The sequence below is a fragment of the Microcaecilia unicolor genome, chromosome 2 (genome assembly GCF_901765095.1).
Source record: "Microcaecilia unicolor chromosome 2, aMicUni1.1, whole genome shotgun sequence".
Lineage (NCBI taxonomy): Eukaryota > Metazoa > Chordata > Amphibia > Gymnophiona > Siphonopidae > Microcaecilia > Microcaecilia unicolor.
Genome location: NC_044032.1, coordinates 246,981,728 through 247,125,906, shown reverse-complemented (window position 1 = coordinate 247,125,906; position 144,179 = coordinate 246,981,728). Strand labels below are relative to the sequence as shown.

At 42.8% G+C, this 144,179-nt stretch overlaps 2 protein-coding genes across 2 annotated transcripts in view; both read right to left on the bottom strand.

The window, feature by feature from the left end:
* LOC115463408 (annexin A1-like) overlaps window positions 1-54,252 on the bottom strand; it is a 54,706-nt gene extending 454 nt beyond the window's left edge. The window contains exons 1-12 of the mRNA XM_030193873.1: window positions 54,148-54,252; window positions 51,027-51,108; window positions 48,774-48,858; window positions 43,876-43,970; window positions 39,090-39,203; window positions 32,392-32,482; window positions 30,643-30,722; window positions 27,070-27,126; window positions 22,231-22,324; window positions 17,044-17,139; window positions 14,940-14,998; window positions 6,524-6,646 (exon numbers count right to left, since the gene is read on the bottom strand). Coding sequence (XP_030049733.1) covers window positions 6,524-6,646; window positions 14,940-14,998; window positions 17,044-17,139; window positions 22,231-22,324; window positions 27,070-27,126; window positions 30,643-30,722; window positions 32,392-32,482; window positions 39,090-39,203; window positions 43,876-43,970; window positions 48,774-48,858; window positions 51,027-51,086 — 954 coding nt within the window. The 5' untranslated portion in view covers window positions 51,087-51,108; window positions 54,148-54,252. The remainder of the gene's footprint in view (window positions 1-6,523; window positions 6,647-14,939; window positions 14,999-17,043; window positions 17,140-22,230; window positions 22,325-27,069; window positions 27,127-30,642; window positions 30,723-32,391; window positions 32,483-39,089; window positions 39,204-43,875; window positions 43,971-48,773; window positions 48,859-51,026; window positions 51,109-54,147) is intronic.
* Window positions 54,253-68,517: 14,265 nt separating this feature from the next.
* On the bottom strand, window positions 68,518-141,451 carry LOC115463407 (annexin A1-like). The gene is made up of 13 exons (XM_030193871.1): window positions 141,348-141,451; window positions 131,477-131,568; window positions 118,482-118,569; window positions 108,762-108,856; window positions 102,352-102,465; window positions 96,449-96,539; window positions 92,890-92,969; window positions 90,248-90,304; window positions 84,091-84,184; window positions 80,169-80,264; window positions 78,401-78,459; window positions 75,579-75,701; window positions 68,518-68,797 (listed from the first exon to the last, which is right to left on the bottom strand). The coding sequence occupies exons 2-13, from the start codon at window positions 131,552-131,554 to the stop codon at window positions 68,738-68,740; spliced, it is 1,035 nt and encodes a 344-aa protein (XP_030049731.1). The 5' UTR covers window positions 131,555-131,568; window positions 141,348-141,451; the 3' UTR covers window positions 68,518-68,737.
* Between the last annotated feature and the right edge of the window lie 2,728 nt (window positions 141,452-144,179).

Sequence of the window (144,179 nt, the reverse complement as noted above, 5' to 3'; positions counted from 1 at the left end):
GCGTTATCCTTCATACAATGTCAAACGGAGAGATGCTCTCACGAAACAACTGCTTCTGGTTTAGCTTTCACTGATCTTGTGACCAGAAGCAGTTGTTTCGTGAGAGTATCTCTCCGTTTGACATTGTATGAAGGATAACGCGGTGGTGCAGCATTTTGCTTCCAGCCCACAGCCATACGTTTTTCTGCTACATTTCGGGACCCCTGACGCAGGCGCTGTGCGCCGAAACATGGACCATGTCGGGTACATTCTAGGATTTTTTCATCTATATATTCAATTAAAATTCTTATCCCTCTTTTTTGAAGGCTCCTGGTACTTTTTGTTTTACAATAATAAACCCAAAATTCTATATATCTCGTCTTAATTTCCATGAGGAAATCAAAGCATATTCTTTAACAATGTGCATAACTTAATTGGTTAACTAGCTAATCAGCACTAACTGATTAATTAGGATTTATGTGCACAACTCACTAAAGGGTCCTTTTACTAAGATGCACCAAAATGGCCTGTGCTGTTGTACACGCATGTATTAGACACGCGCAGGCACATTTTTCAGCATGCCTGCAAAAAGGCCTTTTTTTGGCTGAAAATGGATGTGCGTCAAAATGAAAATTGGCATACAACCATTTTGGGCCTCAGACCTTACCGCCACTCATTCACGTAGCAGTAAGGTCTCAAGCGTTAACTGGGCGGTAATCGTCAGCGCATGTACAATGCCGATTACCGCCCAGTTAGTGTCACGCGCCAGAAAATAAAATATATTTTCCGGCGTACATACTGGACATGCATAAAAAATTAAATTACTGTTCAGGTCATGCAGGAGCTGGGTGGTAGTTCTGAATTGGTGCACATTGGGCGTGCATAGGTGCCTATCCAGCTTATTTTCGAAGGAGATTGCCGGCCATCTTCCGACACAAATCGGGAGATGGCCGGCGATCTCCTGAACCCAGCCAAATCGGTATAATCGAAAGCCGATTTTGGCCGGCGCCAACTGCTTTCCGTCGCAGAGCCAGCCAAACTTCAAGGCACGGTACAGAAGGCGGGATGGGGTGGGATGGGGGCATGGTTACGAGATGGCCAGCTTCGCCCGATAATGGAAAAAAGATGGTCGGCTCTGACGAACATTTCGCCAGCTGCACTTGGTCCATTTATTTTGATGACCACCGGGGGGAATTGGGGATCACCTCCCCTTACTCCCCCAGTGGTCACCGATCCCCTCCCACCCTACAAAAATAAAAACAAAAAATGTGTTTGCCAGCCTGTATGCCAGCCTCAAATGTCATACCCAGCTCCCTGACAGCAGTATGCAGGTCCCTGGAGCAGTATGTAGTGGGTGCAGTGCACTTCAGGCAGGTGGACCAAGGCCCATCCCCCCCCCCCACCTGTTACACTTGTGGTGGTAAATGTTGAGCCCTCCCAAACCCCCCAAAACCCACTGTACCTACATGTAGGTGCTCCCCCTTGATCCCTAAGGCACCTACATGTAGGTACAGTGTTGTGGGGAGTGGGTTTTGGGGGGGATATGCACCTGGGAGCAATTTGTTAAGTCCACTGCAGTGCCCCCTAGGGTGCCCGGTTGGTGTCCTGGCATGTGAGAGGAACCAGTGCACTACAAATGCTGGTTCCTCCCATGACCAAAGGGCTTGCATTTTGCCGGGTTTGAGATGGCCAGGCCTGGTTTCCATTATGGCCGAAAACCAAAGCCGGCCATCTCTAAACCCGGCGATTTCAACATTTGACCTAAATGTTGAGATTTAGCCAGCCCCAACCGTATTATCGAAAGAAAAGATGGCCGGCCATCTTTTTCGAAAATACGGTTGGCTCTGCCCCTCTGTAGAGCCAGCCCCAAAGATGGCCGGCCATATAGATGGCCAGCGCTGTTCGATTATGCCCCTCTATACATCTTAGTAAAAGGGCCCCTAAGGGCCCTGTTTATTAAGGTGCACTAGCATTTTTATCACATGCTAAAAATTAGCATACACTAATGCGCAAATGCTAGCGCACTCACAGCATGGCTTAGTAAACAGGTCCCTAAGTGTATTCTCTAATGTGGTGCACGTAAATTCTAAGTCACATACTTGAAAAGGGAGCATGGTCAAGGGCAGTAGGTGCCATATATAGAATCTTGCCCAAAATGTACTATTTTCCAGGTCATGCAAGCTAATTGGCTTAATGAGCTAATCAGCATTGATAACAGCAGTTAACAAGCAATTGCAATCATTTGAATTTCTGCGCACAACTCACTAAGTGTATTCTGTAATGAACTGTGCCTAAATTCTAATGCACGCAGCCAAAAAGGGGCATGGTTATGGGTGGGGAAATGGGCCTTTCTTGTGCTTTTCAAAATTTATTCACGTAGTTATAGAATATGGCCCAGTATCTGTAGATCTACATGCATAGATTTACACCACATTTTTGTTGGTGTAAATGGAGGTGCATAGTTTTAGGCGCTGGGATATCAACTAAGCGTATTCTATATACTGCGCCTAGATCTAAGTGTCACTTATAAAATATACTTAGGCGGAAATGTTCACCGCACAGATTTTTTCGTAGCCTTATATAGAATCTGGCCCTTAATGCTTATTTTTGTGATAATAGTATTCTAAAACCTACATGTGTGTTTAGCACCTAACATTAGGCACCAGCCTTTGAAGGGGGAAAAAATCTATAAATGGTGCACAAAAATGGGCACCAGAAAAGATTGGCACTAAGCGCTATTCTATAAAGTGCTTGCATCTTTATAGAATCACACTTAGTGCTGAATCCCGTGCCCTAACTTTGGGCACCAGACTTACGCCTGCTGAATCCTGGTGTAAATCCCAGAACCCAATTTGGGTGCAGAATCACATTGTCCTATAACATTGTACACAATGTTTTGAAACACTGATGACCCCCCTTCACTGTTCCCTGTAAGCTGAGTGTGGGTCCTCCAACAGCAAAGTGGCATGGAGGGGGTAGCCTAATGGTTAGTGCAGCAGGTTTTGAGCCTGGCAACCTGGTTTCAATTCCCTCTGCAGCTCCTTGTGACCTTGGGCAAGTCACTTAACCCCCCATTGCCCTAGGTACAAAAACTTGGATTGTGAGCCCCCTAGGGACAAAGAAAGTACCTGCATATGTTGTGTACATCTAGTAGCACTATACAAATGGTTAATATTAGTAGTAGTAGTACTGCTGCCATTTAAAAGCTGGGCTTTTACTGCACTTTGATTTGCTGACCCACGGTAAATGAATAATGTTGCTTGCAAGCCTCGCAGGCAGCATTATACCAACAGCTCAAAGTTGTGGCCTGGGTTGTGTTCCCTCCCCAATCAGAAGACCCCACTGATCAAGACCCCCATTCCCCTTTGCAGAAGGCCCACCCCACAAATCAGAAGGCCCACCGCTGACCACCCTTCCCATCTCCCAATCACATCCCCCTCAACCTGAAGCTCACCAGTGAACACCCCCCCCCCCAATCAGAATTCCCATTCCTAAAGGACCCCATACCTCAGTCCCCCATGGTATTTGGTACAGTCCTGTGGTTTAGTAGTCACCAAGCAGGAGCAAACCCCTGTCACTCCTGCCCTTGCTGATGCCATTAACCAATGTGGTGCCCTTTGCAATAGTGTCACAGTATGAATGTTAGGATCATGTTTCTTAGTGGTCCTTTTACTAAGGCGCACCAAAAGGTGGCCACCTTTACTGCACCAGTAAACTGGCCACGTTTGTTTGTTTGTTTTTGTAATGGCCATGCAGTAATATCCCCATTAGTGTGTGGCCATTACCATGAGATGGGAGCCCTTACCGCCATCTCTTACTACCTCTATTTAGGAGGCAGTAAGAGCTCCCGTGCTACTCCCACGCTAAGGTAGCATGCAGTAATGTGCTCACACTACCAAATTAGTGCAAGCACACCTACTCTCCACCTATGGGCATACCGCCTGCGCTGAAAAAAAAAATTCAGCCCGGTTTCAGCTTATGCTAAGCAGAATGCACTGGAGGACACCTCAGCATGCCCAGTGGTAGTACTCTTTTAGTGTGTGGTAGGCCTGTGTTAGGCTTACCACTTTTAGTAAAAGGGCCCCTTAGTGCATAGCAGTGGCATAGCTACGTGGGGCCACGGGGGCCTGGGCCCCATAGATTTGACCCTGGACCCAGGGCCGCTGTGAGGGGGGGACAGGGGGGACAAAATTCCCCGGGCCCGGGCCTCCGGGGGGCCCGGTGCCGCCGCCACAGTCCGGCCCGCCCACCCTCCGTTGCTCCCTGGCATTGAACTTAAGCTCCTCACCTTCGAACGCACAGCAAGCAGCGGCAGACCAATCCTTCCTTCCGTGTCCCGCCCTCGCCTGATGTAACTTCCGTGAGGGCGGGACACAGAAGGAAGGAGTGGTCTGCCACTGCTTGTTGCGCTTTCGAAGGTGAGGCGCTTAAGGTCAGTGCAGAGGACCCGGGGGTGGAGAGAGGGCCCAGTGGTGGGTGGAGGGGGGCCCGGCGACCTCGGGTGGGTGGGGTGGGGGGGGCCCCGGGGGCAGCCTTGTCCCGGGCCTGGCCCAGTCTCTCGGTGGTCCTGCCTGGACCCCCCTGCTGATGACCCTCTCGACCCCCCCCCCCCTCCTGGCGCTGGCTGATCTGCAAGACTTCGCTCTGTTGTACGTGCAGGTCGTCAGACTCAGAAACAGAACGAAGCCTTGCGCCAGAAGAAAAGGACCTCAGCTGGTGGGGATTGGGGTCCCCCGCCAGCAAAGGTAGGTGACGGCGGGGGAGGGTTGGCGGCGAGATAAGGGGGTCGAGAGGGTCGTCGGTGGGGGGGGGGGGGCAAAGGTGGTGGCGGCTGCGGGGGGTCAGCAATGACAGGGGAGGTCGGCGGCACCAGGGGGGGGCTAAAATGTGCCCCCTCACCTCAAGCTCTGGACCCCCCTCCCACCAAAGTCTGACTACGCCCCTGGTGCATAGGTCCATGAATCTGGTATTTTGGGTAAAGACTGTGCCTCAGAAAGCTCAATATAGTTTGGAGAATCTCAAGTTATGAATTTAATCTTATTTGCATTTGCTATACCACCTTATTTGCGGTTCAAATCAAGGTGGCTTGCAATTCTATAAAATAGGAAAGAAAGCTTTCACACAGAGCATACAGCTAATTCAGATTGCAGTGTCTCCCTTCATTACTTTCATTCCATATAAATTAATAAACACGACAGGGGATCAGAGTCAGTAATCCCTCAATTAAAAATAATCTTTAAAAAGTAAGTCTGAAGGACTGAGTGAAATTTCACATAGGAATTCTCAGAGCTCAAATAGAGGGATAATGTATTCTAAAGAGATGGAGTCAAAAAGAAAAATGTACTACTCCTGGTACCACAAAGCTAAAAGATTAATATTTCATATTATATATATTTTTTACTGGTTTTAAATATCAAAATATTTTAAATTCTTTGATAACCACAAATAATGCTGGGCCACGGAATGTTATATGAAACCCTGGTCAAAAGTGAAACTGGCTAGCTGAACTGAGTCTTAAACCTCTCTCCTGGAAAGTGATGAGAATGTATTTGGAACTGTATTAACTTAGGTGTTTTTTATTAAGCGGTGGTAAGCCCAAAGCAGGCTTACTGCTCGCTAATCTGGATCTACTGCCAGGCTACCACAGCAGCCCAGCAGTAGTTCCCACCCTCAGCAAGTGCTATTTCTGGCACTGGTGTTTACCCGGTGGTAATCGTGGCAGTGCTGCACACTACCTGGTTACTGCCAGGTTAGCGCAGAAGCCCTTACTGCCACTTCAATGAGCGATGGCAAGTGCCCCCCCCCCCCCAAATGGCCACATGGCAAGTGGTTTGCTTACTGCATGGCAGGGGCGTATCTAGACCTCAGCAAGAGGGGGGTCCAGAGCCCAAGGTGGGGGGGGGCACATATTAGCCTGCCTCCCCCAGCTGTCAACCCCCCCCCCCCCACCGCCGACCTTCCCCTGCCACTTTTGACCCCCCCACCACCGCTTTCGCCCCCCTCCCCGCCACTGTTGACCCGCCGCAAGGTACCTTTACTGGCGGGGGTCCCCAACCCACGCCACACTTAGTCTTCTTCAGCACCAGTCTCCAAACATGCAGGACGTAAGGACTGACAGCACAGATCAGCGAAGTGAGCGAATGCACCGGAAACCGGCGCTGAAGAAGACTAAGGCTGACAGGGGTTGGGGACCCCCACCAGCAAAGGTACATTGCGGCGGCGGCGGGGGGGGGGGGGTGTCGAAAGTGGTGGGGGAGGGTCTGCGGAGGGGAGTCAAAAGTGGAGGGGGCCAGGACTAAATCTATGGGGGCCCATGCCCCCATGGCCCCACGTAGATACACCCCTGCTGCATGGCCATTTCTTAGAAAAACAATTACAGCCTTTTACCCGCTGCGGTAAAAGGGGGCCTAAACGCACATCAAAAATGCCCCCTTTTACTGTAGCTTAGTAAAAGGGGTCCTTAATAACTACATGGCAACTTTATGTGAGTTTTCTTTTTGAAATATCTGGGACAGTTAACATTAAAATAAAAAGAAGAGCATACCAGAATAGCCTGGTGGAGGGTTTTGCCATACAGCCTTTGGAACTGAAGCTTAATCTCATTCATGTCAATCTCAGAACGGGAAACCATAATTCTGATCAGTGCTTTATCACGAGTTCCAGAGCCCTGTTGGAAGTAAAACAAATTACTATAAACAAAACTTTTAAAGTTAATGTAACAGTTGTATTCGTTAGGGAGGAGCAACCAGAAAATGGCCATTTCATTCCTTTTCTTGTATCTTTAACAGAAATGTTTGTCTCAATTGTTTTCAATTAGCCATTTTTCAATAAGGGAGCAAAGGGCCCACTCTTTCCAAAAGAGTTCACAATCTTTTCCCAGTAGCGTGTGTATGTGTGCACATACTATTTGCACATGTGCAATGGCGCTCTACCAGGAAAACAGTTCACACTTATTCTCTTTCAAAAGAGTGTGCACTATTATTAGCAGAGGAAAAAACACTAGGTTGGATATTCAGCCAGTGGCAACCAGTGTTTTGCTGACTGCCACCATAAATCCTGGAAATTCAGTGCCGGGCCATGTCTGGGTTTTGGCATTTAATTTCCGGGTATACAGAGACAGCAAAACAATAGCTAGTTGAATGCAATATTCAGCACTTAACCGGCTATGGTGAACCTCATAAAGATAAGTCTTTTTTTAGTTCCAATATTTTGTATTTTAAAAGAATATGAGAAAAAAACATTATTTATGAAAAGAAAAACAATGACTAATTATATTAGTCAACAATTGAACTAGAACAGGTATTAGCGCACTTAAGAACACAAGATTCAACTACTAGATAACATTTGAATTACACAGTGTGAGAGAAAAAGAGGAAAGAAAAAAAAGCCACTGGTGTTATAATACTTCAATTAGAAGTATTTAGATGTTTATGTAAGGGGGGGTCCAAACCTTTTTATATTTGGCCAGTGAATTAGTTTTTTCAGCAGCTGCATATTCACATCACTCATACCTTTACTCACAGAAAGATATATACCATACACCTTCATGCCTTTTTATCGCCCTCTAAGCTCCCATTGTTTCCTTCCAAAGTTGCAATGTCTATGTTCCATTATTACATTCCTTAACGACACCTCAATGGTTTTGCATAACTCTGCACAATGTAATCCATAACTATCTGTAACAAATTGTATTTCCAACATTCAACTCATATTGTAAGCCACACTGAACCCGCAAAAAGGTGGGAAAATGTGGGATACAAATGCAATAAATAAAAAAATAAATAAAATTCATATTCACCTAACAGAGAGAGAGTGTTCCACCATGATAAATATGAAGCTTTAGAGAAGGCTTTCCAACAAAAATATATCATTTTTATCGCCGAGTGTAGTAAAATGTCAAATAACTTTGCTTGATATTTATCCAGAGGTGATTGTAATATGACCAGTCCTAGGATGATTGTCTGGTATGAAATTGTATCCGAGATATACAATGAGTCTGAAATGGTCTTCCAAATAGAGCACCAATAGCCCTGCAATTGAGGGCATGAGTCGATTATATGCTCTAATGTCCCAATGTTGGTAATGCAAGACCAATATTTCTGACTTTTATATGGTTACCCTGGCCACTTAAGTGCTGAATATCGGCACTTAACTGGTCAACTGCTGACTCCACTCCTGGAATGCCCCCTCCCCCCCAAAAAATAACTGGTTTTACATTAGGTGCTAACCGGACATTGTCAATGGTGCTCTCCAGTTAAGTGTCTCTGAATATGACCAGTTAGCAACAAACAATGGATTTAAATCAGCTAGGAGCTGTTTCTGGCAGGTTAAATCACTTTGAATATCAAGCCAATGATTTTTTTGTGTGTTTGCTCTCATCATCAGATTCATCTATGGTATCATCTGGAACTCCACCTCCTGAAGCATCAACTAACTGTTCCATCATGAGCCTTGATGGTGTAAGTTTAGGCTTTCCTCAGACCTTGCCTTCTTTAAAGATATAGTTTCCCAATACAGAGCTAAACAAAAATACTATTCTTCCCTACTCCAGCATGGCACTAATCATTTGTAGTTTCATAAGATTCTGTGTCAGATCACCAGTTCCTCTCATCATATTTTCGTATCTTCAAATCTAGATTCTGATGCTTTTGTCAATACATGTATTAAGAAAGTTAAAGACATAAAAACTCTATCCCACCCCCTTCCTCCCCTCTTTTTGAGTCCTCTCTGGTGTCCAACAAAACTGCTAGTTTCAGCACACTGTCTTGCTTAAGGTTATCATCCCACTCTGATGTGCTAAAGGTAATTTCCAATTCAAATTCTACCACAGTTCAATTGATCCAATGCCCACGTATTTCTTGAAACAAATCAGTGCCATGATAGTTACTAGTTTGGATACTTTCTCATAAGCTGGAAAACAGTCACTGTATCTCATCTCCTCAAGAACCCCTCCTCGGATCTATCAGACCCCATGAATTATCATGCACAGGAGGTGAGTCTCTTTCAATTGAAAGGAAGCTCTGGAGCAAGGAGACACAGGATGAAGGTGAAAGGGGACAGACTCAGAAGTAACATGAGGAAATACTTCTTCATGGAAAGGGTGGTGAATTCACAGAACATCCTCCCAGTGGAAGTGGTGGAGATGAAAATAGTATCTGAATTCAAGAGGACTTGGAACAAGTACATAGGATATCTAAGGGAGTGATAGGGAGAGTAGATGGAATGGATGAGCAGACTGGATAGGACATTTGGTCACTCTGTTTCTATCCTGTTTCCAGGGCCACCAGGAGACTCAGCCGGGCCCGGGGCAGAATCGTCATCATTGCCCCCCCCAAAACTCATCATTCCCGCTGCCACTGCCATCGTCACTCCCCTCCTTCCCACCCACACACCCAAAATACCTTGACTGGCTTGCCAGCTGCAGGTAGTGCGGCTCCTTCCTCTGCCCAGCATTGCCTGCCCCTGCAGCTCCTTTCCTCAGGTCGCACATGCTCAGTCTCAGGCTTTTAGCACCACTTAGGATTGTTCCTTGGACTCCCTTGCTGTTGGTCATGATGCCTTCATTTGTAGGCCTTGAACTGCACTTCACTTTTGTATAGTCTCTTAAGGACCCTTTTACTAAGCTGCGGTAAAAAGGGCCCTGCATTACCTGTGGTGGCCGTTTTTGCCATGGGCAAAAAGGCTGAAAAAAGAAATGGCCATGCAGTAAGATTGCAGTAAGATGGCCAAGCAGGGAGAAGTACTTACCACCACCCACTGAGGTGGCGTTAAGGGCTCCTGCGCTAACCCAGCGGTAATCGGGCAGTGTGCAGCACTGCCTGATTACTGCTGGGTAACCCCCTGTGGAAATATTTTTAAAATATTTCTACTAGGGCTGGAAATGCCATGTGCTGAGTGTGAAAGTACCATTGGCACCTACATTGGGCCGGCAGTAGTTCCAGATTGGCACACGGTAAGCCTGCATTGGGCTTACCGCCACTTAATAAAAGGGTCCTTTAGATTTTTACTGATTTTTGATATATTAAATAAAATTCAAACTTGAACCTTGAGATGCAGGACTATGGAAGGAAAGGGGAGATGCTAGATGTGAAGTGGTAGGGAAGAGAATCTTGAGCTGCCAGGGGGGGAGGGTAGCTGGTGCATGTCTGAAGGTTCACCTAGAGTGTCAGATACCCTTGCAACAATCCTGTAAGCCACATTTTTATGAACTATCAAACATATAAATGATGAGTGACCATACTCACCCACAAATGCGCAGTAGAGACTTCCCTCTCTGATGACGGGAGCGGGACAGAGAGGGAAACTGCGCGAAGGGGAGGGAGGGAACCGCCGACGTCGCTACCGCTCCCCCCCCCGAGGTCGCCGCTACCACTCCCCCCACCCGGAGTCGCCGCCGCTGCCCCCCCCCTCCACCCGGCCCGAGCACTTTCTTCGGTATTGAACTTACTTCGCCGACACACAGCAGGCAGATCAGCTGAGCTGCCGTCAGCCTTCCTTCCCTGCCTGTGTCCCGCCCTCGCCGATGTTACGTCACACGAGGGCAGGACACAGGCAGAGAAGGAAGGCCGACGAGAGCTCTGCTGATCTGCGTACTGCGTTTCGGCGACGTAAGTTCAATAGCGAAGAGAGGGCCCGGGCTGGGTGGAGGGGTGGCGGCGGCGGTGACTCCGGGGGGGGGGGGGACCAGTAGCGGGGACCTCGGGGGGGCCTGCAGCGGGAAGGGGGCCTTGGAAAAACCCCGTACTAGCCCATTTTAACGGGCTAGTGTTTTCATAAAACAAGCAGAACTTAAGACATCCCAACCTGGATGTCTTGATTTTGGTTTGTATGTCCTTTCTAAAATCTGCTGCCATATATTTAATTGGGTCAATTCATCCTTCTATCCACACAATATTTTTTGTGCAGCTGGCTGCCACCAAATCTCAAAGCATCATGGATCCACTTCCGTGATTAACAGTTGGCAAGGTGTTCTTTTCCTCAAATATTGCATCATTTTCCTCCCATATATAACTTGTGTGGTTGTGGCCAATCAGCTAAATTGTCATTTCATTAGTGCAAAATAATGTTTTCAAAAAATATTTTTTCAAGCATATTATTATATGTGTATATTTTAGAGAATGGCTTTTGAGAAGAGGTCATAGAAAGGGTTCCTTCTGAGAACTCTTTCTTTCAGATCATTGTTGTAGACGATTACTCTAGTGTTAACTTTCCAGAAACTCATTTTCAGTGATCTATGGGTTCAGACTTATAGGGTCAAACATTTTTTGGAGAGGGTGGGTCTATCAGATCTTTTTCTGGGACTTCTAGATCTTACTTTAACTGCGAAGTTCCATGCAGCTTCCGTTTCTAATAATGTTTCTGACTGTTGAAACTGATAACTGGAAGCATTTAGAAAAATTTGTGTAGACCTCCCTGCTTTGTAATAGAGAATTATCTAAATTTCAGATGGTCAGATGGTTGCTTAAAATAATGCATGGTTGCTGAAAATACACAGAACAACCACAAGCTGAAAAATTAGTAGGGTCAGAGTATTTCTTTAACCATGGAATTTTCGACACTTAACTAATGAGGCCTACAGAGTTACTAAATATTTGGGCCTTAGTAAGAACTTTATTTTGAAAAAAAAAAATAGTTGTATTGAATCAACTGGAAAAGTGTTCATTTACAACTGTTACAGTGATTTTCCTATTAGCTTCAATCTGCAAAAATCAGCACTTAGGGGCCCTTTTAGAAAGCCGTGGGAGGGCTAATGGTTGCCAAATTGGCATTACCACCGGGGTAGCACGTGCACCCAGTGATAATTCTGAGCTTGACGCCCACTGAATCCTGCGCAAGAAAATATTTTTTTTCTATTTTCTACCATGGGGGGTGTTCCCGGTGGTAATCAGCAGTGTGGCCATGTTGGTGCTTGCTGCATGGATATCACATAGATAGCGCATGAACCCTTACCTCTAAGTCAATGGCTGGCGGTAAGGGCTCAGGCCATAAATAGGCGTGCATTAGTTTTAATTTTTGTGCACGCCCATTTCCCAGCCCATTAAAAAATTGCCTTTTTCCCAACCACGGTAAAAAGTGGCCTAGCGAGCACCTAAACGATGCACCCATACAGCAGGCCACTTTTGGCCACGGCTTTGTAAAAGGACCCCTTAAATAATTAACCATTAAAATTTCCATAAAGATGTGTTTAGTTTCTCTTCATGTAGGGATTCATTGAAATGCACAGTTTGATCAAGAGTGTCTAAACATATTATATTTGTATATGTATGCGTCAGGAAGCGTGTTATCAGTCCACCTGTTTGTAGGGTTTATTTGTATTATATTCTGATTGTTGCGTCTATGCATAAGTATGAACCAATTTCTGCTCCTTTACATTGCGTGTCCAGCGACATGCCTTCCATAGTTTACAACTGTTTGAGAAGACTGCTCATCAATAAAGTTGTTTACTTTAAGGAGTTAAAATAATATTTATATTAGTTGATTTTTGATATATGAATATGTGTCCCTTGCTTTCTCATTTTCTGCAATGTATTGCCATCATTCACTCTGGGGCCCTTTTATAAAGGCGCGGTAGACTCTATACACATGCAGTGCGTGCCAAAATGAGAATACCACCAGGCTAGCGCGTCCCCCTGGAGGTAATTTCAGATTTGGCATGTGCCCATAACATCAGGACTAATTATTATTTTTTTTTAATTTCCCACCATCTGTGGCATTTACATAAGTACATAAGTATTGCCATACTGGGAAAGACCAAAGATCCATCAAGCCCAGTATCCTGTTTCCAACAGTGGCCAATCCAGGTCACAAATACCTGGCAAGATCCCAAAAATGTACAAAACATTTTATACTGCTTATCCCAGAAATAGTGGATTTTTCCCAAGTCCATTTAATAACGGTCTATGAACTTTTCCTTTAGGAAGCCGTCCAAACCTTTTTTAAACTCCACTAAGCTTTCTGGCATTAATCGGCAGTGCCGACCGGTCACCACGTTTGTAGTGTGTGAGCCCTTACTGTTAGGTCAATGGGTCTCAGGCTGAAAATAGATGCATGCTGGTTTTGATTTTAGCACACGTCCATTTTCCAGCCCCTTAAAAAAGGCCCTTTTTTTTAGATATGGTAAAAAATAACCCAGCGCGATCCCAAAAGATGTGCTCGCACTACCGTAGGCCACTTTTTACCCCGGCTTAGTAAAAGGACCCCTCTATCATTTGTCACCACTATCTCTACTCACCATCCACCTGAAAATCCTATGTAAAATCAACTGCTTCCATACAGTCTTCTTCTAGAAACCTCAGAACATGACTCCCTTTGCTTCCCCCAAAATGTAACCATCATGTATGGTTTTCTTCCCTGCTCCTTTTATCATAACCATTCCTAATGCATCTTACCTAAAATGTAAGGGCAATTTGAAATACAATCTGCATGGGTCAAAAAAACAAAACAACAACAAAGCCGCCCTACCAATTCTCGGTGCGGCAAATGAGAGGAAGCCCAATCAACTCCCATAGACTTCCTCTTATTTGCTGTGTGGGAATTGCTAGCGCAGCTTTGTAAAAGAAGCCCTTAGTTGTTACCTGCATTTAGGGCCCCCTTTACCGCATTGCTCCATGTAAGCCGCACTGAGCCTGCCATGAGTGGGAAAGAGCGGGGTACAAATGTAACAAAATAAAATAAATAAATAAATAATAAAAGGAAGTACCATGGGCTACCACAGCAGCCCAGTGGTAGTTCCCACCCCAGCGCGTGTTTTATTGTCATGTCCCCTACCTCAACGCAAGCGGCGTCCTCAGGCTGCATGGGGTCCTGTCGACACGCACACTTGACTGGCACAGCCCTGAGCCATGTATATGTGGTTCTTCTCTGGCTGCAGCTCCTTGATTGCTTTGCTTCCATGCACCTGTATCTGCTATCTCTCTCTGCCTGGCTTCCTTTGCTTCTCTCCTATTGGTCTTCCGGTTCCTCCTTCCCCTGCTCTTGTCCTATGGCTGTGCTCCTTCTCCCTGCTGGTTCCTGCTGATGTCAGACGCCAGCACGTTATCAGCTGAGCTGTTCCTGAACTCCATGCTTCGGCTTCTACTTTGGTAGGTGTTACTTGCTCAGTAGTTTGCTTCTTCTCTACTTTGTCCCTCGTTACTGGCTTTGCCTGTACCTGGATTACTCTCTTGACCGGCTGCCTGCCTATTGACTTTACCTGTGCCTGGATTACTCTCTTGCCTGTTGTTTGTCTATTGACCTTGCCTGTACCTGGATTACTCCCCTTCCTGCTTGTTGACATTGCCTGTTCCTGGATTATTCCCCTGCCTGCTGCCTACCTATTGACTTTGCCTGTACCTGGATCACTCTCTTGCCTGCTGCCTGCCTGACCGATACATTCAACACCCCGCTTTCAGCTCTGTCTCGTAAGTCCTGCAGGCCCCCCGCACCTAGGGGCTCAACTTCTGGGGAACGGCGATCAACGCAGGTGAAACCCGGGGTTGTCCGGCCGCCAAGCAGAACCTGGTCCAAGTACCGGGCTCAGCAGTGCTCTACTTGGTACAAGATCTCACAAGTCTGACACTTATTCAGTGCTACAAAAATATTTTTATTTTTGTAGTGCCGGTCATGCGCCAAGTGCTTCACTTGCCACATGGCCATTTCCTGAAAAAAAAGACCTACCTTTTACCCACTGCGGTAAAAAGGGACCTCAGTGTGCATCAAAAACAAGCGCCAATGCCAGCAACTTCATAACAGAGGCCCTTAACTTGTTGGCTTTTGCATTATATAAGATTAGAATGTAATGTTAACAATAAAAACCAAGAACAAAAACTAAAGAGAAAACAAAAGAGAAACAAAAACTTTTTATCCAAATAAATCAGCTCTCTGAAAATTACCATCTCTCAATGTGACTAAAGGTTCCTATGCCTTAGCTAAAGAATATCACCACACTACAAATAAATACATTTAGAAATGTAGTACTGTACCTTCATTGCCAAGTAGAGTTTTTCAGCAAAAAAAGTTGGCTTGCTTACAGCACATTTTACTGTAAATGGAAAAAGTAGAAAAGTATGACAAAATATAGAAAAATAATTTTTGGGTGAGTTTCCTTTCAGCAGATATGAATATAAGCAGAAGTGATTTATAGTAGTAGTAGTAGTAGAATTACCTTTTTACCAACCCCCCTTTTACAAAGCCACACAAGCGGCTGCCGGTACGGTAATTCTGACATAGCCCATTCAAAATGAATGGGCTGTGTTGGCATTGCCATGCGGCAGCCGCTAGCAAGGCTTTGTAAAGGGGGGGGGGGGATTAATTTGGTGAATAATTTTATGAGAAATCATCACCATTGGTTTTACCTTAACAACCCAAAGGCTAGGACCTCCCCAACTACTGGTGACCAAATTAATAGGGGGCCTCTTTTATGAAGCCGTGAGTAAACTTTGTTGGCTTTACCAAACCGGGGATCGCTAGCACGGATTGATAAAAGAGGCCCAGGGTTTGCTTGCTGTTAACTACTTAGTAGGGTTGCTCCCTAGAGGAAGGTAAGTTTTTCATGGTCTGCCAGGTTTTATAAAAGAGGGGTCTGAAACCAATCCAGCTGAATCCATCTGAAGGTTGGGAGGAGACGCACAGGCTCATGGAAATAAAAACAATCTTAAGGAAATGCAAAAATGTAATATCCAGTTGTTGTTTTATTTCAGTCAATATTAAAACTCCATGGTTGGCATTTATTTAAATGACAACTGTGGCATTTAAATTATTCACAGAAATTCAACACTGAATATCACTGCAGAGAGGAGACAGTCATAACTATCTGGATATAGGTGATATTTAGGGAGGAAGTTATTGAGATGCAGTAAAATACATGCTTTTATCACACCTTGATTTTCCACAGGAGTCAATAAATTGCAGTATTGAATCACCACAGGTTGCTGAGTCCTATGGTAAATGAATAATCTTTTTGAGAGACGAGCAGATCAGAGGGAAACAGCAGCACAAAATCTTTGTTGTGAGCCACCTTGTAGGCACTGTGATTCCAGTGGTATAGGAGCATTGGGGCTCAAGACTGTGATTTGATGCCCCTACACCATGGGATGGGACTTCATATTGCCTTTCTGTGGTTACAATCAAAGTGGCTTACATATTATATACAGGTACTTATTTTGTACCTGGGGCAATGGAGGCTTGGGTGACTTGCCTAAGGTCACATGGAGCTGCAGTGGGAATTGAACCCAGTTCCCCAGGGTCTTGGGCTGCTGCATGAGCTGCTAGGCTACTCCTCCACTCCATCCAACCACCCCAGACCATACTGCCCCAGATCACAACTCCCCCAGCCCCCAATCACACCTCTACAGAGCTTAAAGGGCCTATGGTGCCTTCCAACCACCGCCAATCATGATCCCTCTGATCACACTCCCCCTCTCAATCATACTCCTCATCCCAATGATATTCACTCCACCCTCCTAAGGACCAACCTCCCATCATTGTGGGCCTACCAGCCCTGTACCTGGTGGTCTATATCCTAAGGTAGGAATGATCCCCAATTGCTCCTGCCCTGTTAACACCATCTCCAAAATGATGGCCTTAGAGGTAGTCTCGTACTACTACCACTAGAGCACAATTAACACTAGAGGTGCAATTCTGGAGACAGTGTCAGCAGGGCAGGAGCATCTGGGGACTCTTCCTGCCTTATGACCCACTGAACACCAGGTACAGGGCCAGTAGGCTCGCAATGATGGGGAGGGGGGGGGGTGATCCTTTGGAGGATGGGGGGAATATGATCTGAGATGTGGAGTGTGATCTGGGGTAGGGAACATAATCAAGAGGATGGGGGTGTGATTGTGGAGAATATGATTAGTGGTGGAGGTTTATGATTTGAGGAGGTGTGATTGGGGGTTGGGGGAGTGTGATCTAGAGTGGTTGTATCTGGCACATTGACCTCTTTAAGTTCTGGTCTGGGAGCATCGAACTGCGACTTTGAGGCAAAACAAAGGTCCCCCTCCCACCTGGCTTTTCTCTCCATTTTATGACATACTGAATTCTCGAAGGCAAAAGCACATTTTTCTTTGAATGAGAAGAGTAACCTACCGATAGATATCAGGCAGTTTTCAATGTCCCCCTTCAGTTCCAGATCCAGCGCCTTATTCACATCATGTTTGCTGTATTTGCCATAATTCTGGAAAACTAAAGAATTATCAAGCTGTCACTAAGTGAAACTGTCCAAACTTTGCTATTTAACTTTTGCATTCATTGACAGTAAGTGCTCAAGCATTATTTGTACTTGCTGCTCACCAATGGCAACATTTGCACATGACCTGCAACTAAGAAAATTGAAATGCCATATTTTATGGACATGCTAGAAATGGGCCCATTTCATAGCTTGTCTTAGCTAAAAAAAAAAAAAGCACTATCATACATTTGGGCTGCAAAAACCTCAGGGAGCAGTACAGTATAGGAGGTGACATACTTTTGTGCACAAAAGAACGAGACTCGGAGGAGATGGTGTCTGCTGATCTTAAGGCGGCCAAACAGGTAGAAAGAAGAATTACAAGAGTCAGAAGGATGCATGGGTGAATAAGGAGAGGAATGGCCAACAGGAAAAAGAAGGTGATAGTGCTTCTATACAAGTCTCTGGTGAGGCCCCATTTAGAGTACTGTGTGAAGTTCTGGAAACCCCATCTTTAAAGAGATATAATAGAATGGAATCGGTCCAGAGGACAGCTACTAAAATGATCAGTGGTCGACATCAAAAAAACATACGAGGACAGACTTAAATCTCTCTCTCTCTCTCTCTCTCTCTATACGTTGGAAGAAAGCAGTAGAGGAGAGATATGATAGAGACTTTTAAACACCTATGTGGCATAAATGTACAGGAGGCAAGTCTCTTTCAATTGAAAGAAAACTCTGGCATAGGATGAAGGTGAAAGGGAATACATTCAGGAGTATTCTAAGGAATTGCTTCTTTACAGAAAGGGTGGTGGATCCGTGGAATGGCCTCCGGGTGGAGGTGGTGGAGATGAAGACTATCTGAATTAAAGAGAGCATGGGACAAGCATGTAGGATTTCTAAGGGAGAGGAAAGGAGAGTAGATGGATAGGTCATATGGTTTTTATCTGCCATCATTTTCTATATTTCTATGTTTCTGTATGATACTCATAGTGTTACCACAATACAAATGAAACACCTTAGTAGGTATGCATTAGAACATTCAAATGACATCGATATTATGCTAACGCTGTTTGTACAGTACAATATAATGAAAAATCTTAATAGGCTGACAAGGGGACAAGCACAGTTGGGAGCTTGCCAGGTATACGAACCTAGATTTGCCACTGTTGGAAACAGAATACTGGGCTTGATGGACATTTGGTCTGTCACAGTATGTAAATGCTTATTTTATATTCTTATATAGACAGAACAAACTGAAGGCAAATTAAATGTACAGTGTAAGTTACAAAGTGTGCAGTAAGCTAACCCAGAGCCTCATTATTATGCAAAACACTGGTTTTATTTTCTCCTGGGTGCATGGTGCATATTTAACTGGTGCATGTGTGTGTGGACTTCTAGCCCATTTCCTCCCAGCAAGGACCTCTCACCCCTGTGTAAGAGACCCCCAACCCCTCATAAAACACCCCTCCCCTATCTTCTCCAAAGGTTTGACTCAGGGTCCAAGAGGTCTTCAGGAGGTTGGGAGGTATGACTGGGAAGAAGGGGATCCACATCCCTTTAAGATGCTCCAAAGGAGTAAAATAATATATCTTGTGAGGTTAATCACACATTGCATTATTTACAAGCTGCAGGAGTTGTTAACTTGTGGTACTCAGTTACTACAGGTTAGTAACTCCTGAAGTAAATTAAGCTGCAGTATCATTGCAGCTTAATACCTAAATGTGTTGTTACCTTTGAATCGCTACCATCTTAAGGATTAAGGCTAAATCCATCACCCAAAGAGTTAATAAGCGTACTCGGTGGATTAAATGCTATGCAAAACAACAGTGGCAACAGGGAATCTCCCTGAATTTTTTCTCCCTGGATTTTGATGTTAGGAAATGATGAACTGTGCATCTTTATATTTCAAGTGGGGTGAGGTTTGTCACATTTTCTTGGTGAACTTAACGTACTCAATCAATATACATGCACAGTTTATTTTGTACATTTCAGTTTATTATCGAGGACTGTGAGATAATTATCAAAGGCTTTCTTATACCTAATCCATATTATGGTAAGATTTCTCTTTTTCTTATTGGTCTTCCATTCTATTGTCATACTGTTATTTGACTCTATATACAGAATGCAATATATTCAGTCAGCATCTATTGCAGTGAACAGTTTATAGATTGTAGGTAGACAAGTTATTGGCTTGTAATTTTTGGGAATATTACTTGTACCCCCTTTGGAAGGAAGAAGGGGTTCAAGCAATATTATAAGGGATTCTTTGTCTCACAGTAGTCCATTTAGCGATTCACAGGCCTAAAACACACAAAACATTTGGTTTCTCTTGCTTCTCTCCCCTCCTTCACATAGCACATGCATACTCTTCTCCAAGGGAGTAGGTTCTCTCCTTGGAAGAGGGGGAGGATGATAAGGGATTACCCTGCAAGGCCCAGATATAGATTTTCCACTTCCCACAAATCCGACATGGGGGTACTCCAACTAACTTGACTGATGGCTTGCAGAAAGCATGCACTACTTTTGAGGTAATTTTTCTATCCTAAGGTTGTACAGCATTAAGGTCCCTTTTACTAAAGCTTACCACACATTAACGGACATTAGTGTTTGCTAACATGTCACATATACAATAGGACCCCTAAGTAAACACTGTTCTTGTATAGCACATACCACATATCTCCTTCATCTGAGTCTGTAATCCCTTCCACTGTTTTGTCAGCTTTTTTTGTTAGTGGTTTCCCAAATGCTGGGCCAACCCTATTTCCTTCTGACTAGACTTCACAGAGCTTCATTAATACCAAGTTACCCAGTTCCAGGCTGATTATGAACTTATATCCCAAAGCAGTGTGTGATTTGTAGTGCCTGATCTTCTTTGAAATCAGTGCTGCAAATCCCATAGTGCACCAGAATGAGGAGCTCAGAAATCCAGGAATATCTCAAAATCTCCAGCCTGGAACAGGGTAACTTGACATATCTGGAGCTTTTACTTTATGGGATCCTCTTCCACACAGACTCTTTCCACAATAATTTTTTTTTCTTTTCTTTTTGTTTTTTACCCATAATACCTTCCACTAGGTTAAGCTTCAGATTGGTGCCTCTCTCTCTCTCCTTTTTAGCTTGTTTCTCAAACTCTGAAGTTCACTCCAGAAGTCAGGCAGAGAGATGGATAAAACCACTGTCTTTTGCAGGTACTTCACCCAAGGACAATAGCTTAAACCTCAAAGGAGACTTCACACTGGAATAGGGTTACCATATGGCTCCAGAAAAAGGAAGACAGATTGAGCCAGTCTGGGTTTTACTTCCATTGCTTTCAATGGAAGCAAAATCCGGACTGGATCAATGTGTCCTCCTTTTTCTGGAGCTAGCAATGTTTGCTTTAGGCTGGTTGTAGCCAGTCTAAAGCAAATGCTATGTAGCGAGTAATGCACAAAGGGGTTTTCTGTGGCTCGCAGATCTGCCAAGTTACCCATTCCAGGAGGGAGATTTTTAGGCCAGTCCAAAGCAGTATGGGACTTGTAGTCCATGATTCTATCCATTGAAATCAGTGCTGCAGGTCCCATAATACACCAGGATGAGGTTGGCACTTGGCAGACATCCAGGACTGGCCAAAAAGGCTCCCTCCTGGAATGGGTAACTTGGCAGCTCTGCTAATGTGTACCGTTAACAGACACTGAGAACCCAATGCAAATGTATTACGAGTTCATTAGTATTATAATGAGCATTCCATATGATGCACAGCTCCAGAACGCCTAGCTTTAACAAGCTAGATTTTACAGCAGCTCTGGAGCTGTTGGAGGAGGGAAACACAAGTAGTTGGCAAAGCTGTATGCTTGTGCTCACTAACACAACCCCCCTACTGACCACCACCCCAGCACCCCCCATGACCTCCCCAAACCAAAAATCCCTGGTGGTCCAGTGGACCACCTTCTGACCCCCTGACCTAATTCTCCCCAAAACTTTTAAAAATTCCCTGGTGGTCCAGTGGACCCTGATTCCCCCCCCCCCTTCATCCCCTCAAGGCCCCACCAAGCAACAAACCCTGGTGGTCCAGTGAACCATCTCCCAAACCCCTTCTCACTCTGAGCATCACTCCCTGGTGGTCTAGTGATGCCTCACATACATTAAATGGGCAGGAGCAATGCTCCCTGCCTCTAAGCCTGGCCTTCTCAAAATGGCAGCACCCAGCCCCAAGGCTAAACATCATATAAAGGAAAAAAACTTCTTCTATAGTGTTTAGCTCCTCTCAGTGCATCCCAGGATGCACTGGGTAGGGGATGGGCACCACCACTTTGAGACAGCCGGGCCCAGAGGCAGGAGAGAAGAGGAGTTGCCCCTGACCTTCTGCCTCCAGCACATTTGAGGTATATGGGGGTATGTGGGGACACTGGACTACCAGGAAGTGATGTTTAAAATGAGGGGGGGTCAGAATGCGTTCTACAGGACCACCAGGGTTTTTTGCTTGGGGGGCCAGGAAGGGGTGGGCAGTTTGGGTCCGGGTCCACAGGACAACCAGGGAACTTTTAAATGGTCTGGGGGGGGTCAGGTAGGCCTGTGTGTGTGGGGAGGGGGGGTCAGGAGGCAGTCCACTGGACCACCAGGGATTTCTGGTTTGGGCAGGCAGGGGAGACCACTAGGGAATTTTTTAAGTTGCACGAGGAGGGCTCAAGAAGAGAGGGGTGCAGCTTCGAGTCGCAAACAGTGACCAATGCACAAAGGGGGATCCATGCATCTCATTTGCTGTTTACGATTTGGTAATTTTTCCCATGGCACCCATATTGAAGGGGCACCTATGTGCATGGGCCCTTAGTGTTAGGCAGAACCATTGCAGCCATTCAAGCAGGGGATGCTGTAGCAAAATGTTATATACTTCCATACTACACAGATGGTATGGTCCAAACCAGGAGCATACTGGGGTAGTGGGGTCCTGAAAGGTGATATGCACCTTGATGTACTAGTAATCAAGATCACTAACTCTTATTTTGGTCACTTTGGGAACACAGGCATTTATTTGCTGCAGTATTTCAAGCACTGTTCATTCACAAATAGATTATAATTTCTAGCTACAACGTAAAAAAACAATTTTCAGAAAAACCTACTTTCACCTACCCTTTCGAAGGTGTGGGAAGCTTCTTGATGTAAGGATGTCAATAAATACGGCAACATCAGTTCCTTTCTTCTTCTCTCCAGCTTCATACAAAGCCTGTTTCAGACATAGGAATAAAACTGTGTTATTCCCATGCTAACCCTCTTGAATATTTGGAAGTGTAGGTCATAGAAAAGGCTGTAGATGATGAATTCTAATTGGACTAACTATACCTTTTGAATTAGCATTCCAGAACTATGCTACCTTATCAAGTGCTACATTTGTACCATCAGAGAAGAAGTAACCCTTTACTGATCCTAGGCAAACAATCATATTGGGCCCCTCCATGGTTCTCACAGCGGTGTAGTAGCAACTGAAGAACAATGCATATTAATTGTGGCTATCCTGAAAACCTGACTGGCTGGGGTGCCTCCAGGACCAGGTTTGGGAACCACTGCTCTATAGCCTAATACAAGAGAAGTTGCTTTCTGCTTTTGTATTTATTTCCCTAAGAGATATTATTGACCTCTGGTTGCCAAGATGAGACACAGAAATCCAGGCAAGAATCATACAGCCTGTTTATTCAACCATAGTCCTTGTCCTTTTCAAAAATGTTTAGGTTTTTGGAGTGTGCAATTTAATTAAAAGTACATTTCTTGGCACTCTCATAGCTAACTGATTATCTCAGCCACTGAAGAGATCCCCCCCCCTTCCACCAATCCTATTTAACCTAATGATGATACCTTTAGCCAAACTTCTAGCCAATCAAAACCTCAACCCCTACATATATGCAGACGATGTCACGATTTACATCCCATTCAAACATGATCTAAATGAAATCACCAACGAGATCAACCAAAGCCTCCAAATCATGCACTCCTGGGTGGATGCATTTCAGCTAAAACAACACAGAAAAAACACAATGTCTTGTACTCACCTCACAACATAACACAAACAACTTTTCCACCATATCCACATCATACTGCTCTCTCCCCGTCTCACAAAACTTGAAAATTCTTGGAGTTACCATTGATCGAAACCTCACTCTCGATGCCCACGTGAAAAACACGACAAAAAAGATGTTCCACTCCATGTGGAAACTCAAAAGAGTAAAACCTTTCTTCCCGAGATACATCTTCCGTACCCTGGTACAGTCAATGGTAATAAGTCATCTGGATTACTGCAAGGCACTATACGTTGGCTGCAAAGAACAGACTATCAAAAAACTCCAAACAGCCCAGAATACTGCTGCAAAACTCATATTTGGAAAAAATAAATATGAATGTGCAAAACCCGTAAGAGAGAAACTTCACTGGCTCCCACTTAAGGAATGCATTGCGTTCAAGATCTGCACGATTGTGCACAAAATCATTCACGCAGACGCCCCAAGCTACATGCTAAACCTCGTGGACCTACCTCCCAGAAATGCCATAAGATCATCCTGCAAATTTCTCAATCTGCACTTCCCCAGCTGTAAAGGACTAAAATACAAACTGATGCATGCCACTACCTTCTCTTACATGAGCACGCAGTTGTGGAATGCACTACCTACAGCCCTGAAAACTATTGACGAAATAACTAACTTTCACAAATCTCTGAAGACATATCTCTTCAACAAGGCCTACAAAGAGAACCCTTAGCCTTACTAAACTACCTCGCCACCCCACCCAGTTATGAAAGTCCACCGTCTATACTTACCCGCCTAACACTTTCCTTTTTTCTTCCCATACTTAATCTCTGTACATTACTAATTGTATCTGATATCCTGGAATGACAATGTCATAACAAAACTCTGTAAGCCACACTGAGCCTGCAAATAGGTGGGAAAATATGGGATACAAATGCAATAAATAAATACAATCTATGTCATTGGATCTATAAACAAAGTCCCCATTGCAGAGGGAAAGTGTCCCTACTGTCACTACATAGAAAATATGTGCATGTACAATCAACATAAGATGACAGGGACACAAAAAAGTGATCAAGGGGCTGGAACTCCTCTCGTATGAGGAAAGGCTAAAGAGGTTAGGGCTTTTCAGCTTGGAAAAGAGATGAATGAGGGGAGATAAGATTGAGGTCTACAAAATCTTGAGTGGTGTAGAACGAGTAGAAGTAAATCAAATTTTTACTTGTTCCAAAAGTACAAAGAGTAGGAGACACTCGAGGAAGTTACATTGAAATACTTTTAAAACAAATAGGAGGAAATATTTTTTCACTCAACGAATAGTTAAGCTTTGGAACTCTTTGCTGGAGGATGTGGTAAAAGCGGTTAGCATATCTGGGTTTTAAAAAGGTTTGGACAAATTCTTGGAGGAACAGTCCATAGACTGCTATTGAGACAAACAAGGAAAGCAACTGCTTGCCCTGGGATTTGTAGTATGGAGTGTTGCCACAATTTGGGTTCCAGCCAGGCACTTGTGACCTGGCTTGGCCATTGTTTGGAAAACAGGATGCTGAGCAAGATAGACCATTGGTCTGACTCAGTATATGGCTGCTCTTATGTTCTTAAGTTCTGAAGTTTCAGATGTGTGCTGATTCTGTTATCATTTGTCAAAGATGGGGTAATTTTATAAATAATTTTCCATGCGTAACATATGTTTTACATACAGAAAATTACTTTTGTAGAATAGTACACAGAAAAAGTAGATGTACTGAAAAATTGTGTTTACTTTGATGTGATTGGAGCATAGGGGTACTCAGATGTATAGTTTGGGTGAAGCAAAGGCAGAGCTGCAAAGCACACATGTATTTTCTAAGTACACTTATCTATATATAGAGTACACACAGATGTTTTCACACTTGGAGGTGCAAATTTGTGTGCATGAATTTATGAACTTCTGGGATACACTATAGGAGCCCATTTTGTAAAGTTCTACAGGATAAGTGGAAAAGTGTCTGTTAATGATAAGGGGGTCATTTTACCAACCTGTGATAAACACTAGCACACTCTCACCACAGCTTAAAAGGTGTCCTGCAGTAATTTTGCAATCTGTGCATGCAGTCTATGGGCCTTAGTCTATAAAAGTTATGCTCCTAAATTTTGCTCCTAAAATTTACACTCCTAAATTTATGCTCCTAAATTATGAGTGTAATCTATTTTGGAACATAGATTAGGCTCATAATTTAGGAGCATAAATTTAGGAGTGTAAACACATAAATTTAAGAGCATTAATTTTAGGAGTATAAATTTAGGAGTATAAACTTTATAGGATAAGGCCATATGCATTAAATTTTTTTTTCATGGAGGGGCATGTCTAGGGTGGAAAGTGGGCATTTCTATGCTACACAGCATATGATTAGCAATTGAGCCCTTACCACCTACGAAATAGGTGGCGGTAAAGGCTCATGCATTAATCTTTTTTAATGGACGCATGTTAATGACAACATTTAAAGCTCGTTTCTTCACTCTTGCATTCCCGCTGGGATCTTGAAATGATTGGGTTGCCTCTAGTACAGGGAAATCTCCTCTCAACTTCTTACTCCCTCTTTCTCCTTTCTATTTTCCCTCTCCTCTGTTTTTAAGAATATTGTAGATCTTTCCACTCTTTATTTTTAAATTTGTGAACCAGTTGTGGAAATAAATGGCCTTAGCACGCAGGTAAGACCTGTGTAAGGGCACGCTAAGGTCAGTTTTTCCAGTACTTTTGTACAACGACCCCAAGCTCTTGGAAAGTGTGTAACAGAAGAAGAATACTGAGAAGCAAAGAATGGGGGATGCATTGATAAAGTTAAAAAAAAAATCTTTTGTTTAATATAAAAACAGATAATAAGATACAGAGCTGGGGAAACTAAAGATAATTGCTAGAGTTCCTTGAGATGTCCAATGCACATTCCCCTCAATATTCACTGCTATTTAACTGGTCAGAAAGGCTGCTGACCAGTTAAATAGTGCTTAACCGGCTAGAGGATAGTGGATAGTTATGTCGGCCGATATAACCAGTTATCCGCCAATTTTTAAACCGGGTTTTGCAGCCATTTATTTATTTATTAAGATTTATGTACTGCCTTTTTGAAGGAATTCACTCAAAGCGGTGTACAGTAAGAATAGATCAAACATGAGCAATAGGAAATTGCAGCAATAAAAATATTCAACTAACAATACAAAGTATGGCATAGTTTACTACTTACAATGTCAACACAATATGTAATAGAACATTTTAATTGATAGTGCGGGTAAAGCAAAGATGTAACATATAGATAGGTAAGAAACCTAAGAACAAAAACTAAGGTGACGGATTTAAAGGAAGTTGCACATGAGGTCGGAGAAATGGATAAATATTATCTCAGCTAGGGTAGGAGTGGATAAACATGTCCTGCTGCAGTACTTGCAGCCCGAGTCACTCCTTGTGCGTGTGACTGAGACAAACAAGTTAGTTACTTCTTCCATTAAAGGCCTGGTTGAAGAGCCAAGCTTCCACCTGCTTCCTGAAGTAGAGATAGTCTTGTGTTGAGTGGAGCTTTTCAGGCAGTGCATTCCAGAGTGTGGGGGCCATATTTAGCTGAGTGAAAACGTGATATATCTTTGCTCCGTTATCTTTAAACTGGCATTGAATATCCAGGGTTAGAGTCGATTGCAGGAGTTAACTAGTCTAATTCCTATGGTCTGAATACCGTTCCCATTATTAATTATTTTTATTCCTAATCATTAGCTTTGTGTTTATTTTGTATCCATCCAATAACATGCAGAATCATACCACTCCTTCTAACCAGATGGGATCCAGCTATGTATTAGCCAACTTCCTACATCCAAACATGACAGTGGGTCTGAGCTTGGAATATGAGGACTGAAGACATTGACGTTAGGATACAAGACGTCAGGGGACACCAAAAGTTGGCTGTCCCCATAACAAATATTTTCTTACCCTTGCATCATTGTCAGCAAGCTGTTCATTCACATTGGGGTTTTCAGATCGTTCTCCCTAAAAGTGAAATTTGTATTAATTAGTAATTATTTCATCTAAAATATACCTAGCATTATGCTAGTTTTGCATATGATGTGATATCCATGAAGATTTGGAACCGGTCATGAGTAAGCGATTTAAGCAGCCTGAAACAACTCCTGGCCGGTTAAATCGTTTGTTTGGAGCTAATTGGTCATATTCGGTGACACTTAACCAGATAGTGCTGCTGAAAATGGCCGGTTAGCACCTGAAGCAAAACTGGCTATTTTGGGGGTGTTCCAGAGATGGAGTCAGCACTTGGCTGGTTAAGTGCTGATACTCACACTTAACTGGCTAAAGTAACCACATAAATAGAACCACATAAAAGTAATTTGCATATTTATACGGTTCAGCATAGTTGGTTAAGTGCTGAATATTGCACTTAGGGAGTCTTTTACCAAGCCACGGTAGCATTTTTTGCTAATGGTAGAAATCAGCTGGTGGTAAACAGCAAGATGCCCTAACGGGCGTCTCGGCGTTTACCACCAACTGATTTCTACCGTGAACTAAAAACGCTACCGTGGCTAAGTAAAAGACCCCCTTAACTAGATATGCTTTTTGTCAGCTCCAGAAATTTAATGCCAAAACCTGGACATGGCCCAGCACTGAATTTCTGGGTATGAAACTAACTGAATATTGGGCCTAAGCTGCAGTGGATGGATAAAGGAGCTCTAATGGCAGAAATGTATGTTATTTAGGTCCTGTTTACTAAGCCGCACTGTAGGTGTTCTAACTTTTTAGCGCACGCTAAAAATTAGCATGCGCTAATGCTAGAGACACCCATTATATTCCTATGGGTGTTTCTCGTGTTAGCACATGCTAAAAACTTGGTGCGCCTACAGCACGGCTTAGTAAACAGGCCCCTTAGTTTTTTTCATAAGCTCATGCCTTTTTCTAAGGTGAGCTACATTCAAAGACGATTAGTGTTTTCCCTGTTAGGTGTTAGGGACTAGATTCTATATAATCACACCTAAAAAATTGGCACTGAACTGAAATGCGCTTAAGCATATTCTATAAAGTATGCCTTAATTTAGGCATACTTTATAAAATAAGCCTAAATATCCATGCAGTATATAGAATGCGCAGAGCGCCAGTCCGCATTACTAAATTTAGTCATAATCAGTTACGCCAAGTAAAACCTGGTGTAAATCCCGACGCCTAAATTAGGCATGATCCAGATGTATTCTACAACAATGCACATAGATTTTAGAAATGCCCCAATCCAGCCATTCCACACCCACTTTTCAACTATGCAACTTAGAATTTACACACAGCCTGTTATATAATATGCTTAGAAAGTTCTGTATGTAAATTCTAATTAATGCCAATTAGTGCCAATAATTGCTTGTTAATTGGCACTGATTGGCTTGTTACCTAATTAAGTTGCAGCTCAAATACAGAATATGACTGTATTTGTGCACACAATGAGGGGCATTTTCGAAAGGGATGTCCAAATTTTTAAAATGCCCCTCATTGTGTGCACAAATACAGTCATATTCTGAATTTGTGCTGCAACTTAATTAGTTAACAAGTCAATCAGCAGTATGCAGATCCCTGGAGCAGTTTTAGTGGAACTGGGAGGGTGAGAGGGGGGGCCTGGAACTCAGAGGCAGTGAGGGAGACCTGGAACTCAGAGGGGGAGAGGAGGGGAGGGGGCCTGGCCTGGAACTGGGAGAGTGAGAGGGGAGGCAGGAACTCGGAGGCAGGGAGGGAGGCCTGAAACTCGGAGGGGGGAGACGGAGGGAGGGGGCGGGCAGGGGAATGCACCACCTGTAAAAAAAAGAAAAATTCAGCACCCCCAATCATTTTGAAAAGTTGGCTCCTAGGCCCTTGATCGGTAGTGATTGGAGAGGAGAGGGGTGGCAGAGAGATGATTAACAGACGGACTGTAGCTGGAGGTGCAGCAGTGCGGAGCTGAAGCTCCAGGCTCAGTTGTGCACTAAGAGAATGGATGAACGGTGGTCGGAGAAGGTGCACATCGTTCTAGCAGGGCCGAAGGACATGGAGTAGTACAGCCCGCCACCCGTGAGTACACTGTGCCTACTCCCGCCAAAATCCCGAGCGGTCGCGGGACCTCATTTTGCATCAACCGCTTTTGAAGTGAAGCAAAAGTGCAACATGGGTGGCTCAGTTCACGCGAAGGACAAAATTTGTACAAAGTGAGGAGAGCACACACATACACACACAAATAATTTATTCATGCACAGAAAGCCACCAGTTCAGTTTTCTTTCATGGGGGTTTGAGAGATGAAGGGACATTCATTTGATAACGGTGGAAAAAAGGATTGTTTCCTAGTTTGGGATCTACAGCTGGTTGGCAGAACTTGAAACAAACATTAGTTTTGTTGCACCTATTTTGTACAGTTAAATATTTCTGTATTACAAAATGTAAAAATTCATAATTGTCAAATGGAGGAGGGAAATCAATTTCTTGTGATTATAGAAATAATAGGACAGTTTGATATAAGTTTGATTTAAGAAAATGGACACCTGAGTTACCCCAGACCAAGAAAATGTAGCAGAAAGGTACAGACATTATTCTAAGGTATATTAGGTTCTGCCCAGTGTAATATTTATGGTAGAGTAAGGTTCTGAGTGTGTTTTTGCACAAATTTGTGCATAGTGTTTTGCAGTTGAGCGATTGTGGTTAGTATATGCTTTGAGCAACCACTTTATTCTTTGTCATATGATACATATCTAATATCTAAATTTAATAAATGGTATTAATTGTGACTTTTATTTTTACTTATTTTTTTTTCTGTGTTAGACAATTATGGATGTAAGCTCCACCCCTGGCCCCACCCCAACCCCGCCCCCTTTAGCCTCCCCAAACAGTTGGGCCACCGACCGTCTATGTCTATAACTACATGTGTAAATTTTGGAATGTCCATGAAATGCCCATAACCACGCCCCTTTTGAACTGTGCGCATTAGAATTTAGGCACAGTGCATTACAGAATACGTTTAGCGAATTGTGCGCATAAATTCTAATAATTTCTAATTAGTGCTCATTATTGATTGTTAAGTGCTGTTATCTACACTGATTAGCTTACAGAGCAGAGGTAAGCCCAATGGGGGTTTACCGCTCGCTCTTTCAGGATTACTCCTTTCCCAACGTGGCAATAACGTGCCGGTAATCTTAATTACCTCAATGGGTGGCGGTAAGGGCTCCCTGCCACATGGCCATGTGGTAATTCTCCTACCGCACAGCCATGTGTATCTGAGGGTTTTTTTACCAGCTGCTCTAAAAAGGGCCCTGGCTCGTGGGAAAAATAGTCAACTGTAGCGCGGGGCACTTTTTCCCGCAGCTTGATAAAAGGACCTCTAGGGACGCTATATAGAATCTAGCAGAATACATGTGTGTGTATATATTGTACTACTACATTCATAAGTTTGTGCATATACTTCTCCTTGAGTAATTTTCAAAGGGACAAAATGTTCATGTACTTTAAATGTTTTCCATACTATAAATGATTTTGATCTGAATATAGCATACCTTAGCTAGGGCAAGTAAAGCCTTCTGAAAATCTCCTGATGTATCAGAGCAAATGTTTTTGGCTAGATCGTCCTTAAATGCTGCAATAAAGAAAACAACAATAAAATACAGATTTCATGCATAACACAGTATGAATACTCATGTAGGACCTTTTCTATGAAAATAAGCCCAAGGTCATTTTGGGGCCCTTTTACTAATGGGTTGCCATGTGGCAACCCGAACAAACCGCAAGCCTAATGCGGGTGCCGGCGGTATTTCCACCCTCAGTACTTGCCAGTTCTGGTGCTAGCAGAAATATTGAAAAAATATTTCCACAGTGGGTTACCTGACGGTAATCAGGCAGCATCGTGTGTTGCCCGCTTACCGCCTGGTTGGCGTGGAAGCCCTTATCACCATCTCAAGGGTGGCAGTAAGTGCTCCCTCCCGAACTTTACCGCACAGCCATTTCATCTTTGGCTATTTCCACTCCTGCTTGGCTATTATTGTTCTGTGGAGTTCTGTTCTTCCTTTTGTTTTTGATTTTTTTTTAATCTTTATTTATAAGTTTTTAGAATAATACAATAATAATAATACACATATGTGTAAGAAATGAACAAGCTCCATTTGATTTTTTTAAACACCACGCCTGATGTTTAAAAGAAGCACTTCTCCTTGTCACGCTCTATTCATATGTCAAAAATAATTTCTTATTGTTTTTAGGAGTGAAGTTGATTTTTTTTTTTGGGGGGGGGGGGGTCCAGCGGTAGACTGTGGGGGCCAAGCATTTCATCTTAGTCACCCCCCACACTGTTGCAGCCCCCCTCTCTCAGATTATACCTTTGCTGGCAGGGATGCTCAAGCCCCACCAGCTGACGTTTTGCCACCGGTTCTTGCATGTGCTATCTGAGGGGAAGCAGGCAGGCAGCTACTCCAGCCTCCAACGCCAGCTGTTCCACACATGCTAAATTAATGAACTGAGCATGTGTGGAAGTGGCTAGAGCACTCTACTGACTTCCTGCTGCCCAGGCAGCACAGGCAGGGCTACAGCAGCAAAACTATTCAGCTGGAGGGATTGAGCGCCCCTGCCAGCCAAGTATTGGTTGCTACAATTTTGTAGGGGGCCTGGGCTCAAAGTAAGCAAGGGGGGACAAAGCCCCCCCCCCCCGAGGTCTTCGCTGGCTACGCAACTGATTACTTCTAGTAGTACTGTTTTATTGTTGTTATTTTGACATTTATAAATTGCTTTTCCTTGGGTGTTATGCAGTTTAGTAAAGTGCAGTACAATATGATAAGGAACCTTATTGTTGATGGAACTAATCTGTGGTCCAGGACAGGGAGACTGGTTCAGACATTTTCTACCAGGTCCTAGAGACTGGTAGAAATGCGGAAAAGTTCTTTTACAGATGGTGGTTCATTTGAGTGGAATTGTTTGCATAATGTAGTTAGAGTTCTGACTACTTAATATAGTTTTAGGAAACAGATGAAGACATTATTTTCTAATGTATTTGAAAGTGGCTAGATGATTTAACATGTAGGTCTGGATTTAGTACTGTCCTTCTGTAAACTTATGATTGTAAATTGGCTGAACTTGGTATGATATCTGTATTGTTTTTTTAGGGGCCCTTTTACAAAGCGGCGGTAAGCCCAATTTGGGCATCCTTACCGCCACCTCAGTGGATGGTGGTAAGCAGGGGCGTAGCTATGTGGGGCCACGGGGGCATGGGCTAATTGTTTTTTAAAGTACAAATAGCCGCTGTATAAATAGATTACCTGCTTTGTAGGCCTCCTTGATTGCTTTAATTTCACTGTTGCTTCTTGACACCAAAATTTCCACCAGGCAATCTTCATCAGTTCCAAGGCCCTGTAAAAAAATGGATAGCAGACCAGCTGAATGCTAACGGTAAATTGAAGCTTGTATTAATGCCATTTAGCTTCAAAGCTAATACAGTGCATTCCATGTTCCGATAGAGGTTTCTTATTATATCACTTCTTGTAGAAAAAGAGACTCTCCAATGAGGTCTGGTCCAGTGGTTCTATGACAGTACTGTGCTCTACCATGCATGGGCTTGGTCAGCACAGGATAGTGGCATCTGGCTAAGAGCACAAACGTGCCAGATTTCAGATGAAATGCAGTCTGTGTTTTTTCAGCCCAAAGAGTGTTCCAGCAAGTGAAGATGTATGAAAGCCAGAACAGCAGCCAACTCCAAACGGAACTCTTGCACATCCCATAATATTGGCACTTGCATCGCAACCGTTCCTGACTCACACATGAACAAAAAATACTATGACAACCTTATAAATTGGAGAAATAATTTTGGACGCAGCTTTATAAACCAATCATAAATTCATAACCAACACAAATAAAAATGTTATTATCAATATTTCAATGCAACCTTCACTTTTCATATTACCTTTTATAAAACTAGTTGGTGTCGACCTAGCTGCACATATTCATTCCATCAAATGTATTAATACTCCATGAACCACCTTGTAAAGTGAGACCTGCGGTGACATCAAGGCCTACTTCTGCTTCTGGCAGTTTTGCACACAAGCAGATTACACTGTAAAATCCATATAGCCAGTAAATTCATTGTCCTTAAATGAAGGCTGCTTGAAAAATTCTCATTTAAATTACCGCAGCTGCGACTTAAACTACCTATTTTAACAACCCTAAACATTGCTATCCCAAATACAAAATTACCCAAGACCCCAATCCCAACTCTCACGCTTCTAAATTTTGGGAGGGATTACATTTCTTGCTTCAGTTCCCTCAACTAGCTTTCCTCATTGCCGCCCATCAATTCTCCTCGCCCCGGAGCCCGCCAATTTTCCTGACTTTTACATGCTCTTTTGCTCCGTACCCAACCTTAAAAATCAAACCAAAATTTACATACCTTTTGAAGTCACTATTCTTTCTGCTCTATTTTGAATGCCTTACTAAACCTCAACATCTCTTCCCAGTAATCCCTTATTTTGTTTACCCCTTTTTGCTAATTAATTTGTTAATTTGTTAATTCAATACATCAATTTCATTAATTTTAATTTTTAATTCCTAAAAAGTCTTTATAAGATTCACATTCCAAAATAATTAAATGATCTTTCTATCAACAATATATCTTCCCCCCTCCACCCGTTTTTCTTTTATTCCTGCACCATAACAAAATATATATAGGTACTACTGTAGCAATGCCAATAAATTGATCTTATGGGTTTTTCTTTATTCTAAATACTAACATTGTCTCTCAAGTACAGAACACAAAAATTCTAGAGATCATTCTGGATTAAGCCCTCTCTTTCTATCTTCAGATTTCTAATGTTAGTATAAACTTAGACAATACGCTCTATTCGTTCATTTCTGGATTCAGCAGCACTCAATATTCTCATCCACTCCTTTGTAATCAACAAACCAGATTATTATAACTCACTTTACACGGGACTTAAACTGACAGATACCAGACGACTACAATTAGTCCAAGACACGGCTATTAAACTAATCACCAGCAAGAAGAAGTATGATCATGTTACTTCACTATTAAAAGTAGCACACTGGCTCCCCATACTCCACCGCATCATATACAAGACTTTATTATTGGTCTATAAAACTCATTTGATAAACTGCCCTATCTTGCCTGTTTACTGACTCCATATTCAAATCAATGATCTCTTAGCTTGTCCTCCCAAAATCTATTAGTAATACCATCTTTTCAGGAAATTAGGCACAAATGTATTCGGAAAACAATCTTCTCAGTCCAAGGACCAGAACACTAGAACAAACTGCCACAATCACTTCACAATCACGCATTGCTTTCAACATTCAAAGCAGAACTAAACACATTCCTTTTTATAGACGCATATTCATAATGCCTTTCCACACCTAAAGAAATTAGCTGGATTAATAGTACAGTTGTGAAATACCTCCTCCCCCATTTCCCCACCCTCCTATCCTATCTACATTGTATGTTCACCCTCCTTTCCTTCTGCTATGTTTTGTAATTGTCTGTCTTATTACTAATTTTGTACTTTAGAATGTAAGCCGCTCAGACACATAACTGATGGGCGGGATAGAAAGTCGTATACCACTACTACTACTACTTATAATTTCTATAGTGCTACTAGCTGTACACTTGAACATGAAGAGACAGTTCCTGTTCGACAGAGCTTACAATCTAACTGGACAGACAAACAGGTCAAATAAGAGATAAGGGAATTACTAAGATGGGAATGATAAAATAAGGGTACTGAACAAGTAAGGATTAGGAGTTAAAAGCAGCATCAAAAAGGTGGGCTTTTAGCCTAGATTTGAAGACGGCCAGAGATGGAGCTAAACTTGGAGTTGGAACGAAAGCCTAAAAGCAGCAGAAAAGCTGCTGGAAAATTAATCACAGCATATCTTTGCACAGAATGTTCTTGAATGCAACAGCTGCTGCAGAAATAATTAAGGAGAATAATTTTCAAAATCCATTTCCCTGGAAAAAATAAAAGGTTGTGTGAGATTTGTCCACCCATTCATGAGTGAAAGTATACTTGGGAATTGGTGCAAAGTCCATGGACTAGAGAACCCAAGGACCTTAAGAACATAAGTGCTGCCATACTGGGACAGACTGAAGGTCCATCAAGCCCAGTATCCTGTTTCCAACAGTGGCCAAGTCAGGTGGCAAGTACCTGGCAAGATCTTAGAACAGTACAATACATTTTATGCTGCTTCTCCTAGAAATAAGCAGTGGATTTTCACCAAGTCCATTTTTTTAAATTATCTTATGGACTTTTCTGTTAGGAAGCTATTCAAACCTTTTTTAAACCCTGCTAAGCTAACTGCTTTTACTACATTCTCTGACAATGAATTCCAGAGTTTAATTACATGTTGAGTGAAGAAATATTTTCTCTGGTTCCACTCCACACAGTATTTCATAGACCTCTATCATATCTCCCCTCAGTCATCTCTTCTCCAAGCTGAAGAGCTCTAGGCACTTTAGCCTTTCCTCATAGGGAAGTCGTCCCACCCCTTTATCATTTTTGTCACCCTTCTCTGTACCTTTCCTAATGTCTTTTTGAGATTCAGTAACCAGAATTGCACACAGTATTCGGGGTGCGGTTGCATCGTGGAGTGCTAAACAGGCATTATAACATTCTCATTTTTGTTTTCCATTCCCTTTCTAATGACTCCTAACATTCTATTTGCTTTCTTAGCCGCCACTACACACTGAGCAGAGGGTTTCAACATATCATCAGTCATGACATATTAATAATAAGGGTAGTATTTATTTTTATAATGCTACTAGGTTTACACAGTGCTGTACAGTGGTGATAAGTTTTCAGTTTACCCTCACTTAAAAGGGTTCAGGCAAGGGGCATGTGTGGGAGCAGAGAGTTTGCATTACTGTACTAATCAGTTAGTGCAACTACATTACCACACGCTAACTGATTAACACAGGATTAGCTTGTGAGCTCTTACCACATAGAGAATAAGAATCGGTAAGTGGCCATACGCTAAATTATTTTAATGGTTGTGTGCTAATGGCAAAATTATAAATGAAAAATCAAAAGTAAGGAGGAAATAAACTCAAGAAGCTCCCAGTGAAAAGCCGCAGGAGCAGGACTTCTTCATCATCAGCAAAAAACCTCCTTAATAAACATCAGCAAAATAATCTTGCTATATCAAGCTTTTAAAAAAATAGTATATAACAGCATTCAATACTTAGCTGTCGAGTCTCTTCTTTCTACATGTAATGGAAGGATTTTAGAGATTGCTTTTCAACTCATTTTAAGTGACCGGCAGTGCAATCACTCATTAAAATGATTGTTTAACTTTGATTGTGTGAAAATAAGTTGGAATGTAGAAGATAAGACATAGCTCTAATTAATTTGGTATGTGAAGGGAGAGGCGGAGCTTTTTTGGGTTCAGACTGGCCACCTGGACTGAGAAACATGTGACCACATTCCCCCAGGATGGCTTGTTTACCTAAACAGAGAAATTCTCAAGCATTCTGTAATTTTTCTTAGCTCTAAACATGAGTTCTAAGCCTAATAAAAAAAGGGAGTTTCTGTCAGTGAAATTGGAAGCTTATCTATGGGTAAACGCATCACATAGAACTAGACTTCTGACAATGAGACTCCGGCTTCACTGAAAAAGGGCTTCTCTCAGCTGATGTAAAAAGCCTGGATGATGTAAGGACCAGTGATGGATGCATGTATAATGATTGGTTATTGCTTCTTTTCCTGGTCTAGATCTTAGTGCATAGAAAAGACCCTTGTAAGGGTCACTAAGGCCACTTTTTATTGCTGCTTAATAAGAAGATCCCTTAGATTGTGAGCCCACTTGGGACAGAGAAAGTACCTGCATAAAATAAATGTACAATCACTTTGGTTATACCACAGAAAGGCTGGATATCAAATCCATGACCCTTTACCCTTACTTATTTGTGATATGAGACCCTCTGAGTGAAAAAGTACCAAAAGTGGCATTGCAAATTTCTACCATGGGGGTGTTCCTGGGGGTAATCACCAGCACGGCCACGAACGTTGCATGGTTACCACATGGTTAGTGTGTCAGCCCCTACCGCTAGGTCAGTGGCTGGCAGTTAGGGCTCAGGCCATAAATAGGAATGTGCTAGTTTTAATTTTTGCACACACCCATTTCCCAGCCCATTAAAAAGCGGTCTTTTTCCCATCTATTGTAAAAAGTGGCACAGTGTGCACCCAAAAGACACGCCTACACTACCACAGGCCACTTTTTACCACGGCTTTGTAAAAGGACCCCTACATCTTTACAAAATGAGAAACATTTATTAATCAAAAAGTATATTTTCAGAAAAACACATATGAAAAATAGGAAACTTAAAACATCTATATCTCAGTAATCCAAAGGAAGTTACGGATATAAACAAATTGCATAGTCCCTTTCTATTGACCCTATAGTACACAAAAATGAAACCTGCCCAAATTTACCCCTCCAAACTTTTATAGTCTTTATCTCTGTTAATAGAAAAATATTTTCTACATCAGGATTTGGCACATGCCAAACTCAGAATTGCCACCGGGGTGCACACGCTACCTCAGTAGTAGTGTCAATTTAGCACGCGCTACCCATGCATTAGCCCTCCTGCAGCTTTGTAAAAGGGACCCGTAATTAGTCCATATCTGAGAGGTTGAAATTTTGCTGAACTTTGAAGTTGATATCCCACTATCTTGTATAAATAAGTCAGGTGGCACCCAGTGGTGTCCCTAGGATGGCTGACACCCGGGGCGGATCGCCGATGCTCTCCTCCCCTGGGTGCAGCGTGACCCCCCCCCCCACCCACAGCAAAAGGACACCCCCACCCCCGGCGAAAGACCACCTCCCCCCGGCGAAAGGACACCCCCCCTGGTGCATTTTCACCTGCTGGGGGGGGGGGGGTGCTGCGCGCCTGTCGGCTTCACTCGTTCCATGCTCCCTCCACCCTGGAACAGGAAGTAACCTGTTCCGGGGCAGAGGGAGCACGGAACGAGCGGAGCACACAGGCGCACAGCACCCCCCCAGCGGTGTGCACCCGGGGTGGACCGCCCCCACCGCCCCTCCCATGGTACGCCACTGGTGGCAACCCGACATAATAGTCCTGACAAAATAGCTCAGACAAAACAGCCTTGTAATAAAATAGCCCTTGACATAATGGTCCCTCCCACAAAACAACCCTTGACAAAATAGCCCCCTAGAATAAAAAATAACACATCACAAAAAAAGACGATAAACTACAAGTGAAATCTTCAATGATAAAGGCTCCTACCAGCATTGTATTGTATAATGCATACATAAATAAACAAAACTCTATAGCTACCAACTGGTATTCATGATCAGTTTGCTGTTTAAGGAAACTATTCCAACATTAATATGCTAATTAAAAAAAACCAATATTGTCATCATTTTCATAGTCTTACCAACCTTATCCTGTTTGTCAAGATAAGGTTATTAGGAAAAAAAATGCAGTGCAATATTCTGGGCAACCTGATTGGGCCCTTTTGTCGGGGGGGCTAATTTGTCAAGGGCTATATTGTGGGCAGGCCGTTTTGATAGTGGCTGTTATGTCAGGGGCTATTATGCTGGGAGTTTTTTGTCGGGGCTATTTTGTCGGGAGCCATTTTGACAGGGCTATTTTCACCGGCTACCAAGTCGGATACACCGCTTTTGGTACCTTTTCGCTCAGCAGGTCATATATCTTCTTCAAACTCAGCTGTGGAAGTGAGACAATCTGCAGCTTTCTACAAGAACTAGCTAGCAAGGACTCTGTCATAGACTGAGACTTCCTCTCTCTCCTGCCACTCCCTCTACCAAGCATCGGTAGCATCCTTGGAACCACCTAGCCCATATTGTAGAAAACCTGGCCTGGGAATTGAATTGAAGTCCTTGCACCAGCACACAGCACTATAATTTTAAAGTGATTTTAAAATCAGCTTATCTTACTGTATGCTTCAATGTATGTACATGTGTTTTATACCTTTGTAGCATATTTGAGCTCATGGGCATCAAACTGAGCTGGAGTTCTCAGCAAAGGCACGACAACATCTTCAAGACGACCAGAAAGGGCTTTTATCAGAGCTTCTTCAAGGGACTGCAAAGAAAGCAAACAAAAATGTATATTTAAATGTAAAAAGAGCTTAAAAGCAACCTGTGGATAGAGAATCTAAGGGTGGGGGGGGGGGGAACGTTTTAGTTTGTTTTCAGATCCATTTTGAATTCTTTGACAATTTTCAGACTTTTTCAGTTCATTCGGAAATCATTGCATGTAAAATTAGATTGATGCTGATAAATTTCTGTGCATGAATTTGGAAGTTATCCCCCTCCCTCCACTGTCTCCATAATTTAACTGCATTTGTGCGGTTACATTTATAGAATACTGCTGTTCATCTGTTTAGCCCGCCCCTTTTACAAAGCCACAACTGTAGCTGCCCTGCAGTAATGCCAACACAGCCCATTCACTTTGAATAGGCTCTGTCAGCATTGCTATGGAGCAGCCGCTAGCGCAGCTTTGTAAAAGGCGGGGTTAGTGTATATACTTACACACGTAAATGGAAGCAGCACACTAAAGGGCGCTTTTACTAAGGTGTGCCTAAAAGTGGCCTGTACTAGTGTAGGTGCATATTTTGGATGTGTGCAGGTCAATTTTTCAGCGCGCCTGGATAAAAGGTGCTTTTTTTGTGGCCAAAAATGGATGAGTGGCAGAATGAAAACCAACACGCGTCCATCTTACCGCCACCCATTGACTTAGTTGTAAGAACTCACACGCTAATGGGCAGTAAGCGGTCAGGATGTAAACTGCTGATTACCGCCTGGTAAGCGCCATGTGGTAGAAAATAGAAAATATTTTCTACCGCGTGTTTTGGGCGTGCATCAAAAATGGAATTACCGCCCGGGGCATGCATTAGCTGGACGGTAGTTCCAATTTGGTGCACATTGCACGTGCATAGGCACCTGTGTGCCTTAGTAAAAGTGCCCCTGAGCTCTATTCTACAATGTATGCGCTTATTAGGGGACCTTTTACTATGCTACGGTTAGGGCTATGCTTAGGGCAGGAAAAAAGGGCTTACTGTGGAATGCGCTCAAGTGTTCTGCTGTAATTTTTGCATGTGAGCATGCTTCCCAGGCACTAAAAAATAAACTTTTTAGCGTTAGAGGTGGGTCAGGACTGAAGAGCGTAGGCTTGTTCTGCGCTAATTGATTATCACGGTTACATTGCCACATACTAACCAATTACCACATAGTTAGCACATGGACCCTTATAACTTACAAAATAAGTGTAGTTAAGTGCTCACATGCAAATAAGAAAATTAGCACATGGCCATTAATGCTGTAATTAGAAAAATCAGCCATTTTACTCACGCAGTAAAAATAAGAACATAAGTGCTGCCATACTGGGACAGACCGAAGGTCCATTAAGCCCAGCATCCTGTTTCCAAAGGTGGCCAATCCAGGTCACAAGTACCTGGCAAGATCCCAAAACAGTACAATACATTTTATGTTGATTTTCCTAGAAATAAGCAGTGGATTTTCCCCAAGTCCATTTTAATAATGATTTATGGACTTCTTTTTTAGGAAGCTATTCAAACCTTTTTTAAATCCCACTATGCTAACTGCTTTTACTACATTCTCTGGCAACAAATTCCAGAGTTTAATTACACATTGAGTGAAGAAATATTTTCTTCAATTTGTTAAAAATGTACTAGTTTGTAGCGTCATTGTGTGCCCCCTAGTCCTAGTATTTTTGGAAAGAGTAAACAAGCGTTTCACGTCTACCCGTTCTACTCCACTCATTATTTTATAGACCTTTATCATATCTTCCCTCAGTCATCTTTTCTCCAAGCAGAAGAGCCCTAACTGTTTTTGCCTTTCCTCATAGGGAAGTCGTCCCATCCCTTTTATCATTTTTGTCGCCCTTCTCTGTACCTTTTCTAATTCCACTATATCTTTTTTTTGAGACACGGTGACCAGAATTGCAAACAGTATTCCAGGTGCAGTTGAATTATAATGTCCTCATTTTTGTTTTTCATTCCTTTCCTAATAATACCTAACATTCTATTTTGCTTTCCTAACCACTGCTGCACACTGAGTAGTATGATCAACGATGACACCTAGATCCCTTTCCTGGTCGGTGACTCCTAATGTAGCTATAGTTCATGTTCTTCTTTTCCACATGCATCACTTTGCACTTGCTCATATTAAACACCATCTGCCATTTGGACGCCCAGTCTCCCAGTCTCATAAGGTCCTCTTCCAATTTTTCACAAACCTCTCGCGATTTAACAACTTTGAATAACTTTGTGTCATCAGCAAATGTAATTACCTCACTAGTTACTCCCATCTCTAGATCATTTATAAATATGTTAAAAAGCAGCGGTCCTAGTGCAGACCCCTGGGGAACCCCACTATCTACCCTTCTCCATTGAGAATACTGAACATTTAACCCTACTCTCTGTTTTCTATCTTTTAACCAGTTTTTAATCCACAATAGGACACTACCTCCTACCCAATGACTTTCCACTTTCCGCTGGAGTCTTTCATGAGGTACTTTGTCAAATGCCTTTTGAAAATTTAAATACACAATATCAACCAGCTCACCTTTATCCACAGGGCTTTTTTGAGGGGGTACTTGGGGGTACTGAGTACCGGCACCTTTTTCGATTGCCAAAATTGACCCATGGTCCCTAAGTTTTAATGAAAGAGCTCAGGCTCTACACACCAATTCTGCCTTGCCATAGATTCTGTGACTGGTTGCAGGGGGCCTGGCTATTGTGGGGTGAGTTCCTCAGTAATCACCCCACCCACGAAGAGTGGCCTGGCTTTTGAGTACCGGCACCTTTTTCGTTAGAAAAAAACGCACTGATGCTCTGTAATTTTATTATTTATAATAGTCTCTATCATTCTGCCCAGCATCGATGTCAGGCTCACTGGTCTATAATTTATAAAAATGGCCTTAGTGCACGGGAGTGACACACGTAAGTATGGGCTAAGGCCGCTGTTTACCACAGTTTAATAAAAGGGCCCCTTAGTGCATAATTTCAGGGAGGGCTGGAGATCCGGTGGGTCTCCAGCCCCCCCTATCCCCCAGTAAAGGGTCCCTGGTGGTCCAGTGATCAATCCACCCCCTCCCTACCCCCTTCCCCCCTACCTTGTGGGTTGGAGGAAGGAGGTAGCCTGTCTACCTCCTCTTCCTTTGACGCCCAGCGCACATATATGGTGTGTAGCCCCTACCCAGTGCATCCCAGGATACACTGGGCAGGGCTGGGCTCCGCCATTTTGTGGCGTCGAAGGAAGAGGAGGGAGGCAGGCTACCTCCCTCCTCCAACCCACAAGGTAGGGGGCAGGGGGTAGTGAAGGGGTGCAGATTGATCACTGGACCACCAGGGACCCTTTGCTGGGGGATTGGGGGGGGGGCTGGAGACCCACTGGATCTCCAGCCCTCCCTGAACCTAGGGGAGGAGATCTTCGGGGGGGGGGGGACCAGCCCCCTGTCCTTGGGGGAGTTGTATTGGTCGCCAACTGGGCCACCAGAGACTGTTTGGATATGTTGACGGGAGTTAGGGGGGGGGGCTGGAGACCCACTGGATTTCCAGCCCTCCCTGAACCTAGGGGGGGATTGGCGGGGGGGACCGGCAGTCCAATGGACCTCCAGCCCCCCTGTCCTTGGGGGGGGGGGGGTTGTATTGGTCACCCACTGGGCCACCAGGTACTGTTTGGACATGTTAAGGGGAGTTAGGGGGGTCTGAAGACCCACCAGATCTCCAGCCCTCCCTGAACCTACAGGGGGATCGTCGGGGGGACCGGAGGTCTGCCAGACCTCCAGCTCCCTGTCGCTGGCAGGTTTGCTTTGTTGGGGGGAAATGGACACCTGCCAGCATGCAACTGCATGCTGAACAGGGCTCACCATTCCTTCAGGTAGATCAAACAATAAACAGTATGGGCTGTTAATCCTGCTAAGGTAATCTAATACAACAAAAAATGAAAAACAGCCAAACACAAACTCAAAGGGTCATGTAAAAAAGGAATGCACAGCAATGGCTAACTAGTGGGAAATACCCTCAGAAACCAAGGTATCTACCAAGGTCTGAACACCAGGACACTGGTATTTACATGAGATTTATTGTGCCTGTGATGTTGTCTCTTTCATAGGGTATAATATCCCACCTGTTTACAAACAAGACTGTTCACAATAGAACTAGTAATTCAAAAAAGCATTATCAAAAAGATAAAAGCTTTCCAAGCCAAAGCATAACATAAATAAACTTAGCTTTCTCAAGATTGGCTTGGTAACCCCACATTCAAACTGTTAACTTTCATTTGTTCAACGGGGCCCAAATCGTTTCACCCGCTTCATGGCTTCATCAGGAACCACAGTTTAACATAATCACAGGGGTATAAATTTACAGCTAGCTAGACTTCTCTGGACGCCAGCACTGATCACCATTCCTTCCCAATGATCTGCAAACCCTAATACCAGCTTGGAGCTGGTGTAGGGTTTGCCGTGGCCAGCGACCCAATCTTTGAGGATGAATATGTTTAGCCCTGTTTAGCATGCATTTGCATGCTAGTTGCATTCAGAGCCCTCGAGCGCATTGTTTCACGCACTCGAGGGCTCTGATCATGGGCGGTAGCAAATGCCGGTGCTAGTATGGCGCTAACAGCCTCTAGCGCTGGCGTTTGCTTCTGATCACCCCTTGTAAGAAACCAATGCTACTCTTGTAGGCATAATGCTTCCATTCATTAAATGGAATAAGGCTGGCAGTTACCTTTCCAGTGGCCTGCTGGTATGCTGCTTTGATCTGCTGACGCTGTGCATTGTTTCTTTTTGTTAAGATGTCTATGATGGTGCCTTCATCAACACCTGGAAATAAAAGTCAATAAACACTCTAAACTGACTGCAAAATTTATTGCAAATGCATTAAGGTAGAACTGGTATTAGTAAAAAAACAAGCATAGAAGATGACAGGAAATGAAGACTTCCGGATTTACTCAGTCTGCCCTTGTTATTGATCTGTGGTCTTCCCCTTGCTTCCTCCTGTCACTATAACCCAAGAAGGGGAAGGAGAAGAGAACAGATTGAGCTCTATTTTGTAGAAATATTGATAGCAGTCTTCTGAAAAGTGATTACTTTGTATTAAAAAATAGCAGTAAAAGGTGCCAAAAAGTAAAAAGAGTTTGGCAAGCTAAGGAAGTGTGTTTATGGCACTGAGACCTGGGAAGAATGGAAGGAAGCCATTTTAGAAAGTCTCCTTTTTACTATAAAATAGATTGTTTTGCAAATTTAATTCAAATTTTACATGTGTTTAAACAAACCCTTTAATTTTAATAATTCAAGTCAATGCAAGTGAAAAGAATTATAGTTTTATATTAGACAAAGGTATGAAACACAATTATAAAATTCTGATATAAAAACTACATTTCAATAAAAAAAAAAACTACATTTCAATATGCAGTTTTAAAATAAATAAAATCATGACACTCAAAATTTACAGCCACCATCACAGTTCCCTCTAAGCTTAAAAATGCTGACTGCCATTGGCTGAATATCAGTATGAATATTAACTAAAATGTTTGCTAAACAATTGGTTAAGAAGTATATTAAAAGAAATTCATACTATGATGAGGAGGGAGTAAGTCTTGCTGGTGTTAAGTAATGATCCAGTGAGGTGCACTGCTGAGGTCCGTGGTTGAATTGTATTACATTGGAGGCTGAAGATAAATGGTGGGTATAATTTTTTATCTTCCTTACATCATAAATGACATCACTAATGATGTCACAAACATTATTTTTATAGTGTATAAGTGTTATACAGTTGAATATACCAGTGTATTTGTGCAACACAAGAAAAATACAAATACAATGTTTTACTAAGCTTCACTTTCTATTTAATATTCATAGGTAGACATTGTTATATGACCACTTACACACTCATTGTACAGGCCATACAGGATATTGAACTGCTGTGTTTGCAATGAGCAAATGTTTCCCGTTAGCTGCAATTGTTAAGCGAGCCACCAACGAGAGTAGATTTATCATCCTCTCTTCCCTCACTGGGACCGTTCCCTGATTACAATCATACTCTAACATTGCAGAATCATACATTTACACGCTAATGTTTACTCCTCTTTTTTCATGGAGTAATTGATAGTGGTTTAATGTTGGCATGCAAATGCCGAACCGTGATCTATTTTATAACAAAACCTAAGCACTCAGATGCTATTATAGAATTCACAATCTGCTCTCAGTATTAGAATGCCCAAATTTAGACAATGTTTATAGAAATGCCCCTGAGATGCCCACTGAAAAGGATAATAGAGCTCAATACTCTCTCCTAAGGCTATGCTAAAATTTATTGATGTACTGTAAGTAGAGAGTTTTAGTCATTTAATTTATATAGAGATATGTAAACTAAGGGGCCCTTTTACTAAGGTGCATAGATGCCTATGCACGTCCAATGTGTGGCAATTTGAAACTACCGCCTGGCTACTGCAAGCCTCGAGCGGTATTTCCATTTTTTACATGCGTCCAAATATATTTTTTATTGTCTACCATGCGGCGCTAACCGGGCGGTAATCGGCAGTGTACGCACGCTGATGATTACCGCCCGGTTAATGTATGAGACCTTACTACTAAGTCAATGGGTGTCAGTAAGATTTCAGGGCCAAAATGGATGCGCGCCAATTTTTATTTAGCTGCATGTCCATTTTTGGCCACAAAAGAGGCCTTTTTTGCAAACACGCTGAAAAATGGATTATGTCTGCGTCCAACACATGTGTCTACACCAGCGCAGGCCATTTTTCAGCGCATCTTAGTAAAAGGACCTCTATATTTTTGCATTCTATCATAAATACATGAAGGGCTGTAAAGGGATTTTCTAACCGGCCGATATTCAGCCCACAGGAGGCAGGCTGGCTAAGTCCTGCAATCAGCGCTGAGCCCAGATATTCAATGCAGGAGCGTATCTGCGTGGGGCCACGGGGGCCTGGGCCCCCGCAGATTTCGCCCTGGACCCGCTACTGCCGTCAACCCGCCGTTGTCGTCACCTACTTTTGCTGGCGGGGGACCCCAACCCCCGCCAGACGAGGTCCGCTTCCTCCTGCCACTGCCTTTAAAAATACTCCTGTACGTTGTACGTGCAGGACGTCATACTCACAGAACCAGAGTCTGTGAGTCTGACGTCCTGCACATACAACGTGCTGCGACGTCAGACTCCGAAACTGGATTCAGCAGTTGAACACCACGAGGACAAAGAAGAACTTAAAAGACCTCAGCTCGGCTGGCGGGGGTTGGGGTCCCCCGTCAGCTGAAGGAATATTTTTAAAGGCAGCGGCAGGAGGAAGCGGACCTCGGCTGGCGGGGGTTGGGGTCCCCCGCCACCAAAGGTAGGTGACGGCGGCAGGGGGGGTCGGCAGCGGTGGCGGCGGGGGGGGGGCTATAATATGCCCCCTCACTCTGGCCCTGGCCCCCCCCCTACCACCGCAGTTCAGATATGCCTCTGATTCAATGCCGGACTGTTTCCAGTGACTGGCATTGAATATCCGTTTGTTTGATTTTTTTTTGCCGGCTTAAACCTAACCAGCCAAGTCAATATTCAGGACTGGCTGGTTAAGTTTATAGCAGCCAGAGATAAGACTGCTGTTTAGGCAGTCCTATTTGGCTATTAAACTTAGCCAGCCAAGCGCTGAATATTCACGGCTAGCTGGTTATATCGCGCGATATAGATGATTAGCAGCTATGTGCTAAGCACTAATATTTAGCAGAGATAACTGGCTATCTCTAACTGAATATTAGTGCCTAACCAGCATAGCACTTTTAAGTGGCCAGGAACGGTTCCTGGCCATTTAAAAGTGCCTTACTGGTTCAATAGCGCTGAATATCGGCCGAGAAAAATTTAAAGTATCAACTGCATAAAGGGCAATTTTGTGAGTCCCCTCCCACAACTGTTACCCCTGAGATATCAGGGGCCAACCACATCACCTGAGCAAATGGCTCTAGGGCAAACACAGAATAACAGGGAGATGGGACACCCTTGGTGGGTTCTAGTTCAGAGCTGGAATACTTCTGAGAGAACTCATTTATTCACAGTCTTGCAGTGACTCTTAATTCAGTGCAGTAATTGCTCCTGTAAAGCAGTCACCAAACTGTAAGTGATGGAGCAAGTAGAACAAGAAGGGTCGCTCTATCAAAGGCCTTCTCAGCATTTAAGATCAGAAGGCCACTGCTGTATTATTATGCATAGACAAATGGGATGCAGTTCTAAAACAGGGCACCTCTCAAGTACCCTAATAATGTGAGTAGTGAGCCTATTCTATAAGACATGTCTGTGGCTTGTGTAAATGTTAGCACCTAAATGTGACAATTATTGGCATAACTTATAGCATTCTGAAAACCAGGGACAACCATCTCTAAGGTCGACCTAAATGTTGAGATTTGGGTGTCCTCGACCGTATTATTGAAACGAAAGATGGACACCCATTAATACGGGTTTCCCCGCCCCTTCGCGATGACACCTCAGCAAAACTTGGGCACCCCATTCGATTATGCCCCTCCACGTATGAAGGACAAATGGTGCCAATTTGTGGCCTATATTATGGATTCATAGGTACCTATAGGACTCATTTTCAACGTACATAAATGCCTCAAAATGGTCGCAAAAACGTCCATTTGCCAAAAATATCCAAATTGCAATTTTACAATGGCAGCATTTGGATGTCCTACACTGCAGTTCATCCAAATAGCAAGGAGGTGTGTTGTGGGTGTGTTTTGGGCGGGACCAGGGAGGGCACAAAATTAGGGTGACCAACAGCGATAACTGAATGGGAAGAAATGCTGGTCTAAAAAGAAGGAAGTTTTCATTTAGACCTATTTCAGTCGCATCCAGTGTGCAAAAAGATGCTCTGATTGAGCAGCTGACCACTGGAGGGATTAAGGCATGACTCCTCATTAATCCTCCAGTAGTTGCTGACCCCCTCCCTCTTCCTTGAAAGTGAAACCACAAGGAATACCAGGCTCTATGATAACATCAGGTGCTATAGGCATTCTGAAGGAAGCAAGCCACAAGTCTGAGTAGCCTAGTCCCCCCCCCCCCTTAACTTGTGATCCCTCCAGAAACAGACATATACCTACTATACCTAAATATTTATGACAATTGCAAACCTGAAGACTATTGAGGTGGTGTACAGTAGGTATTTCCCTGTTCCTAGGGACATTTTCTGGCTGTCTCTAGTGACCCTCCACAAAGATGCAGCTTAAAGGGAATCATTTTGATTACACAAGACCCAACCGTGTTGTCTGGTCACCAGAGACTAACTGGTTAACTCTTTGCTGTGTTCCACATACACACAGGTGATCAACACACTGTTCTTTCTCCTGATCTTGGCTGTTGTGCCCGTCTCCCCCCCTACCCCCCCCCCCCACACACACTTTAGCGGCTCCCATGTTCAACCATGAATGTTGACTCATTATCTCCCCCCCCCCCCTTGTGGTGCTGTTGAAGCCCTCACTCAGGTACTACCAGTACAGTAACCCTTAGTGCAATTAATGTAGTATGATACAATATTTCAGGCTATCATAATCAAATTATTTTAATAATCAGTTGTCTAGCTATTGCATGTATTTGCTCATCTATTGTAGCACTACTTGCTTTTAGTCTTACTGCAATACCTTTAGCTTTGATGGCCTTGTCCAGAGCGGCAGCATCGGCAGAAGCATTGAAGCCTGGGAATGCTTTAATAGATCCAGCATGTGCCTATAAAGCAAAAGACAGTTTCTTCTTTTCAAAGAGCTTTTTAAAGAAGAGCTGTGTCTTTTAGAAACACAAAATCCATCCAAAAAAAGATGCCAAGATGGCTGCTGATTGAATCAGACGCGAGTGTGAGCTCCTGTGATCTTTGACCTTGACTATGCCTAAGAGGCAAGGTTGACCCGCTGCCATGTCCTCTCAGCGGCGGAGCCCTGTGGCTCAATCCGGCTGCATTGAACCTTTTATCCAGCGAGCCCCAATTCCAGTGGCGTCAGTGAGCAGTCCACTAGCTCAGCCAGGAGCTGATGGAGGCCCCTGGCAGAACTCTGGGCTAGAGGTTACCCTCAGCCCTGACGTTAGAGCTCCTCCCCCACAGCCGAGCCGAAGCAGCTCCCCAATGGCGGTGTCCCTAGCCCTGCATATGGAAGGAAAGTCAAGGCTAGTGCGACAAGAGGCAGAATGTGATCTGCGTGGAGCAGAGGGGAGTTTAGGATTTCAAACTCCTCAAATAAGATCTGAAACGACGATTACAGCACCGGGGGACATAGAACTGCAAGTACAAGTATAACTACTTTGGGAGAATTTCCTACACAGGGTTCGGAGGTAACGGACACCCAATTTTCGGTTTCTTTTGTTAGAACAGTGGCGTAGCCAAGGGTGAGCCCGACTTTGGGTTCAGGCCCACCCAGTAGCAGCACACCTATGATGCCCCACCAGCTGAAAACTCCCAACAATTGTTCCTGCTGCATACCTTGTAAATAGCAGATCTTCGCCTGTAGCAAGCAGCGACTGATACATACTGCTTGCACCGGCCCCACAGCCTTCCCTCTGACGTATTCCTGCCTATGTGGAAATAGGAAGTTGCATCAGTGGGAAGGCTGTGGGGCCAACATGCACAGTGTGTATTAGTTGCTGCTCGCTGCCAGTGAAAATCTGCTATGTAAAAGATATGCAAGAGAGGGGGGATGTTTGAGAGACCATATGGCATGCAGGTGAGAGAAGGAGAGACCAAATCACTTGTGGAATGGGGCGGGATTCTTCTGCCCACCCATCTTGGGCCCAGGCCTACCAAAAATTGGGTGTCTGGCTATGCCCCTGCCTCAGAAATCACTTTAGATAATTTATGGTGCTTGATAGCTGACCTGGGCAAAACATTATGTCCTCAGGTACAGAAAATAAGCCAAGATATGACTGTTTTGGAAGTAAAAACTAAAGAAACAGAAGAAGGTTTAAAATCTTTGACCTTAAATGTTCAATCACAAGAGAAAAACCTCAAGCATATGCAATTGCTTCAAAGTAGTATGCTGAAAGATTTAACTAACCTGAGGAGGAAAACAGAATTTCTTGAAAATTACTCAAGAAGTAATAACTTGCGATTTTTGAATTTCCCTCAACAATTTGCTGTTTCCCCTCGTGAAATGTTAAAGAATTATATTAAAGAAATACTAGAGGTTCCGGAAGAGAGTATCCCTCCCTTCACACAAGTGTATTACTTTCCTGTTAAAAAAGATAGTAACCAACAAACTCAAGCAAATCAGTCATTAGATGTATCTGTACTTCTAGAATCTTCAGATACAGAACAAGTCACAGCAGCAACTTTGTTGGCTACAGTGACGTTGGCTCCTAATAAAAACTGGATAATGAAGACCTTTAAAGGTCTAAAAATTCAAATATTCCCGGACATATCAAGAGATACCCAGAAAAGACGGCAACAATTCCTCCAGATGAAAACTGAAGTGCTTCAGATGGGAGCTACTTTTTTCCTAAGATACCCCTTCAAATGCGTGGTTAAATACCAGTCTTTTAAATATGTTTATTACGAACCCTCTCAGCTTGCTGCTTTCATAACATCAAAAGCTTTAGTTAATGTAATGAGGAATTGGTTCACGTCTGATTACAAATGTGTTTAAAAATTTCCTAAATCTCCACTGTTTAGGAATCTTGGACTCTCTTATTGTGGACTTGAGATTGGTTAGAGATAATAGAGTTTATTCTTTTCTTTCCCCTTTTTTTCCCAGTTTAATTTTCTAAGATAACCAATCTTTTCTGTACAAGTAATGCAATGTCTTGTATAAAAATAGAAATGCTTCTAATGATAAAAAAAAAAAAAAAAGAAACACAAAATCCATCTTAATTTTGCTGTTTCATGCAATTGGATGTGGTATAGCACTTACTACAGAGCTGTGTTGCTTTTCAGGGTACAGGCTCCTGAGAATTTCTTGAACAATCGACATTGTTCTTTGTTACTTCAAATTTCTAAAAGACAGACATACCAATATTATTTGAAAACTATTATCAAACCATATTTTCCAAATTACAAGCAAAGAATTTGGCCACCAGAAGGAATATCTAACGCCGCTATACTAAATTCCCTAACCCCCAAGATAATCACAGTTTTACTACAAATTAAATTATTCTTTTAAAAAATCATGGTGCACAAGCAATATTAAAAGTTGTCTCTTAATCCTGAGTACCATGTCCCTGATATTCAGTGTCACTTATCAGGTTTGGATCATCCTCTATCCAGAGAAGTGCCTCTCACCAGGTGCGTAGACAAATTTTCAGTGTAATCATCTAGAGTCAAGATGGAGGCAGAGGTTATCCAGGTATGGATGACATTCAGCTGTCCTAACTGCCCAGCTAGTTATCAAGGCAGCTGCATTGAATATCAGTTGACCCTGAATAATTTTCAGCAGCCTCTCTACCTCTGGACTTTCAGCACCAATATCCAGGTATTGTCCTGCACTGAATATACTACTACTACTACTTAACACTTCTAAAGCGCTACTAGGGTTACGCAGAGCTGTACAGTTTAACAAAGAAGGACAGTCCCTGCTCATAGGAGCTTACAATCTAATGGACAAAATGTGCATACAATCAAATTGGGGCAGTCTAGATTTCCTGAATAGAGGTAGAATGGTTAGGTGCCGAAGGCGACATTGAAGAGGTGGGCTTTGAGCAAGGATTTGAAGACGAACAGGGAGGGTGCTTGGCGTATGGGCTCAGGAAGTTTATTCCAAACATAGGGAGAGGTGGGGCAGAAAGGGCGGAGCCTGGAATTGGCGGTAGTGGAGAAGGGTACAGAGAGGAGGGATTTGTCCTGTCCTGTGAGTGGAGGTTATGGGTAGGAGTGTAAGGGGAGATAAGGGTAGAGAGGTAATGAGGGGTATAGATTTAAAGGCCACAGTCAGTGTTTGAGTCCAACACTGACCACTGTGTTTAAATGTCAGGGAGTAAGTTTGTTTTTTTTTTCTTACAAGCAAGAGCTGCATGAATATTTCAAAGATACACTAATCTCATTCATATAGCTCAATTACCTCTAAAATGTACACAACCCACATTTTTTTCAAAAGCAACTGTAATTTTACTTTAGTCAGCTATTTTTAGACAAGGCAAATCAAATACTAGGGATTGAAAAAGCAGGCTCCAGATAAAAAGCATTTCCAGTGACGCATCTTAAAAGATGGGCACAAATCCAGTCCTAACATTTGAGTCTTTTCAGGTCTTAACAACTCACATACATATTTTCCTAGGGTGCAGCAAATGTCTACAAGCCACGGTGGTCACTGGATAAACTGCTTGAACAAACACAACACAATTACTTCTCACTTTTTAGGTTTCTACGGTTCAGGGTGAGGAGGCTTTTTCCCTTACTGCTATTTCTTTTTAGTTTATCCTTTTCACGTTATCACATGTAAATGTTCACCATGATTCTTTAAACAACGTAGATACTAGAACTGTTGAAATAAGGGTCAACAAAGAGGTTTTAGGTGGTACTTTTTATTAGACTAACTTAATACAGCTGTGGCCAGCTACCAGAGGTATCCTTGTTTCATTGGGTCAATAGGAAACAGTGCAGGTACAATCCGCACAGCATTTAAATAGTACGAACTCCAGGAGCGGGGGGATCTTTGATCATATGAATATACCATTACAGCACAGTAAAGAGGGGAGGGGGCTGATAGAGGGGATGGAGACAGTGGAATTTTACAATACGTAAGATGGTCAGTATCCTTATTAAGTTATTTTATGTTTGTTTCAAAGTATGTGATTGTCTCCATTTCAAATGTTTTGGTTTCTTGCCAGCTCCTAAAATCCATTTTAAGTATCCTAATTGTGAAGTCATTAAAGGAGTGGTCTTCAGATCTGAGGGTACTTTTTCTACATATCCAAAGTTGACTACCACAGCCATTATAACACTGTACTAGAATGGAAAACCTGAATGGATATGTGCATATGCATTCCTGAAAGCATTCACAAGTACTACAATCTCTTTTATTGTCCATGCAGATCAATTAATTAGGTAATCATCTCATGTGAAATTTGAACATATCATCTATGAAGCTTTGGATGCAAAGTTCTTAATCAGTGAGTTGATTGACATCTCCATGTAAGAGCAGGAAGGAGAATTTCAACAACAACGAAAGAGTATTTGTAATTTCCCTATGCAGATTAAAGATTACAAACGTGACCAGGTTCTAGTCCTGCTATATGCAATAATATAGGTTATAATAAAAGGGAAGGGAAACACATCTGTTGCATTTACAAATATAATCCTATATTTATATATTAAAAAAAATACTCGTCATCCCTGAGACTCCAAGCCAAGAAAAACAAATATATTTTAGTCTAAGATCTTGTAAAATGTTACTTTGCAAGAAACCATGTGTAGCATTTCTTTTCTATTACTAGGCTGTGGGAGTCCATTCCATTGTTGTTGTTGTGGGGGGGGGGGGGGGTTAGTCCTCCTGCTTTGATAATGGTTGTCATATAGTGCCCCGGGGAGAGGGGGAGGGGTGTTGGGTGGCAAGGTTTTAATCCACCATATTATATAGATTCTCTCTATTTCAGTCAAAAAGGTCAAGTAGGGTCCATTTGTAGCTCACGGTTCAGACACTAATCTTGTTCGAAAGAAGGCTGGGAGAGATACTCAACTTTTGTATCAGCTTGAACAGTATTAGACTCTCATTATCAGAAAGTAAACTCTTTGATTAGCACTGTAGTGCAATACAGAAAATGCATTTATGAGGCTACTAATCCCTAAGCGTGACCTCTGGACAAACCTCAAGCACTCCCAGGTAACCAGATGCAGTCTCTATGTGCAAGCTGTCCATGGTCTTGCTGCTTTCGGATGGTCTGCACAGCTTTCATGAAGAAGTCACACCTACATTGTTCCAGACACACAAACCTGTGTCTTTCCCAACCCACAAATAACCCGTAAAGGACTATAAATAGTCGGCACAGAAAGAAAGTATGTCAGCTATAAAGAATTAAAATAAACAGAAAATAACTTACCTCTTCCCTTAGACAACTTAGAATGTGCCTTCACTGGAAGCTGCAAACTAGCAAAACAAGCTTTAGGGCTGACAATTTTTAAAAAGTCGCAGCAGAGCCACACCTAGCAATGAAAGATTATTTCCCCTGTCAGTGATTGGCTGCCCCTCCTCTGTCAGCAGATTCAATCAATGACCCATATCAGAGAACAAAGAGGCATTATTATATTTCACATAAGGCTGTTCATTGCAACAAAAACAAGATTTAAAAAATTGAGGACACAAATTAGACATTTAGTACATAAGTACATAAACACCGCCATACTGGGAAACACCAAGGGTCCATCAAGCCCAGCATCCTGTCTCTGACAGTGGCCAATCCAGGCTTCAAAAATCCGGCAACCTCCCCCCCCCCCCCAAAAAAAAAAAAAAAAAAAAATTAATAATGTTCAATGGACTTTTCCCTCAGGAATCTGTCCAAATCCCTTTTAAATTCTGTAAGGTCAGCTGCTGTCACTACATTCTCCGGCAATGAGTTCCAGAGTCTAAGTACACGCTGAGTAAAGAAAACCTTTCTACGCTTTGTTTTAAATCTACCATATGCTAGCTTCATCTTGTGTCCCCTGGTTTTGTTGTTGTTGTTTGAAAGTGTAAATGCTCTAATCCGCTCATTATCTTGTAGACTTCTATCATATCACCCCTCAGCCGCCTTTTCTCCAAGCTGAAGAGTCATAACCTTCTCTGCCTTTCCTTATTTTAAAATGTATAACCTGCTCTATCTTGAGAGTGTGTGTGTGTGTGAATGGGATACTTCAGTGAAGAGTAGGTTGGAGATAGGGGCTGTGGATAGTGAGGTGGGAGTGACGAGGCATCCATCAATATTTAGACAGTGGTGGTGAGCATATTTTTAAATGCTGACCGCTGTGGACAAAATTAGGCCACACTTTTCAGTGCTGGCCATGTCCGGCCATCGGCATTGTGTATTCAGGGCTGACTGGATAGGAGGAAGCCACCAAGATTTATGCAGCTCTTGAATGATCTTCATCTGGGTGCACACATAATAAATTTAGCAGGTCCTGGCTGAATATTGGCCAGTATCCACAAAAGGGTTATCTGAGTAGGTTACCCACTGGAGGGGTAGAATGGATATAAGTGGGTATTAGGGAGGGGGAATTGGCTCTAAGGGGATGTGTGTGGGGGGAATCTATCATTGGATTGCATCAGGAGGGGGGAATCAGTCAGCAGAAAAGAGGGTTGGATTGAAGACAAATGTGGACACGTAATTTTCCGCACACTACTGGACTGCTGGTAGAGCATATGCATTTAGAACCTTCTCTTGAGATTATACTAAGTGCAGCCATGTTATTGGCAGTTAAGACAGCTAGCACATGGTACATGTCCTCACACTAGCTGACAGGAACGACCATGCCTCTGCTCTGCCCAAGTGATGCCCACTCTCCACCCCTACCCAAGTTAAGGAAATAGCACAGGACTTTTACTGCATAAGAACATAAGTAATGCCACACTGGAAAAAGACCAAGGGTATATCGAGCCCAGCATCCTGTCCACGACAGAGGCCAATCCAGGCCAAGGGCACCTGGCAAGCTTCCCAAACGTACAAACATTCTATACATGTTATTCCTGGAATTGTGGAGTTTTCCCAAGTCTATTTAGTAGTGGTTTATGGACTTGTCCTTTAGGAAACCGTCTAACCCCTTTTTAAACTCTGCCAAGATAACTGCCTTCACCACGTTCTCCGGCAACGAATTCCAAAGTTTAATTATGCGTTGGGTGAAGAAAAACTTTCTCTGGTTTGTTTTAAATTTACTACACTGTAGTTTCATCGCATGGCCCCTAGTCCTAGTATTTTTGGAAAGCGTGAACAGACGCTTCACATCCACCTGTTCCACTCCACTTGTAGTGTGATATGAGTTTAATCATCAGAATTAAATGTGTAGCATGATATTGTGCTGAATCAGATACAGATATATATATATATATATATATATATATATATAGCAACACAAAAATACAGCTTTAAAAATATATTTGAAGATGCAGTAGAAACTGGCTTTCATTCCAAAAGCCCTCTTCCCCCTCCCTTTGGGGAACATTTAAAAGACAAAAGGTACTGCTGACCTCACCCCCCCCCCCTTTTTCTCCCTCTTTAACAAAAGACTTGTCAAGTAAGAGACTGCCTCAAGGTTAAATTGACTCTCTTCCTCTGATCAAAAAGCCTGGCTGATCAACACAACAAATATCAAAGGTAACCAGGCAAGGAGACAGGCAGGTGAGAAAGGCGTGAAATCCAGCTACCAAAGACAAAGGACACCTGCTGGCCGCCCCAGACAAATCTTATCAGAGTATCTATCACAGAGATTCAAGCAGGAAACCATGCACTACAATAAACCATTTGTCAGCAAAATCTAGACAGCAAGCCTTGTGGTGTCATAAGACATGAGACCAAGATACCACAATGCTTTGCAAATGCCCAAGGGTCGTGTGCAAACCAGGAAACCAAGACAGAGATTCACATGGCATGTCTTCCTCCAGCTTGCAAGAGTATAAAAGATAGAAGCTGTTCCAGACAATCAGATTCTCTCTTCAGCTGCAACTCAGATCCATTCACTGCAGAAGCCCTGCTCCCTGCTCCTGACCACATGCTCATCACAGCATGCTTGTGACAAAGACTCTCCTGTAAGTTAAACTGTAACCTTAACTTTTAAACTGGCTACTTTACTTAAGTACAGATTATCTGTAAAGATCTCTTAAAAGAACTATCTCTCATTTGTAACCTTATTCATATGATTGCATTCATAATATTGTGACTTAATAAACCTTTTTGGAGCTAAAAATATAGTCTCTTTGTGTCCTGGGTGCATAACCTTAAATCTGGAAAGGCAGGACACTGCATTTCAACAGAGATAATATTTAATTCATTGCAATTGTGATTATTGTTGCTTTAATTAGCAACTGGTGGAGAATATACATATATATATTAAATTATAAACATTAGCAAGTGCTCTAGAGCTCTTTCCCCCAAAATAAATCATTTCTTGTAACACACTCATTATTTTATATACTTCTATCATGTCTCCCCTCAGGCGTCTCTTCTCCAAACTGAAAAGCCCTAGCCTCCTTAGTCTTTCTTCATAGGGAAGTCGTCCCACCCCGCTATCATTTTAGTCACCCTTCGCTGCACCTTTTCCAATTCTACTATATCTTTCTTGAGATGAAGCGACCAGAATTGAACACAATACTCAAGGTGCGGTCGCACCATGGAGCAATACAACGGCATTATAACATCCTCACACCTGTTTTCCATACCTTTCCTAATAATACCCAACATTCTATTAGCTTTCCTAGCTGCATCAGCACACTGAGCAGAAGGTTTCAGTGTATTATCGATGACGACACCCAGATCCCTTTCTTGGTCCGTAACTCCTACCGTGAAACCTTGCATGACGTAGCTATAATTTGGGTTCTTTTTTCCCACATGCATCACCTTGCACTTGCTCACATTAAACATCATCTGCCATTTAGCCACCCAGTCTCCCAGTCTCGTAAGGTCCTTCTGTAATTTTTCACAATCTTGTCGCGAGTTAACGACTTTGAATAACTTTGTGTCATCAGCAAATTTAATTACCTCGCTAGTTACTCCCATCTCTAAATCATTTATAAATATATTAAAAAGCAGCACAAAGTGTTTTACATATGGTAGACATTAACACAGCTCTAAACTCTCTACCAATTGGTTAAACCCACTCTAGCTGCTTAACACAACTTAGTAAAAGAGTCCCATACTTAATATGGATTAATGATAAAATTACTTTGGTGAAGAGATGTGGATATGGAGATGTCCATGTGAAAGTGTCTCCCTATTTTGATGGTCCATATAAAATATATATAAAAAATCATATTTAGGTGTTTTGTAAACTGATACTGATAGAGATAATTGATATGTGATCATTGGATACATATTTTTTCTGGGATTTATGGATATTTCATAAAGCCAATATAAGCGCCTATATGCTTTTATTAAATACGATCCAAAATCTATCCCCAGTAGTGTACAAATGTTCTCACACAAAGTAATACCTGCTCCAAAGAAGCCTGTGATCTGTCCCCCTAAGTCTATAAAGTTGCATGCCCAACTTTCACTTCGTTGTTCCACTGCCTTTCTTTTGCCTGTGTTTGTGGATGCTATAGCATTTGTACTTGTCTGTTCTGTACTTTGAATAAACAGATTTATAAATCTAGAATCCGGGCCATAACTGCCAATTAACACCAATTATAGCCAACGATTGTTAAGGCCAATTAGCATCTAATTAATCTATTAAGTTACATGTGCAATTGTATTCTGAAAACACTTTGAGAACTTCAGGATATAAAACCATAAAACAAATGTTTGTTTGTTTGTTTTCTGAAAATGTGGCACAGATAAGAGAATATTGCCAGCGGCACTCCTGCAAAGCAGGAGAAAAAGCCTGGAAGATGTGAATAGGTGTACCCTCACACCGAACAGTATCCCGCTGAAGTTTGTACCCTCTGAGGATATCCATCTTGTGCTTAAAGTTTAAGATTTTAATCACCACCACCTGAAGATGAACATGGCCATCTTGCAGTCGGCCCAACCCATGCAATGTTCTGTCTCCAAGCAGAGCGTGAGCCAATGCTCCAAAATATCTGATAACTGGCATTCTGCAAGTGTCTCTGGCAAGCCCACGAGGCACAAATTGCAGCACCTAGATTGGTTTTCAAAATCATCCAACTTTGCTGTTTGCTCCTGTAATCATTTTTCCAACCCTGTAAGGTGCGGTTCCAGCAAATGATTCTGGTCTTCCATAACAGACACCCGGTGTTCAAGATCTCCAGTTCTACGGGTGGTATCCGCCAGTAAGGTTTCCATACTGGCCAGCTGCTCATAGAGTTTGTCCAAACAAGGATCTAAGGTGCAGCCCACTGCTTTAGTGATCTGTGTGAGCTGAGCCTCTGTAAATGCAGGTGGCTTCATGCCATGTGGGTTGGCCATTTTCTCGGGCAAATAAAATTGTCCATAAAGAGTGCACAGATACTTCTCTGTCCAGAACTTCTAAAAGCGCTTAGATTCGCTGATTTAATAGCAAGAAAGGTGCAGGGTACCTGGAGTTCCATTTAGGCATGAATTCCAATTATCGGACCATATATTGTGTATGTGGGGACTTAAATTCCAATATCGCTCACATGGAGGGGCATAATCGAATGGCACCGGCCATCTATATGGGTGGCACCGTAAAGCGGCGCCCGAACCGTATTATCAAAATAAGATAGCCGGCTATCTTTCGTTTCGATAATATGGTTGGAGCTGGCCAAATCTCAGCATTTGCGCCGGCTTTAGAGATGGCCGGCATCGGTTTCCGGTGATAATGGAAACTAATGCCGGCGATCTCAAACCCAGCCAAATGCATGCCCTTTGGTCGTGGGAGGAGCCAGCATTTGTAGTGCACTGGTCCCCCTGACATGCACTGCAGTGGATGAAGGGGGGCACCTACATGTGGGTACAGTGGGTTTTGGGGGGTTTGGAGGGCTCCTATTAACCACCACAAGTGTAACAGGTGGAGGGGGGGGGTCCTGGGTCCACCTGCCTGAAGTGCACTGCACTTAGGAACGTAGGAACTTGCAAGACGCCAGGAGGACACAGAAACAGAATCCTTCCAGATCAACTTCAGCAACGCGCCGGCCCGGAGACCGGCGCTGAAGCGGACTTCGGCTGGTGGGGGTTGGGGACCCCCAACAGCACAGGTACCTGACGGCAGCGGTGGGGGGGGGGGTTGGCGGCGGTGGGAAGAAGGGGATCGAAAGGGTCGGTGGTGGGGGGGACCAGGGCCAAATCTTGGGGTGCCATGCCCCCGTGGCCCCACGTACCTACGCCCCTGACGTGAGCCCTGGTTTAACATCAGCCAGGAGCTGCATAGGCTGTAGCAGCCAGCGCAGCATCATTTAGCCACAGATATTCAGTGCTGGAATGGCCTGGCATTGAATATTCAGGGTTAATTTAACCAGCCAAAGTCAGCATTTAAAAAAACTCTGACCACTGCAGACTGAATATCACCTGGTAAATACATATGCATGTCATGCATGTGTAAATGTTAGCACCTGGGTTATAGAATTGCCCCACAACTAGAAGCCCTAGTGCTGTCTGAATAAGTTAGAGAAATAGACTTCGTATCCCAGGGCCATAACTAAATACATCATTTGTACAAGCAAATAAGTTAAGGTTTTAAAAGAACACTAGAAAAATGAATTTTCAGGCAGGATTTGAATTTCACCAAGGGAGGGAGTCTGATGAATGCAGTAAAGGAGATGATTTCAAGCATATAGTACTGCGTGGAAAGTGGAAAGTGCAAGTGCTAAGACTTGGTAGTGGAGGAGAAGGAAAATTAAAGTTGAAGGAAAAGAAAATTAGGGATGGGCGGCACAAATATTTTGGGGCTTGGAGAAAAGACGGCTGAGGGGAGATATGATAGAGTTCTATAAAATAAAGAGTGGAGTGGAATGGGTAGATGTGAATCGCTTGTTTACTCTTTCAAAAAATAGTAGGACTAGGGGGCACACAATGAAGCTACAAAGCAGCAAATTTAAAACGAATCGGAGAAAATGTTTCTTCACTCAATGTGTAATTAAACTGGAATTTGTTGCCAGAGAATGTAGTAAAAGCAGCTAGCTTAGCAGGGTTTAAAAAAGGTTTGGATGGCTTCCTAAAGGAAAAGTCCATAGATCATTATTAAAATGGACTTGGGGAAAATCCACTGCTTATTTCTGGGATAAGCAGCATAAAATGTACTGTACTGTTTTGGGATCTTGCCAGGTACTTGTGACCTGGATTGGCCACTGTTGGAAACAGGATGCTGGGCTTGATGGACCTTTGGTCTATCCCAGTATGGCAATATTTATATACTTATCTATATATTTCCTTTGTGTTTTGAAGCATTGTTTGTTTGGGATATTCTTTGTTTCATTTCAGTGGCAAAGTTGTTAAGAATGTGACCTCTTTCGAAAGAGTCTGCCACTATACAATAGGCTCCCACTGCATGTCTTCAGGGTGCCTAAATGGAGCAGCCCAATTATAAAATTGCTTGTCTATGGGCCCAATATTTAGCCGGCAGTGATCAGCATTTTTCTGATCGCTGCCGACATTAGCTCCAGAAATTCAACGCCGAGCCATGTCTGAGTTCCAGCATTAAATTTTTCGGTTTACAGAGATGGCAAAAACAGAACCAGTTAAGTGTGATATTTAGCACTTACCTCCCTGTTTACTAAGCCGCGCTAGCGGTTGTCGCGTGGCAATGCTGACACAGCCCATTAAAAGTGAATGGCCTTTGTCGGCATTAGCACACCGCCAGCCACTAGCGTGGCTTAGTAAACGGGGGGGGGGGGGGGGGGGGGTTAACCGGTTATAACATACCACATAAAGATAGAACTAAATTTTATATGATTTTATTTATGCGGTTACCTTAACCAGTTAAGTGCTGAATATTGGCACTTAAGTGGCCAAATGCTGACTCTGCTCCCAAAATATCTAGTTATGAGTTGGGCATTAAGTGGACATTTTCAGCAGCACTATCTGGAGTGGAGGAGTGGCCTAGTGGTTAGAGCACTGGTCTTGAAATCCAGAGTTGGGAAATTCAAATCCCACTGATGCTCCTTGTAATCTTGGGCAATCACTTAACCATCCATTGCCTCAGGTACAAACTTAGATTGTGAGCCCTCCTGGGACAGAGAAATATCCAGTCTACCCAAATGTAACTCACCTTAAGCTACTACTGAAAAAGGTGTGAGCAAAATGGAAATGGAAACTGTTGCTGAATATGACCAATTAGCCCTGAACAAGTGATATAATTGGCCAGGATCCATTTTCTGGATGGTTAAATTGCTTTGACTATCAACCCTTTTACGTTTTGTAACAGCTCATCAGTAAAGATATTTGGAGCACCCCATACCTTGGAGAAGAGTTTGCATGTGCTGAGTGAAAGAGAGGAGAGGACTGGGAGATAAAATAAATGTTTTGCGGACCCCTAATGGACTGCCCCAAGGTAACCAAGAAACTTCCACCTTTCAAAAGGACAGAGACCTTGAAGAAGGGAAAGGGTTTGCAAAGTCCTACCTTCCAAAATTACTTTTATTTAATTGAAAGGGATCAGAGACACAGATCAATGATGTGTATGGAGCATTACAGTGTTTAATTAATGCTGTACAACCTCAGGACAGAAAGAATACCACAAAGCACTGTTTGGTTCGCCCTTGTCTTCAGCAAAATGAGTTGTTGCACCCCTTGTGTGTCTCTAAGTGGTTGTTTGAAGGGATCTCTATACAAGAACCTTGAAGAGAAATCACTTCTCCTGGTGAGAATTTTAATCTGCTGCCTTGGATAAAAAGTGTGAATGCACTGAGCAAAGAAGGGAGAGGACTGGGAGCAGATAAATGTTCTGTGGAATGGCTGATGTGTGACTCTGTTGATGGACCACACTGAAACTATGACCCCCCCCCCCCCCCCTTTATATGAGCATGAGAAATAGAGTAACTGAGTACAATAAGATAGGTAACAGAGCATAAAGCCTGGGTAATGTGGCAATTCTAGAAAGACAAGTTTAAGTCAGGGTGTGTTAAGCTAGAAAGACGTGATTCATTAAACTGAGACAACACACCTTTAGGCTAAGCCTGTTTTGATTTACTGTTCTCTGAGGATGGGTGTGAACCATAGCAAGAGCACAAAAATGTCATAGGGACTTAATCCAGTATTTCCCAACGTTTTATCAAATATGACCTCATTTTAACACTAAAAACTTCATATGACCCCTAGATGTTAATGAAAGCAAAATAGCAGCCCTCCACCCCTGTCCCTTCCTCCTCATACACTCTCTCCTGCCCTCCCCCTTTATCCAGCAGCAGCAACAGCAGCCACAGTGCCCTGTGTCTCACTCTGAATGGGTTTTAAATCTGACAGGAATCCCCGGATTCTATATATGGTAACTAAAGTTGTGCATGCAAATCAGCACGCATAGCTAATTTGCATGCAACTTAATTATCAATAAGCCCATCAGCAACAATAATTGGCTGGTAACAACCAATTATTAGCATTAATAGGGAGTTATGTGCAAATCTTATTCTAAAACACTATGCTTGGAACGCCTATAACACATAATTTCAAGGGGGCATGGACAGGGCATTTCGGGGATGAGAGAGGAGAAATGCTAGACATGGATGGAGGGGAGGGAAGACACAGAGGACACAAGGAGCACTGCTTCAGTGATAGGCCTGAAGAAGGAGTTCACTATACCTTGGTTCACAGGTTTGACCTCAGTCTTATGAACAGTTTCATCCTCGCTTGGAAAAGTTTTAACAACGGCCCCATACGCCAGCTGTTAAATTGAATGTGGTTATCCTTAAGTAGCTAGCACTCAAAGCAATAGATAGCCCACACTAGCTTGGAGCTCTAAGATGTTATTTATACAAAAACAAAGAATTGTCCACAGTGTTCAAATAGCATGGTGACAATAGCCCACAGCGAATTAAATCTTTTAATGAACAACCAAAATGTTTTGGCTTGTCTGCCTGCATCAGGGGCTAGTAAATAACTGAAAATGACTGGCATTGTGCCACTTAGGAACAGATAATGGGAATGAAAGACAAAATTGTAATAATAGAAAATTAGCAAACAATTAACAAAAACAAAGCAACAACTGAGGGACCCACCCATCTTATATGCTCGCAGGTGCATTACCTTAGCCAGCATTGAACAGCTAAGTAACACTAGCCTGTTACTAACAAAAAAAGCCAACAGGAGAAAAACAAAACAAAATAATCATGACAAAAAGCATTTACACCGGGTTTCAGCAGGAATAAGTGCCACACCCAAAGTTAGCTGCTGGGAAGATCTGTGATAAACTAGTAATCTGCATCCTGTGTGGAGCACCTTTTATAGAATACTAGTTTAGCTCAGATCTCGCACCTAACTTTGGGTTGTGGCACTTACTCCTGCTGAAACCTGGAGTAAATGCTGTATCTGGAAGTAAAGACTGTATCTGAATTCAAGGATGCTTGGGACAAGCACATAGACAGGGCTGGTCTTAGGCAGGAGTGACAAAGTGGTCACTCAAGGCCCCTCATTCCTAGGGGACCTGCATCCCTGGCACATCTGTCCCCTTGCCTTGGAACATCTCCCTGCTTCATACCTTAATGTGTATTAACGTTTCAGTAGAGAGCAGCAGGCAGCAGCAAAGATTTTCATATCCCATTGGTCTCTGAGCCCAGAGCCTCCTCACTGCTGTTTCCTGACCCTTTTTTATTCGCTCCCTGCTTTCAGAAGGGCGGAGCCACTGGGCTCAACAGCCAACATGATATGAAAATCATTGCTGCTGCTTGCCTCTGAAATGTGGTGGATGCACATTAAGGTATGGAGTGAGATGGGGCTCCAAGAGCTCTAAGTCTGCATTTGATACTCTGATAAATTATGGTGGCTTCAGAAAATTGTGAGATGATTAGTTAGTAGTATGTGATGTAATTAACCGTCTGATCATTTTAATACAATATCCTCTTAAGAAATGATATGGCTGAACTCGCCTTTTTAGAGCAAGAGAGAGAAAGCTGGGGTAGAAAAACTTGGCTACTTGTGACTATTGACAATGTCTCTTATGCAACAGCCAGTGCTTTATCTCATATTATATAGGGCTCAGAACTCTGCAACGTGGTTCTCTAGGAACATGCTTTTATATTCATGACTGTTTTTACAACACAGCCTAGTAAATCAAAGAGTAGGGTAGACTGGGTCTTCTAAAACAACACGGGAGACGCGTACACCAAAGCGCCTGCTTCAGGAGTCTACAAATCATACAAAGGCTAGTGTAAATATATAGAACACAATGTACAATAAATGATAATGGAATGATAGTATTAACAGTGAATAAAATAAAGATCAATAATAATAAAAAAATGTTGACGTGAACATAAAAAATGTAATGATATATATGTAAAAAGCATTAAAAATGTATTAAAAATGTGCTCTGGAGAAGATAAATGTGATTAAGAAAAAACATAATCTAAGAAGATACAATATATCAGTAGTGTATCAACCATAAGACATAAGAATGAGTATGATTGAACTATTAGACTACTGACCTTATTGTGTAAGTGATAATAATGAGGTACATGACATTTTCAAAGTCTAGCGCAAAAAGACTCATATATTGTATACGCATTTCCCTTGTTGTTTTTGGAAGATCGAGCCTACCTTACTCTTTGATTGACTTGATTGACTGTCGTAGGGATTCAGTGTTCCTTCACATCCTTTGTATGCAGGACTTCATGCAATTTCACCCTTTGACTTCACAGTCATATAGCCAGTCTTTGGTGTTGTGGATTTTTTTTTTAATATCACAACTGCATGGCTACCACTGTGTCCCTCTGGCTTTGTTACCATTTCAGAAAACATGGTTTGAAGAACACAGTAACAGCAAATGATGACAGATATAGACCCGCATGGTCCATCCAGTACCCAACAAAGTGGTCAGAGCTTCGCCCACCACTATGTGAAGGCCTCAGCTACCCAAGCTTAAACACTGGTTATCAAGTCTCCACCATGTCACCCATACAGGCAGCCAAACATGATGGAGTCTTGATTATAACCACATATCATCCCCAAGTGTTGCTGACATATTCATAAGAACATAAGAGTATCCATACTGGGTCAGACCAATGGTCCACATAGCCCAGTATCTTGTTTCCAACAGTAGCCAAGCCACATCACAAGTACCTGGCAGAAACTCAAATCATGGCAACTTATCAGTCAAGATGTCTTCCCCTCCCCCTTGAGCTGCACAGCACATTCACTCATAGTGCACGACAAAAAAGTGATCTGCAACAGTGGAACTACCGAAGCTTCACCTGTCTTTTGCCATTTGTGGGACACAGACTGTAGAAGTCTGTCCACCATTTGCCTTAGTTCCCCCATGCTGGATTTGGTGAGTCTTTAGTCTTTTGCCATTTGCAGTGCACAGACCATAGAAGTATGTATAGCTTTGGCCTTAGTTCCCACTACTCTTGCCCAACATAACACCTCAACAGCCATGTTGTGTTTTCCATCCTCTTTCTATTTAAGTATCCCCTGTACCTATTCCATGTATTTTTGAATTTGTACACAATTTTTGGCTCTACCACCTCTCCTGGAAGGGCCTAAAATACGCATGTGGCTTCTAAAATAAGTACTTATAGATATAGACATATTTTAATGAGATTTTTTTATGGATATGCAAATCAGAACACCTTGCTGAAACTTTTGCTGAAAGAATCAACACATTTGATACCAAAGAGATTTTATTTGAACTGTTTGACGTATACTTGACCTTTTACTACACAAAGTACCATTTGGAAATCAATTGCTTCATAAGACACTCTGCCACTCCATTCCTGTCCAATAATTCTCCTCTCCATCCGCCCGATATTTAAAACCATTTAACTGGCCAGGAATAGCTCCTGGCCAGCTAAATAGCAGTAAATCAGCTATCCAGCAATGTTCAGCGAGAGATCACTGGTTATCTCCTGCTGAATATTGTCAGTTAGCACTTAACAGGTAACTGGTTATATCATATGATATAACCGGCTATCCGCTAACATTCAGCGCATTGCCGGCTAAGTTTGGAGGCCAAATTCAGTCGCAGAAATAGCAGGCCTATCTTTGGCCAGTTTCTACTTAACTGGCCAGCTCTGAATATCGGCTTGGCCAGTTAAGTTGAAACCAGCAAAAAACACCTGGATTTTCAATGTTTGTCACTGGAAATGACCTGACTTTGAATATCTGGGTTCAACGCCAACCGCCGGAGTCAACCAGGCTAACTCCTGCAATCCGAATATTGGGCCCCATAGTACATATAATGCATTTCATCACGATCAAAGCTTTGCCCACAGTCATGTAGCAGTATCACAAGGTAACAAATTGTTTCTACATTAAGACGATTATAGATGATACAAGTTTTGGTCCTTTTTAAATGATTTGTAATATTATTTAGAAACCTGAAAGTACAGTTATCGTTACTTGAAAGCATGCAAGCTGATGTTTAAACCCAAATTGGATTTATTGGCAGCCTGCAAATGTATAATTCACATATTCCTATGTTTTCTGAAGTTATACGGATAATATCAGGTCATTTGTGTGTGGGGGGGGGGAGGGGAGTTATCAATGTGGGCTAACATTACGATGGGTTATTTTACTGTCAACCTGGGTTTTTATTAACTAGGTCTCATTGTATAAAATGGGACCTGTGCTAAAACAATATGAGTTATGATAAAATAACTCATTTTAACGGTAGCCCACTTTGATAACTTCCCCCCATAAATTACTAAATAGTTCAATACTACTACTTAACATTTCTAAAGCGCTACTAGGGTTACGCAGCGCTGTACAATTTAACATAAAAGGACAGGCCCTGCTCAAAGAGCTTACAATCTAAAAGGGCTGGGTTTGGACAGGGCAAGGGTGAGTAAGAAATTACACAGACAGTGCGATATTTGGCCGTAGCAGGCCTAATCTAAACAGATTGGGCTATATTCTATAAATGTCTTCCAAATTTGGGCACCAAAAAACATGAGCGCTAAGTGCTTTTCTATACGCAGCATTCAAAGTTGGGCATCGTTTATAGAATAGCATTTAGTGCCAGGATCTGCACCCAAAACCAACTGAAGTCTGGTGTAAATCCTTGTGCCTAAATTAGGTGCAGATCTCGTGTATTCTGTAATACTGTGCACAAATTTCAGAACACTTCTGATTTGCCCACGCCCCTCCCATTGCCAGGCCCCCTTTCCGGATCCGTGCATAAAAATTCACGCTCATATCTTTCCAGAGTACCGACTACAAAAACGTGTGCATAAATTCAAATTATTGCCAATAAGTGCCAATAATTGCTGGTGCCCAATTATCGGTGCTAATTTACTTGTTGTTCAATTAAATTGTGTGCGCAAATTGATCATGCACCCAATTTTGTGCATGCAATTATGAGTGCCATATATAGAATTAGAAGGATAATGCCAGCACGGTTATCATACTATCTATATATTCAGAGTAGCTCACGATACAGATCAATGTGTTAAATATATGGATCAAGATACTTAAGCTAGTGCCTGGGATACATCTCATGTACTTGGTTTTGGTGTAACAGACACTGACCTTACATTAATGATAAAGGGAAACATATAGAATGTTTTATAACTTGCATAAAGTCAAATGAAGAGTTATAGCTTACTTATGCACGTGTTTGCTTTAGCATATTAAATGCATTTTATCTTTTTACACAACAATGCCAAAGCAGATACTGCTCTAGTCTCATTCCGACTCCAACTGCACAACAGATGAACTATGAATGTCTTTTTTTTTTAGATTCATCCAAACCAAAGCATAGCAATAGAAATAGATATGGTAAAAATCAGGACACTACAATTTTCACCTAGTTTACAACATGTGTCTAAGGAAGATCATCTTTCTTTTATAGCCTACAGTAGGGTGTTGTTTTTTTTTCTAAACAGCTGAAGCAAATATTCTGTAAATATCTTCAATGTTAAATCTGGAGCACTTCAATCTATGCAGGCTAGTTATCAGGTCCACACAGAGCCAACAGGATGGTCTCATAATCTCCTTTAGTTTCATCCTACAAAGACAAAAGAGCATAAGAAGAAATTTAATTCTAACAGGTAAGGTGAGTGCAACACATTATTAGGGTCAATAGAGTGAAGTTTGCCAAAATCAGCTGTTAATACATGTCACTGTGGTAATTCTCACATGCACTAATGACTGATATTAATGACATACAAACAAGGCAAACTGAAAAACAGACCCCCCCCCCCAATTCTTTGTATATTAATGAGCATTAGGCGCCAGATTTTGCACACAGATCTAAGATCCGCTTGCAATTTAATGAGGTAATAGGCATCAATTGGCCACTTAATTAGTTCTAATTGTTTCTAATTGAATTTGCAAGCAGATATCCCCTGCGCTGTTCTATAAATTGGTATCTAACTTTTCTCATGCATCCCCCTGCTTGTTCACATAGAACACTGTAAAGGGGGTGTGGGCATGAGAGGGGCATGAGCAGGTCAGGGGCGTTCCCAAAAGTTAGGCGCTAGATTCTGGAATTTGGACGATCTATGCCTAACTTTGGGCGCTGGGCTTATTAGGTGTAAGTCTGGTATCCAAATTTAGGCACAATCTGTGTGTTATTATTATTATTATTATTATTATTATTATGCCAGTATTCTATAAAGTTTGGGCACCCTTTATAGAATAACAGCTGAATGCCAATCTTTTCTGTACCTAGACTTCAGTATTATTTATAGACTTTCCCCCAGACAGTATTGCAAAAATTTCTCCTCCTGTTAATGTGCATAAGCCATCTTGCACGTATTAACAGTGCTTTTAATGCATATCCACACTTGTTCTCACTTGTGATAGTATTTAGTACTTCAAATCTAATGTCCACATTCCACATGGAGTGGAAACATATCCTAGTGATTAGAGCTACAAGTTCAGATCCTGCTTTTCTTACTGATGTTTCTTGTGACCTTTGGTAAGTCACTTTGCCTTCCACTGCATAATGATACCTAAAATCCCAACTGTACATCTTCTACCTAGATTTCACTGCAGAAAGGTCTAATGTATTACATTGAAAGTGATAGATTGCATTGCACCTTTGGGCTGGGCTATCTTATTTTACCTCAAATATGAATCTGTAACTCCAAAATCTTAAATAACAGCTGGCAACTAAAATTACAACTGGTGTCTGGACTACCATCTGAAGCAATCATGAACAAATACCCCATCTAGCATCAGACTGGAGGTGGATAACCATGATTTAAAGTCTGAACTATAGTTTTAATATCATAGAGCCTGCACATTATTAAGTTCACCTTGTGGTAACATTTAAGTTTCACATCAAATTATTCTGTATCAAGTAAGTGCTTTAGCAATATTGTTGGGTTTCCTGATGTAAAATTATTTTGAAAATTTTGTTAAGAATAGTAAAAAAAAAAAAAAAGAGCATTTGTCAGATTTGTATGAGTGCTGCAGCTTCTTAACCTCTTTACCAGTCAAAGAAAACAGCAATAGCAGTACTGAAAAAAACAGAAACTTGCACAGCTGTCATGGAATCACTTCCATTCTGGCCCTGAGCTGTGGAGCCCTCTATCAAATCCCACTCCCTCTGGTGCTCACTTCCTTTGGGGGCTGGGATGCATCAGAGGGATCAACAGCACAGAGACAGCAGAGGTTCCTTGGCAGACCATGCATATTCCTATTCTCAGCAATGGTGATTTCAATGTAGCAGGGAAGGAGGTGCTGGACTTGGCGGGGGTGGAGAGGTAGACAGTCTGGAGCTGGAGGGGGAAGAAAGGAGGAAGAAATTATAGAACATGGTAGGGAAGAGAGGGAGATGGAATTCGTTGCCAAAGAATGTGGTAAAGGCGGTTAGCTTATAGGGTTTAAAAAAAGGTCTGGATGGCTTCCTAAATGAAAAGTCCATAGACCATTATTAAATTGACTTGGGGAAAATCCACTGCTTTTTTCTGGGATAAGCAGTATACAATGTATTGAAAAATTCAGGATCTTGCCAGGTATTTGTGACTTGGATTGGCCAACAGAATGCTGGGCTTGATGGACCTTTGGTCTGTCTCAGTGTGGCAATACTTATGTACTTGTGCTTCCCAGATTGCTGGATACCAAACTGATGGCAAGCACACAGCCTTTTAAGGAAATCATTAACAACACATCCCTTGCAGAACTGGAGAAGCGTTTAAAAGAAACACCATTCAAACCTCCTACAGTTGAAAGTGCAGAAGGGTTTCCAAGTTACGACACGGCTTCTGAACAGTTTCATGAAGCGTGCTCCGATGCATACATCACAGGACTCTGCTTCATGTCCATGGCAAACTTTCTAGGTTCCTTCCTCAACCCTCCCAAGCTCAATGTCTCTGCTCGATCAAAACTCATTGAACCTTTTTATAACAAGTTATTTCTTATAAGGGTTATGGACATACCATATCTCAATCTACAAGGGCCAGACTTCCAACCAAAACGAGATCATGTCCTTCATGTTACCTTTCTAAGAGAATGGAAGACAAGTGATCTGTATCAGCTTTTCAGTGCATTTGGTAACATTCAAGTATCCTGGATTGATGATCCATCAGCGTTTGTGTCACTTAGCCAGCCTGAAAAAGTTCAAATAGCCATCAACACCAGCAAGTATGCGGAAAGCTATCGGATTCAAACCTACGCAGAGTATGTGGAGAAGAAGTATGAGCAGAAACAGCCAAAGAGAAAATGGCCTGAGAACAGCTGGAAAGAAATAGAGAGGAAGAGCGTCACAGCATCTGGAATTTCCCTCAGACTGGCCACTCTCGGAAAGCCAACTACCTATATGCCTCGATTCTTCACCAGCTTTTCCAACGGGCCACTGGCATCTCCCGCGCTGTGGATTCTCTTTCGGTGTGCTCCGCCAGCGTTGACTTCTGCTCTGCTTTGTCATCAGGCCGTGGTTGTCACTACGAGTCATACCTTCATGGCTTTGCTGTTGGTCTGTGGTGGTCGTCCTCGGCGATGTTAGCTACTGTTCATCTATTCTACGGCTGCTTTAAGCTTGGAGAGTGCTGCACGTTTGAAGGGGCCCTGTTTCCTTCTGGATCGCCGATTCCAGCCATTGGCCATCGCCCGCATTCCTGTCCTGTTCGCAGGAACTGATTATCTGCCTTAATGTGTCTCAGCGAGTCAAGACCTGATTTTGGACTCCCTCCTTACTTTCTCCTCTTTCTGTTTTCTTTTCCTTGCCTACTTATTTGTTTAAATATTGTATTTATATTCCATTCCCTTCTCCCTCCGTTCCCTCTATCCTCTCTACTGTCATTGTAATTGTTTCTTTGGTATGTGGAACAAAGCGGGGTATAAATGATCTAAATAAATAAAAAAAATACTTATGATGCATTATGCCAGGAGAGATGTTGAATCACTTTGGGGGAGTAAAGAAATGGGGGATGATGGGTATGGGGAAGGGGAAGGGGTAGAGAACAGAGAAGGAAGATATTGGATATGGGGGAAATAGAGATGCTGGATTGGAGGGGGGAGAAAGAAAGAGACAATGAGGCTGGTGTTAGTAGATAGGAAAGGAGAAAGGGGATGGGATTTGATATACCATCTTTCTGTGGTTATAAACTAGTTTACATATTATATGCAGGTACTTATTTTTTACCTTGGGCAATGGAGGGTTAAGTGACTTACCCAGAGTCACAAGAAACTTCAGTGGAAATTGAACCAGGTTCCCCTGGTTCTCAGACCATTGCACTAACCATTAGGAGACGTGAGCATCATGTTAGAAGAATGGTCTGATGCTGTAGCTGGGTGGATAGTGACGCAGGTGGTGTGCTACTAGACTAGAAAGAAGGACAGTAATAGGGACACAGATAGAAGATGTTAGACCACCTGGGGGGGGGCGGGACTAGGGAGACTGACAGGATGCTACACATGAGATGAGGGGACTAGAGAGTCAGGAAGAAGATACTGGTCATGGAGATAGGGGACTAGGTATGTGGCTAAAAGGACCATTCCATGAAGGAGGACCCACTGACTCCTGACACAAAGGGTAGTATCTTATACTCCCTGTTTGTTCACATTCAACATTGTAACCTGGCTGTCTGTTTGAATGATAATAATTTGATTTTGTAGCCAATCTCTGAAAGCCTTTAGAGCATTCAAAATGGCTCTGAGCCATTGGAAGTTGATATGGTAAGTCTTTTCCTGAGCACACCAAGATCCCTGTATATGAAGCCCATCTACATGAGCTCCCCATCCCAAGCTGGATGCAGCCATTGTTAACACCTTCTGATGCGGTAGAATTTGGAATGGTAGTCTCACAGTCAAATTTGTCTCAATTGTCTACCAGAGAAGAGCAACTCTGGATGGATAGATACTTGGAGGCTCATTTTCAAAGCACTTAGCCTCCCAAAGTTCCATAGAAACCTATGGAACTTAGCCTCCCAAAGTGCTTTGAAAATATGCCTCTTGGTGAACACCCTGGGAGCTGACATGAGGCCAAATGACAGAAAGTGGTACTGTTAGTGGTGTTCCCCTATTTGAAATGTGAGGTACTTCCTGTAACTGGAAAGTATTGAAATGTGAGTATAGGCATCCTTTAAGTCCAGAGAGCATAGATAATCTTGTTTCTGAATCAAGGGGAGAAAGGTACTCTCCAGTACCTGGAACAGAATCCCTTCTCTTCTTCCCCTGGTGGCACTGGTTTGACCGCATTGGTCTACAGAAGGGCAGAGATTTCCTCTACAAGTACCTACTTGTGTTGAAAGCTGATATAATATGTTCTCTGTGGGCAAATAGGTGGTCTCTGATGCCAATGTAGTGCATAACTGAGATGGGCTATTTGAAAAACCCATCAGTTGGAGGTTAAAAGGGGCCACCTTTGATGGAAACACTCAGCCTCACCCCTTCCTTTAGGCCATCTGGGACGGTTACTTCTACTGCGGCTATACTCTACTTAAGCCGCCCGTAAAATCCGCCCCTTTCTTTCCGAGCACTCTACCAAAACCCTCATCCACACCCTTGTCACCTCTCGTTTAGACTACTGCAATCTGCTTCTTGCTGGCCTCCCACTTAGTCACCTCTCCCCTCTCCAGTCGGTTCAAAACTCTGCTGCCCGTCTCATCTTCCGCCAGGGTCGCTTTACTCATACTACCCCTCTCCTCAAGACCCTTCACTGGCTCCCTATCCGTTTTCGCATCCTGTTCAAACTTCTTCTACTAACCTATAAATGTACTCACTCTGCTGCTCCCCAGTATCTCTCCACACTCGTCCTTCCCTACACCCCTTCCCGTGCACTCCGCTCCATGGATAAATCCTTCTTATCTGTTCCCTTCTCCAGTACTGCCAACTCCAGACTTCGCGCCTTCTGTCTCGCTGCACCCTACGCCTGGAATAAACTTCCTGAGCCCCTACGTCTTGCCCCATCCTTGGCCACCTTTAAATCTAGACTGAAAACCCACCTCTTTAACATTGCTTTTGACTCGTAACCACTTGTAACCACTCGCCTCCACCTACCCTCCTCTCTTCCTTCCCGTTCACATTAATTGATTTGATTTGCTTACTTTATTTATTTTTTGTCTATTAGATTGTAAGCTCTTTGAGCAGGGACTGTCTTTCTTCTATGTTTGTACAGCGCTGCGTATGCCTTGTAGCGCTATAGAAATGCTAAATAGTAGTAGTAGTAGTAGTAAGCCAGTCAAAAGCTCGGCCCCTGACAAGGCTGAGAATGCTGGGCCTGGAGGTTCTGGGCAGAGGGGGAAGGTGGTGGAAACCTTTGTCTTTGAGAGTATTAGGATTGCCGGTTAGGCCTACTTGTAAACCTCCTCGACGACGACGCTGCCACTGGATGCTATCAGTATGGGACTGGATGGCATCAGTATGTTCTTGATAAGGTCAGCGACCTTCTCCATCTTGTCCCCAAAAAGAATGTCTCCTCAGCAAGATACATCCTTGAACCTCTCTTGAACTGCTGGTTCCAGGTCAGAGACATGCAGTCATGAGAGTCTGCACATCCATACATCCATAGCGGAGAGTCTGGATGAAATATTAACTGAATCATAAGCACCCATGGCCAGATACTTCCTGCACTCCAGCTTCATTTTGGCCAACTGGTGAAGCTCTGTGGCCTGCTCCTGAGGGAAAGAATCCAAAAGACATAGCATACTGTATACCAAAGATTTCAAGTAAAGGCTCATATAGAGCTGATAGGACTGGATGTAGGCAATAAGCATCGAGGAATGAAAGGTTGTCCTCCCATACAAGTCCAGTGTCCGAGCCTTTCTACCTGGGGAAGCCAAGACCAGGGGCATAGCTAACGGGGGACTTCAGGGGCCCAGGACCACCTAATCTTGTATCAGGCCCCCCAGTCCAGTGTAAAGCAAAATGACCATTTCATTACCCCTAGGAATGGTCTCACATTACTGCAGCTAGGAGATCAGGTTGCCAAATAAGGGAGCACAGTATGTTCAGGGCTTTTTTTGAGGGGGTTCTTGGGGGTACTGAGTACAAGCACCTTTTCCATGGTCTGCTACAATTGACCCATGGACTCCAGGTTTTAATGAAAGAGCTCAGGCTCTACACACCAATTGTGTCTTGTCATAGATTCTGTGACTGGTTGGAGGGGGCCTGGCTATTGTGGGGTGGGTCCCTCAGTGGATAACCCCACCCCTGAAGGGTGGCCTAGCATTTGAATATCGGCACCTTTTTTGCTAGAAAAAAAAATGCACTGATCTTGATCATCTTGTACAATGTTCAGTTGGTAGTAGAGATAACAATATATACCAACAAGGTAATAACTTTTTTTTTGCAGATATTCGTTTCCATTTGATAACAAACATTAAAAAACAACAACATACCAGAATAGCCTGGCGGAGGGTTTTGCCATAAAGCCTCTTGTAATGAACCTTAATCTCATTCATGTCTATCTCAGAACGAGAAACCATAGTTCTGATCAATGCTTTATCATTTGTTCCGGAGCCCTGTTGGAAATTAAAGCGTCATCAGAGTACATTATGCGTTAAAAATGTGTCCATACATAAAGCAGTTGCCTTCAATAGCTGAGCTATGCCTTAATCTTATACGAGCTTGCAAATTCACGAAAGTGTCATATAACTGGTGTTTTCATGTTCTTAACTAGGAGGTGCTATGCCAACCTATGTTTTATTTCAGGCTATGCCTATAATATATCCTGAGCTTTGACAATGCATCTGATAAAACAGAAACAAATTAGTCATGGCAACATAAGTAAAACATTAAGAAATATGTACATTAAGAAGAACAATCAAATTTGTAGGAACAAAAAAGCTTGATTTTGCATAGGGCATCTATGTGAAAAATGGGATGTCCAAACTGATTTTTTACAAAACATGGGAGTCCTTTTAGTAAGCTCCAGTAAGCACACCTTAGTGCTAGCACAGGTTAAAAATGCCTACCGCAGGGCACGCTGAGGCATCCCACGGTAGTTTAAGGATCAGTATGCGCTTCCCACGTGCTCAAATATAGAAAATATATTTTTTAGCGCTGGGGGTGCGCCCAACACTAATTGGTTAGTGCAGCTGCATCGCTGCATGCTAACCAATCAGCATGTGGTTAGCGCGGGAGCCCTTACCGCCTAGTAAATAGGTATTGGTAAGGGCTCATGCCACTTTCTAGCGCTCCTTTTTGAAAAGGCCCCTAAGTGATGAGTTTGTAATCCGTACATGAAAATGCAGGCATTTTTAGGTGTAATTGCTATATTTTACAAAAATGAGTGTCTGGGAACAGTCAATGAAGAGTGACATAACTCCTATTAGTACATTTTTGAGGGGATGTAAGTACTGACATGGTAGATAGAATTGTTTCCTCAATCACTGGTCCAAATGAGCAGCTGACATTTATGCCTGCCCCAGAGCAGGTATACAGTAAATGCTAATATCCATGGGCCTGATATTTAAAAGGATTTTACCAGACAGACCTGCCCAGTTAAATCACACTGAATGGGGGCAATCCCAGATATTCAGCAGCACTTCATCAGATAGTGTCATTGAATATCCAGGCAGACCACCTCTTCACTAACCCGGAGGTGCCGCAGCAGTCTAAGGCAGAATCTGGATGGAACCAGGAGCTACAATTCTCAGTCCACTAACTGGGTAACCTTCCAGATAAAGTTAGAACAACAACTATATCTGGTTAGTTATCCGAGTATCTCACTGAACGTTGCTGGTACTCCTAACCCTTATTCACTTGTTCAGAACCCTTATTTTATCATCCTCACCTTAATATTCCCTTATCTCTTGTTTGTCCTGTTTGTCTGTCCTAATTAGATTGTAAGCTCTGTCGAGCAGGGACTGCCTCTTCATGTTCAAGTGTACAGCGCTGTGTACGTCTAGTAGCGATATAGAAATGATAAGTAGTAGTAGTAGTGGTACCTGGATAAATGCTGGCACCTGCATTATATCCAAATATTAAATGCTAGTATTCGGGTATGGCCCAGTGCAAAATATTTTGGTATAAAACAGCTATGTCAGCTGGTGTTTAAAAACATGCTGACTGCCATAGGCTGGATATTGTCCCTATATTTTAAAAAAAATATACCTTTAATTTCTGTTGTAAAATTTGAAAACACATACATACTTTTCTTAGCCACCTAAAATATGAGGAAACAAATAAGGTGCCAATAATTTAAAAAAACAAACAAAAAACTAATGGCCCTGTTTACTAAGCTGCACTAAAGTTGAACTAGTGTTTTTAGCACTTGCTAAACATTGGCGCACGCTAACCATGCAGATGTCCATAATATTCCTGTGGGCATCTACACGGTTAGCACGTTCTGATTTTTAGCACGTGCTAAAAACGCTAGTGCACCTTAGTAAACAGGGCCCTACGTTTCTTGAAAATAATCAGTTCCACATGTTGAAAAGGACTCGACATAGCCGTGTTTTGGCAACAGTGCCTGCGTCAGGAGTCTTCCAACCTTTAATATAGAACTGAAAAATGTGCAATCAATATGTCAACGACAATCTAGCATCAACAATTGCAAACTACTAACTTAGGGCCCTGTTTACTAAGCAGTGTAATGGCGTGCTAACATTTTTAACACCTGTTAACGTTTTTAATGCGCGTTAACCATGTACGCCTGTTAACCGTGTACATGCCTACAATATCCCTATAGGCGCCTATGTGATTAGCGCACACACCAAGTGTAGGTGCGCTAAAAACACTAACGCACCTTAGTAAACAGGACCCTTAATCTGCAAACAACACCCCAACAGACTGAATTGCTTTCAATAAACTTAGTTTTTTTAATTACTGGGATCCTGCTTTCATACGCCTCACTGTTTCATTTTTCTCTAAGTTACATATTTGTGAGGTTTGTATCTCTCCTTTTTTTTTTGCTGTCCACCTAAAACATGCCCACTACATGCCCCTTTTCCAAACTGTACATACAGTGGCTTTTACAAGTGTGAATAGTGGCTTTCTAAAACTAGCCATTTACATGTGTAAAAGGCACATATGTCATCCAAAATGATATCCAACATAGGTATGTGCAAATATATTGGTTTTGTGATCTGCATATAAACATGGAAAGGATATTTTACACAATAAAACCAGCTAGATACAGTTAAATAGTTCCTATCAAGCAAAAAAAAAAAAAAATGCATCAAGAGTAACAGCCACCACTGATTTCATGATACTATACCTTCATTGACAAATTGAGTCTTTCAGCAAAATAAGATGGTTTGCTTACTGCACATTTCACTGGAAAAGGAAATGGATAGTTAATTCATCCATTTATAATAATCAGTGAAAAAAATGTGCCAACTATTTTTCAATATAAAACAAATCTTACAGTCAGCTGCCTATATGTTCAACGAGATGGAATTCAACAGGCCATATATGGAACATAACCCCTAGCGGTAGTAGCACAATAATACCACTAGGGGTATCATTTTAAAGGTGGCGTTGAACAGGGCAGAAGTGACTGAGTATTGCTCCTGCCCGAAGAGCATTCCCAGACCCAGAAGACCCCCACCCTGGACCAGCACCCTATCAGGTGAGGGAGGGGGAGTGGGAGGTCTTCAACTTGGGAAGTTGGGACCCTCAGCTAGTGGCCCGGGAGCATTGGGCGAGGTACATAGAATGCCATTAAGTGTAGTTTTTTTCTGGTGCCAAATGTAGAATCTGGTCCTATTTGTGAATTAGGTGCACTCTTTTTGAAAAGAGTGGGCACTTTTTCCTGAGAGCGTGCACATGAATTTATGAATCTCAAGAAAGAGTATGTACTCTTTACTAAAAGAGTGCACTTTGTTTGCAAATAGGGCACTCCCTTTTGGGAGAGTGCATGCATTCTGAAATAGTGTGCATTCTTATCGCTCTCACAATGAAAAAAATTCCAAAAAGAAAAAAATCCCTCAAAACAAAAGTTCCCATAAATAACATGAGAAACAATATGAAATGTAAATTTTTGGACTGCACACCCCTAGATGCTGATTCTCCCTGCAGATGTTGGATTTCAAGATATGACAAGGAGCTCCCCTGGGATCCAGTGAAGTTGGCCAAACTGAGGGCCTCTTTTACTAAGCTGTAACAAAAGGGGGGCCTGTGCTGGCATCGGCATGTGTTTTTGACACGCACCAAGGCCCCCTTTTACCGCAGCGGGTAAAAGGTAGGTCTTTCTTTTTTAAAAAGAAATGGCCATGTGGCAAGTCAAGCACTTGCCGCGTGGCCATTTCGAGGGGGAGCCCTTACTGCCACCCATTGAGGTGGAGGTAAGGGCTTCCACGATAACCTGGTACTGTCCGATACACAGCGGTGCTACAAAAATAAATATTTTTTTGTAGTGCCGGATATGCTGGTGTGCTGGGGGTGGGAGCTACTGCTGGGCTGCTGCAGTAGCCCGGCAGTAGTTCCTTTTTAGCGAGCGGTAAGACTGCGCTGGCCTTACCCCAGCTTTGTAAAAGGGGCCCTGAGGTTGATGAAACACTTCCATGCTTAGAAGTGGCACCGGTGCCTGTGCCTGATTCCTTCTTTCTGAGTTTGATTGGGCTCAGGGAGTTGTCTGGAGCATTCTACACTGAATGAGATCTGGGAAGAGGTCAGCCAAACGTACCCCCCTGTTTAATAAGCTGCACTAGCTTGTTTTTTCTAGCTTCCTTATTTGTATATTTGTCTCTTACTTGTACCTCCACACAGTGTAGACTTAAATAAAACATTTTAATTAGACCTATGCTTTTTCATTGATTATATGGATGTAAAGTTTTACAGAGTTTCTTTTTGTATATATCAAGTTTATTTAATATGCATGGAAAACAACGTAAAATCAACATGTTAATGCAAGTTTGACTAACAGACAAATGAGAAATATCTACTGCGTATTCCAAATGTCCCTCCCCCATCTATGAAATAAAAAAGCAGCAGCAAAATAAATCCCCCTTCACATGTAACCACCTGCATCACCTGTTACTTACCAATGGCTGTCAGGCAGTTTTCAATGTCGCCTTTCAATTCGAGATCCAGTGCCTTGCTCACATCATGCTGACTGTATTTAGCATATCTCTGGAAAACTAAAACGGATATTAAATTGTTTAAATTGTTACGCTAAACAAAGCTTGTAGAAGTCTGCTACCTAAGCTGCATTTTTTAAATTTACCTTGCACTTTTGCATAGACTGCTTTACAGTTTAGTCAATTCTTGCCAGTTTTATCTACTTCCTTAAGATGAAAGGCTAAGTACATCATTATAAAAGCAGAGTAAAGAGCCCCTGGTTAATGTGAGTGTTTCAGAGCTGAGCTTTTATTGTGGCTTATAACAGCTTATATGCTAAATCATGCACCATACGAAAGTCCTTTCTCTTTAGATCAGTGTTTCCCAAGTCCGGTCCAGGAGTACCCTGTGCCAGTCAGGTTTTCAGTATATCCATAATGAACATGCATGAAATAGATTTGCATATAATGGAGTCAGTGTATGCAAATCAAGTTCATGTATATTCATTGTGGATAGCCTGAAAACCTGATTGGCAAGGGGTACTCCAGGACTGGACTTGGGAAGCACTACTTTAGATAACTGGTGTTAGAATGGGGGTTTCTTCAGCTAGGCATTTTACAGTTTAGCCTGTTTATGAAGCAAACACACACACATCTTCACATAACGAGGAAGGAGAATACCATCATATTCCTGTGTTGTTTAGCCTCCTGTTTTAAAAAATGCATCCTGTAATCAAGGCTTTTTATCAAGAAACAGGTGAGCTCAGACCTGGTCATGTGTGTATGTGTGTTTTTTTCTCAAGTTTCAAGTTTATTATAGATTTGCTACCCCTCTCATCACCCCATCACCAAAGAGCACGTAGGCTGCTTACAATCTGTCGGGAAGAAAAAGGGGGGGGGGGGGGAGAGACACTAAAACAACACACATGAGGTAAAAAAGTACAGAACTACAATTTTGATAGGACAACAAGGGTTAGTAGGAGAGGGAGGGGCAGAGTCACGCTGAGATGTTCAAGCCCACCCCAGAAGGTGAAAGGCATTTAGAAGTAGGCTTCCATGAAAAGGATAGTCTTGAGCTCGGATTTAAAGGTTTGCAAGGGCGACTGTTGATAAAGAAATTGTGGGAGGGAATTCCAATGTTCTGGGCCTTGAAAAGATTGCTCTTCTAGTGTGCTCATGGTGGATGTCTCCAGTGGCGTAGCAAGGGCGGGGCGGTGGGGGCGGTCCGCCCCGGGTGTCATCGGGTGGGGGGGTGCTCCGCTCCCGCTGCTCCGCCTTAAAATTATTTTTTTTCGAAGCGCCGGAGAGTGGCAGGCAGCGCGCCTCGCATCTGCCCTGCTAGTAAAGAAGATCTCGCTGACGTCGTCGCCCTTCCCACATTGAGTCCCGCCCGCCCTCGCGGTAATAGGAAGTTGCCTCAGAGGGGGCGGGACTCAATGTGGGAAGGGCGACGACGTCAGCAAGATCTTCTTTACTAGCAGAGCAGACGCGAGGCGCGCTGCCTGCCACTTTCCGGCGCTTCGAAAAAATTTTTTTAAAGCAGGACAGGGTAGGAGAACGGATCTCAGGTCGGGTCGGGTCGGGGGGGGACTCAGAGGGGAGAAGTGGATTGGGGAGGGGTGGGGGCACTCAGAGGGGTGCTTAAAGGGGATTAGGGAGGGTGGGAGAGCATCAAGAAAGGGAGAAGGGGATTGGGGAGGGGTGGGGGCGCTCAGAGGGGTGCTTAAAGGGGATTAGGGAGGGTGGGAGAGCATCAAGGAGGGGAGAAGGGGATTGGGGAGGGGTGGGGACCTCAGAGGGGTGCTTAAAGGGGGTTAGGGAGGGTGGTGAGCTCAGAGAGGGGAGAAGAGGATTGGGGAAGGGTGGGGGAGCTCAGAGGGGTGCTTAAAGGGGATTAGGGAGGGTGGGAAGCTCAGAGAGGGGAGAAGGGGATTGGGGAGGGGTGGGGGAGCTCAGAGGGGTGCTTAAAGGGGATTAGGGAGGGTGGGGGAGCTCAGATGGGTGCTCAGAGAGGGGAGAAGGGGATTGGGGGGAGGGGAGTGCTCAGATGGGAGAAGGGGTCTGAAGCTGGAACTGGGGTCTGACAAGGGGGCAGGAGGGAAAATGGGTCCATGCCTGGGGCAGGTGGGAGAATGGGTCTGGGGCTGAAAGGGGGGGATGCAAGGCATGTGGTGGATGAAGGGGACTGGAACTGGGGGCTGAAAAGAGGGGGCAGAGAGAGAGGGGACAGATCCTGGATGGAAGGGGGGCACGTGAGGGAGGGCAGACCCTGGACGGATGGGAGAGGGAGGGCAGATGGATTGAAGGGGCAGAGAGAAAGGGCAGATGGTGGGTGGAAGGGGAGAGAGAAAGAGGGCAGACTGGGGCAAATGGTGGATGGAAGGGGCAGAGATAGAGGCCAGATGTTGATGGAAGGGGGAGAGAGAGATGGCAGACTGGGGCAGATGGTGCATGGAAGGGGCAGAAGTGGATGGAAGGGAGAGAGGGCAGACAGTGGATGGAAGGGGCAGAGAGAGAGGGCAGACACTGGATGGCAGAGAGAGAGAGAGCGAAGACAGATGCTGGATAGAAGGAAGACAGTGAAAAGATGAGGAAAGCAGAAACCAGAGACAACGAACTGTAAATATATATTTTTATTTTTTTGCTTTAGGATAAAGTAGTATTGTAGCTGTGTTAATAAATGTTTATAATAGAACATGTAAATATTGGACTAATTTTAATACATTTTACTTTCGGAGAACAAAACCCCCTTCCTCAGGTCAGGATAGGACACTGTAACAGTACTATACTGAATTGACCTGAGGAAGGAGGTTTTGGCCTCTGAAAGCTAAATGTATTAGTCCAATAAAATGATATTATTTGTTTTATTTCTATTTGTTAATTTGTAAAGTGGTGATTGGTATTTGTTAGTTTTTTCAAATTTACATCTGCTGTCTTTATATTTTGCACAGTACTAGGGGACAGTTTCTGTTTCTGTGGTGTTGCATTGTATGCAGAGTCTGGCATCGGGGGTTCAGTTTAATTTTTGTCTAAATAGAAAGTTTATGATTACTTATTCTATAGTGGATTAGGGTGTATCTATTTGTGAAAAAGACATGGCTTTTGGTTGGCATTGACTGTGCAGGATCGACGATCTGTACTAATCTGTTTTCGTTTTACAGTAGGTGAATTGATGTTCTAGTGCTCACTGTAGTGTTTAAGATGCATTCCTTTTCCTTGTGTGACTCGTACAAATTACTGCTTATGGTATGGTAGAATTGCTCTATAGGTCCTGAGTGTTTTGTATTCTCGGTATGCCTAGTACTGGATTTCGGGGGGGGGGGGGGGGGGGATGTTAAAAAATGACCGGCCCCGGGTCTCAACTACCCTAGCTACGCCACTGGATGTCTCAGAATGAGGGAACCAGTAGACGATCTTGAAACAAGGACTTTAAAGTTCTTTGAGTGGAGTACAGGGTTAATAGGCAGGAGAGGTAGAGGGGCTCATCATGAAGTTGAGTTTTGCACACAAGCAGTACAGTTTTCGAGACTATATGGTAGGATACTGGTAACCAGTACAGTCCTAGTCTGTTTAAATGGACTATATAAGTCATCAGACGTAAAATTGCCTCAGTGTCTTCATAGCCTATATAGGATGCTGCAAAATTAGCAGAACTGATAGTGTTACCCAGGTTCAGTTCAGGGATTTATGACAACATCCTGCTGTATTTTAGGACATGCAGCACTAATTTTAATAAGTAGAATCAGGGACTATAAGTACTACACTACTTTGGGAAGTAAGTTCAGAACCAGGACTTGCCAAAAAGGTCTCCTTCCTGGAAATGGGCAACCAGCCAGCTCTGAATTAGTTTTGCAATTAGCTTTTCATCCTATTGCTTTAGAGCCCACTGAAATTATATCCTACTTACCTCTTTGAAGATGTGGTAAGCTTCGTGTAGTAAGGATGTTAATAAATACAGAAACATCAGTGCCTTTCTTCTTCTCTCCAGCTTCGTACAAAGCCTGATTTAAAGAACAAGAGAGTTGAGACACACAGTATATGTCAGAGGAGTAAGACAAATGGTTCTTTTTTTTTTTTTTTTTACCAATGGGGAATACCCATGAACATTCAACATGCCAAAAAGTATTTATCAGAATGTAGGACAATTAAAAAAGGAAAAAGGGAACATATCAGAGGGTAAAATGAAAGCCCAGTACTTTCAGAAATAACAAGATTATCAATAGAAATCAAACAAAATAAAACATGGAAAAGAAAATAAGATGATACCTTTTTTATTGGACATAACTTAATACATTTCTTGATTAGCTTTCGAAGGTTGCCCTTCTTCGTCAGATCGGAAATAACAAGAAAAGTCTCAGTAATGTACTTGAAAGGATTTCATATATACTCACTGGATAACAGAGCAAATCTACTTTTCACAGTCTTCCCCCTAACCCGAACACTGCAAAATCGGTTCTGATAAAATTATTTTATTGATCGACTAAAGACTGGTTAAATACAGCACACTTGGTTTTCAGCACAAGGCTGTCAATACTGTTCTGCACAAGAGGCTCCTAAATAAACTGAGCAGATTAGGAAGGGTGCCTAAATAAATGGGGTTAAGGATCAGTAACATGATAAGCAGGGATAGGAAGCTCATACATTTTTGTTTTCTTTCCTGCTCCATATGCAGTAGTGTTCATTTTCATTTCAGGGGCAATGTTTTTAAGTGAGCACTGTTAGTAAACAGAGGGGCCCTTTTTACTAAGGTGCGTGGAGGAGCATAACCAAAGTGGGGTGCCCATCTATAAGGGCACCCATCTCCGGGGACGGCCCCGGGAAGGGGCGGAGCCAACCGTATTATCGAAAAAGATGGGCGGCCATCTTTCGTTTCGATAATACGGTCGGGGCCGGCCAAATCTCAACATTTAGGTCCACCTAAATGTTGAGATTGCCAGACTTAGAGATGGCCAGCCTCGGCTTTTGCCGATAATGGAAACCGAGGCCGGCCATCTCAAACCTGGCCAAATCCAAGTCCTTTGTAATGGGAGGAGCCAGCATTTATAGTGCACTGGTCCCCCTCACATGCCAGCACACCAACCGGGCACCCTAGGGGCACTGCAGTGGACTTCAGAAATTGCTCCCAGGTGCATAGTTCCCTTACCTTGGGTGCTGAGCCCCACAAACTCCCCCCCCCCAAAAAACCCACTACCCACAACTGTACAACAGTATCATAGCCCTTAAAGGGTAAAGGGGGGCACCTACATGTGGGTACAGTGGGTTTGTGGTGGGTTTTGGAGGGCTCCTATTTACCACCATAACAGGTAGGGGGGGATGGGCCTGGGTTCACCTGCCTGAAGTGCACTGCACCCACTAATAATTGCTCCAGGGACCTGCATAGTGCTGTGATGGAGCTGGGTATGGCATTTGAGGCTGGCACAAAAATGTTTATATTTGTTTTTGGGTGGGAGGGGGTTGGTGACCACTGGGGGAGTAAGGGGAGGTGATCCCCGATTCCCTCTGGTGGTCATCTTGTCAGTTGGGTACTTTTTTGATGCTTGGTACTAAAAATAAATGGACCAAGTAAAGCCGACCAAGGTTAGTTTTTAGTGTTTTCCGGAAGTTTAGGTAGTCATTCGTAGTTTTCAAGGCTTTTGGTAATGTGTTCCACAGTTCTGTGCTTATGTAGGAAAAACTGGACGCATAAGTTGATTTGTATTTGAGTCCTTTGCAGCTTGGGTAGTGCAGATTTAGGTACGTTCGTGTTGATTCTGATGTGTTTTTAGTTGGTAGGTCGATCAAGTCTGTAATGTATCCCGGAGCTTCACCGTAGTTAATTTTGTGAACCAGAGTGCAGATTTTGTAAGCAATGCGTTCTTTGATTAGGAGCCAGTGTAGTTTTTCACGAAGGGGTTTTGCACTTTCAAATCGCGTTTTTCCAAAGATAAGCCTAGCTGCCGTGTTTTGAGCGGTCTGAAGTTTCTTTAAGGTTTGTTCTTTGCATCCCGCATACATTCCATTGCAGTAGTCTACATGGCTTAGTACCACTGATTGTATCAGGTTGCAAAATGTTCCCCTAGAGAAGAATTGTTTCATGCGTTTGAGTTTCCAAACTAAACACACAAAGTTGTGTGCACATTTGATAGAATAAGGTCTGTTACACGCCTAATTTAATTGTTTAATTAGATGTTAATTAGTGTTAACAAGCAATAATTGCTAGTTGGCTCTAATTGGAAGTTAGGTGCATAACTGACCTCAGTCAGTATTCTATAAAATGGGCACTCAGGAGTGAATTTTATATTAAGTGCCAAAAAAGCACTATTCTATAAGCCATGCTTAAAGTTAGACGTGATTTATAGAATAGTGCCTACTCCTGGGAATCGTGCCTAACTTTAGGCACAGCCATTTCCACCAACTGAAATGTGGTGCAAATGCAGCATTGAAATCATTGGGGTTTTTCATCTCTTCTTATGCTGATGATATTTTTCATTCTAGTCCCTTTGAAATCGGACAATGAAGATTGTCAAAAATTAATAGTGGATTGTATTGAAAGGGCCCATAGTTGGGCAACAGAAAACTTATTAAAACTAAACACTTCCAAAACAAAATTATTATATTTTACTCACACTTTATTGGACATTCCTAAAGCTGTTATATTAAAGTCTGGAGAACAATCACATTTTGAAACATTTGGAAGAGTTTTAGGTGTTATATTGGATACTCAGCTGAGAATGGGGCGTCAATTAAAGAACTTGAGTAAGATCTACTTTAAATTATGCCAGTTAAGGACAATTAGATCTTTGGTTTTTCTTAATCATTATCATGTGTTAGTTCAAACAATTCTGTTGACTCATCTAGATTACTGCAATGTTTAGTATGCAGGAATTAATAAGAATCTAGTAAAAAGATAGCAGTTAATGCAGAATACTGCAGCAAAGCTGATTTTGGGGGCTTACAGGTTTGATCATGTGACACCATTGTTGAAGGCTACTACTACTACTACTACTTAACATTTCTAAAGTGCTACTAGGGTTACGCAGCGCTGTACAGTTTAACATAGAAGGACAGTCCCTGCTCAAGGAGCTTACAATCTAAAGGACAAATGTACAGTCAGTCAAATAGGGGCAGTCAAATTGGGCAGTCTAGATTTCCTGAATGGAGGTATAAAGGTTAGGTGCCGAAGGCGACATTGAAGAGGTGGGCTTTGAGCAAGGATTTGAAGATGGGCAGGGAGGGGGCTTGGAGTAAGGGCTCAGGAAGATTATTCCAAGCATAGGGTGAGATGAGGCAGAAAGGGCGGAGCCTGGTTGGCGGTGGTGAAGAAGGGTAATGAGAGGAGGGATTTGTCCTGTGAGCGGAGGTTTCGGGAGGGAACGTAAGGGGAGATGAGGGTAGAGAGGTAATGAGGGGCTGCAGACTGAGTGCATTTGTAGGTTAGAAGGAGGAGCTTGAACTGTATGCGGTACCTGATCGGAAGCGAGTGAAGTGACTTGAGGAGAAGGGTGATATGAGCATATCGGTCCAGGCGGAATATAAGACGTGCAGCAGAGTTCTGCACAGATTGAAGGGGGGATAGATGGTTAAGTGGGAGGCCAGTGAGGAGTAGGTTACAGTAGTCAAGGCAAGAGGTAATGAGAGAGTGGATGAGAGTTCGGGTGGTGTGCTCAGAGAGGAAAGGGCGAATTTTGCTGATGTTAAAGAGAAAGAAGTGACAGGTTTTGGCTATCTGCTGGATATGCGCAGAGAAGGAGAGGGAGGAGTCAAAGGTGACTCCAAGGTTGCGGGCAGATGAGACGGGGAGGATGAGGGTGTTATCGACTGAGATAGAGAGTGGAGGAAGAGGAGAAATGGATTTTGGTGGAAAGACGATAAGCTCGGTCTTGGCCATGTTCAGTTTCAGGTGGCGGTTGGACATCCAGGCAGCAATGGCGGATAAGCAGGCCAATACTTTGACCTGGGTTTCCGCAGCGATGTCTGGTGTGGAGAGATAAAGCTGGGTGTCGTCAGCATAAAGATGATATTGGAAACCATGAGATGAGATCAGCGAGCCCAGGGAAGAGGTGTAGATTGAAAAAAGAAGGGGTCCAAGGACAGATCCCTGGGGAACTCCAACAGAGAGCGGGATGGGAGTGGAGGAAGATCCATGAGAATGTATTCTGAAGGTACGGTGGGAGAGATAACAGGAGAACCAGGAGAGGCTCTACATTGTCTACCAGTTGAAGCCCACGAAGAATTTAAGGTTGCTTGTATGGTCTTTAAAATTATCTATGGGTTTTGTCCGAATACCCATTTACAATTATTGTCTATTCCGTCTTTTAGATTAATGACTCTTTTTTGTTCTACTTTTAATTTAGGTTATCCCACAGTCAAAGGACTTTCATTGGAAAAATTTCATGAAAACTCACTCAGCTATCAATCTAGCATGATGTTGAATAACCTTCCAGTATCCATAAGAAGTAAACTTAATTATTCAGCATTTCAAAAATTGCTAAAGGTCCATTTATTCAGTAAGTATTTAGATTGATTCCATCAGTTCTCTTTTCTTTTTAACTATTTTAGTTATAACCCACTTTGATTCTCTAGTTGAAAAATGCAGAATGTAAATGCTGGTTTGGATTAACTTGGATTGGATTGGACGACAGATCTTTCTGCTATATCCTGGGCACATTACTCCTCACATTTCTTTCTTTGGTGCAAATTCTATTTATTATTGTTCTTCATTTATCACACAACCCGTGAATCACCTTGAAATCCACAGCTATGCTCAGTTTCATTTATGTGTATCCTACCCAAGTTTATTAAGCACACCTTTTCTCTCCCTCTGGATGTTGATATGTGATTATCATAAACACAGACATTAAATGAGACTACATATTTTTAAGCCTGCATTAGTATACTGAAAATTTAGTGGTTTTATCAAAACAAGAATACTGAAAGTATTGCTAATGTGAAAATCAAACAGTTTGATGTAGATTGAGAACTTCTTTAACATCATAAAAAGCGCATGCATCCAGCCTTTTTTGTGTGAGTATTTTTTTCCAGGGAAAGTTACAGGTAGAACTGAAAATGTCATTCTGTGTGCTTTCCTTTCTATGGGGTCCTTTTACAAAGGAGCACTGAAAAATGGCTTGCGGTAGGTGCGGGTTTTGGGCACGCGCCGATCCATGTATTAGCTCGCCTGTAAAAAAAGCCTTTTTTTGCCGAAAATGGACGTGCGGCAAAATGAAAATTGCTGCACGTCCATTTTGGATCTGAGACCTTACCGCCAGTCAATTGACATAGCAGTAAAGACTCATGTGGTAACCGGGCGGTAATGACCTACGCATGCCAAATACCACTTGGCGCATGTCCATTATATGTGCCTGAAAATAAAATATATTTTTCAGATGCGCATATCGGACGCGCGCAAAAAATGAATTTACCGAAAGAGCTGTGCGGTAGTCGTGCGGAAACTCCATTTTGGCATACGTAGATGCTTACGCAGTTTAGTAAAAAGGCCCCTTAATTAATAACAGAAGTCAAGGCACTTCATGGTAAGGGAAAAGGGACTTGTGTTTTGGGGGGTTGTTTTTGCAACTACATTCAAAGTGGTTTACATAGTATATACAGGTACTTATTTGTACCTAGGACAATGGAAGGTTAAATGATTTGTCCTGAGTCACAAGGAGCTGTGGTGGGAATTGAATCCAGTTCCCCAGGATCAACATCCACTGCACTAACCACTAGGCTACTCCTCCACTCATTTTTGCCCTTTCACTATAGACCTGCAAGAGCATTTGCACTCATTTATGAACCTAGAAGAGGTCCTTAAAAGATTGCATAACATTTTTTTAAATCCTGTTTAAAAAGAATGTTCCAGCACACCGGGATAAGTTGCCTATACACTTACATCTTATTAACTCCAGAAGAAAGATCTCTTTAGCACAATGGAAGTACTATGGAAAGCATTAGCAGTAACTTTGAGAGACTCAGATCATACTTCACATATCGTGGTTTAGGAGTGAGATTTATTCCTGTCACGGTATGTGCAAAACTAAGCCATTTGGAGACACTGCCTATGTGAGAAATCATAAAATTATGCTTACCCTAGCATCATTATCAGCAAGTTCTTCATTTACTCTGGTATCTTCATGTCGATCTGCCTAAAAATATGATATCACAAATGAATGCATTGACTGAAACATTTTGAATTGCTTCAAAGCATCTTTCAATAAAAAAGCACAATAACTGCAGCCAATATGCAAGCTAACACTGTGTATATATGTTCAAAGGCTGCTCAAGTTAGAGACAGAGCAATTTATGCCCAATTTTAAAAGAGCTGGGTCTAGTGTATATACAGTTAATAGGTTTTTCACTGGCCTCAGCCTATAGTAGTTAGAAAACAGCTTTATAGGGGTTCCCCAAAGTTTCAGTGAAAGTGTTGTGTATTTTCATGTGAAAGGTTCCCAGTTTGATTCCCGAGCCAGACTTTAACTCCCAAGGGAACTTCCATAGTTCCTAGTATGAGGAAAGGGTCATTACTTTAGAATGGGTGGTACCTAGTCACCAAATTCAAAGCCTATGACTGCAGAATTCCAGGAGCCCTGGTACATGACTCCTGGTCCTGGACTGTCACTGAAATGACAGGTATGCTGGGGGAGGGGGGATATTAAATAAAGGGCAAAAATCCTTCAGTAGCTGCAAATGAAGGTAAATAAAGTCAGATTCCAGCCCTGGCTCTCAAGACTGAATTTAATATAGGGTGGGTAAACAAGTTGCTACTTGTGGCTTGGCAGTACAAGACACTCTACTACTACTACTACTACGACTTATCATTTTTATAGTGCTACTAGATGTATGCAGCACTGTACACTTGAACATGAAGAGACAGTCCCTGCTCAACAGAGCTTACAATCTAAACAGGACAGACAAACAGGACAAATAAGGGATAAGGGAATTACTTAAGGTGGGAAGGATAAAACAGACATGGGTACTGAACGAGTGAATAGGGGTTAGAAGTTAAAAGCAGCATCAAAAAGGTGGGCTTTTAGCCTACATTTAAAGACGGCCAGAGATGGAGCTTGACGTACTGACTCAGGAAGTCTATTCCAGGTGTATTATGCACAAGATAAAAGGAATGGAGTCTGGAGGTGGCATTGGAGAAGGATACATATAAGAGAGATTTACCCAAAGAACGGAGTTCCCAGGGAGGAGTGTAGGGAGAAAATAAGAGTGGAGAGGTACTGAGGAGATGCAGAGTGAATACACTTGTAAGTCCCTTAGCAAAGTTGAATGATGTCACCAAGGCAGAATTTTAGAGTGCCTAGCACCAGTTAGGCCACATTGCTGGTTCCATATGAACTGGAAGTACAAAGGAGCAAAAAGAAACTGTAAGTTAACACCCCCCCCCCCCCCCCCTTTCCTTTCTCTCCTTCAAACAGTTCTTTTTTTTCTGCCGTTGAAAACACTAAATGGAAGTCTACCAAAACTGCCTTCAAAACCTTTGCTAATTGAAAATACAAGTTGCAGAAACCTTATGAAAACAAAAGGATGGCCAAATGTGCCCATGTTTTTAAGCAATAGTAAATCTGGCTCATAAAACCCTAGATGAATCAGTCTTTTCTTATTAAAAAAAATCTGCATTTAAGTGCATGTGGGTCAGATTTACGAATACGCTAGACAAGCTTCTGCCTACGGCCTCACATTACAAAAGGCTACATTATTATTATGTATCATTTGATTAAAAATAAAAATGTTTGTATGTGATGTAGCATTTTATGTACACTCTTTCATAAGCAGGTGCCTACTTTCCTTTATGAAATACTAGCCAAACCGAGTGTATACGAGCTCAACAAATTAGTTTTAGCAACTTTGGAGGTCAGTTTAGCAGGCTTGCATGATTTTTACAGATGTAAATAGCAGCATTTTTTTACATATACTTTCACCTTGAGAAATGGTGCAGAATCCATGGATGAAAAGGTAGATGTGACCTTTGTCCAAATGCAATCAGTTTGAAAATTGCCCCCAGCTGTCTTAAAATGGTTTAGGTCACAAGAATGAGAAGCTTAAGCCTAGGCTGGAAAATGTTCTTCTTTTAAATTCAGTTGGGCCAACACTGAAACACTGCACGTCATGTAAAAATACTCTGGGGCCAATATTCATACCACAGGAGGGAGCCCAGCTAATCTCCGTAGTCAGTGGTCAGCAAAGATATTCAAAGGCTATTTTCCCCACTGAATATCGCCAGATAGCCAATTAAGTGCTATTTAACCAGCCAGGTGCCGTTCCTGGTTGGTTAAATGGTTTGAATATCGGGGGGGGGGGGGGGTCTGTATATTCAGCACTGTTTCTGTATTAAATCCTCACTATGCAGACAGTAGCGGCATTTAATTTATTTGGATAGCAATCCAAATAACTTTAGGTCAGCTTTTAGTCTGTTCTGTATATTCAGATAACTATCTGGATATTAGGTTGAATATCACCACTCTCCAGATAACTTCTTCCTCTGCTCATACTCCCCAAACCACACTGGCACTGGAGGTAATCTAGAAGGCCTATATAGTGCCAATGAATATCTATGTAGAGTGTGAATGTCCAGAAAATGGCTGCCGTTATCCAGACATGTGCTTCATGACATAAGACAAGGCTATCAGTCTTTTTGGAAAGCTCAGTACATGTCTAACAAAAAAAAAACTATTTTGTGCAATAAAAAACTAAGCTTTTCAAAATATATCCAAATATAACATACCTGAATTAGTGCCAACAAAGCTTTTTGGAAATCTCCAGATGTATCTGATCCAATGTCTTTGGCTAGATCACTCTTAAGTTCTGCAATAAGAATGTAATTATTTATTTATTGGGATCTATTAACCTCCTTTATAAAGAGATTCACTCAAGGCAATGTAAAGCAGGAACAGTTTAACTGCATAAAATGACCAAATATAAGCATTAATACAATCAATGAGGTAAATTTCTTAATATGGAGGACATGCATACAATTTTAAAGACAAACCTGTGCATTACATGAATTTATATATAGTTTAAGAACCTCTCCCACTTTCATAGGCTATTTCAGTGATGGCTAACACTAGTCTTTGAGTGCCACATATAGATTTTATTTTTATAATAAACATTTGGAGAATTGTAGCCTAGACTGTGTGTTATAATCAAGAACCAGGGTTTGATATCACTGGGCTATGCCCTATTGTTCCTCTTTATTTAATAAGGGCCAAATTCTATATAGGCGCTCAGAGTTACATGCATTAAATTGAGAACGCGCCCAATTTAATGCATGTAACTTAATTGCGTAATGAGCCAATCAGCGCTGATAATTGGTGTAACAACCAATTGTCAGCACTAATTGGCAATAATTAGGATTTATTCATATATCATATTTTATAACAATGTGTGCGTAGATTCTAACATGTGTACATATTTGGGGGCATGGATAGGGGCACTCCCTAAAGTTATGTGTACTGACATAGAATATGGCCAAACAGCGCCTAACTGTAGGCATCTGCATTTGAGCCTGCTCATAGTGAACCTAATTGCAGGCATGTACAGTTAGATGCAGTTTATGCTTAAGTGTGAGTCTATAAAAGATGTGTACTCTTTACAGGTTCATGCTAAGTGCGTTAAATTTTGAGCGCCGATTTTTAGGCGCTACTTATAGAATATACCCCTAAACTCCTATGTAACAATGAATTTAGAAGCTTTACAAGCTCTATTAGCAATGACTAATAATGAGAGGAATTGTTCTAATGGCATTATGCTAAGAGAAAGTGTCTAGAAATGACTGTATAAACCCTTGTGAGGGATGGAAAGGTGTTTTTTTCTTTCTCCTGTTTGTTGAGAGTGATGAGGATAGGGAAAAGAGAGTCATTGTGCATAAAGGGTATTCTGTGAAATCTGTCTTTCATGGATTCCTGAGAAGGATTTGAAGATCCAGAAATTGAGAAGTTGAGTGAACCAAAAAAGGCTGGTGATCCATGGCTGACCACCAGCTCATTGTAGAGATGTGCGCACACATTTGGGGGTCCTTTTACTAAGCTGCGTAAACGTCTATGCACACCCAACGTGCGCCAAAATGGAGTTACCACACGCGTGGCTCTTGAGGTAATTTCATTATTGGCACGCGTCCGATATGCACATCTGAAAAATATGTTTTTATTTTCGGACACACGTACCAGCGTACGACGGGTGTAGATCATTACCACCCAGTTACCGTGTGCGTCTTTACCGCTAGATCAATGGCTGGCGGTAAGGTCTCAGACCCAAAATGGACATGCGGCAATTTTTATTTTGCCGCACGTCCATTTTCAGCAAAAATTTTAAAACGGCCTTTTTTACAGGCATGCTGAAAAACGGATCAGTGTGTGGCCAAAACCCGCGCCTACACTACCGCAAGCCATTTTTCAGCGCACCTTTGTAAAAGGACCCCTTGGTTAATTAGGGGCCCTTTTATTAAGGTGCAGTAGGTTTTCTTAAAACTTATTGCACATTTAGGGATCCATTTACTAAGCAGCGGTAAAAGGACACCTCCAGTGACATCAGCATCATGGGTTTGCTCTGTGCAGAGGTCTCCTTTTACCGCCAGTGGTAAAAGCACTTTTTTATGGAAATGGTAATGTGGAAAGTGTAACACATGCCATGTGGCCATTTCTGGGAGGATCCCTTACTATCTCCTATTTATGAGGCAGTAAAGGCTCCCATGCTAACCTGGTAGGAACTGGCAAGTGCACAGTGCTTTTTTTTTTTATTTTTGTTACAGTTGTACCCCGTGCTTTGCCACTCATGGCAGGCTCAATGCAGCTTACATGGGGCAATGGAGGGTTAAGTGACTTGCCCAGAGTCACAAGGAGCTGCCTGTGCCGGGAATTGAACTCAGTTCCTCAGAACCAAAGTCCACCACCCTAACCACTGGGCCACTCCTCCACCTGATTACCATCAGGTAAATCCCTGGCACTAAAAAATAAGAAATAATTTTTTGATGCTGGAAATGCCGTGCAGTAGGAGTCTGCATTACCTCTGGGCTTCCATGGTAGCCTGGCGGTAGGGTTGAATCACTGCATGCCAACCCCATGGTAGCCCTACTGTGGCTTTTTTAAAGGATCACTTAATGCAGTAAGTGCAAAGCCTTTGTGGAAAATGCAGGGGGTGTGCTCTGTATTTACCACACAGATCAAAGCATTAATGCATCAGAGGTACCATGTTTCATGCAGTGCCAGATACTGTTGGAGCACCCATGCTATCAGACACTACGTGATGCAGTGGAGGTGTACAGTAAATAAATAAATAATGAAGACCTGTCGGGGTGTTGCCTGCGCCCTCCCCCCTCTCATATCACTCCCCATGATCTGATCTCCTCAAAGCCCTTGATGCACAAACTAGTTCTCCCCCCCCCCCCCCCTCCATCAGACCCCCAGATGTACTGAGCAGTGTACTAGATAGAGGGAAAGTAGTGACTTTTACAACTGAGAAACCTCATTTTCACCTTGAGAATGAGTGGTAAATCATTGTATACACACTGAAACAAGATTTTCTTGAACCCTTGAAAGTTTTTTTGAGAGTGGTGTAGATACAGCTATAGAAGAATTTCATGCTCTTTATTGGTATGGAATAAAATGTTCTCTTTATCCAGGTGCTTTTTTACTCTGGGTAGTTGTGACTCTTTGAGGGTTTCCACTCTTCTTATATTTGTCTCCGGTCCTCATTTCTGCATCATCTTCAATAAAATAAAGCCCCTTGATGCAGGCTTTGGCTCAAACAAGCTTTGTACCTTGAAGCTTTCATTTGTTGTTATCAAATTTGTATAAAAAAAGATATTTTTATAGCCCAGTCCTTTAGGTGTTATTTGTATTTTATTTATTTAGATTTTGCTCACACCTTTTTCAGTAGTAGCTCAAGGTGAGTTATATTCAGGTATTCTGGATATTTCTCTGTCCCAGGAGGGCTCACAATCTAAATTTGCACCTGAGACAGTGGTGGGTTAAGTGACTTGCCCAAGGAGCAGAAATGGGATTTGAACTAGCCACTGCTGGATTGCAAGCCCAGTACTCTAACCACTAGGCCACTCTTCCACCTCTGCTTCTTTCTTTTTTTTTTTTTTTTTTTTTTGGTTTGTACTTTTGGCCTTACTACTACTACTATTTAGCATTTCTATAGCGCTACAAGGCATACGCAGCGCTGCACAAACATAGAAGAAAGACAGTCCCTGCTCAAAGAGCTTACAATGCTTGTATCCAAACATATTTCTTCCTGAATATATAATGAGTAAACTGAGTGGCTTATATCTTGATGGGACTTACCTTCACTATAGACTTTCTTGATTTCCCTCAGCTCTTTGTTATTTCTTGATGCCAAAATCTCTATCAAACAATCTTCATCCGTTCCAAGACCCTGTGAAAAATGGACAAACCTTTAAATGGCATCCTATCTGTCATAAAATCTTGCAGTGTTTTCTAACCCGTTTAGGCTTCTAGCACAATTGGAACTGCCCTCAAACAATATTAAAGTTTCATCACAGAAAATTCCTTCTGGCCTGGTGAAAATTTTGTAATAAAACATGAAACGCCAATTTTTATACACAACCTTTTTTGTAACTGAAGCAGCTGTGGAAGCAATGCCTCAGATGAGAAGTGATGTCAGTGATTATTTTCTACTAAAAATGTAAATTATTTAAACTTACAAGAAGTTTGCAGGTTCAATGAATTAACTGTAGCAACTTTGGAGGTCATTTTAGCAGGCTTGCATGGCTTTTACACTTGCAAAAAAAACAACAACATTTGCACATGTAAATGCACTACATATGTAAATAGACATTTTAGAAAGCCACCACTCACATGTGTAGCTCCACAGCATGCACAGTTTCCAAGGGGGCGTGTTTTCAACAGGACCAAAAAGTATGCATATGTACACATGTACTTCTGATTTTGTATTGACAATACTCACATACTTAAACTAAAAAGCAGCATTTACCCTTCCCCTCCCCTTCCCTAAGCTATGTCAGCTAACCTCTCATTTGTACCTGGGAACTGCATCTGTAATTGAGGAGGAATTGTGCTTACCTCTCTGGTGTTTAACACTACCTCAGAAATCCAGGTTTGCAAAATTCAGACTTAATGCATGTAAGTGCAAGCATTTATATGCATAGATTGTCAAACTGAATTTATACAAGTAAATGCTGGCATTTACACATCCCCCCCCCCCCCCCCCCCCATGATGCAGCTCTTTTTTTAAACATATTTATTATTAAAATTGATGTTCCAACTTACATGTACATTTTCCTGATGTCTTATGCATAATTTATAAAATGCTCCACATTTAGAGGTTCTTTTATAAAATATTTAGGAAACTGTGAATGTCCTGACTTAGACATCCAGTTCTTTCATTGATGCACTATGTGAAACTGGATTTTTGTAAAATATTAATATGAATTCAGAAAGGGGATCAGAATACAGAATGAGTGCTGACACTGAATATACTACTCAAATCAGAAGAGGAACAGAGGCAGATGGTGAAATAAGGAGAAATAACGGGGAGGGTGAGGCAATATTTTCTGTTAATTTTGTAAAAAGAAACCTCAAAACAGAACCAAGGCCACTATCCCCTTTGGGTAAAAAAAATTTAAAGAGAAAGAGTCTTTCCAAAAATCATGAAGCTATGATTAAAAGAAAAATAAAATGTGATAGATATGTAACAACAAAAATGAGGGGAATATATAGGTTTCCATTTTTCTTTCTATACCACACTCCCAGTGAACATGATTGCCCAGTGTGGTGTAAATAGCATGAGCCAGCAAGTCAGTTTTTTTTTTAAATTCCATTCAAAGGTCATAACAAAATCTCCAGTTTAGCTTGTGTTTGACAATATTAAAAAACTCAAACTCAACCCAATTCCCTTAATTCCTTGATAACACAAGTAAATGAACACAGAAAAAGAAGAAATTGGTGCATTTAGTCTGTCCAGCTGACAATTTCTCCACTGAGTAGACAAACATAGAACTTCCTATAATCAACCCAATACTGAATCCTTACCTAGATTTTCTACATTAAATTACAACTCCTTCCCTTCCGTTGTCCTCCATATCACTACTGAGCATGCCGATAATCTGCTAAAGAATTATCCTCTACCTCCTCCATTTCAAAGCTTATCATCTTCCTCTGTGATTCTCACAATTTCAGTGCTAAATCCAATACTCAGGTCCCCTTCTATATCTTATTTCTGATAATTCACACAGTCATCAAAACTAGAAAAGCCACTGTCTAGATCCCCCCACTTTCATCAAAGTCCAACCACAGTCACTCAATGAAGATTATCATAATGTTTTCATAAAAGCCTAAAACAGACATCCCATTGCCGTCAATGTTGTAATTAACACAATGTTCAGGTTACCCCAATGCTATTCTTGGCATAGGTGCCAGCTCTGTGGGTGTCTAAGCACCCCCAATATTGAGGAAACATCACTGCTCTGACTAGGAGCATTCATTTTGTTGAGTTTAGCCACCCAATCATTTTGAAAAGTTCTCTCCTATGATTCTTGGCAATACAATAGAGTCTTACCACTGGTAGGAAATGGTCTACACAGCACTGTGTAAGCTCTCTCCCTCCGTTTTCTTTCTCTGAGAAAATAGAGGAGCAATACTGGGCTACATCAACTAGCTTGTCATGATGGAAATATTTAACCTTCTTTTAATGTGCAAAAATGTGAGAAGACCCTAGATTAAGGTGCTTCTATCTAATATTAAGAGGGGAAGTTATCAATGTGGGCTATCATTAAGGGGCCTTTTTACTCAGCTGCAGTAAAAGTGGCCTAAGGGCATTGGAGCCGACTCTGTGGGTGCTGTGGGTGCTTGAGCACCCCAGTAGTAGCAGCAGCAGTCAATTTTTTCCTGCACGCTGAGGCCCATTTTACCGCAGTGGGTAAAAAGGCCAAAAAAAAGAAATGGCCAAGCAGTAAGATTGCTCTTTCTATGTGACCATGCAAGGGGAGGGAGGAACACTTACCGACTCCAATTGTGATGGTAAGGGTTTCCGTGCTAACCCAAAAATGTATAGTGAACAAATCTAAGAATTCCAGTCTAGTCAGGTAATATGTAGAGTTGGAAGGAGAGTAAGGGGAGTACCAGTGTGAACAGTCAGATTCACATCTCTGCTATGTCTTTATTTTCTTTTAATCTAGCATTATGTTGGATTATATATTAATAGATTATAGCCACCAGCCAAATATCCCTACTATGCCATATACTCCTTGTGACTCTGGGCAAGTCACTTAACCCTCCATTGCCCCAGGTACAAATAAGTACCTGTATATAATACGTAAGCCGCATCGAACCTGCTATGAGTGGGAAAGCGCAGGGTGCAAATGTAATAAAATAAAAATAAAATAATAGTGTGTGGTGCTGCCCGATTACCGCTGGGTAACACTCTGTGGAAATATTTTTCAAATATTTCTGCTAGCGCCAGAAATGCCGCGCGCTGGGGGCTGAGGGTGGAACTACCACTGGTGCCCACATTGTGCTGGCAGTAGCTCCGGATTGGCACGCGGTAAGAAAAGGGCCACTAAGGCAGGTTATGTTACCACAAAGTGTGCTATTTTAGCACAGGGTCTCATTGTATGCAATGAGATTCTGTGCTAAAATAGCATGAGTTATGTAAAATAACCCATCTTAACTTCTTCCCTAAATGACATTATTTTTTTCAGACTCATGGCTTTTACTAAAAACTTCCACCGTACCCTGATGAAATAACATGTTCCCAAACAATAGTTCTTTTGCTAAGCAAAAATGAAAAGTCCTCAGCTACATTAAGTAGAAAATTCAAAGGCCACCGAAGATGAAGTCAGAAAACCAATTTTACCCTGATTAAATAATGAAAACCATTTTGGAGCAATTGTAAAATTATTACAATTTTAAATGTAATTTATCTTGTACACCCTATCTATATAACACAAGAAGAGATATAGAATGGGACAATTATATAACTGGGCATCACAGTTTAGGTGGCTACTTAATACTGGTGGTGAACCCAGTGGCATAGCTAGGTGGGGCCACAGGGGCCTGGGCCCCCCAAATTTCTTCTGGCCCCTGGTTTTGCTGGCGGGGGTCCCCAACCCCCACCAGCCGAAGCCTTCTTCAGTGCCAGTTTCCGACGCGTCGTGTTCCCTGCGCTGTGCTCTTTCTTCCTCCTGATGTCCTGCACGTTCCTTTAAGTGAAGCTGAGCATGCTCAGTTTTACTTAAAGAAGCATGCACAGGACGTCAAGAGGAAGAAAGATCAGGGCAGCAAACGCGGCAGCGCCGGAGACCGGTGCTGAAGAAGGCTTCAGCTGGCGGGGGTCCCCAACCCCGCCAGCAAAGGTATTTGCTGCTGTGAGGTGCGGTGAGGCAGTGGGGGGGTGAGGCTGTGGGGAGACAGACTAAAATGTGCCCCCCACCTCGGGCTCTAGCCCCCTCTCACCGCGAGGTCTGGCTACACCCCTGGGTGAACCTGTTCCATAAGAACACATAAAAAACCTCAGCATCAACATGCCTACATTTAGAACTCACTAATGCCAGTCTCTGTTGCTGACAAAAGTGGGTGTGCTTAAATGTAGCACTTGCCACTTACATTTATAATTTGCAGTATTCTATAAGTTATGCATGTAAATGTTAGACCCACCCATGTCCCACCCATGCCTCTCCCCTTTGCATTAATATTCTAAGAGTCCTGTTTACTAAGCTGTGCTGCAGGCGCGCTAATATTTTTAGCTGAACTAAAAATTAGCATGCGCTAATGCTAGAAACACCCATAGGAATACTGGGTGTTTCTAGCGTTAGCACACACTAAATTTTAGCACGCGCTAAACACGTTAGCGTGCCATAGTAAACAGGGTCCTAAGTTACTTGCATGCCTAAATTATAGAATAGTGCTAAGCGCGCTGCTAGCACTATGCTTTCCCCCAAAAAGAGGTTTAATTGGGTTGATTATTGGTTAATTGGTGCAATTATTAGCGATAAACTTTTATTTGACACCAGTTGGTAGAGCTATATGCTTCTCCAACATCTACACCTAACTGGTCTCGCACAGATCTCAAAAAGGGTCATGGTCATGGAGGGACGTGGGAGAGTCAGGGGTGCTTCTAAAAGTTAGGCGCAGTTTTACAAATGTAGGCTTGGCCACAGGCTTATATGAGGAATAAGTCCAGCACCCAAAGTTAGGTGGGACTTGTGCACTGTGCTCATCTATATATATAAAAGGCACCTCCAACGTTCCCATGAAGCCTCAAGCCGGATGAGGCGCCCGAGATATCCGGTTTGGCCTGCAGTCACTGTAGCTCTGCCCTTGCGTCAAAACACGATGACTTCGAGGGCAGGGCGGCGAATGACGTCGAGGGCGGGGCGGCGAAGGCACAATGCATGAGTTCCACAGATTCAGTGACAGCAGCGGGGAGAGCGCTGCAAACTTTCATCACAACCTCGCAACCAAGTCAGTGAGGGAGGGAGGGAGGGAGGGAGTGAGGGACGGAGGGAGGGAGAGGGGGGTGTGGAACTAGGAAGGGAGGGATGGAGGGGGGGTCTGGAACTCGGGAGGGAGGGAGGATGGTGGGGGGGATTACCTTGCTAATGCCCGTTTCATTTTATTCCGAAACAGGCATTTCTTACTAGTATTGTATAAAGGTCACACAACCTTTATAGAATGGTGCTTAGTGCGGATCGTATCTGGTGCCAATCTTTCAACACCACTTATAGAATCTGACCCTTTAAGTGTACATTCAGCACTTATATAACAAGGGAGCATGTGCTTATTAATAAGAATTTTCTTCTGCTATAACAAAGCACTTTGTTAAGATGATTTTGGGAGAATTTTAGTGATTCCATACATTTCTTATTAAACTTCACTATACTTTGGTATATATTTTTATACATTTTAGACCTTACAAATAAGATATATATTTGTGAAATGACAGTAGAAGGTATTCAATTACTGACATTCAACTTAAGAATATGAATTGTTACATGGAAAGTATTATTTAGAGTAGTAAGTATGGTATGCTGCTATATTATAAAATATTTTGGCAAAAAACAATATTCGAGAAATAACGATCTGGTGTTTGGATGAAATAAACAGAGTAGGCACCATGCTAGAATTTAATACAGAAATAAAAGTGACTACTGTAGAAAATGTTTGGCAAATCCTAAAAGAAAAAAAAAATTATGTTATTTATACCATACCTTTGTGGCCCACTTGAGCTCATGGGCATCAAACTGAGCAGGAGTCTTCAGCAAAGCCACAACAACGTCTTCAAAACGACTAGAGAGGGCTTTTTTCAAAGCATCTTCCAGTGGCTATTAGAAATAATTGAATAGAATTAGAGGGTTTTATTGTGTCAGTTGTACAGGGCAAAAGAAGAGCTAGAGTTACAAAAATGTTTTCTCTATTATTTATTTTGGTTCTTCTATCCCACAACCTAAATACCGATAATTCAGCTCTATGTGGCTTACAACAGTTATGTAAAAGCAAATACATATATTGATGAACAGATCGATCTGTTAAAGCAACTTAACTAGAGTTCGTAGGTTTTTACAGACATATTAAAATTCGATGGCTAACATACTTATTTCAGGAATTTTTCAAAGAGAAAAGTTTTCAGAAATTTTCAGAATATTAAATGATTATAAATTAATTTAATTTCAGCTGGGAAGAGAGGAGAAATGTCGGCGGGAATGAAATACAGGAGATGCACATGGAGTTGAAGGGAGAGGGGAGAAATGCTGGGCATGGATGGGGGGGAGGGAAGAGAGAGGAAGTGAGATGCACATGGATGGGTGAGGGGGAGGAGAAATGCTGGACATGGATGAAGTGGAGGAAAGACAGAGGAGGAGATGCACATGGATTTAGGGGAGACGAGAAATTCTGGACACGGATGAAGGGGATGGAGAGAGTTGAAATACTGGACATGGATGGAGGGGAGGGAAGTGACATGAAGTGAGATGAACATGGATGGAGGGGGAAGAGGAAAAATTCTGGACATGGATGGAGGAGAGGAAAGAGAGAAAAAGCAGATGCGTATGGAGGGAGGGGAGGGAAGAAAAAGGAAGGAGATGCATGACGAGGGAAAGTGAAAAGAGGCAAAAAACTGTACACGGATGGAGAAAATAGGCAAAAGCTGGATCCACTCTATACCTCCTCCAGTCAAGTCCGCGGAGGACCCAGCTTTTACCTATGGATCTAGGGCAAGAAATGAAGAAAAAAAGAGGAACATAAAGAAATAAATGGAAAGGAAGCCCTGGAAACAGAGTTAAGGGAACAGATAGAGAGCAGCAGAATCAGAGACTGGGAGGGGACCAACATGATCAGAAAAACAGAGTCATCAGACAACAAAGGTAGAAAAAATCATTAAATTTTGATTTTAGTGTTTGGAATATGTCCAATTTGAGAATTTACATCGCTGTCTTATTTTGCAAAGTATAGCAATGTGTTTCTTTCTGGTTTTCTGGTATTGTGCTGCATGCAGAGTCTTTATGCTAATTTGGTTTGTGTCATTTTGGATATACTGGCGCTGTAACAGCTTACAGAAATTATTTATAATGAAAAAAAAAAGTTATTTTTCTTCTCCTGTACTGGTGTAATATTTTCAATGATTACTGTTTATATGCGCCATGGCTTGGAAAAAAAAGGGGTGTGGCTAAATGTGCCAACATTGTCCAGTTCAGCACACTATTAGCAGCCAAATTCATACAAAGTTAATTATGTTCAGTGGAAAATAATCTGTTGGCTGAGGCTGCTTGCTATCTGAATATTCAATCAATGTTTCATTTGCTACCAAGTATTACATATTAAGGGGATTTGTTTTAATTCATTTATCTAGTCCTTACATGCACATGGTTTTGCTTTTTAAACCCAAAGGTTTCCTACGATAGCATTTTACATATTTGAATTAGTTTTTCTGTACAAGATTTGCTTGATTTGTCTTTATTTGAAATTTAAAAATGTTTAAAACACATCTTATCAACAAGGGGCAGGGCTAGGTGGGGGTGGGGCTAGGTGGGACTAAGGGGGTGCCCCACCAAACTGGTCTGCACAGGGCCCCGCAATTGCTAAGACTGGCCCTGAATACCATCATACTCCAGGGCTTCCCTTCTGCCCTGCATCCATAGCTTCAGAACAGCCAACCTTTCTCTCTTTTATCCGCCAGTATCAGTGCGCCTAACATTTAGGCACCCACAGTTACACCAGCCGTGGATCTTGTGTGGCAGGGGTACATATAACTTACAGTATTCTGTAAGTTGTGTGCATAAGTGGGATCCTCACCTATGTACTGCCTATGCTCCTCCCCTGTGTACGCCCCCATTACAAATACCTGTTTTGTAAGTAAATTGGGTAGATTCAGAATAGCATTTAGGGTGATTATTGACATATGAGTGCTTAAATGTCAGTATTCTGCCCTATGAGAATTAAATATGTCTGTCAATTCTGATCATTATCTGTCACTACTTCACTTTGTATTTCTTCATGCCGGTATTGGCGATTGCCACTACTGCACTATCCTGCTTATAATCGAAAGAGAAAAACGCCTATATTCCAACCTAAATCGGGACATGGACGTCTTTCTCACGCGGGTGCCCAAATCGGTATAATCGAAAGCCGATTTTGGGCGTTTCCAACTGCACTCCATTGCGGGAATGAATAAAGTTGATGGGGCGTGTCGGAGGCGTGGTGAAGGCGAGACTGAGGCGTGGTTATCGGCTGAGCAGAGATGTGCGTGCTCGGCCAATAATGGAAAAAAGAAAGGCGTTTTTAGAGAGAATTTAGGTCACTTTTGTTGGACCCGTTTTTTTCACGAACAGGTCCCAAAAAAGTGCCCTAAATGACCAGATGACCACCGGAGGGAACCGGGGATGACCTCCCCTGACTCCCCCAGTGGTCACTAACCCCCTCCCACCAAAAAAAACCGAACGTTAAACACTTTTTTTTCCAACTTGTAAGCCAGTCTCAAATGTCATCCCCAGCTCCATGACAGCAGTTTGCAGGTCCCCGAAGTAATTTTAGTTTATTTGATGCTGCGCGGGACCCATGCAGAGAGGAAAAATCGGAAGAAAAAAAAAACAAGCAAGTGCAGTCAGGGACGTCTAAATTACCAGGATAGTAAAAGGGGGGGTTTGACCCCGCAACCTTCTGATTACCAGCTCAGTGCTCTAGCCAGTGCACCATGGTATTCAATTGCTTAGACGTCCTTCCCTTTCCATTAAGTCCCTCCAAGTTTCTGTCAGCCAATCACAGCTGTTTAACTGACACCGATGTCAGCTAAACGAGCTGTGATTGGCTGACAGAAACTTGGAGGGACTTAATGGAAAGGGAAGGATGTCTAAGTAATTGAATAAGGTGGTGCAGTGGCTAGAGCACTGAGCTTATAGTCAGAAGGCTGCTGGTTTGGTTCCCCCTTTTACTATCGGTTTAATTTGGACGTCCCTGACTGCACTTGCTTGCTTGTTTTTTCTTCTTCCGATTTTTCCTCTCTGCATGGGTCCCGCGCAGCACCAACTAAACTAAAATTGCTCTGGGGACCTGCATACTGCTGTCATGGAGCTAGGTATGATATTTGAGGCAGGTATAGAGGCATCTCATGGGGACCAGTGCACTATGAATGCTGGCCCCTCCCACAACCAAATGCCTTGGATTTGGTCGTTTTTGAGCTGGGCCACTTCGGTTTCAATTATCGCTAAAAAACAAAAACGCCCAGCTCAAAAAATGCCCTAATCCAATGTATTTTCGAAAAAAAAAGATGGACGTCCATTTTTTTCGAAAATACAGTTCGGCCTGCCCCTTCACAGACCCGTTCTCAGAGATGCATGTTCTTACACATAGGCGTTCACATTTGATTATGCCCCTCTATGTAAGTCACATTGAGCCTGCAAATAGGTGGGAAAATGTGGTATATAAATGCAACAAATAAATAAATAAATAAATCTGCAGTCTACAGTGTTTCAGTACTGATTCATTAGTACCAAAATGAGGTCCTAAATTTAGGTACCAAGGTGTAGATTTAGGCACCGGGATGATACACGCTAATCCCCAGATTCTATGTAGCTTGCCTAGAGATCGGCGCCAAAATCAGCGCAGATTCTATAACAATGTGTGTAATTTAACCAGCAAATGAGCACTGGTAACAGCACTTAACAAGTAATAATGAGCACTAATTGGCACTGATTAGAATTTAGGTACACAACTCGCTAAGCACATTCTGTAACGATGTGCGCCAAACTTCTAACATGTGCAGGCAAAAAGGGGCATGGTTATGGATAGAGAAATGGGCATTAAACTGGTGTTCTGAAATTTATGTGCCTAGCTATAGAATATGGCCCAGTGCACCTAAATCTACACCCTGGGATTTGCGCCATGTTTTCATTGGTGTAAATGGATGCATGTAGATTTAGGTGCTGAAATATCAGCACTGATTTCAATGCCAATTTTTTAGGCGCCATATATAGAATCTGGCCCTAAGGGGTGAATTCTAAATATAGTACAGAAAAAAATTGGCACTGAAAAAAAAACACTATTCTATAAGCCACGCTTAAAGTTAAGCACGGTTTATAGAATAGCGCTTACTCCTGGGACTTAGGCACAGTCATTGTAAATGTATCCCCTTTATTCTACAACAATGTGCATAAATGCTAGAATCACCCCCTTTCCACCCATGACCCTCCCATTTCAACACCCTTCTTTTTTTTTTTACTCGTGCTTAAAATTTAGACGCAGATCCCATGCCTAAATTATGCTTGTAAATTCCAATTAAGTCTAATTAATGCAAATAATTGCTTGTTAAAAAGATAATTATTGGTGCTAATTAGCTCGTTATTCAATTAAATTGGGTGCAAAAATTGGGCATGTACCCAAATTTGTGCATGCAATTTTTGATGTCTTTTATAGAATTAGGAAGTAAGCATGAATTGTAAAACTGGAGTTCCATGCAGAACTGCCATTATAGAATACTAGCATAAATCCACAGTTTTGCACGTAACTTTAGACGCGAGCGCTTAATCCGTGTCCATGCACGCAACTTCTAGAATAGGGATTAAGGGCAACTGAGCGTACAACCATTAATTTGTACCAATTACTGCCATTTAACACCAATTCAAGCTGACAATTGGTTGTTAACTTCAATTACTAGCCAAATTATTAAATTAAGTTGTGCATGCTACTGACCTTCTATAACTTGCATGTGCAACTTTCACGCTGTGCAATGTTGGGGCTAAAATTTAGAATCCTTGCCAGTTTTTAAAGGTGTCAACATAGCTGTCTGACTCCCAAGTAGCTGTCTGACTCCCAAAGTTATGCATCTAAACACAATCCCCCCGATATTCAGCCACTGGCAGGCAATGCAATTAGCCGCCGCCGCCGCCGGTGCTAGTCTCGGATATTCAATGTCAAGCCGTATGTGGTGATCAGTATTGAATATCCAGTTTCAGTTTTGTCAGCAACAATTTACCAGTTAAGCCAATATTCAGTGTTAACTTGTTAAGTGCTTACCCCTGGATTCTACATAGTGCACTTAGATTTAGGCGCCAAAATCGGTGCAGATTCTATAACACCACGTGTAACTTAATGGGCACTTAAACAATAATGAGCTCTAATTGGCACTGATTAGAATTTAGATGCACAACTCACTAAGTGTATTCTGTAATGATGTGCGCCAAACTTCTAACACTCGCAGGCAAAAAGGGGCATGGTTATGGGTGGGGAAATGGACGTTTCGTTGGTATTCTGATTTTTAGGCACCTAATTATAGAATATGGCCCAGTGCGCCTAAATCTCTGCACCAGGAATTACGCCATGTTTTAATTGGTGTAAATGGATGTGTGCAGATTTAGGCGCTAAAATATCTACTAAGCGTATTCTATAATCAACTCCTAGGTGCTGATTGTAGAATATGCTTAGTTGGCACTAATTTCAGCGCCAATTTTTTAGGCGCCATATATAGAATCTCCTCCTTAGCGGTTATATATAGCAGTGTTCTCCAAGTCTAATCCTGGAGTACCCCCTTGCCAGTGAAGTTTCAGGATATCCACCATGAATAAGCATGAAATAAATTTGCATATAAAGGAGGCAGTGTATGCAAATGAAGTTCATGCATATTCATTGTGGATATCCTGAAAACCTGACTGGCAAGGCGGTACTCCAGGTCTGGACTTGGAAGCCTGCTATTTATGGGGCCTATCTTAACTGCTAAACTTAACTGGTTAGTGCTGAATATTTGCGCTTAACTGACCAAGTCGCGCAACATAGTTGGTTAGTAGCTAGCCAACTAAGCTTTAATATTCAGCAGAGATAACCAGCTATCTCATGTTGAATATTAGCGGTTAGCCAGTGATGCGCTATTAAACTGACCAAGAGCCATTCCTGGCCAGTTAAATGGCACAGAATATCAGGCCCTTGAAAACTGACCTCACTCTAAAGGAACTGTCAAAGCATAAGGCCTTTGAAAGAATGTCCATTGCTTCTACAACCCAATTACGTAGGATTATGTAGCTTCATATTCAAGTGAATATAAAAACAGTGTGGTCTGCTACAAATAAATTAGACAAAAACAAAGCATTCTTTGTGTGTTTCTCATTCCTTCTGGGAAGGGCAGGTTTATATTTACCTTCCCATAGGCATGCTGGTATGCCGCCTTGCACTGCTGACGTTGTGCATTGGTTCTTTTTGTCAAGATGTCTATGATAGTTGCTTCATCCACACCTAAAAGACAAAATTTTACTAGTGTTCAAGTTCCGTTTTCAGCTTTTACTAGCTCAAAAACTGCTCTTTCCCATGCAGGTTCTTCTATTTTTTTTAAGTTGCCGTTTTGTTTATTTCTCAAGAAGAAATTCAAATGAATTGAACAAGTTCATGTATTGAAAAAATAATGCATTTGGAGCTAGCTTTGTGGTTTACTGGCAGTGCTGAGAACTGCTTAATGGAGAGCCCTGGTTCCAGTCCCAGTTTTAGTCTTCAGCTCACTGGATATACTGAAAGAGTTTGCTAGAGCTGATGCCCATGAGAAGCACTTACAGCTTAAGGGGGTCTTTTACTAAAGTTTAACTTGAGTTATCTGCAGCAGGGCCCATGTTATTCCTATGAGCTCTGCTGCAGATAATTCGAGCTAAGCTTTAGTAAAAGACCCCCTAAGGTAGGGGACAGAGGGAGGAGTCCTAGTCATTGCTCAATAGTGCAACCTAGTCATCACTCAACAGTGACACCTGGTGGCTGGGTTTAAAATCGAGGATGGCAGGATTTGGGGAGTGCCTTGGCCCATGGCACTGTCTGGATTAAAGTAGGTTGGAGAGGGATCTAAAATAAAAGAATAAATCCCCTTCTGATAGAAAATGAAGGCCTCTGGTTCCCAATTTTGGTTCCAACTGAGTTGTAATGTCAAAACATACCCCAATATTTAAACTTCATAGTTGGTGTTGCTTTAAAATGCCAACCTTGGTGTTTAAACATACTGGATATTCAGCGTTGGTCGGTATCTGGATACCCGCACTGAATATCTAGATATAGACCACCCGCTGGAAGTTACCTGGGGACCAGCAATATACAACACTGGTAAAGGGAAAGTTACCTGTTTTAGTTAGGACAGAAAAAAAGCCATTCCTAAGTTAACCAGATAACTTTGCAGCTACCAGTGCTGAACATTGGTAGCAGAGGCATAGCTACGTGGGGCCACGGATGCATGGGCCCCCATGGATTTGGCCCTGGCCCCCCCCCCCCCCGCCGCCAACCCCTTTGACCCCCCCTCCCGCCGCCAACCCGCCGTCATCGCCATCAGGTACCTTTGCTGGCAGGAGTCTCCAACCCCTGCCAGCAAAGGTACCTGATGGCGGCAGCGGGGGAGGGTTGGCAGTGTCGGGTCGGCGGCACCGGGGGGAGGGGCTAAAATGTACCCCCTCACCTCAGGCTCTGGACCCCCCTCCCACCGAAGTCTGGCTACACCCCTGATTTGGTAGTATCTAGATACTCTGTAGCTCTGCCCAGGCTCTACCTTAGATCGCCCCTGGAACTATGAAGATAATGCCAAGGCAATCAGTGATGATTTTCAGTGGCATTATCCAGAAAATTTGGGAATGACCCCAATGAATGGTAGATATCTGGGTGAGAGATGCTCCTGTCCTGATGTGCTGCTGAATATCAGACCCATAGCCTTTTTTTTTTTTTTTTTTAAGTATTTTCTACAGCTATAAAGCAAAGATAAACATGGCACTACAATAGCACTACAATGTCACCTGCTGCAAGTAACAAATAGAATGCAATTTGTTGACAATTACGCTCCACTTTACCTAAGTTCTTGAAGAGAACTCTTCAACCCTCTTCTTGAGGACGCTGAGCCAATCAAATTTTCAAGATTAGCACAATGAATATGTATGAGATAAATTTGTGAGTTAAAAATGCAGCCTACATAACTGTGTTTGTCATTTCTGTTGTGGTGTAAGAGATGCCTTCATAACTTATATTTAATCTCATGAAATTGTAAATGTAGCATGATTCTTCCTTCTTTCTACTTAAGGCCTGTCACCTAGAAAAAAATGGTTATCACAAAAAAAAAACCTTGGTTATTTATCCACCAAAATCTGACCTTACACCTGAATGTATTCTACTGGAACCTCTTTTTAATCATATGAGCGAATAAAATATTCTTAAATTATCTTATGAACTAAGCTTGTGCAAATGATGCCATCAGTTTGGTTCTCTGGATTATTTCCACATACTCAAACATTGAACTGTCCAAATTTCCTGTCCCAGGAAACAACAGTTTTGTGGATTAATTTTAGAATGATTCTATAAAAGAATAATGTTTGCAGCTCTGTAGAAAGAAAATAATCAAATGTACATTAAAAGAAGGAGAACGGAAAGAAAGAATGAAAAGTCACTCTAAGTGTATGGGCGAAGGAGTTCGTTTTCTAATCTTTCACCTTATGACAGTGTTTTGACATTTAAAAAATATATTTTTATCTTGGAATTGTTTGAGGTGTTAGGGATTTGAGGGGTGGTTATATGAATCATGATTTGAATCCTTTTCAATGAGGCCGTATCAAAAGGTAGTGATGGGGGGAGGAATCTTACATTGAGACAGGAGAAATACCCCAAAAGTCACCATTATTCTCCACTTTTTCTAAAAGGCCTATTTACTAACCTGTATTAGCTGTTTAACATGGGGATTACCACAGGCTAGCAGCTCCTGATGCACTAATAATTAGCATGAAAACATTAACTGTTAGCCTGCATTAGTTCCCATGTTTAACAGCAATGGCAGAAAATGCCTTTTTGGTGCAGGGGAGGGTTAGGAACCACACCTTACTGCATGTTTACTGTTAACACAGCAGATAATACAGAGCAATTAACATCATCTGGAAAGATGCAGCTATCTGTATCTCATGTCATCAACTGTGCAATTATCATGCAGTAGTGACTTTTTCTCTGCCTTAATTGCAAAGCAGCCGTCCAAAACCACTGGGAAAGGAACAACACCCAACAGTAGAGATTTTGCAGTTACTGTGCATAATATTGGCAATGTACATGCAGTAACTGCAAAACCTAATTGCACTGGGGGGAGGGGGGGATATTCTAAAGTATAAAGTGGGTGCCAATGTTTAAGCACCAAATAGGATTGTTAATGAAACACACAGGGGATAGGACTATGCTGGACTTAGGGCTTATGAATGGGGAGAGTGTTAGTGATGTTATAGTGGGAGATCATCTGGCATCTAATGATCACTGGAAGGCGTGGTTTAATATTAAGACAGGCGTATAGAGGATTCATTGAAAAGTGAAGGTTCTATACTTCAAAATACCTAACTGTTGAGATGGAGGAATACCTCAAGGAGTAGCTAGCTGGATAAGAACGTCTGGAAAAAGCTAGAAAGCAGTGGGCAAAACTGAAAGACGTTATTTTAAGGGCAACAAAACCTTTTATAAGGAAAGTAAACAAAAGTAAGAGAAAAGGGAGGCCGCTTTGGTTCTCAAAAGTATTAGCTGAAAAGGTAAAGAAAAAGATTTTAGGCTATATAAACTATGTGAGATCATAGAAAGATGAAGACAGCAGCAGTAGCCAATATCCAATATGGTAAAATGGGGGGGGGGGGGGGGGGGGGAATCAAGAAATTTTTTTTACATATGGAGGGATTGCAAAAGTGGCATTGTGAGACTCAAGGGTAAAGGGGAGGAATATATAGAAATTGATAAGGATAAGGCAGAATTGCTTTACAAATATTTCTTTTCTGTGATCACAAATGAAGGACCAGAAGTAGGACCGCAGAAGACAAACGCAAACAAAAATGAAAGTGTGACAGACTTTGAACAATTTTCAGAGGACTGTGTTTGTCAGAAGCTAGCTATACTAAAGATGTAGAAAGCTATAGGGCCAAATGGCATACAACTGAGGGAAATGAAGGAATCTTGGGAAGTTCTGGCAGCTCTGCTGTCTGACTCCAAGAGAACTGGAGAAAGAATGCATTCCTAATGATTCCGTTGATTACTGATTGTGGTATGTCAATGGAATGCCTGGAATAAACCTGGGTGTTCTTAAATGCACTCCCTCACAGGGGCAGAGGCACATTAATGGAGCAGAGATAGTTGACTTAGTCAGAGGGTGTGGCCCAGTCACAGAAAGTTAAAACCTCACAGTGGGAACAGAAGAGGGAAGCTCTGAGTTAGGAGTAAGAGATGCTGCAATGGTGTTCCAAAATGGGATTGCAGTGTCCGAAGAGGGGCTCCAGGGAAGGCAGGAGCTATCTTCCTCCTATACCTCCATGATCTTTGTATAATGTAACAGAAGACTGATAAGGTAGAGGATTTTTCCCTTGACCTTGAAAAGTTCTAATACTTGTGTTTGGCTAATTGTGAATTGGGAAGACACGGTCTAGTTTAACTTTTAAGGCATAGCCTAGTACATAGCCTAGTACAAGGACAGGGCTGAAGGAAGATTACTTCAACTTAAACAAACTTTTGTGTTTACTTTATCTAGTGTGTGAAGAGAAACAGGCTTCACCCACTTGCATATACAAATAATATGTTTGTGTTTCACTTTCACCTCTCTGAGTGCCTGTATCTGAGAAGGCTCCTGGCTCAGCTGCCACCTACGCTACCACATAGCACAAGGAAATAATTATCATTTTTCAACATACTCATTTATTTGTTGACTGTAGTTATATGCTTCATGGGCAGCTATATTATAATTCAACTGGATTGATCTCAGTACAGATTCATTTTAATTGTACTAAATGAGAATGCCATATATATGTTGTTTTCATTTATTATATTCTCTCATTAGTTGTCTGTTATGTGAATGTCATAATTTAGATGTTTAACTAAATCTGGTTGGATCTGTTATGCAGTATGGCATTATTTGTCACTTAAGATTTTGTATTCATATATTTATATTTGTTTTACAGACACACTATTAGAACTCTGATGCAGACTGAAATGTGGGTGTCTGGTTTTATGTCTTTAATAATAAACAGATTTCACCATACCGTCAGCACTTTTCCCTTTGTTATCCAACTCTTTTTACCATTGGTCTTCTGACTGTTGCAATCTGTCTCTTGCATTATGCTTCTAGTTAGGCTTTTGTTGTTGCTTCTTCCCCTTCCTTGTGTGGTTTAAAGTAATTCTTTCATGCCCCTGTCCTCATATTTTAAATGTTTAATCTAGGCCTCCATCTGTGCTTTTCTTTTTTTAATCCCTGATTTTAATTATTAATTTCATGTAAACTGCTTAGAAATTTTGTAATTAGCCATATATTAAATATATAGTAACATAGTAGATGACGGCAGAAAAAGACCTGCACGGTCCACCCAGTCTTCCCAACAAGATAAACTCACATGTGCCATTTTTTGTGTATACCTTACCTTGATTTGTACCTGTCTTTTTCAGGGCACAGACCGTATAAGTCTGCCCAGCACTATCCCCGCCTCCCAACCACCAGCCCCGCCTCCTACCACCGGCTCTGGCACAGACTGTATAAGTCTGTCCAGCACTATCCCCACATCCCAACCACCAGCCCTGCCTCCCACCACCGGCTAAGCTTCTGGGGATCCCTTCCTTTATGTTTATCCCACGCATGTTTGAATTCCGTTACCGTTTTCCTCTCCACCACCTCCCGCGGGAGGGCATTCCAAGCATCCACCACTCTCTCCGTGAAAAAATACTTCCTGACATTTTTCTTGAGTCTGCCCCCCTTCAATCTCATTTCATGTCCTCTCGTTCTACCGCCTTCCCCTCTCCGGAAAAGGTTCGTTTGCGGATTCATACCTTTCAAATATTTGAACGTCTGTATCATATCACCCCTGTTCCTCCTTTCCTCCAGGGTATACATGTTCAGGTCAACAAGTCTCTCCTCATACGTCTTGTAACGCAAATCCCATACCATTCCCGTAGCTTTTCTTTGCACCACTTCCATTTTTTTAACATCCTTCACAAGATACAGCCTCCAAAACTGAACACAATACTCCAGATGGGGCCTCACCAATGTCTTATACAGGGGTATTAAAACCTCTTTTCTTCTGCTGGTCACACCTCTCTCTATACAGCCTAACAACCTTCTAGCTACGGCCACCGCCTTGTCACACTGTTTCGTTGCCTTCAGGTCCTCAGATACTATCACCCAAGATCACTCTCCCCGTCCGTACCTATCAGACTCTCCCCGCCTAACACATACGTCTGATATGTGAGTCCAGACTTATCCCCCTCAATATACAAAGACACACCTACACTGATAGAAGGTAATGTGTTCCAAGACTCCCTTAATACAACTTATATTTAGATACTCATCTTCTGTTACCGTTTGTCTTTATTTTCATCCTTTCTTCAAGCTTCTTCCACTACCCTTTCAACATATCTTTCCCAACCTGCCAGCCTGCCAACTTAAAAGAATGAGCAATAACCAAAGACTGTCGTAATTGTAGGTACAGATGAACCACATTCCTGTTTCTGGTCATTCATTACTGTTACAAAGAAATGATCATCTTTAGAATACTGTGCACCTACTTGTGCCATTTGTCCACATTAAATTTCATCTGCCATTTGGATGCCCAGTCTCCCAGTTTCCTAAGGTCTTCCTGCAATTTTTTATAATCCACATGTGTTTTGACAACTTTGAATAGTTTTGTGTCACCTGCAAAGTTAATCACCTCGCTCATCATTTTGTTTTCCAGATCATTTATAAATATGTTAAATAGCACTGGTCCCAGTACTGATCCCTGCGGCACTCCACTGTTCACCCTAATCCATTGAGAAAAATGGCCATTGAACTCTACCCTCTGTTTTCTGTCCAATAACCAATTCCTAATCCACAGAAGGACATTGCCTCCCATCCCATGACTTTTTAATTTCCTCAGGAGTCTCTAATGAGGAACTTTGTCAAAAACTTTCTGAAAATCCTGATACACTACATCAACAGGCTCACCTTTAACCACATGTTTATTTATACCTTCGAAGAAATGAACCCTTTATTCAGGGTTTTAAACTATCCCCTTCTCTCCAGTAGGTAATACATTATTATCTTTATTAGAATACACAGGAACTTTATTAACACCTCAAAAGACGTGCAAAGTCACTCTGCTGACATGAACATCTGGAACAGGCCTAAGAACATGCACAGAATATGCTCAGAAATTATTGTTTTCAGAATACAAGTACAAAGTGTGGCCAGGAAGTCAAACACATGACCATACTTCAATACCGTCTTGGCTTCATTTAAACAGGTTCTCAAACACTTGGCCATGTTCCATAGGAACTAATACAGAAAAAGCAGCATGACCACGTAGACAGAAATCCTACAGTAATATTTGCCTTATAAATGCAATGTCTTAGAAATTTACAAAACAATACAAACTGCTTTTAAGAAAGGCTAACTTCTGTCAAAACAGAAAATTAAGAGGCTCATTTTCAAAGCACGTAGACTCAGGGCCGCCGAGAGACTGAGCCGGGCCTGGGGCAAGGCCGCCACTGCCGCCCCCCCCCCCCCCCCGCCCACCTCCAGCGTCTGCCACCGGACCCCCTGCATTCAAATCGGCAGCGCCTCACCTCTGTGTGAAAGCAGCAGATCGCCTCCCTTCGGGCCTTCCCTCACTGTGTCCCGCCCTCGTCTGATGTAACTTCCTGTTTCCACGAGGGCAGGGCACAGTGAGGGAGGGCTGCAGTGCCGGCAGCCTGGGAGCGGGAGAAGGACAGAGACCCCGGGCCCAGGGAATTTTGTCCCCTCTGCCCCCCCTCTCGGTGGCCCTGCATAGACTTACAAAGTTACATAGGTTACTCACATAACTTTGTAATTCTCTGTGCTTTGAAAATGAGCACCTAAATGTTTCTCAATCTGTAAATGCTACCATGTTTTTCATTTATTCACAGCTTTCCTGCTCACAATGGTTCAGAGGAAAGTATCAGCAATAGGGGCAATACCCTCCACCACCAATGCTCACTCTAAGTCAGGGGTGAGTAACCTTAGTCCTTGAGGGCTGCAACGCAGTTGGGTTTTTAAGATTTCCCCAATGAATATTCCAAAGATCTATTTGCATACAATGGAGGCAGTACATGCAAGTAGACCTCATACATATTCATTGGGAAAATCCTGCAAACTCGACTAGGTTGCAGTCCTTGAGGACCAAAGTTGCCCACCCCTGCTCTAAGCTGAGCAGGAGTCTTTTATCTACTTTCCTGCCAGTGGGGGTGCTGTTTCAGTATCACATTTTCAATAGTGAGGTAAAGGCAAGGTCTGCAGGACTCCAGGGAACCTGCCTGTTCCTAGTAATTGAAAACACAACATTGAAGCACCACCCCCATTTGCAGGAATATGGTTGGAGGACTCCTACTCAGCTTAGAGGGACCATTGTCCCCCACCCCTCCTCAAAGGCTCTGAGAGTGTCATTCTGCCCTGCAACCATCACCTAGCTGACAGCTTTTGGAGGGACCTGGAGATGGGCTATTGATCTTTCTGTTCCAATACTAATTTTCACAGTGTTTGCTTTAAAATCAGCTCTGCATTGAGGCAGAATAGCTAATAGCCTCTCTTCCATTTATTTACATGAATTGTGCACTGGTGCCTAACATGAGATTTTGCTTCAGCACAAAAGCTTTCCTTGCATTGAGCAGCTCTTAAATTGTTAATCTCTCATTAACCATGTGCTGTCACCCACAGTAGCTTTCTGCATTGTCCCCTGAATTAGTAAGCACACTCAGGGCTGCCAAAAGGGTGGGCGGAGGGGGGGGGGGGGTTAAAATTCCCCAGGGCCCGGCATCCAAGGGGGCCCACCCGGCGCTAGTATTATTCTTCTGTTCCTGTGCACGGGAGCGCTGCAGAGCAGAATACTTCCTTCCTGCTGCATCCAAACAGCCTCTTTGGATGCAGCAGGAAGGAAGGAAGGACTCTGCTCTGCAGCATTGCCACACACAGGAATAGGAGAGTAATACTAGCGCCGGGCCCTGGGGAAGTTTGTTGTCCACAGGAGCAGGACAAGTAAGGGGGCAGCAGTGGGGCGGCAGTGGGGTGGGGGCAGGCCCGCCCGGAGAGACCCAGAAGGGGGCAGGTCCGGGGGGGGGGGGGTGTTTGCCCCGGGCCTGGCTTTGTCTCTCGTCAGCCCTGAGCACACTAATTCACTATCCCTTTCTAATGTTCCTATCTAATCATCTATCCTAACTCTAAAATTCTTTTAGGAAGAAACAACAAGTGACTCAAAATGTCTGATCCACTTTATATAACGTTTCACTTTCAAGTGAACAATAAATCCAGGAATGCTATCATAGTCTAATGGGGAAAAATTGTATGCTAGTGATTGGTCCTGTTTCTTGACCCTCTTTCATGTAGCTGACTGACTAAAAAAAAAAACTGCCCTGCTTCCCTCACAGGTTTCATTAGGGCCACAGTGCAATAAAAGGGAATTTCATTAGTGGTTTTCTGTTGTATCATTACTTAATAAAACAGCTCATTTTGTTATGTGTCTTATTTTGTTTCAAAAAGAACATGCAAATTTTGTGAATATGTTAACTGAATGTCATTACTGATCAGTCCCTGGATGCTAAAATATTTTGAAATCCTGGCATTCTTTACTCCCCATGTTTTATGCCTACAAACTATGTAGATTAAGATGAAATGGGTAAACTACCAGTAGACTTAGAAAGGAAAATGTCCTTTCTAGAAAAGCACACTCACTGTAACCTCACATCACTGTTCTATATACAGTCAATACCTCATACTTACGTGGTAGCACTACATGGCATTACTATATGCTTTCAAAAAAAAAACTCTTAAAAATAGTCCAATATTACCTTACGTATGCAGGTAGAAATATGTTTAAGGTGTTTTGCTGCCCATGCTACTGTTTACTGTGTTTCGTACCTTTAGTTTTGATGGCCTTCTCCAGGGTGGCAGCATCAGTAGAAGCATTAAAGCCTGGGAATGCTCTAACAGATGGTCCAGCTTGTTGCTGAAAGAACAATTACAAATAAATGTAAATCGATACATATCAGATAGAACTACTTTTTTATAATTGCTGATGAACTCTAGATCAATATGTGCTTGAAGGTAGAGCTTATGTTCAAAATTCAAAGTGCCTACCTGACTTTATTTTAAAAATGTGTAGCCCACTTAACACTAAGCAGTTTACAGCAAGAAAAACATACAAAGCACAAATAAAAATTCAACATGCAGTCCAAACAAAGCGTGAAACAGGGAACCTCCTAGTCTACCAATCACAGTCATCTAAACATTGGAAAAAGTCTGTAAAAACAAATTGGTTTTTTTTTTAAAGTTCTTAAATTGCTGCATTTACAAGACTTGGATATTTCTCTGGATAAGATGGCTCTCCTTAATCAAATGGCTCAGACAGTGATCCAACAAAATTACTTTCGGTTTGAGAATAAGTACTTTTTGCAAACACAGTGAGTCGCCATGGGGACAACAGTATCTCCTACCATCGCCTGCCTGTACATGGCTGATTTTGAGGAGACATTTTTAAATTCCTCGACTTTTTTTTCTCTAATATCTGCCTCTGGAAAAGATTTATAGACGATGTTCTTTTACTATGGTCAGGGAGTGACCAATCACTACAACAATTTTTGCTTTATTTGAATACCTGTGATCAGTGGTGTGCTGGAGCGGGCTCTCACGGGCTCGCGAGAGCCATTTGTTAAGTTTTTAAGAATTTTGGGCGCCGGTTGTTAAAGTAGGCCTCCCCATGGCTACTTTAACAACTGACTCCCAAAATGTGGGCTTGGGCCCCCTCCTGAATTCTCTTTTACTTTGCTGGCAGTGATGCTGGCCCCACCAGCCAAGTAAATTGACTGCTGCTGCTCCCTGCTCCTTGTTTCTGACTCTGAGCATCAGGCTGGGACTTTTCATGCAAGCGCAAGAAGGTTCCATCATGCTGCTCAGAGCCAGAAACAAGCAGCAGAGAATGATGGCAGTCCATTTATTGGCTGGTGGGGCTCGGCAAAGGTATGCCTAGCGTGCCCGCACAAGGGAGGGGAGAGAGAGGCATGTATTCCCCCCAAAAAAAAAAAAAAAATTCAGGGCCGGCTACGCCTGGAGAGAGAGCCTGTTGTTAAAAATTTACCAGCACACCCCTGCCTGTGATAGCCAAATCCAATTTACATCAACAATAGGAGGAACGAGTATTCATTTTCTGGACATTGAGATCAGTTTGGAATCCACTACATTCAGAACATCTGTATTTAAGAAACCTATGGACTCTAATTCGCTCTTACACTATAAGAGTTTCCACTCCAGTCCTTAAAGAATGGGATTCGAATTGGCCAATTTCTTAGGATCAAGAGGCTATGTGCCTCAGAGGGATGTTTTCAATATCATTTGAGGGACCTGGCTGAGCGGTTCAAGAATAGAGGCTACCCTGTCAATGAGCTGCCAATGCTCAGCGCTGCTGGCTTATGCACGCATGATGATTCACACATGCGCAATGATCAGATTACACTATCAGAAAAAGAGTGTGTACTATTTTTGGCAAATGATAACAAGGAGAGAAAAGCACATTTTTTTTTTTTTTCATTTACCAATAATAGTGCACACTATTTTTCCGAGAGTGTAATCTGATCATTGTGCAAGTGTGAATCATCATGCGTGCTCTATCAGGAAAAGAGTGTACATTCTTTAAAAACTGTATGCACTCTTGTGAAAGAGTGTGCACTTAACACCCTTGCTACCATAATGACAAAATGGCAATACAACAATGAATAAATTGAACATTCCTGGAAATGGCATGGCAAATAACACCTGAAGTCCCACCCGCCCTCCGTCGTCAGGAGCGGTCGCACAGGGCCTCGCGCCTCCAGGGGCCCCGTGGCACTTCCTGTCGCTCCCTGCCACATCGTTGGCATCGCTCAGCTTCTTTCCAAGTTCCAGCCACCCTGCATTTAAAAAGTTGCAGCGGCGGCAAAAACGCAGGCTCGTCTCTCCTTTAAGCCCTTCCCCTTCTCTCTCAGCGTGCACTGATGTAATTTCCGGCTTCCGCGAAGGCGGCACAGTGCACGCTGAGAGAGAAGGGGAAGGGCTTAAAGGAGAGACGAGCCTGCGTTTTCGCCGCCGCTGCAACTTTTTAAATGCAGGGCGGCTGTAAAGAGAGGAGGGCTGTGGTGGAAAACTGATGGCACAGCTGGGGCTGGGAACTGAAACTCGGGGGGGGGCTGAAAAGGGGGGGTAAGTTGGGGCCTGGGGCGAGTTATTGGACATGAAGGGGAAGGGAGGACAGGGAGCAAAGGGGATGGGTAGGGAGGGCAGGGGAGAGAGGATAGTTGCTATGGATGGAGGGGAGGGTAGGAGAAATGCTGGACATGGATGGAAGTGAGGGAAGACAGGAAGGAGATGCACATGGATGGAGGGGAGAGAGAGGAGAGGGCAGGGGACAGAGGAAAATCACTGGATGTGAATGAGAGGGGAGGATGGGGCAAAGAAGAATCACTGGACATAGATGGGAGGGGAGGGCAGAGGAGAATTGCTGGACATGGATGGAAGAGAGGGAAGACAGGAAGGAGATGCACATGGATGGAGGGGAGAGAGAGGAGAGGGCAGGGGACAGAGGAAAATCACTGGATGTGAATGAGAGGGGAGGATGTGACAAAGGAGAATCACTGGACATAGATGGGAGGGGAGGGCAGAGGAGAATTGCTGGACATGGATGGGAGAGAGGGAAGACAGGAAGGAGATGCACATGGATGGAGGGGAGAGGAGAAATTCTGGCTACAGATGGAGGAGAGGGGAGAGTTGAAATGCTGGATATAGATGGAGGGGAGAGAAGAGAGGACATGAGACGAACATGGATGGCGGGGAGGAGAGACAGGATAAATGCTGGACATGGATGGAGGAGAGAGAAGAGAGAGGAAGGAGATGCATCCTGACGGAGATGAGGGAAAGGGAAAAGAGGAGAAAAACTGCACATGACTGGAGAAAATAGGCAAAAGCTGGATCCACTCTATACCTCTTCCAGTCAAGTCCGCGGAGGACCCAGCTTTTACCTATGGATGTAGGGCAAGAAATGAAGAAGAAAGGAGGAAAGTAAAGAAATAAATGGAAAGGAAACTCTGAAAGTGGAGTTAAGGGAGCAGAAAGAGAGCAGCAGAATCAGAGACTGGGACCAACATGATCTGAAAAACAGTCACAAGACAACAAAGGTAGAAAAAAATCATTTTCTTTCACTTTAATGTTTGGAATATGTCCAATTTGAGAATTTACATCTGCTGTCTTATTTTGCAATGTATAGCAATGTTCTGTTTTTCTGGTATTGTGCTGCATGCAGAATCTGTATGCTAATTTGTTTTTTGTCATTTTTGGTATACTGGAGCGGGGCTGGATGGGGTGGGTGGGCCCCAGCGAACTGGTCTGCACAGCTCCTTGCAGTTGCTAAGACTGGCCCTGTACGTCGTTGACTGTCTGCCACTGGGCCGGGCCCCCTGCATTGAAATCACAGCGCCTCTCACATCTATGTGAAAGCACTGCAGGCAGCAGCAGATCGCCTCCCTTCGGGCTTCCTTCCCTCTCTGTGTCCCGCTCTCACGGAAGTTACGTCAGAAGAGAGCGGGACCCAGGGAGGGAAGGAGGCCCGAAGGAGGGAGGCGATCTGCTGCTGCCTGCAGCGCTTTCACATGGAGGTGAGAGGCGCTGTGATTTCAATGCAGGGGCTCGGCCCGGTGATAGGCGGAGGGGGGGGGGGGCAGGTGGAGGGGGAGTGGCGGTGACCTCGGGGGGGGGGGCCCGGGTATGGCCTTGTCCCGGGCCTGGCCCAGTCTCTCGGCGGCCCTGCAAGGCAGCTCCCTCCCCTGCCGCCCCCCCCCCCCCGCTCTCAGGCCACCAGCACTGCAGTCCCAAGTCTCCACCCGCTCACCCCCCGCCCCGTCAACAGCCCCCCCTCCATCCGCCACCGGACCCCCTGCATTTAAATCGGCAGCGCCTCACCTCTGTATGAAAGCGGCAGATCGCCTCCCTTCGGGCCTTCCCTCACTGTGTCCCGCCATCGTCTGATGTAACTTCCGGTTTCCGTGAGGGCGGGACACAGGGAGGGCCCGAAGGGAGGTGATCTGCCGCTTTCATACGGAGGTGAGGCGCTGCCGATTTGAATGCAGGGGGCTTGGTGGTGGACGAAGGGGGGCTGTCAACGGAGCCGAGGGCAGGCAGGTGAGACCAGGGACTGCAGCGCCGGTGGCCTGACCCCGGAGCCGGGCCCACCATGGAGGTCCGGGCCCGGGGAATTTTGTCCCCCTTGCCTACCCCTCTCAGCGGCCCTGATTCTTGGTAATGTAACATTTCCTAATATTTATTTATTTTAAAAAATTGTCTACTTAAAACCTAAGTGGATTTCAAAAAAATATATACATAATAAAATTAAACACATCTACAAATAAACACAAACATCATTTTTTGCTTATGATACTACTCTTGTCATGCTTAACTTATCCTTTTCTCAAGGAGAGAAATGATTTCAAAGAAATGCGTTAACAGACAGATGCATTTCTAAAAGCTTTTTAAAAGTGTGAAATTACATCTTATCCAATTTCATTTCATAGCTCCTTTTTCATCTATAGAAAGTGTTACCTTCTTAAAATTTAAAGCTGCTTCTTTTTCAACTAACATGTACCAATAATTACTTCTAGTTAAAATATTCTATTTGTTTCTTACATTTAAATTATAAGAATATTTAAGTGGACATCTAAAATGTGGGCCATTCACAGTCAATCCTTCCCCAACCCCAAAACAGACCACATATACAATTACTGTTATGGTGCAGCTGGACAGCAGCTTTATTAACTTTAACGTCTCAAACACATCACAATAGTTATTGCCCTTCCAGCCTTGCATATGAAAGCCATAAATCCACCACCCACTGAACTAGATGGTAACATCCTAATCTGACTGATGACAATATATACAGTGGTGGAAATAAGTATTTGATCCCTTGCTGATTTTGTAAGTTTGCCCACTGACAAAGACATGAGCAGCCCATAATTGAAGGGTAGGTTATTGGTAACAGTGAGAGATAGCACATCACAAATTAAATCCGGAAAATCACATTGTGGAAAGTATATGAATTTATTTGCATTCTGCAGAGGGAAATAAGTATTTAATCCCTCTGGCAAACAAGACCTAATACTTGGTGGCAAAGCCCTTGTTGGCAAGCACAGCGGTCAGACGTCTTCTGTAGTTGATGATGAGGTTTGCACACATGTCAGGAGGAATTTTGGTCCACTCCTCTTTGCAGATCATCTCTAAATCATTAAGAGTTCTGGGCTGTCGCTTGGCAACTCGCAGCTTCAGCTCCCTCCATAAGTTTTCAATGGGATTAAGGTCTGGTGACTGGCTAGGCCACTCCATGACCCTAATGTGCTTCTTCCTGAGCCACTCCTTTGTTGCCTTGGCTGTATGTTTTGGGTCATTGTCGTGCTGGAAGACCCAGCCACGACCCATTTTTAAGGCCCTGGCGGAGGGAAGGAGGTTGTCACTCAGAATTGTACGGTACATGGCCCCATCCATTCTCCCATTGATGCGGTGAAGTAGTCCTGTGCCCTTAGCAGAGAAACACCCCCAAAACATAACATTTCCACCTCCATGCTTGACAGTGGGGACGGTGTTCTTTGGGTCATAGGCAGCATTTCTCTTCCTCCAAACACGGCGAGTTGAGTTCATGCCAAAGAGCTCAATTTTTGTCTCATCTGACCACAGCACCTTCTCCCAATCACTCTCGGCATCATCCAGGTGTTCACTGGCAAACTTCAGACGGGCCGTCACATGTGCCTTCCGGAGCAGGGGGACCTTGCGGGCACTGCAGGATTGCAATCCGTTATGTCGTAATGTGTTACCAATGGTTTTCGTGGTGACAGTGGTCCCAGTTGCCTTGAGATCATTGACAAGTTCCCCCCTTGTAGTTGTAGGCTGATTTCTAACCTTCCTCATGATCAAGGATACCCCACGAGGTGAGATTTTGCGTGGAGCCCCAGATCTTTGTCGATTGACAGTCATTTTGTACTTCTTCCATTTTCTTACTATGGCACCAACAGTTGTCTCCTTCTCGCCCAGCGTCTTACTGATGGTTTTGTAGCCCATTCCAGCCTTGTGCAGGTGTATGATCTTGTCCCTGACATCCTTAGACAGCTCCTTGCTCTTGGCCATTTTGTAGAGGTTAGAGTCTGACTGATTCACTGAGTCTGTAGACAGGTGTCTTTCATACAGGTGACCATTGCCGACAGCTGTCTGTCATGCAGGTAACGAGTTGATTTGGAGCATCTACCTGGTCTGTAGGGGCCAGATCTCTTACTGGTTGGTGGGGGATCAAATACTTATTTCCCTCTGCAGAATGCAAATAAATTCATATACTTTCCACAATGTGATTTTCCGGATTTAATTTGTGATGTGCTATCTCTCACTGTTACCAATAACCTACCCTTCAATTATGGGCTGCTCATGTCTTTGTCAGTGGGCAAACTTACAAAATCAGCAAGGGATCAAATACTTATTTCCACCACTGTATCACTTTCAACCATTTGAAACCCCTGTGGTGACTCCAGGAGCTGTTCAGGAAAAGGCCCTCTTATACTTAATACACAGCACTCAAATCATTCTCAAGTGGTAACACAAGGGAAAATGAACAGTCTGTTCTGGAAGTTGCAAAAACTATTTGTCTGGAACACACAAGGGCAGACTTTCACAACCGCCATAAGTGAAGACAGTCTGGCCAATATTCACAGTGAGATAACTGGACGGGCAAGGCCAGCACTGACCAGTCAACTTGCTTATAGGTGGCTATTCAATCATTTTTAGCAGCACTTAACCAGTTATCGTTAATAATCGGTTAGCACCAAAGTACAAGCAAGCTATGTCGAGGGGTGTTCCGGGGGCATTTTGGTGGTGAATATTCCCAATATTCAGAGCTAGCCAGCCAGTGTTAGAGCATAAATAAGACCACATAAATAGCTGTCCTATTTTTATGCACTAATGAATGGCCGGTTAGCTCTGAATATTAAGTTAACTGGGCATGCACTATCTGTTATTATTTTAAAAATGGATATTCATTGCTGACCCAGCATTGAATATTGACGTTCAACGTCGGCTGCGGACATTAACAGCACTGCCCGCCATGAGCTGAATACTGGGGGGGGGGGGGGGGGGGATGATTTCTTTGTCTTCAGCTCCCACCAGTAGCTGTGACCCTGATACCACTCAATAAAATATCCAAACCAATGTCAGAGAGATGGTTCTCATCAGACTGATAAAGTCCAGAACAATCCGCTGTTATCAACTCATTAGGCACAATTTTTAAAAAACACATCGATATCACCGTCTTAGCAACCTCAGAATTCACCCACTTCCTTAGTTGCTCAATTGCCATTAACTTACATGATCCATGGCATAATCTTCTGGGACTATTAGACCATACTAAACACACCTTAGAAAATTGTCCATAAAATATAATTCGTCATTTGCCTAATGAAGTCTATTCCCTTAAACTACATAAATTATTACGTCTAGTGCAGCAGCAAAGAAATGAGGCTCAGCAAACCAATGCCTGTAATACAGGAGACGGTAACAGGTCCCAAAGCATTCCCCGAAGTCTCAACTAATAAATCCAAACGTCAGACAAAATCAATCCAAAATATATTCCCCAGGGTGAATTCTCAACATATTTCTGGGCCAAGAATATACAAGAGTGTCCACAGATCCAGACAACAATTTCTTCCATAAAAAGTATTGGAACTAAAACTAAAGAGAAAATTCCAATCAAGAAAACAAACATACAATCACTATCACATGTATGACATATACCAAGCTGAGTACCATCTACCAATCTTTTGAATTGCCACCACAGACATTCCTTGAGTTGCTGCAAATGAGGCCACCTCAGTCCTAAGGGAATGTGTCACAAAAGATATTGGATCAGAACCAGCTGCGTTCAAATCAGATTTCAACACAACTGCAAACTGTTATCGTATTAAAGGATGCAAGTCTGCAAGCACCAACCAATACATTTCTCTAGCCTCTATTTCAGAAAATCTTTTGCAGCTTATACTAGACAAGTAACCAAACCTTTTACACTTCGCAACACCAAGTGATCCCCATTTCCCAACTGATCCATTTTGGACCCTCTAATAAGTAGAAGGACCTTTTCTTTCAGTACAAGAACATCTCCTACCAAAGCAGTTTTTAAAGTCTTACTAACTCTAAGTACACTATAAAATGCCCAAGAAGAGGTCATCCAAATCAAAGTCAATTCATAAGGAGAACTGCAACTGCCTAATAGAACTGCAAACAGAATCAACAAGTTATTATGACTAATAGGCATACACAACTTAGACTCACTATCCTTGAATGTAGAATGACATGCACCTTGTCACAAATCCATCACAAAAGAGGAACAAGTAGGCTCCTTAAAGTCCCCATATTTAGAGAGAAAAGCGACACTTGCATACCTTGACTAAAAACACTCTGCTACTTTTTTTTTTAATTTTTTATTTATAACCATTTAAATTTTTACAATCGATAAAACAACTTGCCAGAAATACAGAGAAAGTAATATATAGGAATTATTTCAGTCAGATAATTCTATTCTCTTCCTTAGACCACTAAATAGGGAGAGTGAAACAAGACAAGGAGATCAATTAAACAGTAAACAGAAAAAAAAAAAAAGTGATATTAACCTGATTATCCCCAGATATTACTCATCTAATTCATTATTCCACATTGATCATCTGGTTGGCTTCTTCAAGGCTAATACGGTGTATAGTCAAATCATTTCATTGAAAACGTACTTATTGTCCAATATTAGTTAGAAATAATACATCTGATTACATTCTTTCTCTTTTAAAAACCAGAAGTTATTTAACAAGACATATACGTAAATCTCTAATTCAAATCCCACTGATGAAAGTAATCCCAGTTTTCACAGGCTTCACTCCTTTTAAAGTAATAATTGAGAAAATATTTCTGAGGAAAACTTTAGGACTCATACCCGGAACTCTGGGAAAAACAATAATCTCGATATTAATCATCTATAATAATATTCATTTTATTATTCAAAGAGTCTGGTCTATTATCATTTTCAAAATCATAACCACTTCTTGCTCGTGTAGAATCATTTGTTATATCAATTTTTCACTCTCAAAGGGTTCAGTTAAATTGTCCATTTAACTCTCTAATAAAATTATATCTGAAACAAAATTATTTACTGCCACCGTTAGGTTCCGAAGCGCCTTCCAGATGGTATTCAATGTATCCTCCACGGGAGCCAAAAACTCCAAGTTGATTTCTCTTAGGTGTTTAGGAGTGGTTCCGCCGATTCAGGTTCTGCTGTAAATGCCCTCCTTTTCAGCATATGCCTCTAACCCACTCCTCCACTCCTTTGGACATGGTGGTTGAATAATTCGGGAGCGATGGAGTTGTTTTTTCCAGATCCAAGAGCGTTGATGCTCCTTCGCCGGCGCTAATATAAGGACTCGCCAACCCTTTCATCTGTGGGCAGTTTGTCATGCAGCGGTCCCGCACTTGCTGCTCAGGGGACAAAACGCTGGCCATCGGCGGCTGACCGCCGGTTGTCCCCTTCCTTTCAGTTAAGGTAACTGCAATTGCAGAGAGGAAATTTACGTAAAGAATACGAAACTTCAGAGGGCAGCTGGGCTGTTGGGCATACGAACTTCAGGTCGCCATCTTATCACTCTCCCAGTTTGGGACACTCTTTTTCTGGTTTCTCCTCAGAGGCCTGACTGATATGGGTCACTCTGCTACTTTAAAAATAAATTCTAATCACCACAGCTTGCGAATAAGGAGTTCCCATAACAAACTGAGGGGCAAACACTGATTGCCAAAATCTCTTCCAACCATAAGTATACAATTGCAAAGTATTGCTGCATAAAGAAGAAGATTAACAGTTGCCAAACTAGCATTAGAAAGCACTCCAAAACTCCTCTGGCATTCCTGTAGGTAGTTTGTCTGTATCTGGAGCTAATGACCAAAAACAGGACCATTGAAAATGAGATAAGGCATCTAGTACATTATTATGCAAATAGTTAATTTACAAAATCAATCACCCTTTTGCTCATCTATGAATAGAATTCGGTCGACATTTCAATCTATCATATCAGACCAAGTCAATCATTTCCTTTGCAAAAATACCAAATCACAATGCTTGCTTGACTCCTGTCCTAATTATCTCTTGAAACCAACTCCTAAGGTTTTAATTGATCACCTACATTCAAGTCTAGCTTGAATGTTATCTCAGGGTATATTCTCTACTTGCAATGGTAGCATAATCTTAACTCCAATCCCCCAAAATAGTCAAATTAGTATTAGTATTGTTTCCAACTGCAGACCAGTGGCCTCAATACCTCTATTAGTCAAAGCATTGGAGGGGCTAATCACTCATCAGTTAATGGAATATCTTCAGCATCAGTCAATTAATTCTACATAAATATCAATCGGGTTTCAGGCCCTCATATAGTACTTAAACCATTCTTACTACATTAGTAGTCAATCTTAGATGAGAATTAAGCTTAGGCAACAAAGTTTTAATTCTCCAATTCGACATGTCTAGTGCATTTGATATAGTAGATCATGACATCCTTTTAAACATACTTGACTATTATGGAATCTGTGGAACTGTTTTGAAATAGTTCTCTGGATTTTAGGTCTTGCCAAGTTAAGCAACTGTGTACTACGTCATTGTCATGGGTTTCTTGTAATAGAGTGCCAGAGGGCTCTCCTCTGTCACCTATTTTGTTTAACATTATGATTAAATGAGTTTTCAGCATTCATATATGCTGATGATGTTATAATTTATATCCCATTCATCATAGAATTACATGAGATTGCAAACAAAATCAAAGTAGATATCGCCTTAATGGAATCCTGGGCTCGTAATTTTAAACCACTCTGTATCTCTCTTACTGAAATTGGCGATCGCCATCACGGTACTATGTAAGCCACATTGAGCCTACAAATAGGTGGGAAAATGTGGGATACAAATGCAACAAATAAATAAATAAAATAAAATAAATAAACTGAAACTTAATACTAATAAAATGAAATTTATGATAGTAACTAGCCCTTATCACCCAATAACCATTTCAAATTTTAAGACTGATAATGTTACTTATTCTTTGGATTCAACAATGAAAATCTTGAAGTTCCTAATTGTTTCTTTCTTTTGATTTCCAAAGTAGTCTTGAATGTCTTTAATTCATTGTGGAAACTTAAAAGATTAAGACCATTCTTTTCAAGATCAGTCTTTTGCACTTCAGTCATTAGTCTTAACCAGGTAGTAAGAGGAGTCTCCTAAGAAAACCGAATAAGTGCAAAACATAGAGATTCATGCCATTGAGATGTAGGAGGAGCCAGCATATTTAGTAGACTGGTCCCCCAGACATCCCAGGAGAGCAATGGGGCAACCTGGAGGGCACTTCTATGCACTTCGTAAAATTGCTCCCAGGTATACATCTCTCCTTTGCTCCCTTATCTAGTCCCCTGATCCCTCCAAAACACACCCAAACCACACTGTCCCCCACTGTATTCCACTACAATAGCCCTTATGGGTTAAGGGGGCACCTATATGTGGGTACAGTAGGGTTTTGGTGCGTTTGGGAGGGGTCACAGTTTCCACCACAAGTGTGACAGGTAGAGGGAGATAGGGACTTGGGTCCCCTATGCCATAGTGCACTGCACCAACCTTTATACTACTCCAGGAATATGCATGCTGCTCTAATAGACCTGACTTCAACATCTGAGGCTGTCATAGAGGTTGGTGAGTCATATTTTTCTTCACATTTTTGGGGTGTGGGAAGGGGTCATTGACAACTGGGGGGTATTGGGGGGGTCACCCGTGATTCTCTCCAGTGGTCATCTGGTCATTTAGGGCACCTTTTTGTGTCTTATTCGTTCTGAAAACAGGTCTAGACCAAAACATCTTAGTTTTAGTCCTGGACGTTTTTGTTTTGTTCCACTATGGCTTTAAAACATCCAATGCCCTAATCCTGCTTTCAAAATGCTCTGACACACCCCCTTGTGATTTGGACGCACTGCAGATGAATTGTATAGATAAGCATCTGCAAAATAGGTTTCGAAAATACCAATTTGGATGTTTTGAGAAGAAAAACGTCCAAATGGTGCTTTATGACACTTTTGGACTTTTTTCTCTTTCGAAAAAGAGCTCCTAAGTCTACTTGGATAAGTCATATGATGCCTAATATTCAACCCATTGCAGTATGCAGTGTCACAGCCACTGTGACCTGACTCCAGTATTGAATATCCAGGTATCAGTGATCACCTGGAAAATACCTAGGCTCCAGTTGACATTCAGACTGGTGCCCGGTTAACTTTAGCACATAAAGTTAGGATAGCAGGTTAGCGGACTGAAAATTGCTGCTAACCAGCTAAGTAGGGACTCCACCCACACTCAGCGCACAGCCTGCCCCTAACCTAACCAATTAGGAGATGGACAGTTAGCGGTGATATTCAGCGGTATTAACCATTTAAAAGCCACTGAATATCAGATGCCGGGTTGCTAGGAAGCTTTAACTGGGTAGAAGCCTCTCCTGCCCAGTTAAACCATTTTGAATATTGGGTCAATGTTCTTTATCTGCCTTCATTTTTCTGTTTCTCTGTCTCTAATTACTGTTAATAGATGTGTTCTCCAGGAACTCGCCCAAGCCTATTTTAAACCCAAGTACACTATCAACCTGGATCACATTTTCCAACAACCCATTCCACAGCTTAATTGTCACTATGGGTAGTGTCTACACAATATTCAGAACTGCATTGTCCCTGTCCATCATAATCATTGCTGGTGGAAATAATTTACTGTCAAATTATCTTAATTTTTATGTGTTGCCCTTGTCATGTATACTTACAGTAGTGCTGAGCCCTCCATGGCTATCAAGGTATAATGCCTGCTTTAGAAATTCTTGCACAGCAGAGGAACGATACATGATGGTTCAGCTTCCTAAAAAAAATAGACAGCAAATAATATGAACATTAAAAAATATTACTCAGCAATTGTGTTATCTGACAGAAGATTTCAAGCACCAAAATGGATGATTTGAAACATTGTTTCATATGGATGTGCACAACGAATACATTTTCAGTTTTTTGCCCATTTTTCACAATTTTCTGACTTTTAAGTTTGACACATTTAGTAAAAAAAATTGTTAATGCATGTTAGTGGACTTAACTTGTGTTAACTCATAGAGGGATATGCATTAAACCAATTTAGCACATACTAGATTTTTTTTTAGGCTTGCTAACAAACTGAATATGTACTAATGATCCCACACACCTAAAGTATGGTCTACAAGAAAGCCTTCAGAAATAAAGGTTACACACCTAGGAATTAGCTCCTTATGCTTAAAACCATGGGATAATTCATCATTGGCGTGATACAGCATTAAAGTGAATTCTCTTCCTTTTTGCAAAAATTATAAGGGCAAGGTTTCCATGCAAACTTTAGAAAATGCAAACAGTGAAAATGATGCATGATAATTTGTATGTTAGAAAGTTAATGTATCACAAATGGATGGTCAAGAGGTCTGATTTAAGGGGTCTTTTACTATGCCACGGTAGCGTTTTTAGCTCATAGTAGAAATCAGCTGGTGGTAAACACCGAGACACCCATTATATTCCTATGTGGGCTCAAGCCGTAAATAGGTGTACACTAGTTTTAATTTCGGAGAACATCCATTTCCAGGCTCATTTAAAACAAGCCCTTTTCCTCAGCCGCGGTTTTAAAAAATGGCCCCGCATGCGGCCAGAACACATGCCCACACTACCGCAGGCCACGTTCTACTGCAGCTTAGTAAAAGGATCCCTATGTGTCCTCTTGTATGTTCGTGAATTATCTCTCAATAACTTGGGATGACTAATTGATTTTGCTGTGCTGATTTTAGTGTTTGAGCTGGGCAGTAAGGAACAAAGTAACGGAAGAGATAGTGGAGTTGTTCTGTTTGCAACATTTTGAAGACAAGTAGTAAAAGTTTATAGGTAATAGGGTGGCTTACTGGAAGCCAGTGGGCTTCCTTGAGATATGGAGTAACATGGTCATATTTATGTGAATTGAACATTAGACAAATAGCAGTGTTTTGAAGGTTCTGCCCTCAGCCGTCTCTTCTTCAAGTTGAAGAGCATGCCTAGAGATCCGCGCCAAAATTCAAGAATATTCTATAACAATATAGGCGTAAGGCGTCAGAAACAGATGATCCCACAACGAAGGCGCCGGAGTCGACCGGCGCTGAAGAAGACTCTTCGGCTGGCGGGGTTTGGGGACCCCCGCCAGCAAACAAGGTACCTGATGCGGTGGTGGGGCGGGGCGGGCGGCGATGGTGGGTCTAATGTAGAGGGGGCCAGGGTGTAATCTGTGGGGGCCCATGCCACTGTGGCCCCACGTAGCTACGCCCCTGGGGGAAAGCACGACAGGGACCCAGCACCACCAGGTATGTCTGCCCACTATGCTCAACCAGGAACCAGTTAACCAACTGGACCAGGAGCAAAGCCTCAGAACCAGAGACAGAGGAAGTCTGTCCATCCACCTGCTTGGAGATAGAAGATACTGAGGAGCTGAGCTGCTAGCAGGGAGCTATGTAGCGATGCTCAGTTCTGTATTCTCTATCTCCACCTGCTGGTCGATGGACATAACTACCCATTTGTCCTGGAATAGTGGGAATGAACGTAATGGAAACCTTTTTTTTAAACCCTGCTAAGCCAAGTGCTTTTACCACATTCTCCGGTAACAAATTCCAGAGTTTAATTACACTTTGAGTGAAGACATATTTTCTCTGATTTGTTTTAGATTTACTACTTAGTAGCTTCATTGCATGCCCCCTAGTAAACAAGTAATTCACGTCTACCAGTTCCACTCCACTTAGTATTTTATAGACCTCTATCATATCTCCTCTCAGCCATCTCTTCTGCAAGTTGAAGAGCCCTAGCTGTTTTCCCCTGGATTCTATATAGTGCACCTAGAGATGAGATCCGCGCTGAAATTCAAGTGCATTCTATAACAATGCATGTAACTTAATTGGCTTAACAAGCTAATCAACATTGATAACAGCACTTAACAAGCAATAATGAGAACTAATTGGCAATAATTAGAATTTATGCACATAACTTGCTAAGCGCGTTCTGTAATGCAGTGCGCCTAAGTTCTAAAGCACACAGGCAAAAAGGGGCATGGTTATGGGCGAGAAATTTGCATTTTGTGAGCGTTCCCAAATTTACGTACATAGTTATAGAATATGGCCCAGTGCGCCTAAATCTAGATGCAAGGATTTACGCCACATTTTCATTGGTGTAAATTGAGACACGTAGTTTTAGGTGCTGATATATCAACTAAACGGATTCAATATACAGCACCTAAATCTAGGTGTCGCTTATAGAATACACTTAGCATTGATTTTTTTAGGTGCCATATATAGAATCTCCCCCTTTAGCCTTTCTTCATGGGGAAGTCACCCCATCCCCTTTATCATTTTCAGCGCCCTCAATTGTTACACTGCCATCAACTTTGTAAAAGACCTTAGATCATCCCAATATGCTCTATTGACTGTTCCAATTAATCGGTAGCAAAGCTACTTGTACCAGGTAATGTTTAATTTCTCTATGCCTTGATTGTGGAATTTACCTTCCCTAGAGTCATATCTGGAAAAAGATAAGAAAACCAAATCCTTGCTGGTTGACCAAGTCTTGGCTTATCTTCAATCAGATTGTGAAGGCAAGGTTGTTTATGATTACTGCTATTAGTTTATACTGCACTAGAGTTGTATCTGTTTTGATGTTATATTTGCATCACATTTTTTATGCATTTTTATGGAATCTTCTCTAATCCACTTCACCAACCCACCCAGCTATGAAAGTCTACCTTCTATACTTACCTGCCTAATCACTTCCTTCTTTCTTCCCTTACTCAATATCTGCACACTACTAATTGTATCTGATATCCTGTAATGATAATGTCATACCAAAACTATGTAAGCTACATTGAGCCTACAAATAGGTGGGAAAATGTGGGATACAAATGCAATAAATAAATAAATAAATTTCAAATCCTTGTACCTAGTTTGCCCCTAGGGCAGATCAATTCAGGAATGCTGGTCATGGTTAAATGCCTAGATAATGGGAGTGGTTTATGATTCTTCTTGGCCCGTCTTGCATAAAATATATTATTTGCAGCCAAGATGTATTTGAAAACCTGAAAAACCAGTTCATAGAAAACAAAGGGGACTTGATATACAGCCTTTCTGTGGTTACATTCAAAGTAGTCTACATGTTATATACAGGTACTTATTTTTTTTTTGTACCTGGGACAATGGAGGGTTAAGTGACTTACCCAGAGTCACAAGGAGCTGCAGTAGGAATTGAACCCAGCTCCCCAGGATCAAAGTCCACTGCATTAACCACTAGGCTACACTGCAGCTGAACCTGGATCCTCAATGCCAGGTCATTTCTGGTGATCGGCACTGAATATCTAGGGGGGGGGGGGTGCTTGGCCATTGCCAACTGAGGAGCCCTTTTACAGAGTGGCAGTAAGCACAATGCAAGCTTACCGCTCGCTCTTTAGGGACTGCCGCCGGCCCAATGTGACCGCCGACGGTAATCCCGCCCAGAGCGCACGCTATTTCTGGAGGGGGGGAAACAGAAATGGCTTGCGCGATGGTAACCTGGTAGTAATTGGGCAGCGCGCTGTATTAGCGCGGGAGTCCTAATTGCCACCTCAATGGGTGGCAGTAGGGGCTCCCAATTGCATGGCCATGCGGTAAGAGTTCTCTTCCCGCATGGCCATGTGTGCCGGGGGCTTTTTTGCCTGCTGCGGTGTAAAAAGGACTCTGGCGCATGGGAAAAATGGGCCCCTGCTACCAGCACAGGGCCCTTTTCCCCACAGCTTGGTAAAAGGGCCCCTTAACTAGCTAAGCATCCAATCTGCCCACTAAACTTTGTGGGTCAGTGCTGAATATTGCTGGTTATCATGTGATACAGCCGGTTAACTTTTCAGCGCTCACCGTGAATATTCAGCAGAGATAGCCGGTTATCTTGCGCTGAATATTAATGCTTAGGCACCAAACGCTATTCAACCAGTCAGTGGCCGTTTCTGGCTGGTTCAGTAGCTTTGAATATGAGGGGAGGGGGAAGAATCAAGGCATGCCGTTGTTTCACCTTTCCTGCACAAAAATAAAAGGTGATATGGAATTTTAAAAGGAAAACATTGAGCCTGATAGACTCATAACTTTAGGGTCCTTTTATCAAGCTGCAGTAAAAGTTGGCTAAGACCATTTTTACCACAGCAGTACAGTGGCCAAGCTTCTATTTTTTGCTTTATTGGCCATGCACTAATGCAGTAGCGATCTTAAGTTGGCTGCCACCCGGGGCAGATCGCCGCTGTGCATCCCCCCCCCCAGGTGCAGCGGCATCTGTCCCCCCAGGGTGCAGCACGACACCCCCCCCCCCCAGGTGCAATGACACCCCCCTCCCCGGCACCTCAAGCCCCTCCCCCCCCCCAGGTGCATTCTTGGCTGCTGGAGGGTGCAGAGAGCAGCCGCGCGCCTGTCGGCTCCACTGGCTCCCTGCTCCCTCTGCCCTGGAACAGGAAGTAACCTGTTCCGGGGCAGAGGGAGCAGGGAACCAGCGGAGCCGACAAGAACACGGCTGCTCTCTGCACCCTGCAGCAGTGCACCCGAGGCGGACCGCCCCCACCGCCCCGCCCTTGGTACGCCACTGCACTAATGTTGCCATTAGTGTTAGGTCATTAAAAAAAATTGTGCAGAAGCCCCTACTAACACCCATTTTGTTGGTGGTAAGGGCTCCTGTGGTAATTCTGCACTAATCAATTAGGGTCCCTTTTTCAAAGGCGAGGTAGGCTCTACATGCATGCATGTGCCAAAACGAGACTAGTTCCAAGCTAGCGCCCCCCCCCCCCCCCCCCCCCCCGGGCAGTAATTTTGGATTTGATGTGCACTCATAATGCTGAGACAAATGATGTTTTTATTTCCTACTGCACACAGCATTTCCAGCGTTAATCGGCAGTTGGCACATGCCAACCGGTCACCACATATGTAGCGCATGAGCCCTTACTGCTAGGTCAGTGGGTGGCAGTAAGTTCTCAGGCCAAAAATGGACACGCACTAGTTTCAATTTTAGCACATGTCCTTTTTCCGCCCCTTAAAAAAAGGCCCTTTTTCCTATACACAGTAAAAATAATGGCCTAGCGCACACCCAAAATACGCACTCGCATTGCTTCAGGCCACTTTTTACCATAGCTTAGTAAAAGGACCCCTTAGTGCACTCCCACTCTCCACCCTGAGCCACACCCCCTCCTCATTAAAATACTATTTATTTTAGTGCATGTGTAGCATGAGCTGAATGGGAATTTACCGCAGGATGTCTTTATAAACTGCAGTAAAAGCACATGCTAGTGCTTACTGCAACTTAATAAAAGGACTTCTCTGAGATTTATGCTCCTAAACTGGTATCTATGAAAATTTACTAGGGCTGAATTCTCAACTTAGGGGTCCATTTTACTAAGCCACAGTAAAAAGTAGCTTTAGTGTGTTCTTACACAGTTCTTTCCTTAGTGCTAAGGCCAATTTACCATGCCATGGAAACTACAAATGTTTTATTTTTTGATCAATGACCAGGCGCATGGCCATTTTTAAAATTTAAATTACCACAGCAGCACTTACCACCTCCTATTTTGGAGGCAATAAGGGTCCTGAACTATCCATGCACCAACCGGTTAGCACACAATAATGTACCTGTGCGAACTGGTTAGCGGTTCCCAAACCTGGTCCTGGAAGCACCCCAGCCAGTAAGGTTCTCAGGATATCCACAATGAATATTCATGAGAGAAATTTGCCTGAGTGCTACCTGCAGTATCCTGTTTTTATGTGCGCTAAGCTCGAATTAAGGCTTAGCGCACCTTGGGTTCCTTTAACCAAGTCATATTTAAAAAATGACTGGTGCTGGTGTATTAAAAGTAGGTGGCAACAGGGGCAGATTTAGGGCAGAGGAAAATATTTATGAGCTTAGCACTGTTTTTCAGCACTAAGGACTCGATTATATATATGGCGCAGGAAAAATCAGCGTGGAAAAAAAGTGCTTAGCACTATTCTATAAACTGTGCTTAACTGGACCCATGACTAAATTTAGGCACTCCTTATATGGTACCTAGCCCCTCCCAGTGCATCACAGCATGCACTGGGCAGGAGCTGAGCGCTGCCATTTTGTGAAGGGCAGGCCCAGAAGCAGAAGGGAGGAGGTGTTGCTCTTGCCTTCCTACCTCCAATGTTTTAAGGTATAGGGTGGGGTGGGAAGGGGAGGTGGGTCACTAGACCACCATAGAGATTTTTGTTTGGGTGGGTCCAGAAGAGGGTGCGGGGGGAGGGGATCAGGGTCCAGCTGACCACCAAGAATTCTTTGCTCGGCAGGAGGGAATGTGGAGTGGGACAGGGCCCACCAGACCATCAGGGAAGCTAAGATCTTGGGGTTGATCTGGTTGAGTCTGCAGGGGTGTCAGATTTGGGGTGTTGGGGGTTTGTGAGTGCCTGCCATGCGGAGCAGTCTGCTTGCACTATAGTGCAAGCAAACTGTTCCCCATAAGGACAGGTCCAAACCTGCCACAAAATATTGCATGTTAAAAGGTAGGCGCTCAAGTCTGTGCATTACTCAGAATGCTCATTTTAATATTAATAAGGTCCTTGCAGTGTATTTGTATAGGGTTCTTGATAGCTGCTACAGGAAATGGTATAAGGGATGCAGAATCCCTTTTGTGCATTACACGTAAATAATGTTTGCTTTAGATAGGCTACAACTGGTCTAAAGCAAATGTTTCAAGCATGGTAGGCTTTGTGCATCAGGCCCTGAGTGTAAGCCACATTGAGCCTGCAAATTGTTGGGAAAATGTCGGATACAAATGCTACAAATAAATAAATAAATAAAAATAAATAAATAATAGGAAGGGCTAAGTGCTCCCCCATTAACCCTACTTTAGCCAGTTAGGGTGGGGTAATCATACTAAGGGACCCTTTTACTAAGCCACGCTAAAAAGTGGCTGGCACTATTTGTAGCATGTGGGTTTACCACATATTGGAGGAGATTCTATACATGGTGCCTAAAAAATTAGCGCTGAAATCTGTGCCGACTAAGCATATTTTAAAATCGGCACCTAGATTTAGGCACTGATTATAGAATATGCTTAGTTGATATTTCAGCACCGATAGCTGCGTTCATCCATTTACGCCAACAAAAACCTGGTGTAGATCTCAGCGAGTAGATTTAGGCACACTGGGCCATGGATTCTATAACTAGGTGCCTAAATTTTGCAGCGCCCATGGAACACCCATTTCCCCGGCCATAACCATACCCCTTTTTGTCTCCACACAGAGGTTTGGTGCACATCATTACAGTGTGTACCTAAATTCTAATCAGTGCCAATTAGTGCTCATTATTGCTTGCTAAGTGCTGTTATCAGCACTCATTAGCTTGTTAAGCTAATTAAGTTATGCACAATGTTATAGAATCCAAGTGCACTATATAGAATCCAGGGGATTGCGGCAATGTTTGGTGTAGTGGTTACATGGCTGCATTTGTATTTTGTTCTGTAATGGCTACTTACTAATTTCCCAATTGGCGCATGGCTATTAGCATGGTAGCCCTTACTGCCATCTATTTACTAGGCGGTAAGGGCTCCCGCACTAATCTGTGCTAATGGGGCAGCATACAGCAAAGTACTCATGCCACTTGGTTAGCACAGGGCACACCACCTCTATACCCAGAGACACACCTCCTGTGCTAAAAAATAGAAACTATTTTTAGCACAGTATTAGCTCGCAGAGATCAGCACATTACTGCTGGACAAGGTTGGCATGTGCTAGTGCCTATCGTGGCTTAGTAAAAGGGTTCCTAAATTTTATGCCCTTTGCATATTTAAGTGCTCTTAGCAGGGGTGCAGCTAGGTGGGGCCATGGGCCCCCGCAGATTTAGCCCTAGCCCCCCTGCTTTTACCCCTCCCCCTACCGCCGACCCTGCCCCATCACATTCGACCCCCCCCCCCCTCCCGCCGCCTTTGCTGGCGGGGGTCTCCAACCTCTGCCAGTCGAAGTCCTCTTCAGCGCTGGTCTCTGGCGTGTTGCTGATCTGGATTCTGTTTTTGTGAATCTTGACTTCCTGCACGTTCCGTGCAGCATGTCAGAACTCACAGAAACAGAATCCAGATCAGCGAACGCACCAGACTCAGAGTCTGGCACTGAACGGGACTTCGGCTGGTGGGGGTAGTGACCCCTGCCAGCAAAGGTACCTGGCGGTGGCAGGGGAGGGTTGGTGGCGGTGGGAGGTGGGTTGAAAGGGACAGGGGAGGGGCGGCGGCACTGTGGGGGGCTAAAATGTGCCCCCTCACCTCGGGCTCTGGACCCCCCACCCACCGAAGTCTGGCTACTCCCTGGCTCTTAAGGGTCCTTTTACTAAAGGGTTGGTGCACGGCAAAAGGCTTGTCGCATGCCAATCCAGAACTACCGCTGGGCTACCAACCTCTGCATGCACCATTTTCAGCTCTACAAAAATTTTCTATTTTTGTTATGCCGGTGCCCGGCGGTAATCGGGTTTCCACCGGGTTAGTGCAGGAGCCCTTACCGCCACCTCAATGGGTGGTGGTAAGTGCCCTCCCCCCTGAAATGGCCTCGTGGCAAGTGGTTCACTTACCGCATGGTCATTTCTTTTTGAGAAAAAAACCCATCCTTTTATCCTCTGCAGTAAAAGAGGACCTCGACGCACGTCAAAACCACGCACTGATGCAAGCGCAGGCCCCCTTTTACCGCAGCTTAGTAAAAGGATCCCAGAGTTACTTACTTTATTTTTCTTTCTAGGATTTGATGACATACTTCACCATGTCACCTCAAGCAAATTACTGCGTAGGTGGTGCTAGCATCAGGCTGGTGTAATTATGGGTGCTTAAATTTTAGGCACGCTGATTCCGGGTTACAATAGTATTCTATTTTGGGATCTGGGCGCCCCGAAGCAGTTATAGAATAGATGCTCCCCATGCAGCATCGGAGCACTTAGAAAGAGACACCCAGTTATCAAACTGCCAGCAAAGCGTAAAATGTACTAGAAGGCACTAGCTTGCATTAACATGCGTTTTGCCACAGGTCTCACTGTATCCACTTAACTTCAGTGGCACACTCTAATGTGGCAGTACACTTCAGGAAACGTAGAGTCACTAGCAAGCCTGAGTACCTTCCAAATTAAGCTGAAATCAAAGAGGGTAGGGCAAACCTGCAAAATGAACCCAACAGTGCTGTTAGGGCAGTGGATGGGAAGCAGTTAATCAGAGAAGTGCTGCAAGCCAACGCAAACCACTATTTTTTTTTAATTTAAATTTTTCCAGACATGGAACATTCATTTCCTGTGACTCATGCAGCTGTTCGAGTGCAGCCAGAGCCTCTTTGCCACAGTTTTAGCAAGGGAGAAAAAGTCCAAAGCAGCCTTTCAACATTACAAGAAACTGTACAGCAGAGTCCTTTCACAGGCAAAAGACTTGAAAAAGGAACACTGATAGTTGCATGATTAACATATCACAATGCTTGTAAAACACAGTGTCAGTAAAATGCTAGGGTCACACCCATGCCAACAAATGCTATTGCACACAGATACAGACATGCCACTGAAGTCTTCCTGTAAAGTATTCTCTGAACAGCCATAAGTATAAATATATATTATATATATAAAATACCAACAAAAACTTACTTGTCCAAGACAGCACAAGACTGTTAATTCACCAGGAGCTACAGTATGAGCAAACAGGAGGAATTAAGCCTTAAGCTGGTGATTTTTATAAAGTGCAGAAGAGCCACACCTAGCAACGGAAGAAGACTGTTTCCCCAGCTATGGCGATTGGCTGCCCTTCTCTCTGAAGATTTAGTGAAGGACATGCCCAGAAAATGCAATGCATTTCAGGTTAGAATTAAAAAAAAGAAACAGGACAAAATAAAACTATTGAAAAATGTGTCATCTGCTGCTGGGACTGGGGAAGAGGTTGCCCTTAAGTAGGAAAATTTTAGTTGCCCAGTTTCATTTTAGTTAACTATTTTGATCCACTGTGAAATATGTGTGGCTATCGCAGCGAATGTGATGTGGAAAAACAAAGTCCCCTTGCACTTGCGGTGATGCACAGTTCATCCAGGATTCCTTGCTATAATTCTCTGTACTACATACAAGAAAAATTACCTTGGGGTTCCTGTTCCTGTAGAGCGTGGCAGCAACAAAACAGGGAAGATGACCAAAAAATCCTGTGCAGCCAATAGTGTCTTCAAAATGGGAACTTTATTGACAACGGCTCAGAAAACATATGTGAAGGCACGTGATTGCTAAAATAACTCGACACAGGCTTTGTTTCGGCTATACTGCCTGCAACAGATGTCCAAATATAAGCTCAGATGCGCATATATCAAATGTAAAGAATTACACATGTCAGAATGAACAACAGGGGCATAGCCAAACAACAGATTTTGGGTGGGCCTAGGCAAGAAGTGGGTGGGCACCAAGTTTTCTCCCCCCCCCCCCCCCACCAAAAAAATATCTCAGCTGGTGAGAAAACGCTTCTTTCCACCTTGACAGTCTGCAGCAGGCATGCGCTGAAGACTGAGCATGCAGTATCAAGGAGAGTAGCGTTTTCATTACCATCAGGGGGAGGTCTTCAACTGGTGGAGCTGGGGATCCCCACCAGCTACCACTAAACATGTACTACTGTTGGGTGGCCCCTGGCCCACCCAGGCCCACCTGTGGCTACGCCACTGATGTAAAAAATAGAACCTATAGGGAGGTACCAACACATCATCTGCTAAAAGTGAAAGTCTATCACCATCGGTCCCAGCATTCAATAGTCTCAGCAACAGCACTTCTCCTCCACAAAGCATAGGGGTGTGTCTGAAGAGTGGAGAGTGGGCATTTCTGCACTAATCAATCAGCTTATCTACATTACCGCACACTAACCCCCAAATTCTATATATGGCACCTTAAGTTGCGCATGCTAATTTAAAATTGCACGCACAACTTAATTAACTAGCCAATCAGAGCCGATAATTGGTACTTAACAACCAATTAGCAGCACTAACTGGCTTTAATTCGAATTAAAGCCAATTACGCAAAACTTTCTAGGCGTATTCTATAATGCGGTGCGTGTAAATTCTAACACGTGCAGTTGAAAATGGGCATGACCATTGGCGAGGAATGGGCGGGCTGTGGGCGTTTCAAAAAACTATGCGCACTATTAGAGAATACACCGGATCTGCACATACCTTAAGCGCAGGTATTTAGGCCTGGTTTTAGGTGGCCTAAATGGGTGCACCTAAATTTTAATCACAAGAACGGCGCGTGAGAGCATTCTATAAACTACACATAATTTTTGGTGTAGTTTATAGATCACGCTAACCGGGTGGTTTTACAACAATTTTTAAGATGCCATATATAGAATTTCCCCCTAACTGATTTGCATAGGAGTCGGTAAATGCTCAAGGGCTAATATTTTTTAATGGTGCATGCTAATTGAAAAATAGAAAATTGTCCATTTTACTACTGCATTAAAAATGGCTTTAGCAAGCAGAAAAGACCTGCGTAAGGGTGCACTAAGGTCACTTTTTAATGTAGCTTAGTAAAAGGAACTCTAATTGAAGTTGCTGCATTTGTGAGGCATGATTCACCACACATGGTCCCACCACACTAAAACAAAGATTTAAAAACATTTTTAAAAATAATCATTATGGTAATTTTATTTTGAATTGCATATTTGCTTGTTTGCTTTTTTGAATGATGATATACCTGGAGTGCTTTAGAGTTTTTTGTGATAAATAAATGTGAAATTAAACTAAACTATGTACATCCTTCTTAAATGATTTATCACTAAGTATAGTCAGTGTAACAAACATAGGAGGGACACAGGAAAGTGGCACCAGACCATAAGAGTGGAGTGGAGGAGTGGCCTAGTGGTTAGGGTGGTGGACTTTGGTCCTGAGGAACTGAGTTCAATTCCCACTTCAGGCACAGGCAGCTCCTTGTGACTCTGGGCAAGTCACTTAACCCTCCATTGCCCCATGTAAGCTGCATTGAGCCTGCCATGAGTGGGAAAGCGCAGGGTACAAATGTAACAAAAAAAAAAAAAAGAGGCCAAAATAGAGAGGTAAAGGTTATTGGCAAAGGACCACCCAGTGTTAAAGATGGTCCCTTATTAATAAACTTTACCTCTCTATTTTGGACTCTTGTGGTCTGGTGCAGGGGCATAGCCAGTCTTTGGTGGGAAGGGAGTCTAGAGCCTGAGGTGAGTGGGCACATTTTAGCCCCCCAGCGCCGCTGACCCCCCCCCCCCCCCGCCATTTTTGAACCCCCCCTGCCCCACCACCACCTTTGACCCCCCCATTGCCAACCCTTTCGACCCCCCCATTCCCCCCACCGCCAATCCTCCCCTGCTGCCGCTGTCACCGTCGGGTACCTTTGCTGGCGTGGGGTCCCTAACCCCCACCAGCCGAAGTCCTCTTCTCTGGCGCGGCCACGTTGCTGATCTGCAGGATCAGCACGTACGTGCAG

Coding starts and splice junctions, on each gene's coding strand:
- LOC115463407 (XM_030193871.1), bottom strand. CDS start 131,554: ATGTATCGTTCCTCTGCTGTGCAAGAATTTCTAAAGCAGGCATTATAC. Junction 102,466..108,761: donor ACCAGCATGCCTATGGGAAG/GTAAATATAAAC, acceptor TATTTCTAATAG/CCACTGGAAGATGCTTTGAA. Junction 96,540..102,351: donor AGCTCAAGTGGGCCACAAAG/GTATGGTATAAA, acceptor CATTTTTCACAG/GGTCTTGGAACGGATGAAGA.